General features: G+C 43.9%; 4 protein-coding genes and 1 pseudogene across 11 annotated transcripts; 3 read left to right on the top strand and 2 right to left on the bottom strand.

Moving 5' to 3' along the window:
• The first annotated feature begins 26,941 nt into the window (after positions 1-26,941).
• LOC136649783 (5S ribosomal RNA) lies at positions 26,942-27,060 on the top strand (annotated as a pseudogene).
• A 9,741-nt stretch (positions 27,061-36,801) lies between these two features.
• On the bottom strand, positions 36,802-65,557 carry UAP1 (UDP-N-acetylglucosamine pyrophosphorylase 1). Of its 3 annotated transcripts, none has more exons than XM_066625796.1 (11): positions 65,446-65,557; positions 64,676-64,967; positions 60,825-61,029; positions 58,908-59,083; positions 57,841-58,013; positions 54,676-54,869; positions 52,508-52,651; positions 50,353-50,541; positions 48,138-48,185; positions 42,613-42,679; positions 36,802-37,382 (listed from the first exon to the last, which is right to left on the bottom strand). In XM_066625796.1, exons 2-11 carry the CDS (start codon positions 64,962-64,964, stop codon positions 37,290-37,292), a joined length of 1,578 nt encoding a protein of 525 aa, XP_066481893.1. In that variant the 5' UTR covers positions 64,965-64,967; positions 65,446-65,557; the 3' UTR covers positions 36,802-37,289. The 3 variants fall into 3 exon arrangements, with proteins under 3 accessions (XP_066481893.1, XP_066481894.1, XP_066481895.1); XM_066625797.1 differs by having other exon boundaries at positions 65,471-65,539; XM_066625798.1 differs by lacking the exon at positions 48,138-48,185.
• Positions 65,558-75,266: 9,709 nt separating this feature from the next.
• METTL13 (methyltransferase 13, eEF1A N-terminus and K55) lies at positions 75,267-87,095 on the bottom strand. Its single transcript, XM_066624091.1, has 8 exons — positions 86,922-87,095; positions 85,767-86,520; positions 82,823-83,022; positions 82,030-82,237; positions 80,810-80,980; positions 79,607-79,819; positions 76,478-76,609; positions 75,267-76,022 (listed from the first exon to the last, which is right to left on the bottom strand). Exons 1-8 carry the CDS (start codon positions 87,081-87,083, stop codon positions 75,748-75,750), a joined length of 2,115 nt encoding a protein of 704 aa, XP_066480188.1. The 5' UTR covers positions 87,084-87,095; the 3' UTR covers positions 75,267-75,747.
• A 203-nt stretch (positions 87,096-87,298) lies between these two features.
• Positions 87,299-95,234, top strand: ITPA (inosine triphosphatase). The gene is made up of 8 exons (XM_066625608.1): positions 87,299-87,399; positions 88,155-88,212; positions 88,289-88,353; positions 88,673-88,746; positions 89,821-89,852; positions 91,280-91,395; positions 94,470-94,546; positions 94,996-95,234. Exons 1-8 carry the CDS (start codon positions 87,331-87,333, stop codon positions 95,114-95,116), a joined length of 612 nt encoding a protein of 203 aa, XP_066481705.1. The 5' UTR covers positions 87,299-87,330; the 3' UTR covers positions 95,117-95,234.
• A 2,779-nt stretch (positions 95,235-98,013) lies between these two features.
• LOC136649575 (vesicle-associated membrane protein 4) lies at positions 98,014-142,866 on the top strand. Of its 6 annotated transcripts, XM_066626322.1 has the most exons (11): positions 98,014-98,096; positions 100,999-101,122; positions 103,973-104,019; positions 104,589-104,639; positions 113,215-113,315; positions 114,686-114,765; positions 115,297-115,348; positions 130,742-131,197; positions 136,196-136,324; positions 140,832-141,003; positions 141,116-141,219. In XM_066626322.1, exons 2-11 carry the CDS (start codon positions 101,057-101,059, stop codon positions 141,135-141,137), a joined length of 1,176 nt encoding a protein of 391 aa, XP_066482419.1. In that variant the 5' UTR covers positions 98,014-98,096; positions 100,999-101,056; the 3' UTR covers positions 141,138-141,219. The 6 variants fall into 6 exon arrangements, with proteins under 6 accessions (XP_066482419.1, XP_066482416.1, XP_066482417.1 ...); XM_066626319.1 differs by having other exon boundaries at positions 98,014-98,092; positions 140,832-142,866; XM_066626320.1 differs by having other exon boundaries at positions 140,835-142,866.
• Positions 142,867-143,362: the final 496 nt, after the last annotated feature.

Genomic DNA, 143,362 nt, shown 5'->3' with positions numbered 1-143,362 from the left:
CTGACTCTTCTGACTACTGTTTTTATGGGTTCTGCTAATGTGTTTTTTAATATGTTTTTATCTGTTTGTGAAATTATATTTTAATCTGTTTTATATGTTGTTAGCCGCCCTGGGTCCCTTTTTGGGAGAAGGGCGGGATAAAAATAAAGTTTTATTATTATTATTATTATTATTATTATTATTATTATTATTATTATTATTATATCCTTTGGGATCCGGCCATCATCCATTCTCACGACATGACCGAGCCAATGCAGGTGTCTCTGTTTCAGCAGTGCATACATGCTAGGGATTCCAGCACGTTCCAGGAATGTGTTGTTTGGAACTTTGTCCTGCCAGGTGATGCCGAGAATGCGTCGGAGGCAGCGCATGTGGAAAGCGTTCAGTTTCCTCTCCTGTTGTGAGCTAAGAGTCCACGACTCGCTGCAGTACAGAAGTGTACTCAGGACATAAGCTCTGTAGACCTGGAGCTTGGTATGTTCTGTCAGCTTCTTGTTGGACCAGACTCTCTTTGTGAGTCTGGAAAATGTGGTAGCTGCTTTACCGATGCGTTTGTTTAGTTCGGTATCGAGAGAAAGAGTGTCAGAGATCGTTGAGCCAAGGTACACAAAGTCATGGACAACCTCCAGTTCATGCGAAGAGATTGTAATGCAGGGAGGTGAGTCCACATCCTGAACCATGACCTGTGTTTTCTTCAGGCTGATTGTCAGTCCAAAATCTTGGCAGGCCTTGCTAAAACAATCCATGAGCTGCTGGAGATCTTTGGTAGAGTGGGTAGTGACAGCTGCATCGTCGGCAAAGAGGAAGTCACGCAGACATTTCAGCTGGACTTTGGACATCTCAGTCTGGAGAGGTTGAAGAGCTTTCCGTCTGATCTGGTCCGGAGAGAGATGCCTTCTGTTGCGGTTCCAAAGGCATGCTTCAGCAGGGCAGCGAAGAAAATCCCAAACAACGTTGGTGCAAGAACACAGCCCTGCTTCACGCCGCTTCGGATGTCAAGGGGGTCTGATGTGGAGCCATCGAAGACTACAGTGCCCTTCATGTCCTTGTGGAAGGATCTGATGATGCTGAGGATCCTGGGTGGACATCCAATCTTGGGGAGAATCTTGAAGAGGCCATCCCTGCTGACCAGGTTGAAGGCCTTTGTGAGATCTATGAAGGCTATAAAGAGTGGCTGTCGCTGTTCCCTGCATTTCTCCTGCAGTTATCTAAGGGAGAATACCATATCAGTGGTGGACCTGTTGGCTCGGAATCCGCACTGTGATTCTGGATAAACGCTCTCTGCAAGTACCTGGAGCCTCTTTAGTGCAACTCGGGCAAACAACTTTCCTACAACGCTAAGGAGAGAGATGCCATGGTAGTTATTGCAGTCACCCCTGTCGCCCTTGTTCTTGTACAGCGTGATGATGTTTGCATCCCTCATGTCTTGAGGTACTCCACCTTCTCTCCAGCAGAGACAGAGGATTTCATGCAGCTAAGTGACAATGATCTCTTTGCAGCACTTTAGGACTTCAGCAGAGATGCTGTCTTTTCCAGGTGCCTTGCCAAAGGCAAGGGAGTCCAGGGCCACGTGAAGTTCTTCTAGGGTTGGTTCACTGTCAAGCTCCTCCAGCACAGGCAGGCACTCAATGTTGTTCAGCGCTTCTTCGGTGACTACATTTTCTCTGGAATATAGCTCAGAGTAGTGCTGCACCCAGCATTCCATCTGCTGCGTCTGATCCTGGATGACCTCGCCTGTGGCAGACTTCAGAGGGGCAATTTTCTTCTGTGTTGGACCTAGGGCCTGCTTGATACCATCATACATCCCCTTGATGTTGCCCGTGTCAGCTGCTATCTGTATCTCGGAACTGGTCATACCAATGAGCTATAATTAAAACATTTTTTTTTTCTAAAAATATTTCTAACTGTTGCTTACCTTCTCAAACTCATACACCAACCAGGGCTTTGAGAAGGTACAAAGTTTCTTTTGGGGTTTTTTGGGCCCCTTCCCTTCTCCACTGGATTACAATTTCAACAAATCATAATATATAAAATGAAATGTGAATGGTAGTCTTTACGCAATACAGTATAACCTCCAAAGTTGACCACTCTCTATATTGACCACCTCCTTAAGCTGACCTAATTTTCACATATGTATATGCAAACATTTTGTGAGATCTCAGGAAATTTCTGGCTCCCCTCCTTTGGCTCCCAGGTCTCTTATTTTGCCCCAGGTCCAGGAAAGATGCACCCCCTGCACCCTCCTCTCAAAGGCCATAGTGAGATCAGTAAATGTAACATCATAGAAAATTTTTGGGCCCCCTCCTTTGGTTCCTGGGGCCCCCTTTGGAACCTAGGCCTGAGTACAATTCCAGACTGCACTGATCAGAAAACCGCCCCCTTCCGTCCCTTTAGTGAAAGGGGGAAAGAAGTAGGGGATGGCCCAGAATAGCTCTGTTTTTCAAGGGAAAGAAGCCGGTGGTCAGCGGGGGGCGAGGATGGAAGTGCCACCCCCACAGGTGTGGGGCCCCAGGGCATTTGCACTCTTGTCCCCCCTGAAGTATGCCACTGCTGGGATATTCTGTATACAAAGTATGCTTTCTACTAGGGAGTCATGGCAAGCTCCTTTGAACAATTATGAGAAAGTTGGAAAAACAAGTTGATAATTGTGGCAACCTGGGGAATATACATAGTCATGAATGATCATACTATAAATTCTGGAATATAGTCACTAATTTAGAATCAAGAAAATCCAACATGGATTCTGTAAGCTGCTGTTTATTTAACAATCAAGTTTTGCATAATAACCATAATTCATTCCACTTGCAGTGAACATCTATAATTAGGATTGCAAAATCTGGGGTTTTGTCTAAGGATTTTGGGATTCTTTGCATTAGTATCAACACTGAAGGAACCTTCTGCAGATCAGTGAGAAATCTAAAAGAGAGGATCTGTGAGTCAAATTCACAGAAGTTTCTCAGCCCACAACGACTGCCACTGAAATGGTGGCAATACCAATTTGATCCTGGTTTTGCAGTGTTAGGGGCCCCAGCAAGTTCCAGGCTGACTGTGGACATAATTCCTATGCTACTTTCCAAAACACTGACTGCAGCCAAGTCCAGCCTTGTGACACAACTCTCTTGCGTTTGAAGGGTTGGCAGACTGTCATGTCCAGGATATCTTCCCAGAAAGAAAGTCACCTTAAAAGCTACCCAGACCGACATTGGTTCTCCCAACCTTTTCTTTTTCGATAGTTCCTGCTCTTGTACCTTTAAAGCAGGTTGGCACAGAAAAATGCAACTAGTAAGAAAGTATTTCAGACCTGGAGATATGTGGCAGGAAAAATTTCTGTAGAGAAGCAGGTTTAGGAAAAAGAAGGCAGCTGCAGCTCAGAAGTGTCACTAGGTTTTACCTCACCCAATGTGGGAGCTCATTGCATCACTCCTATGATGGACCTCTTCAGACAATACAGAATAAACCACAATATCAAATGCACAACCTAAATACAGTGGCATCACTAGGGTTGGTGTCACCTGCATTATTTATTTTAATATATAATAGTACAGGTCACCTCAAAAATCAGTAACCAACAAAAACCCGTGGCCAACAATGAAACTCACGCAACTGAATACTACTATTAGCTCTGCTTCATGGAAATAGGAGCTGACTCATACTAACACCTCATTGGTTTCCTGCTGTGTCATAACAACACCTCATTGGCTCTCAGAACAATTAGTCTCATTGGACGGTTTTGAGTTAAATAAAGGCTATAGCTTTTGATAGAATACAGATACTTTTTCACTGCATTACATTATGCATTGAACAATATATAATATGATAGTATTATTCAAAAATACCTATATTTTCACAGTTTTGGTCAGTAGTGGTGTCACACACACACACCTCCCAGTGTGTCACCTGGTGCAGTCCACACTGCCTAGTGACGCTACTGCTGCAATTCACATATTACTACTGAAATGGTCACCACTGATCCATTATCACCAAAGGTCACCAATTTTGCCACTGAAATGGTCTACTATTTTCAGGATTTCATTTTCCCTGTGGCAAGTTCTGTATGGACATCTGACTGGAAGACCAAGTAAGAATTCTAAGCAGCCTATAGTTATTAGAATAGTTAACTGGCCAGTGCTGATACCCCATGAATCCAGATCAAAGTAGAAAGTCAGGATACACATTGATTAAATAATTGAATAATAGAAATACAGTAATGATAAAAGTAATAAAGAAATAATATTGATTAAATAAACATTTAATTTAATTTAATCAATGTATATCCTGACTTTCCACTTTCAGTAAGAGCTCACCACAGAAAATACGGACTAGCAATTGCTGGAATGCAGAATATAAACAGTTGGCTAGTAGTGTTGTGAAGTCTCAGGTTTTCACCTCAAATGTCAGAATTTCCCCCTTTCATTGTCTCAAGATCACCAGAGTAAAATTTCAGGATGAGGGTATAGGATCAGGTGGGAAGGCTTTTTTTTTTTTTTTTTTTGCCTGCTTTGAAAAAAATCTAGTATTTATTCTGCTCTCTCCCTATTCGTCAGGCTCCACTTTCCAAACATGCTCACTTTTTTTCTCCAGACTGACCAAACACCGGTCTGCCCCCCCACCAAATGCCACCCCTTCAACTGCCAGGCACCACTGCATCAGGATGTGAACCTAAGGAAACTGGACAATGCTATCTTCATCAAATGCAGCAGAATTCATGCACAGCAGTGAACAATGGCACCATGGGTTGGGATGTGAGAGGTACAGAATAGGATGCTAGTTATGGATGGTTCTGATTGGTTCCCCATGCAATGTTACTAAGAGTCAGGGACCCATGACTCAGGGACCTTATGAACTCCCATTTAAAATTATGCTTGTTCCACAGTAGGTTAATAAGAATTTTTTTTTTCAGTTTTTTCAGCCTGTTGTGCTCATAATTTGCAATAGTCTTTCCTAGTACTGCTGTTTGTTGTTTATATAGTTCTTGTGGTTTATGAAGTGCTTTACTTGTTTTCTCTCATGAGAATGTCGTGAGGCTGCCATTCTTATTTATTTATATATTTATTTATTTAACTATAATAAACATAAAGGCTGCCATTCTGTAAGATTTAGACTAGTGTTTACCAGGGGTGTGCCAGAGCCACTTCCTCGAATGTCAAGTCCCGAGACTCCACCCCTGGACACAAGTCACCCATGAGTCAATAATGACAGCCATTGCAACTCGTTCAGAGCTATTTTTTGAGTCATTTTTACTTGAGTCTGAGTCTTTTCAATAAATAATTCAAGTTGCGGAAGTGGCAGGGGGAAAAAACAAGCAAGCATACACAGAAACAAGGCTTGATTCAAGTCTATTCGAGTCTTTTCATTTTTAGGGTAAAACCCCCAAGTCCCAAGTCAGTGCCCAAGTTTTTGACACGCTTGACTTGAGTCCATACAAGCTGCCAAAAATTCATGTTTTTGCGATTTGAGTCATCCGAGTCACAGCCCATTCCTGGAGTTTACATGTGGAAACTGAGGCCAAGAGACAACAATTTGCCCAAGAGCACGCAGCAGTGTCCACGGGAGAGATATTTCAGTTTAGATCTCTTAAAACACAGTCTAATTCTAAATCTAATTGTGAAGTAGGTCAGTGCTATCCCCATAATTGCAGGTAGTGGAGATAGGCAGCTCTATCCTAACCTGTGCTGGAACACAGGACAGTCTTCTTGTTCCAGCGCAGGTTGGGATTCAGTTGCCCGTCTCCACTACCTGCAATTATGGGGACTAGCCTGCGCTGTATCCAGCACAGGTTAGGTGCAGGCTGAAGATTACCCCTATATTTTTCCCCTTACCCCATGTCAAGCCCTAGCCATCCCTATGGGGCTACTCAGATCTGTGCCAGCAATTTCACTGGCACAAATCCAAACAGCCTGTGTAAGCCTGGGATTGGAGGTTTAGGGTGCAATCCTAACCGCTTATGTCAGTGCTTTCCAGCACTGGCATAGAGGTGCCAATGGGACATGTGCTGCATCCTGCAATTGGGTGTCACTCATGGAGGTCTCCTCAAAGTAAGGGAATGCTTGTTCTGGATGCAGTGCTGGAAAGCACTGACATAAGGGGTTAGAATTGCGCCCTTAGATTCAGTGCACACTGCTGCCACCAATTCTACCCCAGGCCCAATCTGTTCTGCCCCCAGCCCCCAAACACCCCCTCCCTGCCTCTGTTCCACCCTCCCACCCCCTGTGCTGGCCTGCCCTATCTGGGCCCTATCTAGTTACCTAGTACAGGAGGTACACTGGCTGGATCTGGCCTTCACGAGCCAGCATGAGCCTCCACATCAGCCCATCCAACTCCTGAGTTGGCAGGCTGGCTCAGAGCGCGCTTCAAATTGCGCTGAGAGGAAGAGTAGCTTGCTCAAACTCACATAGGAAGCTTGTGACAGAGAAAAGAGGCAGGAGACCAGGGACTTTCTTGATTTGTAGTTACACCACACTATTGCAGAGAAACACAGTTTATGGGTGTATTTATAGTGAGCTTCTTATGCCCTTTTAATATTAAAAAATATCCAGAGTGGCTCACAATAACAATTTAGTTTGATAAACACAACCCATAATATGACAACATAATAAAAACACAGCACAAGAGAAGATCATTTTCAGAAATGAAATTGGTAAAAGTTGAAAAAATGAGCACTGGCAGGACAACTAAACCATGCACTTCTGCCCACTCACTTCCCACCACCTTCTTCCCAGTTTGGAAATGGAAAACTACCAGTGCCTGTGGTGCGTGACTGATTTTGGTTTGCAAGAGACTGGCCAAGTAGTTCAGGCAGGCCCTGCACAGTTACCTGAACATTATTTTTTCATGCTTAACTGCCAAGAGACTTTCTCAAAGAGCTGCTTGTTCCCCAGTGTTTACTGTCTGACCGCTGGCCCCAGCCCATAAAACTGTCCAGAACCTGCCGGTAAGCAGCTTCTTAACAAACTGAGCCACATGGGCCAAAGCATGGTGAGGAAGATGCTGCCTATTTGAATTTCTTATATGGATAAAGCACACTCCAGTGTATTCAATATAGCTCATACCGTACTTATCTTCAGCAGTCTAAAAGGAACACAAACCACAGCATCCAACATTCTAATCAGCTTACCTGCATAGGATCCCATAGGGACAATGTTCAAAAAATACAAATAGTTAAGCTAGAAGAACTAGAGAGCTGTTCCCCCCTCTTTCCAGCATACTAAGGTTGTGTTTATTTTTCACCTTCCAGCATGCTCATCATGCTAACTATCTTTCCTGCGAGTATAGGGTTAGAAAACATGGCCACCTCCATGAGTGATGTTATCCTATTGCTCAGTTCCAGTTAAACAACTAGGCACAGCCGTCTAGTATGGAAAACAGAGGGCGCAACAGAAGAGGGGTTTTTGAACTTGATCAAAAGGAGTCATCCATTCTCAAGATTTTAAAGCATTATACAGAAGCTAATAACTTTAAGGTAACTTTAATAACTATAAGGCAATGATGAAATATTGAGAAAACAACCTGAAGTACATTCAACACCATTTTCTTCCCATTTTTTAATGAACTGCATTTCTAGTGTGCTAGAGGCATGCTAGCAACTTCACTTCCGGCTATTTTTTACCTGAAAAACAAACATAGCCTGGATGGAATGCTCAACAGGAAGTGGAAGTTAACTGCTTCTTGTCTAGTGTTCCATCTAGTTTCATCAGGCATACAGTCTGACAGCCTCCTTTCATCATGCTATAAACATGAATGTTTACAGTAACCTGTTTTAAGCCAGAAACACTTTGCAGTAAGCATTTAAATTAAAGAATGTTGATGGGCATGTGGGGGGCCCCCAATTAGATAAGGGAGATAAGGGATCTGCTGATATGGGGGCCCCAGTGGCGCAACTAGGGTTTGTGTCACTTGATGCGGAAGGCCAGTACCTCACCCCCATGATAGACCTCCTCCCATGCAGTGGGTAGGGCAACACCTCAGGCAGTGGGCATGGTGACGAATCATTGCCCCATCCTGGCTAGTTTTTTGGCTATAAATTTTGATACAATAGAGATATTTCAATGCAGTTTCACTGCATTCTGCATGAAATCATGCATCAAATGATGTATAACATGATGGTATTATTCAAAAATACCAAGATTTAAACAATTTTGGCCCACACCTCCTGGACCTCCCCCCAGCAATGCCACTGGGGGGCCACTTGTACTTTCTTTTTTTTAACTTTTTAGTTTTATTAAAAGCAAATACACACACACCCAAAAATTAAAAACATTGCAAGTTATGTGGCAAGTGTGGAGATCTCAAACTACATTTCTTGGTTTTACTACAAAATCATACAAAAAATTAATTATCAAATCTTAAACAGTCTACACTTATTTTAAAGTAGATACTCGCCTATAGTACTGAAATTTTTGCCAAGTAATCAAGCTCCAATTCTCACTTCGCCTGATCTCTGGGTCAATCAGAGGGCAGAGACTTTCAACTCTGAAAAGTTTCATTTCTTAAGGGCAGACAGTCCCCAAGTTTCTCAAGCAGCAGGCAGGCACAGCTCCTTAGAAGCAGGCACAGCTCCTTATAACCTTTTATTCTCCTTCCTTCTTTCCCTTTTGCAAATGCTTGCAAAGCAGGTCTGTTTTTTGAAACACCAGGATGGGAATCCTCCTTTCCATTTGAAGCAGGCTACAGTTCAATGCACCATTACTTAAGAACAACACCCATGGAAAGCACTGGGTCTACTTCTGAGTAAAAAGGGTTGCAAATATATGCAGCTGCATCTCTCTGCTGTGAATTGAACTGCACACTCCCAGTTATGGGTTGTATGTTGTACGTAGAGCTTCTGGATTAACACGCCAGACATCTTAAAGGTGGATTTGATTCATGGTTCAACCTTTTTCACTTGCATATCCCCTGGCAGCCCATTTCCATAAATTGTACCCTTCATATTAGCAAAATGTTTGTAAATAATACAAGCCCTCATCTCCTCCATATGAAAGCCCAGACTTCATGTATTTATCACAGTGTTTTCTCTTTTTATCTGTTTGAAGAACAGAAGACTCTGCCTTTGCACTGTTTTGCACCAGAAGTGTGCTGAGAAATTCTGGCTGATTGATCACTTTCCATATTATGTTTCAGCTTTTTTACTGTGCTGGTTTTCAATCACTGGTTCATACATGGATTGATGACCAAAAACTAGCTGTTGGTGGGGCTTTCACAGCCAGCTAGCTACCTCCCTTCCTGCCTTGCTGGTTCTTGCAAGGCATTCCTGTCTTGCAAGGTATTCTGGAGCATGACCTGCCTTTTTCTGCCATTATTCCATCCTTTTTCAAGTACCCCCTAAAGGTCCTGTTATGTGTCCCTGGTATGTTGTTTACAGTGCACTTACTCTGATAGCGCTTACAAAAAGGTGATGAAGAGCAGAATTTAAAAAGAATAAAATAATGTATCTTATGATCTTTTACTATGTTTTTAATAAATTAGAGACTACAGTTCTTAGGTAACAATTAGTGGTGGGTTATTTTTCAGGATCTGGCCTCGAGTAAAATCAGACAAAACTATAGTCAGACACCCCCCTAAGTTTAAGCCCTGACTTATCCGAGGGTCATAGAAAATTCCATGATTGTTGGCTCAAAACCTGCCCTCTGACTTATCTGTGGGATTGACTTATGGGCGAGTGTCTGCAGTGCATTTTCCACACGAAAAAGAAAAATGAGAAAAACATAAAAGTTATCTCCCCTATCTACTCATCAAATCCATAGATTATTTGGCCCACTTTCTCCTCAATGTTCATGAAGTCCATGAATGGTTTCCAATTGACCATAAAAGATTTTACTGACTTGTCTTTAAGAAGAATTGTAAATTCGTCCATTTCTGCCAAATCCAATAACTTTAACCACCGCTCTTCCAATACAGGTATCTCCAGAACTTTCTAATATTTGGCATACAATAATCCTGCAGCAGTTGTCATATATAAAAACATAGTTTCATAGTCTTTCTGAATCGACTCATCCAATATTCCCAACAAAAAAGCTTCTAGTTTCATTTGTAAATTTACCTTCAAAATCAACTGCATTTGCTGGTGTATCAAAGTCCAATATTTTTTTGCTTTTGTACAGGTCCACCACATGTGATAGAACGTTCCTTCTTGTCTTTTACACTTCCAACATCTGTTTGGTACATTTTCATACATTTTTGCCAATCTAGGGCCACTTGTACTTTCAAATAATCCATAATTATATTTTGTGACTTCTCCTCTCATCTTTTTTTTTTTTTTTAACTTCAGATTCACATTGGAGCAATTGTGAATCCAGCTGATTCAGGGGTTTCTCTCCACAAATGAATGGTACAAGGCACAATCCAAATGTGTTGTGCCTCTTTAGGGTGCATGCCCTCCTCAAGGGAAAATTGGAATGGAAATAAATCAGAAGTGCATGTGTCATGTGCTGCTAGAGCTGCGGAGCTCTGAGTGGGTGGCTGGTCAGGCAGCATAACTAGGAACCACAATTCTCATGTACTATTGCTTAAAAGGAATGTTACTGAGGAGAAGAGAAAAGCCACAGTTGGAGAATCAATAATGAGTTCCATGAGAACTAAGTACATGCATAGAAATTTGGCACCAGACACAAAAATGGAAAATCACAAGTCTCAAAGGTGAGGATGTGGTTAGGAAAAAGAAAAGTGGTTTGGGAGAAAAGTTACTTAACCTTTTCTCCACTTGCCTTTTCTCCACTACACTGCCCACCCCCAGTTGATTTTCTCTGGTGGGAATCCCAGGCAAGAATTTCTGTGGCTGTGGTTGGGAGCAAAGTGTATAGAGAAATGCAGGGGGAGAGGGAAGGATTAGACACTCTGCCCACCACTTCTCTCCTCTATACTTTTTATACGTATGTTCAGTGAAGATTTGAGTTCACAAATCTCCACCAAACATCTAGCGTGAGCTGGTGATTGGAGGCAGCATAATAGCCCCAGCCTGAAGCCTGAATCAGCTGCCTTCTAGCAAGACTGGCTGTGTTTCCTGCTGATCTGGAAGTGGACACAATTGTGCTGCAGAGTGAGAACATCAGTCCTAGGAAACAAGTTGCACACACATCTTCAGAAAGAACCTTGAGAGAAATACCTGTATTCTATGTATAGTCAGGGAAATAATTATCTGGGAGCAAAGATAGCTGTAGGGGTTTGGCTTGCATTTTGTGTTCCTTTCCAGAATTGTGGAAACCTTGTCCAAGATCCAAAGAACCACACAATTAGTTCCACACACCCAAGAGCACTTTTGGCTCAGGTTTCTCAAACAGCAGCCTACCACACTGAATTGGAAACCACTCTTGAAACCAAGGGCCAAAACAGCAGAACCTGGGAATGCTGTATTGAGAGAAATGCCTCACCATCAGTATCTCATTTTCTTCAAAGAAAAACCAGCTTCAGTGGTCCTGTGGCGTACAAGCAGGCCAAATTGAGTTCTTTTCCCTCATTCCATTTTCCCCACCATAAACCCCCAACAGTACTGTTTGCCCCCTCAGAGCTGTAAACAGCCCCTCTAGGGGCAGACACAAACAAAAGAGTTGGGGAGATTTTCAGTAGGAAAATGGGGAGATTTTCAGTGAACCCAAGGGAGGTGAGTTTACCTTCCCCTCCCAGGAATCATGATCAGTGTTCTTCCCTTCCTCAGCTGATTTTTTTTTTAAAGAAGTGTGCTTCTACTGTCATTGCATACTTGGACAACACATTGCTGCAAATGTCTAATTAGGCCTAAGGGAACCTTCCAAAAGAGTTTGTGATGTGGTCAGGTGTCCACATTGATTTGCAAGCTTTCCTGGGGTAACTACCCCTGGGGAGGTCTCTCAGCAGCCTCCAATAGTGGGCTGTCACTTAAACAGCCATTTGGAGAAGAGCAGAAAAAGCAAATATTTGCATTGCATCCAAACATCTGTACTTCTCAGAGGCCTTAGGAGAGCAACTGAAACTGAGTGCACTCAGAAGTTCCATTTACTGCTTTCAGTGGGACTTACTCCCAAGAAAGTATGCATAGGATAGTGTGTATAGGATAGGCGCCTGAGTCACCTGGTGCTTGTTTAACAGTCTGGAGCAGTGGTTCTCACACATTTAGCACCAGGACCCACTTTTTAGAATGAGAGTCTGTCAAGACCCACCGGAAGTTATGTCATGACCGGAAGTGACATCATCAAGCAGGAAAAAACTTTTAACAATCCTAGGCTGCAATCCTAACCACGCTTACCCTGGAGCAAGTCCCATTTAATAACATTGTTACAAGCATATCCATAGTAGCATGTTAAAAGTACAGTTCCCCAAATGCAGTCACATAACATGGCAGCATCAAGTCTAATACATTAAAAATAAAATATTGAAATTAATGGAGACCCATCTGAAAATGGCTTGTGACCCACCTAGTGGGTCCCAACCCACAGTTTGAGAAACACTGGTCTGGAGAGGAAGAAACAGCAGGAGAAAGTCCTTATTTCCTTCATTCCCCAGTGCAAATGTGAGAAATTCTTGCCTCTCTCCAAACTCTTTGCATGTGCCCAGGGAAAGGGGAGTTGGTAGCAAAGACAGAGGCTGCCTAGCCCAGTGTATCTCAAACTGTGGGTTGGCACCCACTAGGTGGGTCGCAAGCCAATATCAGGTAGGTCACCATTACTTTCAATATTTTATTTTTAATATATCAGACTGGAGGCTACCATGGTAGGTGACTGCATTTGGAGACATGTTACAGATCTGTACTTTTAATAGGCTACTAAGTATATGCTTTTAACAATGATAGTCAATGGGGATTATTCCTGGGTATGTTTAGGTAGGATTGCAGCCTAGGATTGTTAAAAATTCCCCTGCTTGATGATGTCACTTCTGGTCATGACATCACTTCTGGTGGGTCCTGGCAGATTCTCATTCTAAAAAGTGGGTCCCAATGCTAAAAGTTTGAGAGCGCTCGCTTTCTTAAAATGTTCTAAGCCTCAGGGAGTCCTGTGGAGGGTTGCATAGGGCTCCCCACACATCCTGCAGTGTCCTGCAGCCCTGTGTGAGTAAAAGCATCCCCTCGCTCCCCCCTTAGTGGCACGATTGTGTGTCCAGGTGCTAAAAGTTTGAGAACCACTTGTTACCAAAAAGGCTGCTTTGTTTAGGGGAATTAGTATATTAGCCTTTTGGAAACTTTTTTGGGACCATAGGCTGGATAACAAGACAGCGTAAAGCAAAGAGATCCCTTGCCTAGCTTAATGAGGAGACTGGGAGAAAGGTAACTTTCAATCAAAGGATTATATTTTTATTGCAAAAACACACAAAGGTGTTTATTGCAAAAACACACAAACATAATACACATGGAGAATTGATAAGTATAGATTTCTAGTACTTGTGTACAGCGTACCTAGCTAGTGGTGGATGCATGTGCTATGTATTTGGGTGCATCCGAAAAGGAATCAGAAATGGATAGGGTGTAGGGAAGTATTTAGGGGTTCCTTAATCTGCTAAACCCAGTTGCTGACTAAAGATGGGGGAGAAGGGAGGAATAGATAGGGAAGAAGGGAGGGAGTTTAGACGCAAGGTATATTTACCTGTCCGGGGGGGAGCAGTTGGAGGAAGAGTCCCGCGTAGGACCGCTCCCGCAGGAGGGCAATCAGAGAGAGAGAGACATGTGCTCTGAGTTCTCTCTTATAAGGGTTGTCTGACCTTGAAGTTGATCTAGAAATGACCGGAAGTATCCCAGAGCTGTGCACATGCTCAGTAACAAAAGGTGGAAGGGTCCAGAGACCAGCTATCAGCAAAACCTGACTCTGGGGGAGGGGGAGTAGCTTACTTCCTGTTGCTACTGGATTTTGGAGTCTGGAGGTGGCTTAATGGCTGTGATTTAGTTAACAATAGGTGATAGACTTTGCTGCCAAAGTCCTCCTCCTTTAAGGTGTTTGCATATTCAGTGATTGACTTAAACAATAAAGACATTTCCAGTGTCTCTAGAGAAAATGAGTCTTCCCAGACTGACAAACAACATGAGAAATGAGTGAGCTTAAGATTTGACTCCTTTTGTGGCCTGAAAGAGAAGTTTTAGGCCTGCATTTTAGTCCAAAATACATAACTAGATATAAAAACACAACTTGGAAGGGAAAAGGGGATTTTCACGTAACACACTGGCTTAGGCAGTGAAGCCAATATTTGTAGACCCCAGATATGCTATAAGGTACCATACTATGCTGTTCAAAAGGATATATATATATATATATAATAGCTAAAATAACTTTTTGATGTCCAGCATTGATTTCATAATAATACCAGCACAGACCCTTACACTAACTACTCCATCAGTTTAAAACAGATAGCATTGAGAACCTCAATTTTCACAGGAAGAAAGCATACTTTTCCTTTCAGTCATGAGTTTGCTGACGACAATGAGGGGAAACTGCCACAAATAGAAGACAGGAGGTTCCATAAAAACTCATTATTGTGCCTTGTCAGAAATAGTTTGCTTGGCCAAGAGTGAAGGAGTGCTTGTAAAACAGAATTTGAGGTCTTGTCTAGCTTGGAGTTCTCACATGGACCCAGGGCCAACTGCACAACACATTAGCTTGGACGTGCTTGATTTTGCCACCTTGAACAGCAGTTGTGGGAAGGGGGTGGGAGGAAGCCATTGTGTGTAAACTTTTGACATCCATGCACAATGGGAGAAAAAAAATGCTTGCATTGCCCCTCAAATACTATAAATGACACACTGTTACTGCCCCCTAATCAATCTCTTTACTTTTTCAAGCTAAGTGAAGCCCCCCTTAAGGAGTACAGTATGTGTCCTTTGTGGAGGATAAAACATCTGCAATCAGCTATCTGAAACAAGAAAAGCAACCTGCGCTAGTTGTGTAAATTAGGGCGCAATCCTAACCCCCAGGTTAGGCTGGTGCAAGTTACTTGTGCCGACCTGGGGGTGTCGCAAACATGCCATAAGGCATGTTTGCATTGATTTAAGAGTTGGGGAGGCCAGCGCAAAGAATTGTGCTGGCCTCCACACTCCAGATCCAGGCCCAGCATGCAGAGGTCAGGGGGGGAGGGGAGTGGGGAGCAGGTGGGAGGGAGGGAAGCATTTTGGGATGGGGGAGGGCAGGTGGCAGGCATTTCCAGGGGCAGGTGGGTGGGGAGTGGGAGGCGGGGCCATTCCCAGCAGCCCGGGGCAGATCTTGAGGTGGCGCAGATACAAGTAGCCCCATGCCACTTTACCCGGGCTGAGCCACTTTCAGCCCAAAATCTTGCCTTGGATGCTGCACAAGACCACCAGCCTGCCTGCTCCAGGGATTGGGCTGCAAATCACTTTTCTTCCTTCTCTTGGTTTATTCTAATTCCCGGTGACATCAGCTGCTCCACTCTGTAAAATCATGATGTATGCTACATCTTCCATCCAGTGGATCTGATACCAACCCCAGAAAGATGATTATCCCTTACCTGAATTGACCTGAGTGTTCACAGCATTAAGGATATTCAGCAGCATTAGCAGAATTATCAGTGCTTGAGAAGCAGCGGGCATCATTGAACTTTCTGACGATCCCTGCACCTACAACAGCCAAAAGGGGAAATAGGAACAAAATATGTAAGTTAGACTTCCCTAATAAACAGCGTTGGCCCCAATGTTTTTTGTTTGTTTGTTTTGTTTACTGCCCAAAGAGAATTCAAATCCCAGTCACCCGACTTCATTATACAGTATGCAGCTAAGCAAAGAATAGTACATGAATGGATAATGGATGATGTGCTGTGTATTTCCATGGACACTGGGGAGGTTACTGAGAAAGGCTGAGCCAGTGTTGCTTTGCCAGGACAGGCTTGGCATTTGGCCTTTGTTGTGCTGGCATTGGTGCTGCCAGGATGGGTTTAGGATATGATGAATGCCATGCTGGTGGTCGTGCACTATGGCACAATATCCAAATAGAATTGGGCTGTAAATAACATAAAATCTAAAAACACAGTAATAACTATTTAGTTTCGACAAAACTCCCTAAGAACTCCCTATTACACCAATAATCCCTGGTAATTGGACTCAGGCACCCTAAGTGGTATTTAAGCAGAGGAGAGCAAACTGTCTCTATTCATTGCAGGCCCATAGCCAGGATTCTAGAGATGGGGGGGTTACTATTTTTTCAGGGGGGGCAATTATGTCAGGCATCTATACTGGTGTGCAAAATGAAGGATAAGTATGGAGAAACATCAAAGACCTATAACTATCATTCATTTTGTTGGCATCCTTCAGTCTCGGAAGACTATGGTGTCACGCTCTGAATGGTGGTTCTGGAACAGAGTGTCCTCTCCAGTGCGCGAAGCCTGGGTGAAGCAGGTATGGAGGATAGGCTGTTACCCATGCAGCAAATCCCCCCTCTCCATGTCGCTGAAATGGTCCAATGGAAAGGCAGAAGCCAGTACGGTTGGTTCCAGCGGCGTTGCAGGAGTTGCCAGAACGTGACTGTGTTCAGCCATGAACTGCCTCAGGGACTCCGGCTCCGGATTTTGCCTCGAGGTTGACTCCTGAAGCCTTTTCCATAACTGGATGTAGCCACAAGGCAGTGGAGGTTTGGGATAAGAGTTTTCCTTCTCTCAGATGAGCTGCCTTCCCAGGCTGACGAGTCCCGTCTACCCGGCACCTATAACTAACCCAAATGTCATTAGGAAGAAAAATTGGGTTTTTTTTTTTTTTTTTTGAAAGATGCATTCATTATCTGTAAAGCAATCTAAGAACATAAGAACAGCCCCACTGGATCAGGCCATAGGCCCATCTAGTCCAGCTCCCTGTATCTCACAGTGGCCCACCAAATGCCCCAGGAAGCACACCAGATAACAAGAGACCTGCATCCTGGTGCCCTTTCTGACACATCCCATTTCTAAAATCAGATCTTGCACATACACATCATGGCTTGTAACCCATAATGGATTTTTCCTCCAGAAACTTGTCCAATCCCCTTTTAAAGGCATCCAGGCCAGATGCCATCACCAAATCCTGTGGCAAGGAGTTCCACAGACCGACCACACGCTGAGTAAAGAAATATTTTCTTTTGTCTGTCCTAACCCTCCCAACACTCAATTTTAGTGGATGTCCCCTGGTCCTGGTGTTATGTGAGAGTGTAAAGAGCATCTCTCTATCTACTCCATCATTCTTGTGCATAATTTTGTATGTCTAAATCATGTCCCCCCTCAGGCGCCTCTTTTCTAGGCTGAAGAGGCCCAAACACCGTAGCCTTTCCTCATAAGGAAGGTGCCCCAGCCCCGTAATCATCTTAGTTGCCCTCTTTTGCACCTTTTCCATTTCCACTATGTCTTTTTTGAGATGCGGCAACCAGGACACAATACACCAGGTGTGGCTTACCATAGATTTGTACAATGGTATTATAATATTAGCCATTTTGTTCTCAATACCTTTTCTAATGATCCCAAGCATAGAATTGGCCTTCTTCACTGCCGCCGCACATTGGGTCGACACTTTCATCGACTTGCCTATCACTACCCCATGATCTCTCTCCTGATCTGTCACAGACAGCTCAGAACCCATCAGCCTATATGTAAAGTTTTGATTTTTTGCCCCAATGTGCATGACCTTACACTTACTTACATTGAAACGCATCTGCCATTTTGCTGCCCATTCTGCCAGTCTAGAGAGATCCTTCTGGAGCTCCTCACAATCACTTCTGGTCTTCACCACTCGGAAAAGTTTGGTGTCGTCTGCAAACTTTGCAACCTCACTGCTTACCCCTGTCTCCAGGTCATTTATGAAGAGGTTGAAAAGCACCAGTCCCAGGACAGATCCTTGGGGCACACCGCTTTACACCTCTCTCCATTGTGAAAATTGCCCATTGACACCCACTCTCTGCTTCCTGGCCTCCAACCAGTTCTCAATCCATGAGAGGACCTGTCCTCTAATTCCCTGACTATGGAGTTTTTTCAGTAGCCTTTGGTGAGCGACCATGTCGAGCGCCTTCTGAAAATCCAGATATATAATGTCCACGGGTTCTCCTGCATCCACAGGTCTGTTGACCTTTTCAAAGAATTCTAAAAGGTTTGTGAGGCAAGACTTACCCTTACAGAAGCCATGCTGACTCTCCCTCAGCAAGGCCTGTTCGTCTATGTGTTCGTCTAATCTAACAATGATCTGCATAGAATAAATGCATCTAGGCTACAGGAAAGGCTACAGATGCAATGTAAAATCTACATAGAAATAGAAAGTCTACATAGAAAGTCTACATAGAAATAACATGTAATTTATCCCTTTCATTTTGGACATCAGTGCAATACACAGGCTTGAAACCCTGCAAAAGTAAGACATATCACTATGGTACAGGTAATATTTTCTTGTACTGAAAGTTTTCATTTGCTGATGAAACTAGTAAATTTATTTACTTTACATAAAAGCAAGAGGACAGATATTTAAAGCACAGTAACACCACTGTAGCATTAGTTTTTTACATCATTCATTACTTTTAAAAAGCAAGGTGCAGAAGATTTGAATCTACCTAAAAGAGCTGAATTCTCCTATCTTTCTAAGAACTGAATTTTTTAGAACCTTTTCCACATTTAATTTCTTGTTCTCTTTAGCTCAAATGCTAGGTATACTAAATTAGCCATTCTTGAGTTAGACATTGATAGTCTTTGAGGTCTGTTAATTCAAATAAGCACTGAGAAGGTTGATTCACAAACTGCTGTGCTACATGCAGAAATAATCCATCCAAAATATCAGAGGCCAAGGAAGCCCCAGAGCCCCTCCATGGTTCCCTCCCCAGGGAACTGCCCTTCCCAGGCCCCACACAACACAAGGAATCTGTCAGGTCAGCAGGGCAGGATAGCCCTTGCTTTCCTTGCAAAGTGGCACAGGAGCATAGGAAGACAGTACAAGAAGCAGGCGATCCCAAGCAGAGCCAAAGGAGCAGACACAGGCTTGTTTGTTGCAGAAGCAGGTATTGGTAAAAGCAGCAGGCAGAAGAGTAGTCAGTCAAATGGTACAGAAGTCAGGGATACAGCAGGTCATAGTCACGAGAAGGCAGTCCAAATCAGGCCACAAACCAGCAGCGCAGCATGCAGAAACTCCTCCACAACAACCCACACCTTGGTGTCTGTGCTTGCCCCATATATACCAGGGCCAGCCAATCAGAGTAGGGCGACCTCATAGTCACAAGACAGTCTTGTGACCCACTCTGATTGGCTGTCCAGTTGTGCATTGCACTACTCCACCATAGCCTGCACACATCTCTCCCCAAATCATGTGACTCCCACCTGTAACAGGTGCAGCTGATTGCTAATCAGCAACATAGACAGTGCAGCTGCTGTTCCTTTAATTTATATGTCATGCCAGGGCTGGACATCAAGGTCCCTCCTGCCACATCCTGGCTTACAACAATTCAGGGCCTGAGATGCCAAAGGCCTGAAAGAATCTATCCAAAATCTCAGAGGCCAAGGAAGCCCCAGAGCCCCAGGAAGCCCCAGAGGCCCTCCGTGGTTCCCTCCCCAGTCCAGGGAAGGGCCCTTCCCAGGCCCCACACAACACAAGGAATCTATCCAAAATCTCAGAGTCCTAGGAAGCCCCAGAGCCCCTCCATGGTCCCTGTCCCGAAAGGCCCTACCAGCCCAAACAGCAGAAATGGTGCATCCAAAATCTCCTGCCTGCTCACCCCCAAATGACTCCAGACTCAGTAGCAACCTCAGCACTGAGCACATTCCCTCCAGGCTTCTTCGTGCCAGCCTCTCTGGTGTCCTATGACTATCAGCAGATTGGTATGGTTATCCCCTAAGGTGAGTTACTGAGCCACAGCAGCCGGAGCTGATGGGAGGAGGCTGCCTGCAGGGAGGGGCTGAGCTCTCAAGGAACAGGAGCTAAATTGGAGGATATTCAACCATATTTACATGACAAGTCTGGAAATGGCCCCCCTGCCCCCATCTGAAATGTAGTGTGTTCTGGAAAGACAGAACTTTGTTTATTGTAAAAAACCCCTTGGGGGTTTAGAGAAAGCCTGCCCATGTAAACCACCTTGAGTAAAGTCAAAGGAGTACTCCAATGACTTAGAAAGATGGTATATAAATACCGTTGTTGTTGTTGTTGATAACAACAACCACAACTCATGGCCATCATTTCATTTTAATTGCCAACAGCCAGAGATGGCCAGTCAGGTTGCTACTTGCTGCTAAAAATCAAAGTTCGGAAAACACTAATTACACGTCTTATAATGTGTAACTTGAGTGTCTATCCTTAGCTATAACCTCATCGTGGATGAATTTAAAGGTGTTTTTTCCCAAAGGAAGAATCATGAAGCAACATGTAAGACTGAATTTCAGTTGAACTTTGGAAGAGGCACGCTATAAACTTCCACACTGTAACCACAGATGATGACCACTGTGTCAAAATGTATCTGGCTTGGCTATAACATATTTATCTCTTTAAATGCACATTCACAGCTCTATGGTGATTTACATCGTATGTTAAATATACTCAAGAGAATAATTTGTTCTGTATTTATATTGTCCAAATGGAGTGTTTGAAAAACTTATTTCTAGGTGTTTCTAGGTGAAGACTTATTTCTAGGTGTCTGCTGTATATTTATACCAATTATTTGTGTGATTTAAAGTGCGTTCCAGAGATTGCAATGGGCTGGTGTAAGTTCCTTACGCCAGCCCAGGAGTTTTGCAAATGTGGCAAAAGAAAAAACTCCAGAGTCAGGGAAGCTGGTGCAAGCCCCAGGGCAGATGAGTTCACACCGGCAGCAGGCTGCCCATGCAGGGGTCTGGGGAGGGTGGAACTGGGGCATTCCTGGTGGGGGGAGGGCAGGTGGTGGGCATACCTGTGCATGGGCCGGGCCCCGGGTAGGGGTTGGTGCCAGGATCTGGCAGGCTGGATCCTAACCCAGAAGCCTGGCTTGGCACAGATCTGAGCAGCCCGGTGGCTCTTTAGTTGGCCAGCCTGCCTGTTCCTGCTGACCTGCCTGTTCCAGGGCAGGTTAGGATTGGGCTGTGATATATTTTTTCTACTGTCTGTTTTGAATACATTTTATGTTTATTTTACTGAAGAAAATCTTAGGCTGCAATCCTATACATGAGGGGAGGCCAAAACCTTAGACATAAAAGCCACATACGATAAACTTCAGATGTTTGAGTGTCGCAATATTTAAGAAGCATTTAAATTCTTAAATATATTTACTCACATGAACATTAAACTTACATTTTAAGTTTACCAGTGGACTCCCAATTTATGAGAATCCAGTGGACTCTCAGTTTATATCTGGTAAATAATTATAAAGCTTGAAACATTTTTTTTACCTTTTATATTAATTGTGATACAAAATGGACAGCATATTTCCATGAGCCGCACATCATAGGTCAATGAGCTGCATATGGCTATTAGTTCCTATTTTGTCCCCTTCATCTCATGTATGAGGGCTAGTACCAATGACCAGTGATTTTCAACCACTGTGCCACGGCACACTGGTGTACCACAAATGGTCCACAGGTGTGCTGAGGGGGTTTAGAGGAGAGCCATTTATTAGTATGGCCATTGGGGATCTGAGCCCCCCACCAGCAGCATGGTGTGCCTTGTTAATTGTCAAAAAACTGATAGTGTGCCTTGACCATTTTAGTGCCTTGTCAGTGTGCCATGAGATGAGAAAGATTGAAAGTAGTTGTGCTAACCCAGTGACAAAGCAAACGCTTCTGCATATCCCACGGTTAGTCTCTTTATAATGATTTTATTAGATACTCCAAGGCTAAGCTGAGACTTTACAGCTATGGGCCAAACTACATGTTATGTTAAACATGTAGTTCAGCCCTGCATTAAAAAAACAAACAAACAAGAAAGGTTAAATATCAGTTCTAGGGGAGGGCCAATCAGGACTGAGGCAGTGGCAGAGGGCATTTAAGCCTCTCTAGCCAAGTCACCATCCCAACAAAAATAATTGCCCTAAAGCCACTACTGTTTTAACTCCTGAAGGAAATTTTCATTGGCACCATAGTGAGTTTGGCTCCAATTAATTTTATTCAGATTCAACCTGAATTAGTGTTGCCTGTCCCACCTGCTCTCTATTACTCATTGCTCCTGCCTTACCCTAATGTCAGAATTTGTTTTGTAAGCTCATTAGGACAGGGAGCTATCTTTTTTGCTGATGTTACTTGCTAAAGTGCCAAGTACATGCATATAAATAACAAAAACAATTAAGCCCAACTAGCATCCCCTTGCCTTCTTTACAGAGCGGATTGGGGATGAATCTTGCTTTGTGTTCCTTTCATTGACCTGAAAGAAACCCTGGCTTCTCATGCAGATGCCTTGGGAGCTGCCTCATTATTTCTTAAGGAATACAGGTATAATCTTATTATCCCTTTCAACTAAAGGAAAATATATTGTTTAACAATAGCCTTGTTGATGAGAGGGCAGCTGGCAGACAATTCATCAGTTATTCTCTCTCCAGGCACTTAGAACAGCTTCACTCTGAGGCAAACAACCCCTCCCTTCCCCCTAAGCATGTAAAAGAATGCTAAGTGGAAGTGATTATCACCTCCTCCATTCTTACCCTTCGCTGCAGGAGGGATTGCTGCCTCTGAGTGAAGCCTTTCTAAGCCCATGGACAGAAACTGATTGTCTGCCTGATACAGTACAAAAGTCAGCAAGGATGTTTTTAAATCCATTTTTTAAATGGATTTGCTTTAATGCGATTTTTACCATCCACATGAGCTCTGGGAACGGAACCCTCATTGATACCAAGACTCAACCTGTACTCAGAGGTACTCTCCAGTGGTTCCCAAACTTTTTAGAATCAGGACCCACTTTTTAAAATGACACGCTATTGGGCTCCACCTGGCTTTATAAGTCTAAAAAAAGTGTTTCACTTTACAAAGGCTCTGTTTTTATCCTTTTGACCAGGGGTCTCCAAACTTTTTGGCCAGAGTGCCACATCAAATATCTGGCATGGTGTGGAGGGCTGGAAAAAAAATGTAAACATAAAATTTAAATAAATAAATTTGAGATGGAACTTAGATGAGTGAATAAATGAATGAATGGGCTCATTCATTCAACCTCTCTGGCCCTCAGAACACCCTCCAGACACAATCAGAGCAGTTCTGGTCATGTTCAGCTGAGTGGGCCAGAGGCTTTCAGGGGACAAGAGGTTGGCCGCAGGCTGGAAAGAGGCTTGCTGCGGGCTGGGGTTTGGAGACCCCTGCTTTTGACTATGGTGGGGTCTGCCTTCTGGACCACCTGCAGCAGCCCTAAAGACTGCTTTATTTATGAATGCCAAAGGGGTGTGGCTATAATGGTGGCTGGGCAGCTGTGCTCCCCCTAAGCAGCAGCTTGTCACATAGCCTAATCTGCCCTGTCAGTTTTGCAACCCATCAAAAATTGGATTGCAACCCACTGGTGTGTCCCAGAACCATAGTTTGGGAATCGCTGCTATACTCTCTTCTTGGTCTAGTCTAGTCAAAAATAACAATGAACATTAAGAAAGAGGCTCTTTTTTTTCAGGAGCTTTTCCCTTTTACATTAATTTGTTCACATTTCACAGACAGAAAATAAGAATCTTCTTGTGTGCTTCTAACACAACTAATTTTCACACCAAATATACTTGAGCATCTAATTCCATGATTTAAAAAAAACAAAACAGTGCAGAAGTTTGTTCTTTTAGCTAAAGACACTAGAAGACCAACAGCAGGCTAAACAGGATAATAAACCACTGGGATATACAATGTATGTATCCAGGGCCATGAGATGTTTTCCCAGAGAAAGTGTTGCCATAGGTTGAAAATGAGAAAGCCCAAACTTTTATTTTCCATTCCTGTTTATTTATGCAAATATTACACGCGCGCGCACACAGGCTAATTTTATTTTAATTATATTTTTGCTCAAAAGCAGCTCTTCCTTTTGGGACTCCACCCTCAGAACCAATTAACTGTTTGATTAGAAAGAAGAGAATGACCTTTTTGTGCTGCTGTGTGAATCCAGATGCCAACCCCAAGAATCTGAGGATTAAACCAAAAAGAAAAATTATATGCAAAGCATCAGGAAGCAACATCAGAACCTAGAAAACTCTTCCGCTGTATAATTCCAGTGTTTGAAGTTTGATTGTGAGTTATGTACTGAGTCTTCAATCTCAACCAGGACTAATTTAATTTTACTTTTACTTATTTATATTTCTCCCCTACTGAACAGGTTCCTAGGGCACACAAGACAATTTCTCATTTTTTTGCTCCTAGCAGATTGCAATCCTGTTATTACCTCAGTGTGGTCAAGTTTTTGTCAGCTGCGATGAACGTCTGGAAAAGGATGATAGACTGTGACCATCCTCCTCTACATGGACTGTGAGAGGCGATACACTGGATGAACAGCTAGAATGGCTCTGACTAACTTACACCTTAAATTAGAGACTAAAGTGGAGATTAACATCATAAAGGAGTAACTTCTTTGAAAGGGGGTTTACAGTATTTTAATGTTTTATACTTATTTTCACTGCTTATTAATATGTTTATTTTTAGCTCTGACTTTATCCCAACTTTGGAATACAAAATGTAGTTTTAGCCTATTTTAGCCTATTTGATTTATGATAGCTTGTTTTTACTTTTAAGTGCACTTCTAACTTTGATTTTATTCCAATTTTAGAATAAGCTATAGCTTTAATTATTTGGAGTTTATGTAGTTCATGCAGCTGATTATGTAGTACAGCACTGATTTTGTTTTATGCCAGTCTGTGACCGTAATTAAGATTTGATTGATTGATATTTATTTATTATACTGATATATGCTTTGTATTATATGTTGTGTCCCTCATGTTTGTGCTTATATTAGCTACAATTAAATTAGTAATAACATGAATATTCCAAAGGTATAGCACAGAATTTGGGCTGATTCTGTAGAGATGGCTATAGAACAATAGTTCTCAAACTTTTCAGCATCAGGACCCACTTTTTAGAATTACAGTCTGTCAAGACCCCCTGGAAGTGATGTCATGGCCGGAAGTGACATCATCAAGCAGGAAAATTTTTAACACCCCATACAACAAAATCAAATTAAGTAAATTAAAAGTATAAATTCAAAAATGTATTTTAAATAAATAAAATCCTCCTAACCCTCCCAAGCAGTTTCTAATCTTTTCTTTTAATTCCCAAACATCCCAAAGGCTGCAATCCTATCCTAAGCCCCACTGACTATCTTTGTTAAAAACACATACATAGAAACCTTGTTAAAAATACAGATCTGTAACATTTCACCAAATACAGTCACATACTGTGATAGCATCGTCTAATATATTAAGTGGGTCCCGCCCCACAGTTTGAGAAATACTGAAGAATAGAGGAATAAAGTTGCATTCAAGTGATATTGCTGGGTTTCACTACTCACTCAACTGAAATGTATGGAGGATGGGTGACTTTCAACCCAAATCTTATATTTATCACAGCCATAGAACGGCCACCACCTGTTGCAAAAGGCACCCTGACAGTGCGCAATTTAGTACACTGCTGGGAGCACTGGCAGGAAGGCCTGTGATTTCTCATGCTGTCATCAGAGGTTTTCCCACTTGCTGGTGCAGGCAAGTTAATGGAAGAGGTGGGAGGAGGTGACAGGAGAGTTGAACAGAAGTGGGGAGGGGGTGAAACAGGGCAAGGATGGGTGGGGGGTGGGCAGACTGGGTCCTGGGAGGGACCTGTATTGGCGCCATCAGTGCCGCTGATATCCTAATCCCTTCCTGGGCCTGATTCTGCAGTATGGATCAGCACAGACCTATGCTGGCAAAATAGCTGTTGTAGGTCAGAGTAGGCCCCCATGCACAGTGGAGGCTTACCTTCAGGTAAGCTTCCCTCCTTACCTAGAGGGGGTCTCCTTTACTGCTCCTCCACCATAGGATGCAGCAGTTGCCATTTTGGCGATCCACTATGGATCCTCCATAACAGCAGCACAGAAAGCCCTGAAGCTCCTAGAGCAGACATGTGCAATTTGCAATCCAGCAACTCAAACATATCCTGCCAGTCATGTGCAACCTGGCAAGGAAGGCAGCAAGACAGGAGGTTCCAGTTCAGACATAATATTAAACCATAGATTAGCATTATGAGAATGAGCTATTTCCAGCTTCAGAGTTGTATGAGCCTCTCTCTTCTCCTCTTCCTTTGCATGCAAGGGGAGAGACTGCAAGTTTTTGCTTTGGTTTCCCATTTTGTCTGAACTTTGGGAAGTTCAGACAAAATATTCTAACTCAGAGAACTGTGACTTATCCTAAGTGTGGCTTCTTAAAACAAACTATGATAAGACCATGGTTTAATATTCTGGTTGGTGAACTAACCACATTTAAAACAAACCACAGTTCTCCAAGTTAGAAAATAACAAGGAAACAGCAGTTAATTCAAAAATAAAAATAAGTCCTTTCAGTCTCCTCATACAAAAAGGAGGAGGGGAGAACATGTGAGTTGAAAGATTTCTAAGGCTAATTCTCATACCACTAAACCATGCTTTAACATTATATCTGAACATTATATCTTTTTTCACTTAACCGCAGATGTGGGGAACCGCCCCGCACAGCTCCCCTCACCACCAGAGGGTTTTCTGAGCCCTGCAGAGGCTGTGCACATTTGCCTGTGGCCTCTGCAGGCCTCAGAATGGCCATTTTGGCCCAAAAAGTCACTTCTGGTTTTACAAAAAAAAACACAGAAGTGACATTTTTATACCTTTAAAAGGCATTTGAAGCGCCAGGGAAGCCCTTCAGGGCTTAAGATGTCATTTCCATTTTTAGGGGGAAAAAGAAGTGACTTTTTTTGGCCAAAATGGCCATTCTGAGGCCCACAGAGGCCGTGGGCATATACACGACCTCTGTGGGGCTCAGAAGGCCCTACAGTGGCAAGGAGTTCTCAGCAGGGGGTGTCCCTGGTATCCATGGTTTCATGTAATTATGGGGGATTCCTGAATGGAACCCCTGAGGATAGCAGGGGATGCCAGTATGTAGCTAGTGGGCTACATCTTGTTTAGTGGGTCACACATTTTGCTGACTTGTCTGTTACCCTGCACGTGCCCGATCTCGTCTGATCTCGGAAGCTAAGCAGGGCCAGGCCTGGTTAGTACTTGGATGGGAGACCGCTTGGGAATACCGGGTGCTGTAAGCCTATACCATAGTCTTTCGAGACTGAAGGTTGCCAACCACAATGTTGCATAATAATAATAATAATAATAATAATAATAATAATACAGTATTTATATACCGCCTTTCTTGGTCTTTATTCAAGACTTTATTCAAGGCGGTTTACATAGGCAGGCTTATTAAATCCACGCAGGGATTTTTACAAATTGAAAGAAGGTTCTCTCTTTCAAGAACCACCACATTCAAGGTGTTACACTCCGATCTGGTTTAACATTCTGGCCTCCATCCTCCCACGCTCCGAGCAGATGGAACAGCTCAGCTGCAGCTTGCCAGCTGCTTCAAGGTCGCACGGTGCCGGTGGCCTCGAACTGGCAACCTTGTGGATGTTAATCTTCAGGCAATGGAGGCTCTACCCTCTAGACCAGACCTCCTGCCCTCCTGCATATAGTGGTGTTGTCAGTTCTTGTTGTTTGGTTACTGGTTTGGGTCTTGGGAGGGCTGTGTTCCTTCTGAATATTTCACTTCACTAATTAGATCATGTAGCAAAACTGTTCTAGTGTTGCAAGACCCAGTGGTAATCTTGGCCACTGTACTGCCCAGGGCAAGCCTGGAAGGGCTGTCCCACAAGGCCTTCAAATGTTACTTCTAGGTTGTTGTTTTTTTGTTTTTGTTTTTTTTAAGAAAAAGACATTTTAAGGCCCTCAGAAGGCCATCTGAGGGTTTGGGAAGCTGCACGGCCTCTTCAACCTTTAGATGGCCTCCAGACAGAGTGGCAGCAGGTGTGGGCAGCCCTTGGGGCAGCACGACTGGGGGGACAGTGGTGCCCCCCTCACAAGGGCGGATCCAGTGTTTGTGTTTGGAGCGGAGCCATGATCGCAATCAACTCCAGAGCCCAGGTCAACTAGGCGGGTATACCTGGTCTCCAGGTTGAACTTGATCACCTCCATGGCCAAGGTTGACTAGATGGGTAGACATGCTCTCCCACCTGGACTTGGTGCCCAGTGTACCTGCCGTGTAGACATGGGCTCTTGATTTAACTTATGGGACTCCATGGCCAAGCTTCGATGGGTTTTTAGACCTGAGCTTCCACCTTGTCTTGGAGCTATTGGCTGGAATGGGAACCCAGGTCTACCCAGCTGGTAGATCTGGGTGGGAGCTCTGGTCTACCCAGCTGGCAGAACTGGGCTCCAAGTCCAGGTGGGAGTCCAGGTCTACTTGTCCACCAAGACCATGTTAAATCAGGAGCCCAGGTCTACCTGCCAGGTCTACCTGCCAGACCTGGGCTCCCGCCTGGACTTGGAGCACAGGTCTACCTGCCAGTAGACCTGTGCTCCAAGTCCAGGCGGGAGCCCAGGTCTACCCAGCTAGTAGATCTTGGCTCCCACCTGGACTTGGAGCCCAGGTCTACCTGGCAGGTAGACCTGGGCTCCCATTCCAGCCAGTGTCATTGGCACCCCACCCAGTGGGTGTTCCTTCCACCTGATTTTGCTTCCCAGCTCAGTGGGGCCCTTCCCTGCTGGCAGACAGTTGGGGGGGCCACACACCCATGGTCCCCCCTTGGATCCGCCCCTGCCGCCCCCAGCTGTGCTGCCCAGGAGCATTTGCACCAGTGGATCCCTGCTTTGTACACCACTGGCAAGCCCACTGCCAGCTGGTGTTTGTTTTCTTCTGAACAGAAAGCTGTTCTCTACACAGGTCAGGGTTGCCAACCCCCCAGGATTGGTCTGAAGTCTTATGGACTTGAAAAAATACAACACTGGGAATTGTAGTCTCCCTTGGGTGTACCATAATTAAGATTAGGCGGCAAGAAATCTGTTCCATTTTAAGCAAATATAATAGCAAGGCCTGGACAGTAGTGACTAACAAGCTATAAACTTGGCTTGTAACTGGGCAAAACCTACCCTACCCGATTCACAATTGCAGAAAATTGGGCTATAATATTATGAACCCCTTTAAAAATACTCAGCACTGAAGAAAAGCATTCAACAAAATTTACCTCGGGGCAGTAAATTAACAGTGGAGAGTGTAACTGCTTCTGCAGGGGGAAATGGAAGACCAAGCCCTTGTTGATTTGCACAGGTGCAGAAGTATTAAAATCAAGTCAGTTTAAAACGTAACACTTTTAAAAGACGCAAATGTACTATGTACCTGAGTGTAAAGATGCATGAAAATGTAATCTTGGAAGGGTATCACATATGCCTGTTTACTAAACATGTATATATTCTATAATATTAATAATTTATGTAGCACTTTAAAAACGTGCTTTATACACCTCTGCGATTGGGGCCTTTCAGGCGCCTGATCAGCTCTGGCACCAATAGAAGCAGCAGACACCACCAACAATAGGAGAAAACAGTCACGAACACAGAGTTGTCACGAGGCACTCGCACGCACCCAATGAAGGGGTATTTCATAATCTCCCAACGGAAACATCTTCCTCCAAGCTGCATCTCAACTCTTAAAACAACAGCTTTTAAAGACCAAATACACATAGTAACAATAACAAAGCCTTCCATCTCAGTTTTTCTCTAGCTCCAAACCCGCGGCTTTTTGGACGCACCTCTCAGCTCTCATAACCATCAATGGAATCTGTAATCAACCAGCCAGGCCTGCCATGCAAACAATTTTTTTAAAAATGATTCTTCATTTCCTTTATGGTGGGCCTGCCAGGAAAATGTATACGTTTCTCTCCTTCCTTTATAATCTTATTTTATAATCCCTTCCCTTCTACCATCCCAAAACTGGTTATTGTTTGGGGGAAGATGACAAACATTTTCTCCCCGTTCCTTCTATGGGATGAAATGTGAGAGACCTCGCTATTAAAAAAAAGAAAAGAAAAGCATCTAAAGTCCATACCTGGATGCTAAGATGAACTTCTGAGGGAAGAAAGCAGGATGTTTTCAGAAGTTTAATCCACGGTGTTGAGAGAAAATGGACAGATCCCGCTTTCTCTTGCCCTAGATGGAGAAGCCGGACTGGAAAGAAACTTCTGCAGGCTGATGCAAGATGCCTTTGCGAGCGATTTAGCATTCTGAGGATTCCTGGGACCTGGCCAGAAATCCCACAATCCAACATATTTCACATTTGGTTTCAATTAGGGAATGAAAAGGGGGAAGCAAGGAACCAACTGCAGCGGACGTCTCCTTGGAGGCTCTTTTCCTTCACTCAAGGGAATTTGTGCTGAACTATAATTTACAGCAAAACCCATTCATTGCGAGGGACAACAAAAATTTATAGCAAACAGGCTGTGGGGAACCCCTTTTGTTCCCTTTTCCCCCTTCCCCTCAAGGGAGCTCCTAGGCAGGTTTAACATAAAGAGGGGCTCATATGAATCATTCTGGGCTGGGCCTCATTAAGGCTGACTACATGTACTGTCTTTGTCAACTATTTCGTGTATTGTCCTTCATCTGGCAGAAGAGAAACAACAGTTCCTCAGCAGCCCATTTGCTGAGACTGGCATGTGCCAATCCGTTAGGACAGTGGTTCCCAACATTTTTTCGCTTGCGTACCTCTTCCATAAACTGTACCCCTCATATTAGCAAAATGTTTGTAATTAATATAGCTGCTGTTATTTCAAATTTATATGTTTGAAATATCTGATAATACATAAACTGATGGCCAGAAACTAGCAGTTGCTGGGGCTTTCATAGCCAGCCAGCTTCCTTCCTGCCTGCCTTACCAGACCTGCAAGGCATTCTAATGCAGACCTGTCTTTTTCTGCCATTATTCTTTTACCAGGACCTTTGGGGTACTTGAAAGTACCCCTGGAGGTACACGTACCCCAGGTTGGGAACCACTGCGTTAGGCGCTCCAGGCCACCTGACCAGGTTGAAGGTAGGTAGGCTCCTCTTCAATGAGGAGGTAGAGGAGCTCCCCCTAAACTGAAGTTACTAAAAGCAGAGAACCTAGTTGTTCCAGGTTGCTGTTCATTCTGACACTCACAGGATTAGCCTGTATTGTGAGATTCAATCATCTTCAAGGGGGGAGGGGGAAATGTTGACACAACTACAACAAAGTACAGTGTTAACCTTGGCAACGCCATATCTACTGCAGGCTTTTATTTTTTTCATTTCGCCTTAATTGTTTTTTTCTGTTTCCACCAATATCCTTTTTTTGTTTTTAACTCTTTTAAAACAAACTCTTATTTTATTTTCAAACACTGCTTGCCCAAGTTGCATGTTCAGAACACACAGCTTTCCCCCCCCCTCATCTCTGATGGCCATCACCAAGGGCAAGTGTGGGTGCAGGGAAGTTGTCTGCCCAGGTACCCAAAGAGAATCCTGATCTTTTGAGCTTACCTGAGTTGGGAGATGGGGTGAAGATGGGAGCAAAAACTTCCCCTAGGCCTGGGGTTGCAAACTGTCCCTCCTGGTGACAGAGTTTCTACTGATTTTTTTTTTGGGGGGGGGGGCATAACAGTTATTTTTCTGCCACTCCCAGCACATACACGTGTCATTTTCTTTTCTAAATTAAAATCGAACCCCTTTATTTTATTTTTAACTTTGCTGGGTAACAGGGTTTGGTTTGACTTTACTTCCTGGAAGTGGAGGGAGAACAGAATGGGCTATCGCTGAGTTGTATGTGGTTTTTAAAATATACTTTATTTGCATCTGGCTGGGTGACTTTCCCCTGTCGTTTATAGGAGGGAGGAGAGAAATCTGAACCATCTGCTTTAAGATAAAAACTGCCAGCTCAAGCGGTTTAATGTTGATGGTTCAGATGGCAGAACTTGGCACCATGCTGGAGGATGTTTAGATTGAAATCTTAGTTGGATCTTAGAGGTCCATTGAGCGATCAGTGGAGTTAAAATGAATTTTGATAAGCGTTCAACATTTTCCAAAGTTCCCCCCCCCCCAAATATTGAAAATATTTTACCTTCAAATTCAAGCCTTGAATCTTTTAGCAGCAACTGTTACCCTGCACATGCCCAATCTTGTCTGGTCTTGGAAGCTAAGCAGGGTCAGGCCTGGTTAGTACTTGGATGGGAGACTGCCTGGGAATACCGGGTGCTGTAGGCTTATACCATAGTCTTTCGAGACTGAAGGTTGCCAACCAACCAACCAATCTTTTAGACTTGTTGGCATCTCTTGTTTGGAGGCTGGCAGGCTTCAAATATGAAATTTTATAAACCATTAACTGTCAATTGGTCAAGAACTAAACATAATTGTATATGGGCTACCCAAGTATCAGTGCTGGGTTTTGGGTATTCACCAAGCAAGGAGTAAAATGTGACCGTTGTTGCCCAGGCAGAAATCCCAGCCTGCCCTGCAGTCTTTTATAGTTCCCTAATAGGGGAGGACCTTGGGACACATCACAGCCCTAGAGGAGCCTCTGACTTGCAAGTCTGTTAGCTCACCACATGGAGCAGCGCATCCAAATGTAAGCATCCACATTCTTGTCCTGGCAGTTTCTGATACAAAGACTGTCACATAGTAAACTGTATTGAATGCCTATCAAATACTAGACAGACAAATGTGAAATAACATGGTAAGTCAGCCACTGAATATTCAGAAATACTTGGTAAATACTGGACAAGTGACCAGACAGCAACATTCATAGTGGAAAGTTTTTGGGGAGTAACCTAGCTTCAGCTGTCTGTGTGTGCTGTGATGAGGTAGCCAAGCAGGAGTCAGGTTTTGATTGTTTACCTTGCCCTGACCATGTATTGTCCACAGAATACAGCCCACATTTAGCTCTAAAAGCATCCTGTGGCTCCAAGAAAGAGCACAACAAAAGGAAAGAGAGCAATAGGACAAGACTGAAACAGCTAGAACATCAATTGGATAAATATTCAAACAGAAGCAGAAAGAAACCAATTGGAACAGGGCTGGCCTGGCTGAGCAAGTGAAATGAAGACTAGCAGTTAGGTAAGGCAGCCACCTTACATCATCAATATACAATCAAATAAAGCAGGAAAACAGAAAGATTGCAATAGAAAAAGAAAGAAAAGAAAAGCAGCAATTATGATAAATGGAGCCAGCAGAACCAAGAAAAAAAATCAATTGAAAGCTTGGTGGAAAAACACCTTTTAACTCCACCAGTTTTCAACTGAACTTCTACTGAGTCATGTAAGGCAGCTACCCAGAGGTTAAATTTTATTTTCCACATTTTTATACTACTTTTCCTCCAAGAAGCTCAGGGTGGTGTACATAGTTCCTTCCTTTATTTTGTCCACATGACAACTCTGTGAGGTAGGGCAGACTGAGAGATGGTGATTGACCCAAGGTCACCTAGGAATCTTCAAGGTTAAGCAGGAATCTTCAGAGTTAAGCAGATGTTAAGTGGAATTTCCAGGTCAGAGTCCAACACCAGAATCATTAACATCATCCTGGCTCTTCTCAATAAGACTCCTCTGGATATTGCTGCCTGCTTGTAGCTGCAAGAACACTTTCCTTAGTAGATCCCTTAGTGGGATCCTCCTCCCCTAATACATGCTCTGCCCTACTTTTCCCACCCCCTCCTGTTGCACAATTTAAATATTATGCTGAATAAGTATTTAAATCACATAATGAGGGTCAGTTCAGATGTTCCACTATGTGCCATAATTATGAGGTTGACAGTACATTAGTCGAGGGAAAGATACACACATGCACGTCAAGTGCAGGAGTGGGTTGGTCAGGCAGGATTGTTCGAACCAAAGTTCCTTCCTGTATTTTATTTTCATTTAAAAGCAATTTAAGCTGCCTTTTCAAACCAAGAAGGAAAGTTCAAGGCAGCTTACATCATCAATAACATGTCATATACCATCAAATAAAGCTAGATAATATCCGAAGGTTGCCAGTTCGAGGCCACCGGCACCGTGAACGGCGAGACCTTGAAGCAGCTAACAAGCCTAGCTGAGTTATTCCACCTGCTCTTTGACCGCTGTCAGCCTGTGTGGGAGGAAAATGGAGGCCAGAATGTGCTACCAGATCATAAAAAGATCCATCTGAAATGTGGTTCTTGAAAGACAGAACCTCCTTCAATTGTAAAAATTCCTATTGGGATTTAGTTTAGCCTGCCTATGTAAACTGCCTTGAATTGAAGTCTGAGGAGGAATCTGATGACCAAGAAAGGCGGTATATAAATACCTGGAAGAAGAAAAAAAGCAGTAAAACTCCAATAAAAAGAGAAACAAAAGCAAAGCAACAAGCATGATAAATGGAGCAAGCAGGGGGAAAAAAATCAATTGAAAGCTTGGTGAAACAACACCATTTTAAGTCCACTGGTCTTCCACTTAACTTATGTAAAGCAGACTTTGTCCAAATACTGTCACTGTCAGAAGTTAATTATAACAAAACCTTTTCTCTCGTCACACCCTCACTGTGAAACATCTCAAACAGATGCCCCAAGCATGCTCCATTGTTACTTTTATCTGTTTTTATCTGTGTTTTTATCTGTTTGTGAAATTATGTTTTAATCTGTTTTATATGTTGTTAGCCGCCCTGGGTCCCTTTGGGGAGAAGGGCGGGATAGAAATAAAGTTTTATTATTATTATTTTTACAAAAGATTTAAAATGTGTATTTTGTTTTAAAGGGTCTCTGGAGTGGGACAGATTTAGTTGCTGAGATGCGTTGAAATTCATATTTATGCCTTCAGTCTGTCAGATTTTTCTCATTTGCTTTGCAGCTACTGTTGCATCATTTCTTTAAAAAAATAAAAGTTGTGAGGAAGTTTTAGAGAGATTTGCTAGAGAGGCAAACAGAATAAGAGTAGCCAACCAGCAAAAAATGCCAGTTTGATAGAATGACCTTGATCTTCAGGTAATTCTTTGTTGAAAAGAGAATAAAGATAAGAGAAGGATGGGAGCAATTTCATAGACTTGGAAGGACCCACATCTAGTTCAACTCCCTGGCTGTAGCAGGAAATCCTCCTATAGAATCTTCAACAGGTGCCTGTCGAGCCTCTGCTTGAAAGTCTCCAGTGAAGGAAAATCCACTACCTCCTCTTGGCAATCTGTTCCACTGCCGAGACACTCTTACCATCAGGAATTTCTTCCTAATATGCAGCCGGAATCTTCTCCCTTGCAATGTGTACCCATTTGATCTAGTTCTAACCGTTCCATTATGACAGGCTACAGCCTAGCTGCAGTTAAACCATGTCTCTACCTACTGGATGACCAGGTCCTGCCTGTTCCGTTGCACATTGCTGTTGCAGACAGGATGAAACTGTAATGGGGTAGCAGGTGACTTGTAACATTATTTAGACATAGTACATGTTGCAAGCAACAAGCAGGTTTGCATGCAAATGCTTCAAGCCCAGTTATTGAAAGAATCCATTTTGGGACCAAATCAAGTACTCTTATACCTCCACAGCGCCACTGCTTTCCTTTCAGCTCTCATCAAACCTCCCATGTTCACTGCATGTTCCCAGTCCTCTCCCCAAAGAAAATGAAGCCTACATCCTGAACTGTAACTATACTTAAATTCCCTTGCTCCCCTTTTCTTCCTTCATCTTTCCATCTGTAAAAATTTGGATTTTAAAACAAACAGAAACACATGCCCTTTTTCTTATGTAACCCTAAAACAGCACACACATCGCTGACAGTTTATTAGTTATCATGATACTGTAGATCAGCCATTTTCAACCACTGTGCCGTGGCACACTAGTGTGATTTGAGTGGTCCACAGGTGTGCCACAGGAATTTGGGGGAAGATCATTTGTTAGTAGGGCCAATGGGGATGTGAGCCCCCCACTGGCATCATGGTGTGCCTTGTCAACTGTCAAAAACCTGATGGTGTACTTTGACAATTTTAGGGCCTTGTCAGTGTGCGACAAGATGAAAAAGGTTGAAAATCGCTGTAGATATTAGCTTAAAATCCTGGCTTTAATTTAAATTTTCAACAAAAACAGGATTCTATGCATATCTATGTAGAAGTTCCATTATGCTCAGTGGGGCTTATTCTCATGTAAGCACATATAGTATTGCAGCCTTACGCTCATGGTGTGAGGAAACTAAAGTTGACGCTAAACTTCATCAGTACTTTAAAAACCAGTGGCAGCTTGCTGGTGGTAGGTCCTGCACTGGGCTCCCAAAGTGTAGTAGGCCCACCCCCAGGCTTCTAAGCTAAGTAGTAGAAGGGATAAGCACTACTTCCTCCCATCCTCATCAACAAAAGGGGAGGTATCTTCAGCAGTGACAGAAGCAGCTCCTCCTTCCTTACCAGCTGCAATGATTGAGAGGACTTTGGGAAAGTCTTATTTGTAGAGTGGGGTGCCAGGTATGGCAGCTGTTCAAAGTCTTTTGCCCAATGAGTACTCCCACTAGTAGTAAGGGTGGCAGGAGAAGGCAGAAGAAGGGTCACTACAGACCATGGTTTCTCAACATTTTTTTGTTCATGGCTCTATTCTCAGTCTCATTTCACTCTATGTATGGTAGTTAAGCTAGGCAGCCCCCTAATGTTTCCATACGGTTTGCACTGTTTAAAATATGAGGTTGGCCCCTTTCTTTCTCTCATTTTGTTGCCTGTTAAAATTTTTCTTTTCCTGCTTTAGTTCTTCTTATTGGTTTTGTTCCATTCTGTGTTCTTCTGTTTTAGATTTAGTTATTTGTTGCACTCTGGTCTGCAGAGGGCTGTAGAGTATGATTCACTTTGTTATGTATTTTATTGGTTTTATTCTTCAAGGTCTAAGCCCTGTGCATATCCCTTTTTTTTTAAAGAAGGCAGAAACATTTTCAAACAAAAATCACAATATGGGTCATAGTGGGTTAGGGCCTCCCTGGTGGCCAAGTAAGTTTAGAAAGGGGAGAGGGAAGGGAGATGAGCACAAGGTTAAGAAACATCATTAGGAGAAAAAACAATTTAATGCAGCTTAATTTCTTCCCCCTTCTTTCAACTGTGCAATTTTTGCAAGATACAGATGTGATTTAGATAGTAAAACAAAATCGAACACTGTCCCCCTCCTTTTAATAAAAAAGTAACAAACATTTGAGAAAAAGTTTCAGATTAGCCTCTCAACTCCGTACCATTAAGACCTTTTACAGGAACAATATGTGTTTCAATACAAATGTCTTGAATCACTGCAGCATGGAAGGCAACATCTTTGCTATTTAAGTGTTAACTTTTTTAAATTAAAAATTATATAAATAGAACACTCCCCTAGATGCCAACAGCAGTAGAAGCTTGCTTCTTATTGTAACCAAGTCCTGGATTTTGAAGGAACTCCTCCTGAGTGAAAATTCCACTGAGTGACACTGAAAGCTTTGTCCGAATATTCACAGTCTAATAAGAACAGATAACTCTGGATGAGGTGGATGATTCTTCAAGGAGATCTCACATTCCATTCTTCACCAACTGATGGACCCCATTCCTGTCAATAATCAAAGGGGCATGGAATTCCTTGTCCTTCACAAACTCCTCCAGACCCTAGCAAAAATTAGATGCAGCAGATATTCAGAAAACCGACAACAGATTTAGAAGTACTGTATTAATTTTTGATGACCTAGCATAATGAGAAATACAGGCCTTTCAATTTGATAACCTACTGAATGACCTTAGAGCAGCATTTCTCATACCACTGGTGGTACTTGACACATGGCTGCCTATGGCTCCCCTCTGTTTTGGAGGCAGTTCTGGATTCCCTGCCTTGAGTGTTTTTGCCTGGTTTGTTTTCCTCTCTGGCCCTGGTTGTGGTGGGAGGGAGATCCCCTGGGGGCTGGGGGATAAGAATAGGCCCTCAGTTTGACTGTACTTGTCGTAAGAGGCGACTAAACAGCAAACGGGTAGGTGGGACTTGTTAGCCTGGGAAGGCAGCTCATCTAAGAGAAGGAAAACTCTGATCCCAAATCTCCACTGCCTTGTAGCTACATCCAGTTATGGAAAAGGTTTCAGGAGTCAACCTCGAGGCAAAATCCGGAGCTGGAGTCCCTGAGGCAGTTTGCAGCTGTATACAGTCATGTTCTGGCAACTCCTGCAACGCCGCTGGAACCAACCGTATTGGCTTCTGCCTTTCCATTGGGCCATTTCAGCGATGCGGAGAGGGGGGATTTGCTGCATGGGTAACAGCCTATCTGCCATACCTTCTTTACCCAGGCTTTGCGCACTGGAGAGGACACTCCAACTTCGCCATCAGCACAACACGGGAAGCAGCAGTTTACCGGTTATAAGTCTTCACTCGATTGGCATAGAGCGTGACGCCGGGGGCTACTGGGTGGGAGAGATCATTGTATCTCATTGGGCAGCTACCACCCGCCTTAAGCTGGGCAGTCCCCAGCCAGTAAGTTGCTGCTTCGCCATGGTCCATTAACCTCAGGGGGTTTGTGGGGTTTAGGGTGAAAAACCAACAAGTGGATCAACAACTCTGCACCAGGCAACAGAAAACTCCTGCCCTAAAGCTGGGCACCTGGAACGTTAGGACGACGACACCTGGCTTTTCTGACAACCTGCAAGAAATAGACGATGCACACAAAACAGCTGTCATCAACATGAAGCTGAGCAGATGGACATTGTCGCTTTTCAAGAGATGAGGCTGCCAGATTCAGGATCTGTCAAGAAGAGACAGTCTGGCTTTGCAGTCAGAAATACCCTGCTGGAATTCATCATCCCACCTACTGTGGGAAGTGAAAGAATTTTGTCCCTGCAGCTCCACTCATCAGCAGGACTTGTCACTCTCATCAGTGCTTATGCACTGACTCTGCCATCTCCAGCAGAAGATAAAGACAAATTCTATGACAACCTGGCCACCACTATCAAGAAAGTCCCCGAGAAAGAACCATTGTTCATCCATGGCAACTTCAGTGCTAGAGTTGGTGCTGATAACAGTTCATGGCCCACTTGCTTAGGTCAGTTCGGCACTGGGAAGATGAACAAAAATGGCCAACGCCTGCTGGAGTTTTGCTGTCATCACGGTTTGTGTCAGCAACCTATTCTTCAACACGAAGTCCCAACACAGAGTCTCTCGGAGACACCCACGATCAAAGCACTGGCACCAGCTCGACCTGATTCTCACCAGACACTCCAGCCTTCCCAGCATTAAGATTACATGCAGTTACCAGGGTACTGCCTGCAACACTGACCACTCCCTGGTGTGCAGCAGAGTGAAACTGCAAACAAAGCGACTGTATCACACGAAAAAGGAAGGAAGACCTCAAACTGACACCAGCAAGACCCAGGCTCAGGGAAAAGCGGAGGAATTTGCACAAGCGCTTGAGGAAATTCTTCCAGGCCCGGCCGATGCAAATGCATCCAACAGATGGGAACATTTTAAGAATGCTGTTTACAGCATTGCCTTGTCTGTATTCGGCAAGAAGACCAACAAGACAGCAGACTGGTTTGAAGCCCACTCTGAGAAGTTGACACCAGTCACTGAGGAAAGCCTGTCCCAGTGAACGCAACCTGCAGGTCCTCTGAGCTGTTCACAGTAAAGTCCAGAAGACTGCCAGGAGACGTGCTAACGACTACTGGCTCCAACTCTGTTCCCAGATACAGATAGCAGCTGACGCAGGCAACATCAAGAGGATGTATGATGGTTTCAAGCAGGCCCTAGGTCCAACACAGAAGAGAATTGCCCCTCTGAAGTCTGCCACAGGTGAGGTCATCCAGGACCGGGCGCAGCAGATGGAACGCTGGGTGCAGTACTACTCTGAGCTGTATTCCAGAGAAAATGTAGTTACCGAACAAGCGCTGAACATTGAGTGCCTGCCTGTGTTGGAGGAGCTTGACAGTGAACCAACCCTAGAAGAACTTCATGTGGCCCTGGACTCCCTTGCCTCTGTCAAGGCACCTGGAAAAGACAGCAAACCTGCTGAAGTCCTAAAGTGCTGTAAAGAGATCATTGACACTGAGCTGCATGAAATCCTCTGTCTCTGCTGGAGAGAAGGTGAAGTACCACAGGACATGGGGATGCAAACATCACGCTGTACAAGAACAAAGGCGGCAGGGGTGACTGCAATAACTATTGTGGCATCTCTCTCCTTAGTGTTGTAAGAAAGCTGTTTGCCCAAGTTGCACTAAAGAGGCTCCAGGTACTTGCAGAGAGTGTCTATCGAGAATCGCAGTGTGGATTCCGAGCCAACAGGTCCACCACTGATATGGTATTCTCCCTTAGACAGATGCAGGAGAAATGCAGGGAGCAACGACAGCCACTCTTTATAGCCTTCATAGATCTCATGAAGGCTTTCGACCTGGTCAGCAGGGATGGCCTCTTCAAGATTCTCTCCAAGATCGGATGTCCACCCAGGCTCCTCAGCGTCATCAGGTCTTTCCACAAGGACATGAAGGGCACTGTAGTCTTTGAGGGCTTGACATCAGACCCTTTTAAAGCGGAGTGAAGCAGGGCTGTGTTCTTCCGCCGACCCTGTTTGGGTTTTCTTCGCTGTCCTGCTGAAGCATGCCTTTGGAACTGCAACAGAAGGCATCTATCTCCGGACCAGATCAGACGGAAAGCTCTTCAACATCTCCAGACTGAGATGTCCAAAGTCCAGCTGAAATGTCTGCGTGACTTCCTCTTTGCCGACGATGCAGCTGTAACCGCCCACTCTGCCAAAGATCTCCAGCAGCTCATGAATCATTTTAGCAAGGCCTGCCAAGACTGTGGACTGACAATCAGCCTGAAGAAAACACAGGTCATGGTTCAGGATGTGGAGTCACCTCCTTGCATTACAATCTCTGCGCATGAACTGGAGGTTGTCCATGACTTTATGTACCTTGGCTCAACGATCTCTGATACTCTTTCTCTCAATACTGAGCTAAACAAGCGCATCGGTAAAGCAGCTACCACGTTTTCCAGACTCACAAAGAGAGTATTGTCCAACAAGAAGCTGACGGAACACACCAAGATCCAGGTCTACAGAGCTTGTGTCCTCTTCTGTTCTGCAGTGAGTCATGGACTCTTCGCTCACAACAGGAGAGGAAACTGAACGCTTTCCCCATGCGCTGCCTCAGATGCATCCTTGGCATCACCTGGCAGGACAAAGTTCCAAACACAGTCCTGGAACGAGCTGGAATCCCTAGCATGTATGCACTGCTGAAACAGAAATGCCTAAGTTAGCTTGTTCATCTCGTGAGAATGGGCGACGGTCGGATCCCAAAGGATCTCCTCTATGGAGAACTTGTGCAGGGAAAGCGCCCTCCAGGTAGACCACAGCTGCGATACAAGGACATCTGCAAGAGGGATCTGAAAGCCTTAGGAATGGACCTCAACAGGTGGGAAACCTTGGCCTCTGAGCGTCCTGCTTGGAGGCAGGCTGTGCAGCATGGCCTCTCCCACTTTGAAGAGACACTTGCCCTTGAAGAGGGCACTTGAAGAGACTGAGGCAAAGAAGGAAGGCCCACAGCCAGGGAGACACACCAGGGACAGACTACATTTGCTCCCAGTGTGGAAGGGATTGTCACTCCGGAATTGGCCTCTTCAGCCACACTAGACGCTGTTCCAGAACCACCATTCAGAGCGTGATACCATAGTCTCCCGAGACTGAAGGATGCCAATGATTGGCGGTACTTGATGTGGTGTCTGTTGCTACTTGAGGCTTGATTAGCAGAGCTCCAGCACGTACTTCATGCACTCAAAAAAGCCCTCCGGACTGCCTTGAACCTCTTACCAGTGTTTGTTGCATGGCATCTGGTGTCCTGATCTGGAACTAACTGGCCATCACATCGCCAGTTAGTACTATGAGAAGTGATACAGCAGGCAACAATACTGCCTGAATGAATACTGCCTTAGACAAACCTCAGTAATCCTGCCCACTCACCCACCTAGAAACCTTGATGTAATTATACACTGCTTTACAAACAAGACATTCTCGGTGTTCATATAGCAAAGGAATGAAGTAATGGTTCCTACTTTCAGAAGTGCTCACAATCTGAAAAAGTACGCTTCATCAAGAGATTGTTATGGGGATGAACAAGGTAAAAATGCTAGAAGAGTGCCTGGTACTGTATATCATCAATTGTGTATACAATAAAACAGTGGTTCTCAAACTCTCTAGGAGAGTTTGAAAGCCACTAAGTCTTTGCGGGGGAGGGAGGGAAGCAGGATGGGTGGGGGGAAGGCAGCAACATGATCCCCAGGATTGTGCCGCTCAAGGGGGCTGCAGAGAGTGGGATGTATTCACCAGTCCCTGCAGCAGCCTTCCCAGGGCATGGGGAGCCATGCGTGAGCGCCTGCAGCCGCTTTGAAGTGAAAGTGGACCAATCGCGCTCTACTTCTAGTTTTGCAGAAGTGAAGCGTGATCGCTCCACTTTCACTTTCCCTAACCTGGGGAGCCCTGCAGGCGCTTACGCAGGGCTCCCCACATCCTGGGAAGGCTGCTGCAGGGACTGGTGAGTACATCCCAGTCCCTGCAGCCCTGTTAGCGACATGATCCTGGGGACTGCATCCTCCTAACCCCGCCCCTTAAGGGGGCAGAGGCCAGGACCCTCACGCTGGGGCATTGCGATGCCTCAGACTGAATACTACTGCAATAAAGGCATGTCAAAATTTCAAGTTTATCATTGCAAATCATTTGCTTTTCTGTATCCAATGATGTGCACGTGACTAGAGAAGCACTGGTCTATAACGATTGCAACAGCTCTCCAGTGTTTACTGTTACATCTGCCAAACTGTCCTACACATTAAGACAGGGTGAATATAAAATAAGAGAAAAAAAAGAGAACTTACTTCACCTCCATACGAGACAAGAGGAGAAATCTCACACTGAATTGGCAAGTCATTGGCATCTTTCAGACTAAGGAAGAAAAAAAATTAAACAAAGGAGATTTGCAATTTGGAAGTTCACTCTTTAGATCTTACAAGACCCCTGTTAAGTAGCAGATGCTTTAAAGAAGGTTTAGCAGCTTGTGGATTTGCTCACTTGGCTCAGCATCAGCAAAAAAAACCAAAACCATGTCCGTTTAGTAGCCCCCCATCACCCTAGAAGGATTAGTTAAGCGTGCGGTCTGAGTTTGTTAAAAAGACACATATGACCAGAAGCAGATAATGTAGTAGAAGATATAAACAGTGTTCCTTTCACATACACAACTGCTTATGTGTTTGCAGCGTAATTTAAAACTGAGCAGACAGGTAGTTAAAGGCACTCATACTATTTGAAGCATGTGACTTTCCATTTTAGGGCTACTTCAAAGATTATTCATTTCAGGGGCTATATGCAAGAAAGATCAGTAGATTAGACCAGGGGTCTCCAAACGTTTTGACCAGAGGGCCGCATCAAATATCTGGCATGGTTTTGAGGGCCAGAAAAAATAAAAATAAAATTTAAATAAATTTGAGATGGAACTTAGATGAATGATTAAATGAATGAATGGGCTCATTCATTCAACCTCTCTGGCCCTCAGAACACCCTCAAGACACAATCAGAGCACAATTCTGGTCATGTTCAGTTGAGTGGGCCAGAAGCTTTCAGGGGACAAGAGGTTGGCTGCGGGTCAGACAGAGGCTTGCCATGGGCCACATCTAGCCCCCGGGCCAGGGTTTGGAGAGCCCTGGATTAGACTACTAAGGCTTTTGCTGGTTAATTTGCAAGGGCAAATTTTTACCAGCAAGGTAAGAGCACAGTTTTCCATTTTTAGAAGGTTGTTTTGGTTATGGTGTGACAGGTAATGAAAAACATATTTATTCTATTTTTATTCCATCTGCCCTTCAAGGAGCTCAGGGCAATGTATGGTTCTCCTCCCTTGCCCCTTTAATCCTCACAACCACACAGAATGGTGGGCCAGTCACCATCAGCCCAGATTTGAGTAAGGATTTGCTTTTGCACATGGTTCTGCATCTTGAGTTATATATGTTGAGGTTTTTGGTGCTTTATTTCAAGTGTCATAAAGTCAATTAATCCATTAAGATGGATATGATTAACTGGTTGACAGCCCTAAAGATTTTCTACACCAAAAATATGGAAGAACAACAAAAATAAAATCGCACAATCAAAATCAGCAAAATTTTCCTACAGATAAGTGCTTTCCGCTAATTTTGCAGTACTAACATTTGAAGTAGCTCATAGTCACTCAGATTCCTCTAAAACTAAAACAAACACACACCTACAAACATATAGCCATTTTCTTCAAGTCAAACATCACAACTGTCGGCCCAGCTATAGTCCAATATCCCAACACTAAAATAAGCAGTGTAGAACAAATCAAACTGCCTTATAACGAGTCTGATCACTGGTCCATCTAGTCCATTGTTATCCTCCCCACCCCAAGATCTAAGTCAGAGCTTTGGTTCACAAATATTGGCTTAGCTTACAAAGCAGCTTCTATTCAATCTTGCTATCAACTCCTCCTCCATCCCTTGGCACCTAAAGTGGAATTCAGGGAAGAAGTTCTATTACCTGTGTAAGAAACAGGACAAATTTTTGCCATCCTTTTCCTTCTCCAAACTGCACTGCAATCAAGTTCCTGTTGGAAGCTGCAGGGAGTTCACCTTGCCAGAGGGTCTGGAACCCTCATCCCTGTAAGTGGATCTCTAGACAGCTGGCTAAAAGATGCCTTTCCCAGCCCTTCCCTTTCTCCTTTAAATGAAGTTGCCTGGAATTAAACCTGGGGTCCCGTAAATTTAAAATATGTACTGAGCTACACTCTCCCACAAACTTGCTTCTCTTGGGCTTTAGGAAAATGGCAGACGTCCAAAAAGTTAACACTCAAGCACAAAAGACAAGACGTCTGAATTAGCACAACAAGCCAAGAGCAACACCACTGAGAAATCTACTGTTCATTTGCTTCTTACAAGATTTCCAGAACAGGCAGGGATGTCTGCAAAAGCATGTGATTGAACATACCATAGCACACATGTACAGTACTTGGTACACCACCATGCCATGGGATATTAAACATTCTTTTTGCTACTTAAAGGTTGTTGCAGATAACCAGCTTCAAGTGTTTACTAGCAAGTATATGGTGGTCAGTATTCATTCTTCACATGCTGATTGAACTTTTGCTGAAGACAATGCTAGCGCTTGCCAGTTTTTACCAGTGTTTTCCACTTTCTCTCTTCAGTATTCCTTGGGGTTGGATCCCCTTGGGTTCTGTCTGAGACCCTCTCTTGTGCTGCAGTTTCTCTTCAGACAACAGGAGTTTCTCTCACAGCTTCTACATACCTTAGATTAGCATAAATGAGAAATACTTGCCTTTCTTTGGAATACATAAAGAGGCCTGCAAAAAGCAGCAAGGTCTTATCTAATTTGTAGTGAGATCTGAAGAATGTCAGAAGTAGTGGGAAAGACTTCTGCCACTTCTTATTCTCTCCTAATTGCAGTGAATGAAAGGAGAATCTGCTTAGCTCCCAAGGCTTCTGACAAATGCAGAAGTCTTGGGAGAGGTAGGGATTTCTCAGTTGTGCACACAGTGGGAGCTGAGAGATAATGCAAATGAGAGCACTCTCTGCCTCTCTTCCAAGCCCTCCACACGTACCAGAGGACAGAGAAGGGTAAAAGTTGGTGGTAAAACAGGTCAACTATTGATGCAAGCCAGTATTTGTGGACCCCAAAGCTCACATAGAGTTTTTTGCAGGAATGAGTGGTGCACAGGATTGGCTTCCTGAGAGACCTATAACTTGAGGGTCTATTCCAGCCAGTCCCTTCCAGCAGAACTCACCAGCCCATTAGAGGACCTTTGTGTATATTGCTTTTTATAACAGGACATCCGTTCATGTGAATGTACGTACACTGGTAAGAGACGTGACTAATAGAACTCATTCCCAATTAGCCACACCACCATAGCGCAAGACCAAAACTCTGCAGCAGTCAGGAGCTGCTTTGTGACCTGAATAATCCATACGTGCCTGGACAAACGAAGCACAAAACTGTGTTCTTTTGGAGGTTCTAACAACAGCCTCTCTCAAATAATCCCCAGGCTCTCTTTGTGCAGAGAGTTTCCTAAGTACTCTCCCATACAAAAGCTCCAGCCTAGCTATGACTGCACGATCCCTTGATCACATTTTGCTAACTTCCATTGTACTCCATATACTGGACTTTCAAGTGTTCCCATATTTATTATGATTATCTTCTGTGTGAGATGCATAGTCTAGGCCAGGGGTGCCCAAACCCTGGCCCTGGGGCCACTTGCGGCTCTTGAGGACTCTCAATGCGGCCCCCAAGGAGCCCCAGTCTCCAATGATCCTCTGGCCCTCGGGAGATTTGCTGGAGCCCACAGCGGCCTGACACAACTGCTCTCAGCATGAGGGTGACTGTTTGACCTCTCACGGGAGCTGTGGGATGAGGGCTCCCTCTACTGCTTGCTGTTTCACCTCTGTGCGGCAGCAAAGGAAAGGTAAATCTTGCTTTGTGCAAGGTCTTTTATAGGCTTTGAGCTATTGCAAGACCTTCATTCATTCATATAAGTTCATCTTTAATATATACATTTATGTAAATGTATGTAAATTTATTCAAATTTTAAATGTAAATTCATTATTTTTTCCCTGGCCCCCAACACAGTGTCAGAGAGATGATGCAGCCCTCTTGCCAAAAACTTTTGAGACTGCCTGGTTTAGGCTTTGCACCCTTATTTACACCAGATGACTGGGGTCATTTTCTTCTAAAACTGTTTGCTTCCTCCCCCGAGAAAGAACACATCTGAAGATGTGTGCAACTCATAGTTAACACCAATAAAATGCAAAGCAAGACAGCAGCACTTCCAGGTGTTCATGCCAACCTTTGAGGGGGAGGGTAAGAAAAGGAGAAAGAGACAGATAAAGGGGGTAAGGTAGGCAAATTAGGAATTCTATGGCACAGCCAGGCCATCTACTTCCAAACTCTGGAGTATGTCTAACATAGCCTTCCATTTTGTTCAAGCAATACTTTCAGTTGTCAGCCTAAGATGAAGTTGCCTTAGATGTCCTCAGAAGTATGAGTCAATAGCTGCGAGGCTCCTGGAGGGTGGATACTTTACCAATTGGCAATTCAGAACCAAAAGAAGTCAGGCAAGAGAAGCAGCAGCTGTGTCAGTGGGTTTGCCAGCAAGCTACCACAGGTTGTGCTTTGGCCCATTCTCCTTCACCCCCACCACTGAATTCTGTTTTCAAAGTGGCCCTTCAGCAAAACTTTTTTGATCATAGTCTTCAGAATGGATAACCAGCCAAACTTTTCTTTAAAAGTGAAGACTGTATGCAAATTAAGATGTTCAACCAAGAAATGGAGCTAGGTCCACAATGCAATAGAACATGTGGTTGAAAGTTGTTTGTTTTTTTTAAATGGATACTCAAGAAACATGGGAACAGGGAGGCAAGTGAAAGCACAGAACTGCAGTATGTTTCAATGACAGAAGCCAGTTAAGAATACAAACATTTTGTTTCAAGGGAATGCTAGGCAGTCTTTTTGATACAGTACACAATCTTATAATACACAATCTTATAATATTGTGACTCAAAGACAATAGAAGTAATATATTCACATCAACTGGAATTTATTCTATCCAGAGGTGCTTGCAGGATGATTGCCTGTAACGAACTATGCCAGGTTCTCAACCGACTCTGTTCTTAAGGCTGTACTGAAGTTGCTCTTACAGTTTTATTTTCAGCTACCAAAATGTATGGAGGCATCTTCCAAACAGCAAGATCATCTCTCGCCCCCATCTTAAATATATTTGGAATGTTGCCATGAAGTCTTATGAAAAATGGGATGAACTAAGAAGAATGAAACTTTGGTTCACAGTACATACTGAATTACAGTAAAAATCAAAAATTGACAAAGCAGCACCAAAACTATGCCTCAGGATCTTCAGAACCTCCTTAAGCCTTTTAGCCAGGTTAAATACAGAAGTCAAATCTGGCAAAAATTCAGTGCAGCACTAATTCTCACCTAGAACTCGGAGCTAACAAACAAACCTTTCAAATTTTTACCAGAAACAGCCAAGGGTACACACACGTATTCAAATCCCAGCAACTCTCAGTTAATTTTGCAGACCTTCATAAATTCCCTAGTGGAGCATGGTTAAACTGCTCTCTGGCTTCAACTCTGATAAGCAACTACAGGATTCAAGTCAAGCATGCATCTCTTTCCCAGCATGCACTTTGGTTATCATTCCTTCAACAGTTTCCAAGAGACAAATACACACAGCAAAGACTACCCACTAAAAAAAAGAAAAGAAAAAACCCAAGCGGAGCAAAAAGACCCTGCATGCTGCAGAAAAACGTCGTTAGTACCCAAGCACAGTTCCATCACCACGTGTCCCAAATAGTGCAGATGGTATAGTTACTTGTGACTGATATCAGCTTGGATCACATCTGACCTTCCATCTGTGCAGCTGTCACATGGGAAGAAAAAGGATTAGCAAGAGAAGGAGTTAAGTTATAGGATATGCAAATCTAAACCACAGATTGCAAGGAAAGGCTACAGTGTTTGGGGCTCTTCAGTCTAGAAAAAAGGCACCTGAGGGGGGACATGATTGAGACATATAAAATTTTGCAGGGAATGGATAAAGTGGATGGGGGGGAAATGTTCTTTTCCCTCTCATACAACACCGAAACCAGGGACATCCACTAAAATTGAGTGTTGGGAGAGTTAGGACAGACAAAAGAAAATATTTCTTTACCCAGTGTGTAATTAGCCTGTGGAAATCCTTGCCACACAGGATGTGGTGATGGCATTTGGCCTGGATGCCTTTAAAAGGGGATTGGACAAATTTCTGGAGGCAAAGTCCATCATGGGTTACAAGCTGTGATGGGTATATGCAAACTCCTGATTTTAGAAATAGGCTGCCTCAGAAAGCCAGATGCAAGGGAGGGCACTGGATTGCAGGTCTCTTGTTGTCTTGTGTGCTCCCCGAGGCATCTGGTAGGTCACTGTGAGATACAGGAAGCTGGACTAGATGGGCCTTAGCCTGATTCCAGTGGGGCTCTTATGTTCTCCCTGCTTGGATAAGACCCCTGTGCACAGCAGGAGGAAGGCTCTCTTATCTACACTGTGACTAAAGAAGTTGCATTAGACAAGTGTCTCCAGAAACATGGTTATTTGGGGCATGGAGACATTCCTTCAAAGTAGAGGCACCTATTTGCCTACTGGTTGGCCAAATAGGATGGGAGCATTGAGGGGACCCTGCTATAGAACAATTCACAGATCCTTTAAAATTCTCATGAGCTCAAAAAAATGAACTAAACATATTCTGTATATCATGGGAATCAGAAAGTATTATCAAGAATCAGAGAGTGTTAAGATAGAAACTCTTCCCTAGCAACTCCCCTGGTTGGTTCTCAAAGTTTCCAAGGCAGAAGAACCACCTCTCTTAAACTCACTTCAGTACATGGACCAAGGACCCAGTGCTTTGTTTTGCCTACATAATGAAGTAATGATCCAGTCTCCCAACCATTGTTCATACCAAGGCTCTGAAATGTCAACCTGCAAAATAGATTCTGTAGTTTTAAGGAGGTAGATCTTAAGGGAAATATTCTCTAAAGACTTAGGTATCCTTGGAATCCTATTTTAATCATGGAATGCAGGAGTTTCATTTGCTACCCCTTCTCTAGACCTGTGCAGCTTTCAAGATTGTCCTAAGTACAAATCGGATTCTCAAAATCAAGTTTGTTTGCCTCCTACAATGCAATTGTTCCAGTCATGCAAATACAGTCAGAGGCACAATATTATGAACCAGGGAAGCCTGCAGCAGAATACAACTGGGAGCTCTACCAACAAGAACATCTAGCATTCTTGCCTGCTGTCCCACATAGGGGGCAGTCACATTCAACCTCACAGGCAGTGGTTCCCAAACTTTTTTGACCCTCAGCTCCCTTGTCCTACTGGCTATTGGTTGTGGCTCTCCATTATGTTACCTTTGGGGGGGGGATTGGGAAAGCCTGGTCTCAGTAATACTTCCATCCTTCTCCCTGAAAATAATTGAGCTGAAGGGAGCTAGTCATGTTTGCTTGCTGCGCTAAAATGTGACACAAGGCAGCAAGAGTCAGGCTCTCAGTACCAAACAGGCCAAATTCCCAGAGGTGGTTAGCTGGCAAAGTCAAACTGTTGCTGATGTGAGAGAGGGAGAAAGAAATACACACCAGGGTTCCACTGAAAAGTGAGGAGGGGAAGCACATGTGCAAAGAGCACATGTGAACACTAAGCTGCTCTGTGTCTGCTACCGATCAGAGCCTCTCTTCCTCCACCAGTCAGTTGTGCTCACATGAGAGGGCAGGCTGAAAAAGTGGCTCCAGCGCTCAGCATCTCTGGCCCAGATCTACCAGCCTCGGCTTTGCAGCACTGCGAGACAAACGCATGCAAGCAATGTTGTTCTTGGTTGTTTGATCCCTGCTCCCTCCCTACTTTTTCCTCTTAGGACGATTCTGCAACTCCCCAGGCTGGTTTTGGTGACTCCCTGGAGAGCCAGGACTCACAATTTGGGACCACTGCTCACAGTGCATATTCAAATAGCAAGGTAGGGACTGAAGATGAGAACTAGAGGAAGGACAAAAGCCTCTTACCGGGGAATAGCAGGGAGGCAGGTTCCATTCTCATCCACAAAGTGGCCACCAGCATTAAGAACCCAGCAGTGATGCAGCGACATCAGAGCATGTCGAGCAGTGGTGGGGTTGTCCTTGCCATTCTGGCTGTCTGCATTCTTCAAAGGGGAAAACTCATCTTCTCGCAGCACTTCGTAAACAACAAATTTCCTGGATGTAAAATAAAGCAAGAATAAGTGAGGCACAGACCTGTTTATTTATCTCAAGTCTCAAGGAAGGTGATCAGCATTTTGGAGATTCTGGAACTTCTATGCTATAGTAAGGAGAAAGCCCTTTGAATGCGCAAGCCTGTAACTGGACACAAGCAATAAAGCTCAGGTTCCAGGATGATGGCAAAGAACCTGCAGGAGGCAAAGAAACCTCCACCAGCCACCTCAATTCCTGCCTTAAGAATCTATTGGTTTTAAAGGAGAGTAGGTTTTCTGGGGTTCTCCCCCCCCCCCCCGATTCCTTGCCAATGCGTTAAAGATTGGAACTAGCTCTAGCAAATGAGTGCTGAGTCCTCAGATAGCTGACCTATAACCAAAGTCTCAGTACAGGAAACTGTATTCACAGTGCTTCTTCTTCTCCATGCCCACCAGCGTGTCCTCTCACTTGTTCCCACCGCACCTACTTTTCTTGGGAACTCAGTAAAAGCAAGCTTCATGTGAATGAGTGTTCCTTACCCTGATGTAGTGCCATGCAAGTTGCAGAAACACCAACATCCTAAAGCAGCGATTTTCAATTGCTGTGCTGAGGATGCCTCAGGTATGCCACAGGGCCAGAGGAGTAGTCAGCAGCTGTGCAAGAAGGGGAAGTGGCTGCTTTGAGCCTCAGCAGTAGCAGAGGAAAAAGGAGCAGGCAGCTAGCTAAGGTGCTGGTCCAGCTGCTTTGCACCTCCTGCCATTGCTTGCTCCTGAGCAAGAAGGCGGCTGCAACCCAATCCTCATTTACTTGGGAGTAAGCCCTGTTGACTATTATGGGGCTTACTTCTGAGTAGACATGCCTAGGTTTGGGCATTGAGGTGGTTGTTGCCTGCCCTGCATGCTGACTGGAGAAGCCTGGAGGAGGTCCAGGCAGAATGAGTGAGAAGAGGGAGCCAGGAGCAGGCAAGGAGGTAGGAAACAAGCGAGTCTGCTGAGGCCACCAGCCGAAGAATTGGCTGGCTTAAAGGGTCCGTCTAAGTCCCTTTTCCTTGCCACAGTTTGCCCTCAACTCCCCAAAGCGACCCTCCCTGCCTTGCCTTTGCCTTTTAGAGGAAGGGCATGGGGCCACAATCCTAGCCACACTTACCTGGGAGTAAGCCCCATTGACTATAATGAGGCTTACTTCTGAGTAGACATGTCTAGGATTGGGCTTGGTCACACTCTTCTTTCTCATATACAGGAGCAGGCGATTGGCACTTCTCTCTCCTCTTCTCCCCCACCCTGCTTGCTCCCACAGGCACATCCCCCCCAAATCTCATAACTGCAGTTAGCATCAATCTTACTGTCCCTCCCCACACTCGTCCCCATCTTCCAAAGTTCCAGAATCACTTGTCTCACGCTCTCTCTCTCTCCCCCCCACTCCAGCTGAATCCTGCAGTTGTTTCACTAATGTCTGTTCATTGCCCCTCACCCCATATCTCTCCAATATGTGCTCAATCTGACTTCTCTTTGAGAACACTTTCTGGCATAACACTTTAACAACATTTTTCCTCCTTTCCAGGTTCACATATACTTTCCTCTCCAAGCTTCCTGTGAGTCTTTGTCATGCAATGATTTAATTGTATTAATTATATTAATTAAAATTAATTGTACTGTAGTGATTTAATGTAAGTAAAAAACTGGTAGTGTGCCTTGACAATTTTAGTGCCTTTTCAGTGTGCCGTGAGCTAAAAAGGTTGAAAATGGTTGTCCTAAAGCATTTCGTGCAAGATGTTTCTTTTTGAATGATTGGTCAGAAATCATCTTGCTCCTCTCTCTGCCTGCCTCACCTATAATTTCCAGCTTCCTTTCCACCTACCCCCACTTTACAACTGTGAGGGTTAAGGATGAGCTTTAAAATGACAAACAAACCAAAGCCTAAGCACCAAAATGCATGTGGCAACAGAACACAAACCAAATTAGACAAGCATCTGGAAAGACTAAATACCTACTTGGCAAACTGGAAGATATCAAATACAAACTTCTCCATCTTAATTCCATTTGGTTTGTCTGGCTTGACAGGCTTCCCAGTGGCCACATCTATGTATGGGATCTTCTTCTGAGCGACATGGTGTTTCAGCTGAGGTTCATAAACACTGAAACAGAAAAGTAACACATGGAAGTTTCATCAATGGATATAAATCTATCAAGGACATGGATCCAGAAGCAACTAAAAGAGATGGAAGGTGGATGGTTGCTAACGAACTGAGTGAGATAAGTAAGTGGAAAACACAAGAACTCATTCTGGAAGGAAAGTGGCTGTCCTACATTTAGAGTATCTATGGCACCTGAATAAGGAGACTAGCCCCACAGTGGGAAGAAAGTATGATGCTCATCTTCAAGAGCACCAATGTACCACTTTGTCTGCCCCCACTCCCCCATACATTGGAATTATTTGTACACTGGAATTATTTGCAGAAACCTTCAGCAAGCGCTGCTAAGCCAGGATATTCAGGGAAGAATGCTTATTTGAAAAATTAATTGTTCTGGTTACTGTTACTGTCACTGTCCTCAGACAAAAATTAAAAACTTTATGCACACAACACCAAGAACAAGCTTGTTATTTTACAAGTGGATCAACTGAACTTTTCAGAAATCCCAGCAAAAATAACTGTTGCTCCAGTCCTCCTTAGTTTCATACCAGGTTTTAAAAGAGGATGGGCAACTTCAGCCCAAATCCTAACCCACTTTCCAGCACGGGCATAGCTGTGCTAATGGGATGTGTGCTGCATCCTTAAGTTGGGGGGCACTCATGGAGGCCTCCTCAAAGTAAGGGAATGTTTGTTTCCTTACCCAAGAGCTGCATTGCCCTTATGTTGGTACTGTAAAGTGGGTTAGGATTGCGCCCATAGCCAGTCAGCAGAATCAAGTGACAAACCTTTTCTGGACAACACCACCTCAGGTAGCAAATGAAGGAGCTGCAAGTTAGAATTTTCTCCATAACACACCTCTATGGACTGCAAGAAGTAGCATATTATACCATGTGGTCACTGGAAGTGGGTGGTTCGACTCTGTCAGGTCACTTCTCTGATGGCTGCACTGGCTGCCAATTAGTTCTGGACCAAATTCAAGGTGCTGGTTTTGACATTTAAAGCCTTACATGGCTCATGGCCAGGGTATTTGAAATACCGCCTTCTTCTGTACAATCCAGCTCATCTCAGAAAAGGTTCCTTTACAAGTGTCATCACCTAGAGAGGTGAGAGGGGTAGTGGCAAGAAATGGGGCCTTCTCAGTACTGACACAACTGTATGGAACGCCCTTCCAATTTACAAACTGCTCCCTCCTTGAAGACTTTCCAGCAAGAACCGAAGACTTTCCAGACAAGACTTCTGAATTCACAGCCTTTAATGACATCTGGTTATTATAATCTTTATTCTTTTTATAAAGTGTTTGTTGCTACTCTTCTGTTTGTAATTGTGGTTTATAGTTTTAAGACAGTTTTTCTGACTTTTAGCACTGTAATTGGTTTTCTAAAAGTAGTTTGGGAGGTGGACTTAGACCTGGAAGATCCAGGTTTGAATCTCACCTCAGCCATGAAGCTTCCTGGGTGGTCTTGGGCCAGTCACTTTCTCTCACCTACCTCACAGGGTTGTTATGAGGACAAAAGGAGGATAGCAGCTGTGTACACCACCCTGAGTTCCTTGGAGGAAGGGCAGTACAAAAAAGTGAAAAACAACATTTTTCTAATTGCGATTTTATTTTTTGTATTTGATTTTTTAAGCCGCCTTGGGTACTCTCAGGGAGAAAGACAGGGTAAAAATACCATAAACAAACACATGCACTATTCTGGAGATCCCCTCACTAGCCTTCAATTTGGACAGGGTGGTTCTCTGTCTCCCTAACCCATCCCAGAGACCCATTCAAATATGTAGTCCCGCTCCTCCCTGCAGCCTGAAATGGCACCATTCAGGAAAAAATTTGCCACTTGGTTCTGTTGCATGTATAAATTGGTCCTACAATCAGCATTCTTCAGTAAACAAAACAAATAGTACATAACGGTATGAAGCTCATCAGAAAGAGCTGCACTATCCCATAACTAGTTAAAGGGAAAGTGTTGACTGAAAACAAATTAGAAATATCTACATGTATGAACCGGTTCATGACCAAAAAATGCCCATACTTCACAATATCTCTCAGAAACTCCATTGTGAAGTAGTGGTTGGCAATGTTCCCAGCGTTAAACAGCAGACGACCATCAGGGCTTCTTTTTTGTGCTGTGGCCAGAGAGATCTCGCTGTACTCCACCACCTGGTAAATGCCATCCACGCGGCACACCACACCAACCGGCTCGGTGGGGTTGGTCTTTTCAACTACCTAATAGATATAAGGACACAGACAAGAGACACAGACAGCTGCGTGATTTTGGCAACTTAGGTCAAAAAACAATTTTCAGAACAGCAAGGAAAAGGTAGGCTTCATTTTAAAATTTTTATTTACCCAGTACCAGCCATGGACAAGGCATTTTACAAATAATGAGAGGATAAGTCCCAAGGGCTCCCAACCTAGCCAATTATAAAAGGAGACAACAAGAAAGGACAGACAATGGAGGTAAGAGTAAGAGAAAGAGCATAAAATGATTTCACTTGTATGAGCCATTTGATTTTTCTCTATAAACTGCTTTGTGAACTTTTAGTTGAATAGCAGTATATAAATACTACTACTACTACTACTAATAATAATAATAATAAGGCTCAGTTACAGCTGGGAATGGGGACCAGGGAATGCGCTAGAGTCTTTATGGAAAATGTGAATTTTGAGAAGGAATTTCAAGGAAGAGCAAGGTGGCTATAAGGGGGATGGAATAAGGACCACCTCACCCATAAGTGCCTAAACCCTACAATGGGGATACATATCTCAAACCTGTTTATTTCTAAATGAGTGGCAAATGGCTATGTGCAGCCAACTTAAGTCATCCCCTTCCTTCAACAGAATCGCAGGAACAAAATGGGTGGTACAAGAGCATGCCAAGCTCTTCCATTACAACAAACCTTTTCAACAGCCAGAACAAGACGTAATCTCATCATGTTACCCAGTGGTTCTCAGACCTTTTAGCACCAGGACCCACTTTTTAAAATGACAGTCAGGTCCCTCTGGAAATGATGTAATTAACCTGGAAGTGATGTCATGGCCAGAAGCCACATCATCAAGCAGGAAAATTTTGAACGCCAATATGACAAAAATTAAATCTCAGTTAAGAGTTTACAGTAAGTTTAAAAAATTTAAAATAAAGGAGAACCCTCTTAACCCTCCTGAGCAGTTGCTGATCTGCTTTAAAAAAATTCCCCAAACATCCCAAAGGATGTAATCCTATCCACACCTACCCAGGACTGAGCCCTATTGACTATCATTGTTAAAAGCATATACAAGGTAGAAGTACAGATCAGTAATGTTTCCCCAAATGCGGTCACATACCATGATAGCATCAACTATAACAAAATACATACTGAAATTAATGGTGACCCACCAGAGATTTGCTCATAACCCACCTAGTGGGTCCTGACCCATTCTTGGCGAAACAGTGATGTAGTCAAAAGTTAAAACTGGGTAACTGCATCACTTGGAAAACTCTGTAGTTTCTCACCTATTGCATATTCCTATAAACGTACAGTTGTGTGGCAAAATGAAACAAAATTGTAACCTGGTTCAGACAATCCAAGAAACCATAATATGCTAGACTGTAAGTGAGCAGATAAGCCTTGAGTGCTCTCCTCCCTGTGTGTCCAGCTGAACTGAATGCTTCCTGGACTCTTAAGCCACAATTTTCCATGACCTTTAAGCCAGAGAACTGTACTTTACATGCTTCCCAAAAACCACGATATCAAATCATGTTCAGTCATGATTTGGTATTGTGGTTTGCAGGCAGTGCTTAAACCAAAGTTCTTCAGTTTGGACCCAAAACTATAAAGTTTTGGAACAATTAATTGGTCAAGACTTGAGACCCAGCTTTTTTTTTAAAAGATATGATTTACCTAATGAGCTGAATGGCAATACAGTGGGTTCTCCTTATCTGTGGATTCAAAACCTGCGGACCTAACCCAAGGTGGGTTCCAAACCCGCATCTGGAAGGTCCACCAAGGAACTCCATACACAACTTAGAGAGCTTTCTGGTTCAGAGATACCTTTCGGTTGTGTTCAGGGATGTTCCAAGGCACAGAGAGGTATATGAAGCTGTGTTTTCTAGGTGTAGGGAGGCTGCTCTGAGAGGCACAAAAATTGGCCCCCGAACCCAGTTTGGGAACAGCTGCTGCAGAGAGATATGGAATACAGAGGGTGATCCAGCTATCTAAGATAATCATTGGAAAATGGCTTTACTAGAACTGCAATATACAGGTGAAGCCTGCTTGCCTGAGGATTTTTCATCAGATCTGGCTCAACACGGGTCCCCTGGACCCACATTGAACCATACTCAGTTCCACCCAAGCCTTCCAAAGGGGATCAGAGCAGCACTCCAGTCCCATCTGGAGGGCTTTCTGAAGCCCGCAGAGGCAGTGCATGTCCACCCGCTGCCTCTGCAGGCTTCAGAATGCCCGGAGAGGCTAAAAAAGTCACTTCCAGTTTCCCATGGGAAACTAGAAGTGACGTTTTTCGCCATATTAGGCATTCTGAGGCCCAGGAAAGCCCTCCAGAGGGCTTTAACATAACTTTATCGAGGCACGGCTTATAGATGGGGACTACATTTGGATATGTTTAGGGACATTCAGAAACCTCTTAAGAGATGCACGTTTTGTAATCTTTAGGCATTTTGTTATATTCTTTTTTTGCTGTTTTGTTTTTTATTCACTAATAAAGGAGAACAGGGAAAAATAAACTATAATAAGTGCTTGTTCAGCCAGGGAGGCAGGACACATTCAGGCTTGTTCACAATTTAAAAAACCCCTATGGTTCATTGAATAAGCCAGGCCTGTACTACATCCAATCAGAAACAATTCACTACATGGGGGTGGGTTGGGGTGGAGAATATATTTCTATGAACCAGAGGCTGTAGAAGAATGGCAGAACTGCTTTGTGATTTTTCCTGTAAGAAGATATGCAAAGTCACCCTCTCTTTACATTCTGTTTTACTGAGTTATGTAGAACTCAAGAGTCTGCAAGTTCCTTCATAATTGTTAATTTTAGTAATGTTACACTTCAGCAATGCTGATAGGAAGACTGGCATTGTTATACATACTGAAGATGGGAAGACAACGTAACCTAGTTTTCAAAGTCACACACAGTCACCTTCCCAAGCACAATTAAGACCTCAAAGGAGGCGAGAAGACAACTCACTCTCTACTGCAAACATTACCTTTGCTCCACAGTCAGCTCCTTTCTGTACACAGAACCCAATGAACCGAGGATCAGCCACTTTAACCAAAATATTGTCAACGCAGTAGACATGGATGCTGCCAATGCCTCGCTGTTCCATGTCCTCCACAATACGATGAACGCCCAAAGCTCGGTATAGACCGCCATTGCCATCTTCAGGAAAGTGTGCAAAGGAGGAACATTTCAGTATGTCAAATGTGCACATCTACTTCTGTCCCATGGTGGGGGGGAACTGCCTCAAGCAAAAGCAAGTTCTCATATAAAACTTTTACTGAAATCAGAAACCTAGTAACATCAGGAAGGCAAACAAAATACAGTCGCAGAAGTACCACTAGAAACCTTAAATATCACTTGAACAGAACAAATTATAACTAGCAAAACATGCAGAATAAGAAGCTGACTTCTATGAAGTATCCTCCCCTTCCATACTTCCAACAACCAAACTGTAGGTTGCTTACTTGGCAGCAGGACATCATCATACAGTAAGGAAAAAAGATAGGCTCACTGGTGAATGGGCCTGTCCCAGTCAACAGCAAGTCTCTTCATCCCTCTACCTTTACCAATAAACCTCCAATTTTGCATTATTTACATAAGGAGAATCACCTCAGGTAATATGGTGAGTATGAGCAGAAGCCTTAAACAGCTTCCATTTCTATGCTCCACACACAGCGCAAAACAGGCTGTAGGCCATACCAATGCCATAGAAACCTGCATTTCCTTCTCCAAAGACAGGTTACACTCCAGAGGCACTGAGTAATGACTTCCAGCAAGATAAATTCTTTGACAATACATCTGTATTGTTAAAGGTGGCAATATACCTTTGACAACATACAAAAGAGATTGATGGAACAAAAATATATTCAAGTAGGTGTTCTCACTTTTAATTGGTGCCTGGTTAACTGATTATTCATTTGGAAAGCAGACTCATCCACCAACTAAAAACAGGGGACAGACAAAAAGCAGCACTTATTTGGAGCTTGTCAAATCTGTCTGAATGAAAGCCATTTGTCTTCCTGTACAACATATAAGTGCCTTAAATCCACATACCAGGTGCCATGGAAATTTTGCCCTTCCCTTCTAGGAGAACTTTCCCATCAAAGTCCATAGCAGGCAGCATCCCCTGCTGGAAAAAGATCACATTCTCCTTCTTTAAGCCAAAGTGTCTGTGCTTCAAGAAAAACATCTTAGTAGCTTCCATCGTCCTTCCACTTGTCATGATGTACCTGTCCAGCAGAAGAGAATTCCATTTCACTAAGTAGGAATATAATAGGACACCCACAATCTAAAACCCCTTTCAACTTCTAAATATGCATAAGAGCTTGATTTTGCAAAAGGCCATTGTACAAGTGAATGAATGGCTCCTTATCCATGGGTTTCTAATAGTGTCAACACCAGAGTACTTCATGATAAGTTCTAGCAAAGTCACAACAAAAGAACAAGTGAAGAAATACAAATAGTTGGTTGTGGTCAGGTTCGGCAATGCAAACAAACAACCTCCCATTAGGAATTTTCAGTCTACAGAAGTGACTGCGCATTCCTCTTGATCCTGGGTTAAGGAGGATCAAGTAGTAGACCACAGAATTATTTGACCTTTGACAATGAATTCTGCTGTGTCTCTGTATAAAGTGTGACTGAGTGCTCCAATGGCACCTAATGCAGGGAGACAGGTGCAATATCTACTCATCCCACTAAAAATGCCTGATGCATCCCTGCACAAATGGAGGCAAGTAATTGGTATACAGAAAAGAGTTTGTAAAAGTGAGGGTAAAGGGCGCCTCCAATTTTAAGTCAGACAAAAACATTTCTCAGAATTAATCTTATACATCTCTGCTTCTGGTAGTTTCAGTTTTGGGGTAGCATTTTTAGTCCTTTGACAATGCCCTTCATAGTTAAGGGCAAAACATTAAGAACAACTGAATTTGAGGAATGTAGTCATAAAGCCCATAAGAAGATCCTTACGTTTGCTGACAATACCACAAAGCCTAGGTTCCTATGTCTCAGAATGTTAGGAAACACTGCACACATCTCATACCATACAACAGTTGTTCCTGAACTCTGCACTATGGCGCCTTAGGGTGAATGGCTTCAGTGGCCCCTCCTACTGACTCTCCTGGGCACCACTATCTTGAATCACATTAAGTCTCACGAGATTGGGGGCCACCATCTTGGATCATATGAGATCTCACTGACCCAAAATGGCAGCGTCAGCTGAGTCAGGAAGAAGAGGCTGTATGGAGGTGCCATGACCCCAGTAAGTTTGGGAACCACTGCCATACATTAAGAACAACATCTGTCTAACTTCCAGCACATTCACAGGTCTTTTATGTCTATGCCTGTATGATTAAAAAAAATCTGATAACCATACGGTCTCAATTGCCTCTCCTATGGTGACCAGATCCTCCAGTTATAAAGGCTAAATGGTTTAGAGCAGGGCTATATGCATTTCATGCCGGCAACAATTAGAATACCTGGATGCAGAATTCTAAATGACTGGCCTTTGGGGGCACTGTTCTGTGACTTGTACGCATCTGAGCAAGTTTGTGCAATTTCTCCTGGAATATTTTATGGGTTTGCATTATTTATATGGGTTTTGCTATCCATGAGCCAGGACACCAAAGCACTGCCCCTGATCACTGGAAACTTTCCCACATGTCCAGTATCTAAGATTACAGCAGAAACTGCCCTCGCACTTTCAATCATATCTGCACAAAGGTTAGAAACTCAATTCAAAAAATAAAGAAAAAACCACCAACAGATTCTCAAGAAGCTGCTTCTGCACTAGCGCCATTTCCTGTACTCTTATGAAGTCTTAGCACGCAGAGGTCCTGATTACAAGGCTAGCAAAAAAAAAAGTCCTTTGAAACAACCACAAATCTACTACCACATATTCTCATCTTCCAGACCACCTGCAATGACATTGCAACAATGACATAATTACAGAAGCATCAAAAATGCACCCCTTACCATGGAATAACACATTTTCGGCCATGCTGTTTTTCAGCCAGCTGTTGCAGTTTTAAGATGCGCTCTGCTTGGATCTGGAAGAGAGTTTTGTGGGATGGCAGGCCTACATCATACATTCCCTTTGGGTATGAAACACCCAGTCTTGATCCCTGTCCACCAGCTAGGAGAAGAACAGCTACTTTGTTTTGTGAGATCTGAAGGAGACCTAAATCAAGGAAGAAAAAAAGTGAATTATCTGTGCTTGAATACAAAATAAACATGATGGACCATTATGGGTACAAGAAGAATGCTTTTGAGTCACCCCCAACTCTTGTCTAGACATGCAAGACACTTCTAGATGGAAATCTCTGCTCCTTTCCCACATACTGCACATGTGAAACCAAAATTTCTGGATCCTTTTTAAAGTTGCTCTTATCACTCCTTGCAGAAACATAGTTCTATGTTCCGTACAATCTCATGGAACTGTGGTTTGTTTATAGTAACAACAAATCAGGATATCAAATCATGATTTAACTACAGTTAGCACAAACTTGGGAAACTGGTTTGTTAACTAACACAAGACTGCAATCTCTCTAAAGCAAACTTTCATTTTTCTCTTCTCTCAAGCCCAAGGGCGGGCAAAAATTTTGACAGGATAGCCACATCATCTCTCTGACACTGTGTCTGAGACCAGGGGAAAAAAGAATTAATTTACTTTTCAAGTTTGAATATATTTATGTAAATGAATACATTAGAGATGGAACTTATATGAATAAATGAATTTTACTGAACTTATTTATAATACAGAGGCATGCAGAACCACATGAGAACTGTTTGCCACACACCTCTAGCACCTCTATAAAGTCATATATATCACCTCTATAAATTCATATATACTAAAGGCAAGTGAAACACATGGAGACATAAGTTGTTCAGAAGTAATGGGGGAGGGGTTAAAATAATGCCTAGGGAAAAGCAGAAAACACATGAACACACAAGGTCTTGCTCCAGCTCGGCCCACAGCTTGCATCTGACTGCTGCGACTAGCAGTTGCAGGTCAGTGCAGGCTCCAACAGTATCTGACAGAACAGAGGCTCATTCAAGACTGGGGGTCCCGGAGGGCCACAAATGGCCCACGAGTTTTAGCTCAAAGTGGAGGCAGCAGCCTACCTTTTCCTAGTTGACCAAAGTAAGGAGCAAGGAAGATGGGTGCCTTTGCACTTTGTTTTGCCCACTGTCTTCTCTAATATCTCAGTTCCTAAGAAAAGAGAATAATCCAATTCCTTTTATTTTGATCCAATCAATTTGCACCATTTATACCAAGCACACCATTTTGTTTGTTCTTGCATGTGTTAGTATTACCATATACTTCCCCATGTCCAAAGAAGGTCTCCTGAGAGATCTGCCAGGGTTTGAAATATGGTGGCAATAATTAATTCTAGCGTCTTTTCCGTGATGGTGCCCTAGTTGCTCCCTTACTGGGTAGATTTGCATAGCATCCTCCCTATAGGCTTTCAGCTGAAAACCTTTATTGCAGAGATTAACTGAATTAGGGTGCAATCCTAACTTTTTGTCAGTGCTTTCCAGCACTGACAGAAGGGCAATGCATCTCTAAGGTAAGGGAACAAACATTCCCTTACTTTGAGGAGGCCTCTGTGAGTGCCACCCAACTGCAAGATGCAGCATACGCCCCATTGGAACCGCAATGACAGTGTTGGAAAGCGGTGACATAAAGGGTTAGGATTGCACACTTAGGTTTTTAACAAGCGTTTCTTTTATGCCTTGTTATTTTATATATGGCATTTTGCTGATTTTACAGCTTGTATTTTCTTTCACTTTTGTGTTAATTGGAAATTGCAAAGATATTTGATTTGCAAGAGTACAAGAACAGAATAGATACAGATTTGGACCAGCTTTCCATCAGAGCTGGGAGCACACACAAGACTACAACACCACTTTGCACTATATCAGTTTTAAAATAATAAACCTGCCACTTAATTTTCAAGTCGTTTTTAGGAACTACCAAGTGTTGGGGAGATTTTACTCTTCATTGCTGGAAGGCTTAGGAGGCCCACACTTAGTTTTCAACATCCTGCCCGCGGAAAGAAATCCATGAGACACACAAGCAAGCAGCCTCATATTGCTCTCACATACTAAGACATAATTCTAGAAGAGCAATGAGAATGCCAGTGGAAAATGAGACAAGAGATCTATGATAAAGGAAGTTTAAGCCATTGGGACATGGAAACTCCAATATGGGCGTTTCCCTGGATAACATTTATGTAACATGCAGCTGAACATTTTGTGGCCTCTCCAGAGTCAAACACTTCCTGGATGACATCCTGTTTGGAAATATGCCTGAAGTTATTTAAGCACTGGTGACAGTGAACCAACAGGTGAACAGAGACAGAAGAACAACTCAAACAGCAAGGAAGCACAAGACTGCCCTTTTAGAGCATTTTTTCCACCCCCAGTATTGCAGTACCTGCAATACTGAAGAGCCAGATAACTCAAAAGTTTACTTTCTAGCAGCTTAAACAGAGCTTGCATCTTGAATACACTTCTGTACTACAGTGAGTCATGGACTTCACACACAACAGGAGAGGAAGCTGAACGCTTTCCACATGAGCTGCCTCCGACGCATCCTCGGTATCACCTGGCAGGACAAAGTTCCAAACAACACAGTCCTGGAATAAGCTTGAATCCCTAGCATGTATACATTGCTGAAACAGAGACACCTCCATTGGCTTGGTCATGAATGGGCGATGGTCAGATCCCAAAGGATCTCCCCTATGGAGAACTAGTGCAGGGAAAGTGCCCTACAGGTGGACCACAGCTGCGTTACAAGGATATCTGTAAGAGGGATCTGAAGGCCTTAGGAAAGGACCTCAACAGATGGGAAACCTTGGCTTCCAAGCGTCCCGATTGGAGGCAGGCTGTGCAGCATGGCCTCTCCCAGTTTGAAGAGACACTTGGCCAACAGACTGAGGCAAAGAGGCAAAGAAGGAAGGCCCATAGCCAGGGAGACAGACCAGGGACAGACTGCACTTGCTCCCAGTGTGGAAGGGATTGTCACTCCAGAATCAGCCTATTCAGACACACTAGATGTTCCAGAACCACCATTCAGAGCACGATACCATAGTCTTCAGAGACTGAAGGTTGCCAACTCAAACACATGTTGGCACAATAAGATCATGCTAGCCCTTGTGCTTCCTTTGCAACCAAGGCAAAAAGGAAAAATTAGTAGAAAAATCTTACACATGTTTACTCAGAAGTAAACTTCACAATGTTCAATGGGACTTACTCCCAAGTAAGTATGCAGAGGATTGTGCCGTAAAATTCTGATCAATGTCTCCACAACTTGCAATGCTTTTGCTGGTCTAGAACAGGGGCGTCCAAACTTTTTGGCAGAAGGGCCACATCATCTCTCTGACACTGTGTGGTGGGCCAGGAAAAAAAGAAGTAATTTACATTTCAAATTTAAATAAACTTACATAAATGAATATATTAGAATTGGAACTTATATGAATGAATTAAGGTCTTGCAATAGCTCAAGGCCTATAAAAGGCCTTGCACAAAGCAAGGCTGGCCTTTCCTTTGCTGCCACTGCTGCATCACAGATGTGAAACAGCAAGCAGAGGAGGGAGCCCTCATCCCACAGCTCATGCAAAAGGTCAAACAGTTGGCCATCATGCTGAGAGCAGTTACATCAGGCCAGTGTGGGCTCCAGCAAGTCTCCAGACGGCCAGAGGCTCATTTGAGACTGGGGACTTCCTGAGGACTGGATTGGGAGTCCAAGTGGTCCCAGGGGTGGGGTTTGGGCACCCCTGCTCTAGAGACACCCTCTGTGTTAAGTAGAGTCCCTTTGGTACCTTCCTCCTCCCATGCTGGCAGATGAGCTTGGTCCCGGGTTGTACTCCCCAGTATCTCTCGGGGGACAGGTTCCATTCTGGCATCCACATTCTCCTGCCCTGGCAGATGTCCACTGCCCGTCATGGCCCGCTGGAAGGCCTGTCCCACCTCTTCCAGGTCCATGCCCTTCAGGTCTGTATAGAGCTCCTGCTGCTCTGCCACATCCAATTCCTCCCAGAAACGAAGTAGGTGACTCTGCCCTGCCTCAGCCACGCGATACTGAAGCACTTGCATATCGTCTCTGTCCATGGCCTGTGGAAGGGGAGAAACAGGTTAAGAAGGCTCAGTGAGGAACTCTGCCTCTTGAAGCATATTACATTTTTTTCATCCACTCACTCTCAGGAATTAACTACAACACAGTTTCATGACATTCTTGAAGGGGTTCAAAAGCATGAGGGACCCTACACCAGATGTGGCCCACACACCTGAGCAAGGAGGGGCAGTGGGTGGGGCAGCAGGTGAGGCAGAGCCTCCCTACCCTAGTCCTTGGAAATGCAGGGCTGCCGCCGTGCAAGGCAACCAAGCCCACTCAACCCACGCGCGCTTGGGCGCCTCACACGGCGGAGGTCCTGCTTTTCCAAGGACTACGGTAGGGAGGCTCTGCCTCACCTGCCTCCCCACCCACCGCTCCTCCCTGTGGTAGACACCATTCCAAAGACACGCCAGTGAACGCCTCAAACCTAAACTCCTCCTCCCTCAGCCGGGAGGGGGAGAACCAGAGCCCCCATACCTCAGGCACTCACTCCCCTCGTCACCTCAGGCACCAGAACTGCCACACGGGTCCGCTCCCCGCCAGGCCGCACACTCGCGCCCTTCTACTTCCTTCGCCCCACCAGCCCATCTAGACCCTCACTGGCAAGCCCCGCCCCCGGCACGCCTCGTCCAATCGCTGCAAGGCGGGCGGGGCTAGGCTCATTAGTGGGTAGGAGAGCGCGCGAGAATGTCAAGGGGAGGGGCGGCGCCGGAAGGCTCTGACGTCACACGCAAGCGAATCAGCCACGTCAAGCTATTGACGCGACGACAGCCGGAGTTGGAGAAAGGTCGCGGGCAGGGCAAAGCACGTGGCAGGGGGCGGGGCTCGGACAACAACCTGCGCGCGCGCCAAGATCCGGTGGGTGTTGCTGTGGTAACGGTGCTTGCGTCATTGGCACCCAAGGGGCCAGGCAGTGGCGTCTGGACCAGTCGTAGCTGCTCTCGTCAGAGATGATGCTGCGAGTATCTCAGCTGCCCGTCCTTTGGGTCTCTGTTCCTTGAAGCGGGTTAGGCTTGGTTGAGACCTTGGTTGCCACTGTACGCTAAGAGCCCCACCTACGCATGTCTCCTCAGAAGTCAGTCCCATTAGAGGCAGTGGGGCTTCCTCCCTGGAAAGTGTGGAGAGGACTGCAGCCTCAGAGCCCCTCCTCTGCATGTCTCCTCAGAAGTCAGTCCCATTAGAGTTAATGGATCTTACTCCCAGGTAAGTGTGAATAGGATTGCAGCATCAGAGCCCCATCCTATTCATGTCTACTCAGAAGTCAGTCCCACTAGAGTCAATGGGGCTTACTCCCAGGAAACTGTGGACAGGACTGCAGCCTCAGAGCCCCATCCTGTGCCTGTCTACTCAGAAGTCAGTCCCATTAGAGTCAATGGTGCTTACTCCCAGGAAAGTGTGAATAGGATTGCAGCCTAAGCTGCTGTCCTGTGCAGCTGACAGCAAGACATTGAACTCAGTGGGGCTTCCTTCTGAGTAGACATGCTGAGGATTGTGGCATTAAAGGTCTCCATCCTCCCACCACAGAGGCAGGCCAGATGTGTGCATTTCTAGCCACATGTGGGAGGGACAACTTAAAATCCTCTTGAAATCACTATTAATCACCATGAACAACCACCACAAAATCTCACATCGCCTCTCAGGTGTTGTGTTCAGGATGCTGGAAAGAAGGGTGGGAGGTTTTTAGTTACATGGCATTCCTTTTCAGGCATCTGTGCAAAAATAGAACTGAATAAAATACCTTTAAGCCTCCAATCCTGTTTGCTTAAATGGGCAGCCCAATACTATCCAACTCTGGCACAGTGGGACCAAGGGGCCCACACTATATCCAGCATTGGATCTGGGTAGGTGGGAGTAAGGAACTCCTTGGGGTAAGGGAACATTTGTCTCTTACCCTGTGTAGTGCCCCAGCCTGCTCAAGGGGCTACTTGGATCTGCACCAGCTATCTAGGCAATGCATAATGAGTAGCCCATGTGACACCAGCAGGCCCAGGACAGGGGTTTGTGTGTAGCGGAGGCCCAGTTCTGCAGTCCTTGCCCCCCCCTGCACCCAGTCTGCCTCCCATTCTCTACCATTGCACTCAGAAACACCACCTCCCCACCACTTGGCACAAACCTTACCTGCCCTGGCAGTCTGTGGATGATATGTGGCACCTGCGGGATGGCACAGGACTTCTCACGGGTATCACTTGCTGGGTGTCAAAAAGCACTTTACAGTCAGAACCCATAGCATTGGGCTCTAAAAGCCCAATCCTATCGGTTTCAGTGCTTTGTTCCACAAGTGTACCTCCAGCACTGGGTGTCACAAATGTGCCAGAAAGCATGTTTGTGGAGTGAGGGGGGGCAACCCCCACATTCTACCATTTGTGTAGGAGGTTTCATGGAGACACACAGCACAATCTAACTTATATCTAGTCAGAGCTAAGTCTCACTATGTTCAATGGCGTTTATATGTATATTCAACAAAAGCTTACAAAACAGTTTACATAGCAAAGCTTAAAAAAAAGTTCTATTTCCCCCAAGTGCTCATAATCTAAAAAGGGTTTTCTTTTGTTTTGGATACCACAAAACGAGCTACATTAGCTTGGCTACTAATTAAAGCAAGCTCCTCTTTTTTTGCGTGGATTTGGGGCTTTCCACTTATTCAGAGGAAGGATTGCACCACTGAATGCTGGAGAGTTTCCTGAAGGGTTTGGGTACATTGACTTGATGACTTTCCACAAAATGACAAACAGCAGGGCTCAGCCCTGGAATATGTGAAGCAATACTAATTTAAAAGCTGAATTTCATCATGTGCATAGTAACTTCTGCCTACAACCACACCCAGTTTTCAAAATATTTGGTAGTGAACAGGCAGACTGGAGCTCCATTGTTTGTTTTACTTGGTCCCTTCAGCCCAAGTACTTTCAAAACATTCATGCCCCATCCACCACTGACAAACGTTCTGCCCTACACTACAACAACCCAATTCACTTTCTGAACATACTAGACTCCTCAGCTTCTTGCTTTGGACTCTGCCGCCTTCTGCTATTGATTGAATTGCTGCCTACCTGTGGTTATGAAGTATGCAGGCCCATACCTTGCTACATCCTTGTCCACCCTGCACCTACTCACTCCCCATTTCTCCTGAAATCCTTTGGTTTGAAATTCTGCACTCTGGAATATACTTTATACACCAAAGGAGCCAGATTACTTCAGGTTTTATCAGCCACAACAACAGATGGCAAATGGAATGCAATGATGGAAAATTCCACAACTTTTTTCCAGAGGTCCACAGAGGATGCAAACTGGCTGCCATCAATCATTTTATATAATGAATCAGCATGGGGCCCAGATATTCTGATTTTGATTGAGCCATTCCTTGGTGCAGGCCAGTATTTGGAGTGCCTTGAGTTGGTCACAGGCTATCAGGTCCATTGCAGGACATTTATTTGGCTTCAAGGCAGAGAAGAAGAAAGAAAGAAAGCAGTCTGTATGTGGCTACACAATAAACTACATTTTGTTGAGACCATCCTGCTTATCTTGTCTCATTGCTTAGAGTTCCTGGTGCTGTGCTATCCCGGAGCCCACAATAACTTTTGATAATTCTAGGCTGGATATGGAGAGCTAAATATGGTAATTAGTCTTCTGTGAAGTCTGTGAAAACATGTTACCTATCCATGGCTGTGCACCACAGACTTCCACAAGTTTTATGACATTCTCACAGCAATAATCTGCATCTTCAACTATTCCTGAAATATTGAGCGTACCACTTTGAAGAAAAAAAAACACAAACTATTGCACATTAGTATAATAATCCAGCCTAGACAGAATAAAAGAGTGAACTAATGGCTGTTCCCCCCCCCCCCCGAAAAATAGAATATTTTAAAAATGCTGATAACATGGATTGAAAAAGGCCCAAACTTGTAATGAGAAAGCCAAGTAACATGAACAATCACACCCAAATTCCTATCATGTGAAGTAGATGAAACTGAAACATTAAGAGTTAAACAAACAGGAAGAAGAAAATAAGTAACCTGATCTTAGAGAAATACCACATATTATAAATTAAGCACCGCACAAAAGTCCTGTAGCTGCTGGTCTCTTTTTTAAAAAGAGCACAAGTATGTGTATAGAAACTACATATACACAGGTACAAACATATGTAAATGCAATTTTCATTAATAACTTCAGCTACAATCATACATGTTTTCCTGGGAGTAAGTCCATAGAACTCAATGGGGTTTCCTTCTGAGAAGATATGCACAAGTTTGCACTGTCAATGCATGTTTTTTGTCCTGCTCTCCAGCTTTTACAGTACTTTGCATCTTCTGGAAAGGTTATGAGGGAATAAAAACATAAGAATACAGGGGGTGTATCATGGATGAACATGCCTGAAAGTGATGGAGGGAATGATAAGAATCCATTGCAGTGTCTGAAAACCTACACCCAGACAATTTTCTAAGTAATTAGTGCAAGTTTTCAGACAACCACTGTGAAGGCTAAAAACAAGTTATCTAAATACAAAAGCTGAAGTTCTTACGAATGCAAACTCTGCACCCACTAAACAGAATTCTTCATACACTGAAGACAACTTCATACACACTTCTTCATACACTAAAGACACACAACTGGTTATGGTCTTATTTGTATCAGACAGCAGTTCTAAAGTTTCTGCATGCATCTGCTTTAGGCACACCAAACTCTAACATCATACTAATGGAACATGCTGTGTTTTTACAAAGTGTGTAGGAGAGATACGAGTGTTATCCTTTATCCATGAATGACCTAAAGCAGTGATCATACAGGCATGGGTAGGGCAGTACAACACCCATTTTCTCTAGAGGAAAAATTACAGTAGTGAAATAAACATTTTAAATAAGGAATGATCCAATTCCAGTGAATTATTATTTGTATTTCTCCAGTCATAAAATTCTCCATTCTATTCAGTTGTTTGACCAATATCTGCATCAATATCCCAATGTGCCATAAAGATTAGAATTATGCTGAGGAGCGCTACTCACCAGTAGATCTGACTTCCCCCCTTCTCAGAGAGGAGCCACTGCACACTAACTTCCTCTTAACTTGTGCAAGGATATGAGCAAGCTCTTTCCAAAGCGTCAGTATCTTACCTTCACTGATGTCAACTATTCTTCCCTGATTGCATTACGCCTCTTGTCATAGTAAGCAAGGTACTCTCACTTTTTAAGATATAGGTGGCGTTGCTATTGCCCAGGGACAAACCCTCTCTGAAAGAGTGGGTGATGGTAAAGCAGTAAGTCAGATTCTAATAGTCATTTGTTCTTTTAACATGTTTTACACTGGAACTCTAATATCCTCTTTTGGATTTGAAAACAGGTGAAGGGGACTCAAATGCTACATTTCTCTCATGGGGATGATGTATGGAACTGCCAAAAAAAGTAAAGAACATTCCTTCACACTTCATACCTTATTACCCCATGCTTATCCTTTCCTATTTGCAATGGGGAAGCAGAAGAAGGAACTTTATTATTAGCAACTGAGGGCCCAATCCTATCCAACTTTCCAGCACCGGTGCAGTCACAATGCAGCCCCAAGGTTGCAGAACAATACCTTGAGGAAGCCTCTGTGACTGCCCCATTGGCATGTGCACGCCCCATTGCCATGGCTGCACCAGTGCTGGAAAATTGAATAGGATTGGGCCCTGATTCTCTGCAAAAATTGAAGATATTGGCCCCTATTCTAATTAAAGCACAATCATTAAAGCCTGGGATGTGGATGATGACAGCTCCCTCCCCATTTGTGCACTAAGCAGGTGGTCCAAAGATGCACACTATAATGCCAATGGTATGGCCCTTGCTAAGTTTTCCATTACCACTAACATGAGTTGGCTTAATGGTCTAAAAGAATTCCCCAATGCTGATGAATTTACTTTTGTATCCTCTCGTGGCGTCAGCGTTGTGGATTACATTTTGGTATCCACTAAAATGAAGCACCATGTGAAGGATTTTACCATTGGGGATGTAACCTATAGTGACCATTTACCTTTAATCTTGGTCCTTGACCTCCATTCTGGGAGTGTTCCATCACAAGCTGAGGTAGAGCCAAATCTAGAGTGTAGGTATAAAATTGTGGCTAACAGTGCTCTTTCTTCAAACTTCCATCGTTTTTGTACGGAACCAGCAAGCAGAGATTTTTTATTGGCCATTCGACAGGACTCTGATCCCTTTGTTCAAATCAAATCCTTTGAAGGTTTTATTGGAAACATTTTTAAGGCCCTGAGTACCAGGCCCATGTCGGTTAAGACATGCAGTGCTTTTGACAAAAAGGATTGGTTTGACAGTGAATGTAGGGATCTTAAGATGTGTATCAGGGCTTCTTATTTAGATTTTAGAAAGTACAATGACCCCAGTTGTTTAGTTAAACACTCCATTCTCAAAAAACAACTCAGAGTTTTATTGACAGAGAAAAAGAAAAAGTTTGTTTTAACTCAATGGAACAAGCTGCATCAAGCGATTCAACACAAAAATAATAAACAATTTTGGGCAGTTGTAGCGGGTTCATGTAGATCAGAAACATACGACCCTGCTATTATCCTTTCGTCCACATGGGTTCAACACTTTACAGATCATTTTTATGATAAGAGCAAATCCCCGGACACCTACCCAGACTTTACCTCTGTGAATCTGCCTATCTGGCCTCCTGTGACCCCTGATGAAATTAAAGAGCTAATTATGCAATTGAAGCCAGGGAAGGCCGCAGGGCCAGATGAAATACCACCCGAGCTTTTAAAAGGTGACCCAGAATGGTGGGCCCAGTTACTTGCCCACTTTTTTACAATGATCAACAGCTCTGGCCTATTACCCAATGCCTGGCTTACAGCAACAGTCATGCCTATTCATAAAAAGGGTGACCCTACCATACCAGGAAACTTTCGGCCTGTTAGTTTGCTTTCTGTACTAGGTAAGATCTATGCTAAATATCTTTGCAATAAACTCACTCTCTGGGTTACTTCGCAAGGCATCTTAGGCCCCGAGCAATCTGGCTTCTGTCGGGGCAAATCAGCTTTGGATAATTGCCTGATCCTGTCTCATTTGGCCTATAAGCAGGTCAGGATATGTAAGGCTCGTCTTTATGTAGCCTTCCTTGATTTGAAAGGTGCCTTTGATTCTGTGGATAGGGAGCTTCTTTGGGCCAAGTTGGAAGACATGGGGATTGATAAAAGATTACTGCTGCTGATTAGGTCCCTCCATCTAAATACCTCGTGCAGGGTTAGATGCTCCTGGAGGGGGAATCTAACTCACTCCATCATCACTAACAAAGGGGTCAAACAGGGCTGTGCCTTGGCCCCCATGCTTTTCAATCTATTTCTAAATGATCTTGCCCCTTCCCTGAAGGAAGTAGATGGCCATTGTCCAAAGCTTGGTGCAAGCCAAGTGCCGCTACTTCTGTACACGGATGATGCAGTACTGATATCTCGTACTAGGATTGGCCTGAAACGTCTGCTCAGTCGTGCCACAGAGTATTTTTTGACCAACAAATTGCAGATCAATTATGCTAAATCTAAGATAATGATATTTGCTAACAGATGGAAAGCTTTTAAGTGGTCTTGTAATGGCAACAAAATGGAACAGGTTAAGCATTTCAAGTACCTGGGTATCAACTTCCATTACAGACTCACTTGGGCTTTTCATCGCAAGGCAGTGCAGAACGCATCCAAACTAGCTTCCTCAGCCATTTCCCGTTTCTTTTTCACCTGCGGCAATGGTTATGTTCCGGCCGCTCTGGAGGCGTTTAAGGGAAAGGTTCTTTCCCAGGTTCTTTATGGCTCTCCTGTCTGGTATAAGGTTATTAACCAACCACTAGAATGCATCCAAGCCTCCTTTTTACGGAAGACTTTGGGTTTACCCAGGTGCGTTCCCTACTTGGTCCTGTGTCTCGAGGTGGGGTTAATTTGACTAAGGACTACTGTATGGTTAAGACTTCTGAAATTTTGGTTTAGGATTTTATTTAACCCCACCTCTTCTGATCTAATGCAACAATTATTATCGGATCCAGTCCTGCCTATAGAGATCACTGATCTTCTAACTAAAATTAAGTCAATAGGGCTGGACACTGCAGAGTTAGGTATGATTGGTTGTGATGCAGCTTACAGAATTGTCAAAGGAAGAATTCTGGGTATTGAACAACAAGAGCTGTTTAGTGCCGCCAGAACCACATGTTCTCCACTCCATCTTCATATTCCAGTCAGTTTTGGGAAACCGGCCTCCTTCTTTTACCACCTGGTGTGCCCACAGGCCCGGAGAGCTTTCACACTGGCAAGGTGTAACGCTCTTCCATCAGCCTTGTTAATGGGCAGGTTCAGCGATATCCCCTACTTAGAGAGGAAATGCAAGTGTGGTAGGGATTGCGTTGAGACTTGAATGCATACCTTTTTTTACTGCCCGCTACATGTTGTGTCACGCAAGAAATTTCTAGGTCCATTGCTAGCTAGGATGCAGGGCTGGGAGGATTCAACCATGCTTCAGTCTCTCCTTTCCACTCCTGATCCTGAGACTCTGGATAATGTTGCTTCCTTTTTATCTGGGGTAATAGCCAGGCAGAGCCCTGGGACTCTGGGCAGTGACTGATGTTTATGCTTATGTTGTGTTGTCTTTGTATATTCCTGTTCTGTTCTGTTCTTTCTCTGTATTTTAGGCCAATAAAGGTCTTACTGGAAAAAAAAAAGCACAATCAATGAAAAAGAATTACTAAAGCTGTACCCACATTAGGGTACATGGTCCTATGGTAAATCATACAATTTGCTTGAAAAATCCCAGGTTTAACCCTCTGCCAGCTCCACTTGAAAAGGATCTCAGATAACAAGGCTGAAAGACTCTGCCCAAAATTTTGGACAGCTGCTGCAAGGCAGTCAGCCTAATCACTGAACAGAGTATAAAACAGCTTATGCTACCTTTTGTTCATACTATGAATTCAAATGGCACAGCCTAAAACACTTGGATTAAAACTTTAGTACAGGTTGAGACTAATTATTTGCATGGGTTCCATTCCAAGCACTCACATGGATGGCAAAAAAACACACTATAGCAATTCAATTTAAAAAACAGACTTTCTTTGCTCTTCAAGGCTGTGATTTAAAAACAGCCTTGCTGACCTTTGTAAGAAAAGTCATTAAGAAGACAACCTATCAATCAGTCCTCCTCCAAGAGCTTACAAAGGTGCTTCACTCAACCCCTCCCTTCACCAATGCAAAATGATCACCTTTTTTTCAGGTGCTCAGGGGGAAGGGAGGGGTCCACTGGAGAGAGAAGGATTGACGGATTGTCAGCCAGCTGCCCCACCCATTAAGAAGGCTATTGCTAAAGGACTGCTCAGTTTTTTAAACTGACTTAAAAGGGATGCATTTTCCCCTTCTCCAGGGATCAGCACATTCCTTCTCATTTGCAGTGGCCATTCGTGTTGAGTCAAATCAGTATATAAAAATTCCGTGTATAAATAGGCTGGACCTGTAGTCTTGTTTTTGCTTTGTTGCTAATTGACAGAGTATCACATACACAAAAACCTTCCATGCTTTGCATTACTTTGTTTCTTCTTTACTTTTTTTTTTTTTTGCAAACTTGAGTTTTTCCCCCCCTCTTCTAGATTTTGCAACTTGTCAAGCTTTACACTAGATATTATGCAAGCGGTCATGACACAGATGTGGAAACAATCCAGGGGCACCTCCAGTCTAGACAGTGATGACTCAGACCAAGACAGTACTGAAATATATAGTCAGTATTTCTCAGACTGTGGGTTGGGACCCACTTTCAAGCTGGGTTCAACTGTGGGTTGTGAGCCAATTTCAGGTGGGTCCCCATTTCTTTTAATAATTTATTTTTAATGTATTAGACTTGAAACTACCATGGTACGTGAGTGCACTTGGGGAAATGTTACAGACCTGTACTTTTAATAAGCTACTAGGTATATGCTTTTAACAATGATAGTCAATGGGACTTACTCCTGGGTAAGTGTGGGTAGCATTACAGCCTAGGATTGTTAAAAATTTTCCTGCTTGACAATGTCACTTCTGGTTATGACATCACTTCTGGTGGGTCCTGATAGTTTCTCATTCTAAAAAGTTGGTCCCAGTGCTAGATGTGTGAGAAGCACTGATATAGCTTACTTGAACTCTACTCTGATGGCTCCTCAACATTAGCCAAGGCAAGCATCAAAAGTAGTTTGCAACATGGTGAAAGAGCTCCTTTTATGTATTTTTGAAAGTAATCTCTGGTCCATGATATACATCTACAAAATAAAGTCCCAAACCCACTTCATAGGTAATTGCTTTCATTTTAGAGATAAGCAACATGAGACACCTTGCACATTAATTGTTAGAGAAGAAATAATGAATAAAGGCTGTTTCATATTGCATTACAGTACACAGAGAGATAAAGTCATTTATTTTAAAAACATTTTTTTTAAAAAAAAAAGCTCTTTCCCTGCAGGCACTGCTAGATTCCAATCCCCATCATCGAATATACAGTACAAGAACTGGGAAATTCAGTAAACTCCCAGGCAACCGAAGAGGAGATCCTGAGAAGGGCTTCATGGCATGCTTTGCTGCTAGCCTCCTCCAAACATCTCAGTCACCAGCCACAGGCTTCCTGACAACCAAAAGCAACAGTTTAGAAAGGCCCCATCCCTCCAACACCTTGATTAGAAGGGTTATCACTCCACAGTGCAGGAGTTTTGAAAGCACAACTGATGGGCAGTTTCATTCTCAAACCAGAGCATACTGTGCTCTTTGTAAGGCTAAAAGCTGTCTGGAACCATAGGATTCCTGCCTCATACTAATTTTACTGCTTCCAGTATGTCTGACAAAACATAAGTGCTGTCCCATGCTCGACCAGGTTGCCGTAATGCTTTCTCCAAAATCTTAGCTGTCCCTCGGAGATCTACAGAAGTCGGTTTTTGCCTGGTCTGCTGCTGGCAGAAGAGGATCTCATTCACTTCCCCTTCAATCCTCCGGGCATAAAGCAAAGGAAAAGTCTTTCTAATGATAGCCATGACCTCATCTCGGAGAATGGAGTCCCGACATACCAAATTGAGGATAAAGATGCCTACAGACAAGAAAGATAAGCAGTTTTATTACAATTAGTAGTCAGTGGGGGAGGTAACCATTTTCCTCACCTGACTACTGTAGACTAATGAAATCTCAGGAACCTTTGCCAAAATGCTGTTGCCTCTCAGCTTCTTAAAGACTAACCAATTTATTTCAGCATGAGTTTTCACAGACTAGTCCACTTCATCAAATGTTTATGCTAAAAAAACCAACTGGCTCCTTGAAGTGCTACATGACTTTTTTGGCTGCAACAGACTGCCTCCTGCAAGCTCTCTAATACTTGTTGCTGCTACTGAGAGGGCTAGAAAACAACCTGCTTTGCAGTTCAAATGGTTCTTATATATCTGGAGCCATTCAGATACGACAGACCAAAACAGTCAGTGATAATATAAGGGAAGACACAGTGAGAGCAGCTCTTTATACTGCAGTACTGACATGCAAAAGAACCCTCACCTTCTGTTTTCAGAAGGGTTCTCACTTTCTGAAGGAAGGTTTCCTCCACAAAGGCTGCAGGTGGGCAGCTCATTCCCAAGGCAGTGTCCTTGCTATCCACATCAAACATGATGGCATCATAAGTGTTTGGGGCTGTTGGAGAAGAGGGAGAGAACAAACAGCAGTGAGTTCCTGTGAGATTAAACAAACAGAAAGCAGCAGTGATGTGAATGACCTGACAGTTTGTGCAGTTAAACAGCACTGTATTGACTTTATTTCTTATATACAAAAGGTGCCAAAGAGCAAAAAAGGGGGGAAATCACAATTCCAATTGGGTCTAGCAAGTCATTAAGCATAATGTACTCCTGCTCTAGACAGTTCCAGAGGAACTAAGAAGTTATTCCCCACCACAACGGTTTGCTGCAGTGCCACTCTACTAGACCAGCGATTTTCAACCAGGGTGCCCTGGAACACTGGCGTGCCACAAGCGGTCCACAGGTGTGCCACAGGAGTTTGGGGGAGGGTTATTAGTGGGTCCATAGGATAATGTGAGCCTCCTATAGGCAGCAGGGTGTGCCTTGTCAATTGTCAAAAAACTGGTGGTGTGCATGACAATTTTAGCACCTTGTCGGTGTGATGAAAGGTGAAAAAGGTTGAAAATAGGTGTACTAGACAAACCTAAGATATCTAACCAAAAGCAGCAGAGAAATGCATCTTATAGAAGCCCAGCTGTTCTTATTTCCCCTTTGTCTGGACTGGCAATATGCAGCAGCTGATAACTTCATAGAGCCTATATTTACAATATCCCTTTTTTTCCCCATTAGCTGAAGCAAACTTTCATCTAAGTAGAAAGTCAGTTGGGATAAGTGCCACCCTACCGTTACTCAATGGATTAAGGATCTCTTAATCAACACTGTTCAAATCAACATCAGACTAACTTATAGACAACAACTACATATGGATACACTTTTGGACATTTGGAAGCCTTTTTTTAAACATTTATGCGTAGATTGCTTATTAACATTTTCTAGTTACGTCTTTTTCTTTTTCCTTTTTAATTTATTAATAAAAAGAAAAGAAAGTAGAATCAGTTGCAACTATTAACACACAATCCTGCAAAAAAGAAGGTTTCCATAAAGCAAAGGTTGCCATTTCGAACCGAGTAAAAGCATGAACTCAAAACAAGGCTGACTGTTGGGAATTTTTAAATAATTGAGGCTGCAGATTCTTAATTCACTGGAAACAGGTGATCTTCTAACTCAGAGTTTCCAAACCGTGCACTACAGGTCTCGGGGGGGGGGGGCATTGGAGCCAATCAGGGACTTAGCAGAAAGTCAAAGAATAATCTCCGAAAACAGCATTTCTGATCTTGAGATTTAGATTTTGCTTCTCCCAGGTTTCTTTTATTTTAAATAGTGATTTAATTGTGGGTGTCAATACCATTTTGAGTTGCCATCAGCCATCCTGTTCTGGTCCAGGGGAGCAATTCATTTTTCTTTCTCACCCTTGCGAAAACAGGCAATATTTGGCTCCTGAGATCTGGATTACTATGTTACTTTCCTGGCCCTTAGGAAGAAAAACCCACCTTTCCACTGGACTTAATGTGGTTGAGTCTATTAAATGGCACCCTTTCCCTTATTTCTTTGATAGAAACGGTTCTTGTAGGTGGAAGCAGAAAATTTGCTTTGAAAAATCCCCCAGACCACATTTTTCGCCTGCTCATTTGTGCGTCCACTATGGGCACCTTTTCTCCCCTCCAAGGTGCTCTGCAGCTAGGAGATAGCAAGATGCATGCATCCACCTCCCCGATTTGTTACTATCACTGCCCTTCTGTTCAAGGGCTGAGGGGGTGTGCGCCTACTTGCATGCATTGGAGCAAAAGGCATCTGCACTTATTTGAGCACTGGCTGGGTGCGTGCTTGAGGGCCTGCTACATGGAGGGTAGCAGGGCAGAGCTGCAACTAATAGAACTGAAAATATTGCGTAGTTATGTGAGAGGAGGAAAAGGCATGAAAGTGCACATGACCAGATCATCCTCCCACTCGTGTCAGCTGCTGCAGGGAGCTGAGCACCTGGCAGATTCTCAAATGGACTGACACCACTTAGTTGGAAAGCACATGCCTAAGCTCTCTCCTAAATGCTCAGGCTTGCCTCAGTGCAAGGGGTTCTCTAGAGAAGACCTGGCCACTCCCCACATGGAACTCTCCTTCCTGCAGCTGTTCAGTTTGCACTTTTCCCCTTGGGATTCCCCCCTTCCTCACCCTCAGACTTCTGTATCTGTGTGACAAAGTCAGAGCCTCAACTGAGGCAGCTTTTATTCACAGAAAAGGTGAAATTGGGGAGAAGACATCACCTAAGAAATTTCTGCCTGTCACGTAACAAAACGTCACTGGGAGCTGCAGCCAATGAGCCAGGAATCAGAAACATTTGGGAAACACTGTTCTAACCCAACACACCCTCTAGTGGCAACCTGTTTTAATTTCACGCTAGACTAAGACCAAACTAGGTATGACAATGACAGTCACATTCTACATGCCCAATGTGCTGTTCCAGGGATGGGTTGGTTTAATGTAACCATTAGAAGGTACATGGGTGAAGAGAGTTGAACCTTCTGTACCTCTCCAGGGAGAGTCATCCAAGCTTTTTTTTTTTGCCCAAACATACCTGCATATCAGAAGTGAGCTAGCCTGTGAGAAGCGCCTGAGGTGGACCACAGAGAAATGAGATACTTCTAAAGCCTCCTGAAGTTAAAATTAGACACTTGTGTGTGAATGGGGCAAAGCTATGAGCAAACATGGCTGCAACCATCACATCTAGCTGGGCCCAAAGTAACTAGACATAATAACGACACAAACTGTATGTTTAGACAGCTTGCTGTGCTTAGCACGTAATAAGCAGAGCGAATTATCATTAGGAGAGGAGAGGCTGCACAGCCTCCCTCCAAGTATCTTTCTATTCCTCTTCCCTTATTCTGAGCAAGAAAAAGTATAGCAAAGATTCATGTAAGAATCCAGATATGCTTCCCCTTCAGAGAAAAGACCAGAAGACACAGGTCTACAAAGGTATTCAAATAAAATTTTGCAACACCAGGTTGCATTCTGCCCCCACTAAGGCTTGCTTTTAGCACAAAGGGGTCTTTAAGGAGTTTACCTTTTGCTGCCAGGCTGGAGATGTATACTAAGCCATCTGCAATGTGAACTTTGAGCCTGTCTCCTGGAGAGAAACCAAACCAGCAGGTGGCCACATCCAGTACGGCTGGGTCAATCTCTACCACATCAATGCAGCTCTGCAAGAAGTAGTCATGGATGAAGAGGGGCAGGCTGCCGCCACCAAGGCCAATCACCAGCACACGGATCAGGGCCTCTGCAATCAGCACACAGAGTAGTCAACCATCATATGAATCATAACTGGCAGGATGTGCATGCCTATGAGAGCTATATTGTACTAGGATTCCACACTACCCTTCTCAGTGCAAATCATAACCCACCATACTGCAATTCATTGCATGCTGTGAATCTCTTAGGGCTAGGTTTCCCAAACTGGGCTGTCATGACACCCCAGTCAGGGAAGTCCTCCCTCTGCCCCCTTAAGGAGCAGTGGAAGGCAGCAATGCAATTGCACTACTGCTGGGGGTAACAGTGGAATATTTTTACCTACCTGAGGCAGTGCTGGCTTCCTGGAGGGAAGATCCCTATGCCTCCAAATAGCTAAAAATAATAAGAAAATTAGCATTTCCTGTTTTCATTGTGCATCTGGAAGTGTCTGTTTTTTAAATATTTTTAGCTATGGGGAGTCCTGCAGGCTCCCCGGACCCCCCCCCCAGAGGACAACACTGTCTCAGGTAAGTTCAAAAAATCCTTATACCTCTGGCAGCGGTGTCGCTGCCTTACCCCCTCCCCCAGAAGCACTTACCTCAGCTCCCAAATTCTCTTCGAGTTTAGGAACTTATGTTCTAGGGTTATATATTAGAACTGCTAGTTCTCTGGCAATTGTATTTCCATGATGGAGAAAGGGAAGGAGGAGGATGTTCTCCCAGCTGTACTAGCTCCCTCTCTCTCTAATTTGCCCAATAACAGGCATCGCTGAGGTAGCCTTTCTGGGAAGTCATCACACAGCCTGGAAACCAACTCTTGTGCTCCCTAGTCTAAAACCTAGTATTTGAAAAATGCTCTTCTGCTGAATGACAGGCGTATACAGGCACCAGGAAGTGCTGGTTGGAACCTGCCAGCTCTGCCAACAGGCTCCTAGTATGTGTTTTTGGTAAAGACCTGAAAATATAAAGGCCTTCAAAAAGCTAGCTGCCAGGTATGAAATGTCAGATAGCACAGAAATGAAATTGGTCTTACTACTTACCTGGGAGGCATTCAGGATTTTTCAGCAAGCACAGTCCTGCAACCATGACTCTGTGGTGAGCACAACACAGATAGCTCTTGTCAATGGACTGATTGTCTGGCAGAGTAGTGAGTTTGACAGGGTCACCAGAAGCTGCTTTTTCTTTTTTCTTCTTTTTGTGCTTCTTATTCCCTGACCAATGGCAAGTAAAACACAACTGAGATGGGCAAGCAATACCTTGCAGAAGTGAAGGAGTGTGACCTCTGAAATTAATAGGGGTGCAAAAAAACTGCTTTAAATGTCCAAGTTTTCATTGGGCTCAAACATTGGGTTCAAGGCTTTTCTGGCCCTAGATCCTTTCTATCACTCCCCCCTTTCCAGATGGAGCCGATTTGCTTTGGCTGCTACAACCCTCCTTTCCTATTTGCACAACTGAGGAAGCAATTTCTGTTTACTGTACTAGTAAAACACAAGCAAGCAGAATAACCTTCCTATGATTTAAGAGTATAAGTATCTTTTAGAATTCAGAAGTTTGGACTTTAGAGGTAGCAGATGATTTTCAGGAATGACAAACTTGCAGATAACAACTGTGCTTTTTCAGGACAATTTGAGTCAGAGTCTTTATCTTCCCAGTCTTATTCATTGTCTTAGCACTCACAAACAGGAGAGCCAATGCAACTTAAGGAATTGACAGCAAGGGACTACGTGGAGGAAAAAAAAAGAGGATAGGATGAATGGCATCTTGAGATACAGTAATGATGCTGGTTAAAAGGGAAGGGATCCACATGTACTCTAGATCAGTGGCTCTCACTGTGAGTCCAGGACCCACCAGTGGGTCGTGACACAATTTTTGGCGGTTCACAAAACTGACAGTTCAGATTAGGCTATGTGGATCAAGGGTTAAACAGCTTGCTACTTGGGGGAGAGGAGCACTGCTGCCCAATCACCATTATAGCACACCCCTTGGCATTTATAATCGGACAGTAACCTCTAGGACCTCTAAAAAGTTTGAGAACCACTGCTCTAGACAGAAAAAGCACTAGTCACAGTACAATCGTATGCATGTCTACTCAGAAGTAACTCCCAACAAGTTCAATGGGACTTACTTCCAGGTAAGTGTGTACAGGATTGCAGTGTTAGACTGCCTTTGATTTCCCAAACTTGCTCACACAAATTGCTCACTGTTCTCAGCAAAATAATGAAAAATAGAAACAATCTGTCAAAAGATATCCCTGTCGTACCTTTCATTTCACCTTTGTGGGGTGTCCTGGGTGCAAGCCTTGCTTCTGATTGTACCACGTTCCTGTTGCTGAGGAAGATGAGCCGGCGGAAGTAGTGAGCATCATCTCCTTTCACATCCTCAACAACATACTCTCCACTGAGGGTGCTAGTGTCACGATGCTGAATGGTGCGGATCCCAATGTCTCCACCCACTGACAGAAAAGGCACCTGCAGGAGATAAAAAATCTGAGATTGTCACTATCCCACAGACAAAACAAGCAAAACACAGTGAAACAGTAAGGCTATGAAGCTTCCTCACATTAAGCCATGTCTGCCCAATGTTGCATATACATAATAGGGACCAAATGTGTACATCTGTGGGTTGGAGAAAAATGGGTTAAAAAATGAAAGCACTGAACAGTTAGCATACTAATTTTAGCACATCCATTTATAAAATTAGCATGCGCGAATGCTACTTAGAAATAAATACCTGAACAAACATAATTACTAGTTAGAAACTGTCCCATTTGACTGGCATTGTATCCTTCCATCATGTTACTAAGTAATTTTAGTAATTAATGCAGTTTTAAAACTGGAAAATCTTCCAGTCATCACACAGCAGCATTATACAAAACAAGTAAGGATACTCCAACAGAGCACAGACTCTACATCTGAACCCTTGCCTTGTTTGAAAAAAAAAATTACCAAAATAATTAACACAGCACTTAGGACTGAAGTAGATCACAGAAGGAACAGCTACAGCATCTTGCTCCCTAGGGCAGAACAAAAGTACATAATGTGAGAACAGTTTACCTGCTGATGGGCTGAGAGATCAGGTGGAGCAAGCTCCATCACCTTTTCAGACAGCTCTGCTTGGATAGCTTCCATGCCTTCATAATGCTGATCCCTGTGCAAGGCCACGGTTACTAGGCGCCGGAATCCTGCACTTGCAGCCAACTGTTTCCGTCCCTCCTCGGTCCCAAAGAGCCACTCAGTTTCTCTGCCCTGTGGTACTGGGGAGACACAAAATGGCAGATAACGGGCAGTGCAGAAACTATTTTGCTTATGTAGCTGAACAAGGGCAACCAAGTGACATTTTCTGAGGGCTAAGATGAAGAAAACCAGACTGGGTTTCCTACAATCTGGCATGTTAAATAGAACAGATGGTATGTTAGACCAGAATTTTTCAATCAGTGGTACTTGAGGTGGTGTCCAGTGGTACCCGCAGGAACCCCAGACCCCCATCACCTGGCAGCGAGACCAGTAACGCAACATGACAAGGAATGGTAGGAGGCTTAGCTAGACAAGTAGAGTTCAAGCACACGCCTTTCGCATGATCGAAAAAATCCTCCCATCTGCCCTAGGCCTCTTACCAGTGTTTGTTGTGTTATATCTGTCTTCTCAATCCAGAAGTAACTGGCAGTGACATTGCCAGTTACTTCTGGTGGCACTTTCAATAGATGGATCATGAAAAGTGGTATGGCAGAGGACAAACGTTGAGAAACACTATGCTAGGCTATCCCTTTGGACAGTGGTTCCCAAACTGTGAGCTGTGGCTCCCTGGTAAGTAACAGAAACCAGCCAGGGGAGCCAAAGAATCATGAAAAATCCACCACCCTATACAATGTACAGAAATTGTTCCCAACCTGGGGTATGTGTATCCCTAGGAGTTCTTGCCAGGAGGGGTACTTGAAAAAGAATTGAATATTATAATATACTATATATTATGAGTCTGTATTATAATGCCTTGTGGGGCTGGCAAGGCAGAAAGCAGCTAGCTGGTTGTGAAAGCCCCAGCAACCTCTAGTTTCTAGTCATCAATTCCTGTTATCAGCTATGGATCAACAACTGAAAAAATATAAATTTGAAATAAGACTAATTATATATAAAATAAAAAAACATTTTGCTAATATGAGGAGAACCATTCATGGAGATTGGCTGCTAAAGGGTATGCAAGTGATAAAAACCTTGGGAACCATTAATGTACAGTATTGTAGCCCTAATGGGGAGCAGCAGCCAATGGCCTAGTAGGTCAAGGGAGCCACCAGCTGAAGAAGTCTGAGAACCACTGCCTTAGGTCAACCCAAGTGACCTGGCAGCAGATCCATGCGACAGGAATCTAAGACTTTTCCTTCATCTTGCCAAATGTAGGCAAAGTATCCAGAATCATTACTTGTAGAGAAAAATTGCATTATTTAGTATTTTTATAGCTGCTCTTTACCCAGTAAATTCGAGAGTAAACAAGGAACTGAAATTTGAAAGCAAAGTTATACCGTGTTTCCCCGATAATAAGACACTGTCTTATTATTTTTTTTGGACAGAAAAACACCAGAAGGCTTATTTTCAGGGGAGGGCTTATTTTAATGAACATTGACAGCAATTTTAATAAACAGGTAAATGTGAACAAATCATGCCCCCTGAGTTCTTCTTTTATCCTCCATCATGCCCCCTGAGTGCTTATTTTATCCTCCATCATGCCCCCCGAGTTCTTCTTTTATCCTCCATCATGCCCCCTGAGTTCTTCTTTTATCCTCCATCATGCCCCGAGTTCTTCTTTTACCCTCCATCATGCCCCCTGAGTTCTTCTTTTATCCTCCATCATGCCCCCTGAGTGCTTATTTTATCCTCCATCATGCCTCCTGAGTTCTTCTTTTATCCTCCATCATGCCCCTTTTATCCTCCATCATGCCTCCTGAGTTCTTCTTTTATCCTCCATCATGCCCCCTCACTCCCGCTTACATACCGGGTTTTTATGTTGTCTTGCCTCAGCTCTCCTCCACGGCACTGCTCTCAATGGCGCCAGCAAGCAAATCACTGGGGAAGAACAGGATGACGTGCTCACTGCTGCAGCTCTGATTGGATGCAGCTCGGAGCGCAGCGTGCGTTTCACCCGGGGGGGGACGGTGCATACAGAGGGTACCGTAATGTAGCGTGTAGCGCAGGGGATCACCTTCACTACAGTAGCAATCTCAATAGGGCTTATTTTCGGGGGAGGGCTTATTTTAGAGGAATCTTACACAGTAAGGGGAGGGCTTATTTTCGGGATAGGTCTTATTATCGGGGAAACACGGTATCAAAAAGTTCAAATTTATTTTCAATCTGGTAAGAAGAAAAAGTTCAGGCCTGCAATTTTCTTCTAGAGCAGGGGTGCTCACACGTTTTTGGCTCGAGAGCTACTTTGAAACCCAGCAAGGCCCGGAGATCTACCAGAGTTTTTTTTACAATGTTCGCGCCATCATATCATATAACATTTATGTGTACAATGTACGTTGGTGTACCTTGAGCCCCACTGAGTATAATAGGACTTACTCCTGAGTAGACATGCCTAGGATTAGGCTGTGAGGCTGCAATCCTAGCCACACTTACCTGGGAGTAAGCCCCATTGAGTACAATGGGCCTTACTCCCGGCGTTTCCTCCCAGAGGCACCTGAAAGGGGGGGGCTCGGCACTCCGCGATCTACTCATTTTGCTTCGCAATCTACCGGTAGATCGCGATCCACCTATTGAGCACCCCTGTTCTAGAGGATAGCTGTTGAATGCATACTATGAGAAGAAAAACAATTTGCAAATTTACCCTAACTTTTAAGCAGAAATAATGGTCTCAATCCTGATGCTGCTTTGCAAATACTGCAGCAAGCTTCTGACAAAGTTAAAATCTCAATTTCCAAGAAGGGATGTGTGTGGGTGTGTGTCTTTTCAGTTATTTGAATTTAACCCCTCCACCTAAGCCAGCCAACATGGAAAGAAAGACACTCACTGATAAAGATGGCAAATTGATTGTCACGAGACACTTTCACAGCAAGGTTATGCACCACATGCAACAAATAGCGGGCTTGGCCAGTGTCCTTATTGCAGAGATCCAAGGAGATGCTCCCTGAGCTAGAGGTTTTATTAAGCTGGCTGCGCAACAAAGCATACTGTTGCCTTTCTTTCACTGCCTCAATCAGGTGCTCAATGCTATTGAACCGGACAGGTTTGTCCTGCTTTTCAGCACACAGCTCCAGGATGTGTAAAGCAGAGCCTGGCACATGCCTAATTCTTGTCATAACATACACAAAGATAGGCAGGGCAAATTTTCCCTTTGAAGCATCTCCTCTGTTGCTGGAGAGTTGATGTATTCGGATCATCCAGCCTTCCTGGAAGAAATAGTCCACAGCCGCCTTCAATACATGTGCTTGGGCCAAAGACACGCACACGTAACGCCCCCCAAACTGCAAGACGCGGCCAACTTCAGAAAACATTCTTCGCGCCCTGCTCAAAGCAGCCTCTTCTTGGTCCGTCAGGAGGGCGTCAAGGGTGCCTTTGTCCAGCACCACCTGGAATCGCTCATCAGGGAAGTCCATCTGCAGCACATCCATGACGAGGTAGCTCATCTTGGGTCTTATGCGAGCGCTGCGTTCCCGCATCTGCGTGATGACCGCCTCGCTGATGTCCACGTTGGCGATATCTTGGTAGCCCACATCATAGAGTTGCTCGCTCAGCTCTGAGTTGCCGCAGCCAACAACAAGGATCTGGGGGAGAAACACAAAGGTAGCATTGTGGGCAAGCACTTTTGGACTGAAGGTCTGTGGCAGGGCTGAGAGCCCCACTGACCCGGGATGGGTGGGGAGGCAGGTGAGGCAGAGCCTCCCCGCTGTAGTCCTTGGAAAAGCAGCACCGCCACTGCGTGAGGCACCCAAGTGCATGGGTGCCTCACACCGCGACGGCGCTTTTCCAAGGACTACAGCGGGGAGGCTCTGCCTCACCTGCCTCCCCACCTACCCTACGTCCCTGCACCCCGCTGATCCCTTTAGGCCCCCCTCATCCTCCCCACCTCCCCTCCGCCCAACGGCACCCCCCCCGGCCCAACGGCCACCTGCATCCCCCCCACCAGGCCCAACGGCCACCTGCACCCCCACCAGGCCCTCCTCACCGAGTCCCGCAGCCGCAGGTACCGCCCCAGCGTCGGGCGCAGCTCCTCCCACTCTCCGTACCACTCGAAGGCGCGCTCGCCTCGGCCCCGGAAGAAGCGCTCCCAGTAGGCGGCCGAGGCGAACTCCTCAGCACACTTCGGAAGCAACCGCAGCTCCGCCATGGCTGCGGCCACTGGCAGCGGCACGCGGGAGGGTGAAGCGCCCGCAAGTCCCGCCTTCTTGCAACCCCTCCCCCGTCCTCGAAGTTCAGTGGACAGTGAACACGCTCGTCTTTCCCCCGCGACTCTCAACGGACGTCAGCACGCGGCTCTAAGGGGCGGGTCCGTTTCCCCTGCCACGCCCCCTGCAGGGCTCCCTCGCTGTCATTGGCCATTGAGGGTGGGTGCGCGTGGGGTGTTGCGCGGAGCGATGGCGGCGATACCGGCAGCAGGTAGGAGCGTCGTGTTCGTCACCGGCAACGCCAAGAAGCTGGAGGAGGTGAGAAGGTTCTCTGTGCGGGCCGCAGAGCCGGTCTCTGAGAGCCCAGGTGTGGGCGTGTCTACTTGGAAGTCAGTCCCACTAGAGTCAATGGGGCTTCCTCCCAGGAAGGTGTGGTTAGGGTTGCAACGTAATTCCTCCTACTTGCGAGCTTGGTTGTCCCATCCTAGCTGGTGTAAGGCAGGAATCAGCAGGCACAGTAGAGCTTTCTGCCTTCTGTGCATGTACACGTGTAGGAATAGACACGTGTGCATGTGGATGAGCAGCATTGGTAAGGCTCCCTCAGATCCTCCACACGTTAGTTTATCCTCACATGGTGTCTCACAGGGCGGTAGTGCTGCTTTTCCAAGGACCACGGTGGGGAGACTCTGCCTCACCTGCCTCCCCACCCACCCCACATCCCTGCACCCCCTTCTCTCCCCCAGGCCCAACAGCCACCTGCTCCCCCTCCAGGCGCACCTGCCACCTGCACCCCCCCAGGCCCAACAGACCCCTCCTCACTGAGTAAGTGTGGATGAGCAGCATTGGTAATGCTCCCTCAGATCCTCCACACGTTACTCTATCCATCTGGAAAATAAAGTCTTGTGGCACTTGGGCCAGAGATAAATGTTGCAGTGTCACCCTAAATTTTGAGAGCTGGTAGTAATTGGTACTGGTCCCCCCCCCCCCCACTTTTGGAAAGGATGTGGCCAACTGAACTCTATGTCTGTTTGGCTTAATAATTGTGCAATTATGATCAGTACTTTCTCTCATAGGTGATTCAGATCCTAGGCGACTCCTTTCCATATCGACTGGTTGCAAAGAAAATAGACTGTGAGTTCCTGCATTGTCTTTCATTTTAAGCTGGCTGTTGCTGTAACATGCTAACATCAACTTTTTCATGTTGCAGTGCCTGAGTACCAAGGAGAGCCTGATGACATTTCTATCCAGAAGTGCCAGGAAGCAGCTAAACAGGTTCCTTTTTTTTCTTTTGCTTCCATCTTCAAAAGTATGCCTAGGCAACATTAGATAACTAGAACCTGTGCCTTCAAGAAATGAATGAAAGCTTCCTGTTCTCCAGAGAATATGCTGTTCTCATTAATGAGTCCCCATTTCCCAGCTGTGACTTTTTCAGTAAAAATCATATAGGGTGAGCAGCTGGTTCTTACAAGCCATGGTATTTTGGACAAAGCCCCATTACATCACCTAGGGAAACTTGTAAGACACAGAACTCTCTATCATCTTGATTTGCCTCTCTAATACTATGTCATCTTTGCTATATTTTATTTACCAGATCCAAGGACCTGTTATAGTAGAAGATACTTGTCTGTGTTTCAAAGCCCTTGGAGGACTCCCAGGTCCATATATGTAAGTCAAAGGCATGCTCCCTTTATCTTCTGTTATGGCTGTCTTTGCTACTGTTTTTGGAAGGCAAGATATGATTTGGTTCAGACTTGGGGGGGGGGGTGTTAGAAGAGACTTGTGGATTTAATGAAGGGCACCTTAACTATAGCATTGGTCAAGGCCAGTGCATCTAATGGGGTTCTTTGAATTTTGTGGGTGCATTTTGAATATTTTTGCACTAATTAATGTAAGATTGGGGGTAGGCTGGGCAGGAGAGAAGAAAAGTAAGGTTTGTTTACTACTGGCAGTTGTTACTGTACAAGAGAAACGTGTAGCTGCTGTTAAATATAAAAAGAAAGTTAAGAACAATTTCCAGGCTGAAGTGGCTGCAGCCTGTTTTGCATTACATACCATTTGCCTCTTTATTTTTTTGTAAAAAGAAGAAAAATGAGGGGGGGGCCCTTTCTTCTTACTGAGGTAGTAAAATGGAGCTTGCACGCAAGTGTGTGTAGAACTGTAGCTCAAAGTTACTAAAGTTTATTAAAGTTAATAAAACACAGTTGGCAAGAGATTTGAATGATTTCTATTGTATTGGAGATAATTTAAAGAACATCTTTAGGAGGGCAGGAGGTCTGGTCTAGAGGGTAGAGCATCCATTTGCCTGAAGATAACATCCACAAGGTTGCCAGTTCGAGGCCACCAGCCTTGAAGCAGCTGACAAGCTGAGCCGAGTTATTCCATCTGCTCTGAGCATGGGAGAATGGAGGCCAGAATGTGAAACCAGATTATTATTATTATTATTAACAGTATTTATATACCGCTTTTCAACTAAAAGTTCACAAAGCGGTTTACAGAGAAAAATCAAATAATCAGATAATCAAATCAGATAATCAAATCAGATCAGAAAGAAACATCTGAATGTTGTGTTTCTTGAAAGATAGAACCTTCTTTCAATTGTAAAAATCCCTACGGGGATTTAAATAGCCTGCCTATGTAAACCGCCTTGAATAAAGTCTTGAATAAAGACCAAGAAAGGTGGTATATAAATACCTGTATTATTATTATTATTATTATTATCATCATCTTTTTTTGTTTCAGAAAATGGTTTCTTGAGAAGCTAAAACCAGAAGGTAATTCAGCCTTTGATTTTTTCCATAATGCTTGACTGAAGGCCCAATCTTAACCTACTTTCCAGCACTAGTGCATCTGTGCCAACAGGGCATGTGCTGCATCCTGCTGGGGGGGGCAGTCATGGAGGCTTCCTCAAGGTAGTTCCCTTACTTCAGGGTTGCACTGCTAGTTCATTGGCACTGCAAAGTTGGATGGGATTGGGCCCTGCGGCTCTTTTCTTCTTGTACTGATTGTGAACTGTCCAGTGGTAATCACTGTGCTCTTGCTCCAGCACAGTGATTCCCAAACTGCGGTCCAGACCCACTGGTGAGTCGTGACCTGATTTTGGGTAGGTCGCCATAGGGTGATGGAAAAATCAGATATCTAATTGCCTCAAGCCCTGAGGCTATTCCAAAATCAGATACTGTAGCTGCTAGTTACCCTGCAAAGAGCTCAGTTCTTGCAGTTTGCAAGCATTGGTAAATAACTGTTTGAGGGTCTTTTTCTGGTTATTACTTATATAAATAGATAAAATTTTATTTCTTTCTAAATCTTCTTCTTTAACAGTCTGGTAAATGTAGTTTGGTCCCAATAGAATGTCATTTTTAAAAAGTGGGTCCTGGCACTAAACAGCTTGGGAACCACTGATCTAGCAAACGAGCTCATGTTCTCCAGCAGTTTTGGCTCTGCCATCAGTCCTGTCCCCAGTTATCAGCTCACTTTTCATTTTCCTTTGTTTCCATTTTGAAGTTGTCATGCTTTCCTTTTCCTATATTTATCCTGATATTTTGTGTAGAAGTGTTTGAAAACGGTGTTACTTATTTTATTCAGAAGTAAGCCCATTGTGTTCGGTGAGACTTGAGCTATCTTACAGCCCAATCATATGCATGTCTACTCAGAAGTTAGTTCCATTACAGTCAATGGGGCTTAAAGTGTGGATAGAATTGGGCTGTTACTCACTGGAAACAAACCCCTCTTCTCTTTCTCCTGTGCCAATCAATCTGTAGTCATTCTGCTGATCAGAGTGACTCTTTTCTCTCCCTCTTAGCCCTGATCTAACCATGCATTGGGTGAAGGCCATGTTTTGTGAATGCTTTTTGGAATGCAGTATATAAATATAATAACAAGCAGTACATAAGTATAATTAATAATTATTAATTCTTAATAATAATAGTTTTGGTCAGAAACCATCCCACTGCCCTTAAAGCAGGGTGCAGTGCATACTGAGATGAAGTTAGAATTTTTGTTGCAAAAAGCATTATGTTCTACAGTCATAGGCAGTACAGATTGTCTTGAATAATAACTTGATTCCTATGACTTGGGTATGTGAGAGACTACTCGAGTTCTAAACTGTATATTTCCTTCTTACTGGCTTCTGCATAAATATCAACCTATTGAGCAAACCTTTCTCTAGGAGAAATCTGACATTCCTCTTCCTGTGGCTTAGGTCTATACAAACTGCTAGCAGGATTTGAAGACAAGTCTGCTTATGCTCTCTGCACCTTTGCCTTCAGTACTGGAAACCCAGGGGACCCAGTGAAGCTGTTCAAAGGCCAGACTCATGTGAGTACAGTATTGGAGATTTTTTGTTTTGGCATATCTGAATGATGGAGCAAGGCAGGCTCACACTCTGGAGATACTAGGCAGTTTTGTTCTGTTTTTTTGCTTCAGGTGCTTACCTTGCAGGAGGCATTGAAAAGTCAGTTCCTGGTCTGCCATGCTCATGGTGCTGCCTATTCCCAGCATAACAGTAGTAATAGCATTTTGAACACTCTCTAAAGTGCTTCACAAACACTGTCTTACAGTGCAATCCTAGGTGTGTCTACTCAGAAGAAATTTCTATTGAAGTAAGTGTGCATAGGCCTAAGTAAGTGTGCATAGGATTGCACTTGTGACATTTTTTCATTATAAGTTAGGCCATCTTCATCTATATTGTAGATAATGAGGAGTGCAGACTGAGGTTTAGTAACTTGTCTATATCTATATATTAAACTTTCTGGAACTTATTTTTTGAATAAAAATATATAGGATTGCACTGTTACTTACTTTACTGGATTTTATAAGGGCTACATCAAAATAGTACAAGCAAAACCCCTTGCATGCTTGAAAATGCTGAGTATTACAGTGGACCCTCCCGTGTCTGGAGGGCCCACAGAGAACCTCTGGACGTGACTGAAAATGCTTTCCGGTCACATCCAGAGGTGTTCTGAGGCACAGGGAGGCTGCGTGCGGCCTCCTTGCTCCTCCCAAAGTCTTCCAGAGGCAGGGAAGGGCACTCGACTTGAGCAACTCTTCTGTAAGCCACACTTTAAGTCACTTCTGTCAAAGATGTGCATGCAACTTGCAGCAAGTTACTTTTTTTCTTTGCTGCTTCCGCATCACATGGCAAGATTCCTGGCTGATCAGGAAGCAGGCATCCAGAAGGATGGCAGCAGTCTTGGTGGGTGGGTAAGTTCCAGAAAGTGGGAGCAGGCTGGGAGGGGGTTGCGCAATGAGGGGAGGAGGATTTTTAACTGCATGAAGCTGTGGGAGGGACAGGAAGGCAGGGACAGGATTTTTTTTTTACCATGATAAAGGAAAAAGAACAGTGGAAGATCTTTTTGCACAAGGAGGGAGGTACAGAAGGAGGCGGGCAAAAGATGGGATGATAATAATAATAAAGGTATTTATATACCGCCTTTCTTAATCTTTATTCAAGACTTTATTCAAGGCAGTTTACATAGGCAGGCTATATTAAATCCCTGTAGGGATTTTTACAATTGAAAGAAGGTTCTCTCTTCCAAGAACCACAACATTCAGATGTTTCTTTCTGATCTGGTTTCACATTCTGGCCTCCATTCTCCCATGCTCAGAGCAGATGGAATAACTCGGCTCAGCTTAAGGGTAAGGGATTTTTAGTGATATAGGAAGAGCTTTAGCTCTTCTGGCACACTTTGCATTCAGTGCAAAGTGAGTTCCTCTTGCCTCGGTTCTCCTGTGTGTTCTTTGCTTCCAGGCCAGGGGGAACAAGCAACCACCAACTTAAATACATAACTGGTGGTGGCAAGCCTATAATAGTGGGAAGTACCCTGCATCACCTATAAGACTTTGTTTGCTGTGTAAACATCTGTGCAGTTCAGCTTCATAGCTTAAGGCCATGAGTTTCCAAGATGCTTTAGTTCATATATCTGCAGTCGGGGGGGGGGGTGAGCTATGCAGGAATTTCTCTTGGAGCAAGCTGCAGGTGGTTTATTGAGTTGAGGCCATGGAAGGCTGTTTTTTTTTCCCTTCTGCTGCACAGTGCACACCATCAGGTGCTGTGTGATTTATCTGCACTAAGGTCAGCTTATTATTTATTAGCAGGCAGTTATTATTAAAGCTAGCAGGCTCCAAGAAGAGAACTCTGGGAGTAGGGTCCTCACTTTATTATTTGGTCCAAGGGCTGTTTTTTCTTCTGCACATCATGACATTGTAGGTTCTGTGGCTCATATCTGTACTTCATCACATAGCTAACTGGAGTGCAGTTGGGATGGGAACATCAGGGCAGTGTTAAATGACAACTTCCATCCACCAACACCCACCCATTTCCTCCCTTTTTTCTGTGAAATTTGTCTCAGAATCTTGAGACTTAAGGGATTGGACTCCAAAATTTTGTCAAGAAATTGAGATTTGACTAGTCATGAAGGCTGTACTCAACAAGACTTGGGCTTTAGTGGGAATGTGCTCAAATCACTAAGCATGAGAAACTGGAAGTGCCTCTCAGAGGCTTCCGAGATGCAGGGAAACCATGTGCGGCCTCTCTGTGCCTCAGAACAACTCCAGATGCCTCAGGACAACTCCAGGTTCTCTGTGAGCCTCTTCCCCCCCCCCCCCGGGTGGATCTCAGTATTCATGGGTTTGTTATCCATGGAAGGTCTGGGAACACATCCCCTATGGGTACGTAGTTCCTACCTGTATTATGCCTTGTAATCTGCATTCCTCCTCATTCTGTATACCTGTTGTTCCATTCCTTTCTACAATATGTTGCTTGGCTCATTTACCTGAGTAATTTAGTGATATTTTCTTTGCCTGTACCTTATTTGTCCCCCTGTACTTGCTTATGGCATACTCTGGTTATATTAATCTGTAGGGGTACGTTGTACATGAAGTATTGTAGATTTTTCTATGTATTGCAAAAGCTTCTGGTCTTGCCCAGACATATATTCTACCTGTGAATCTGGTTACATGCTGCATTTCACATCTTTTACTGAGATTACCAGGCTGACTAGTGATAATTCTGAAAAGGCAGTAAAAATTGGAGAGGACTGTCTGCCATCACCTAGGGAAGCAGCATCCAATGATTTTCCTTCTCATTCTATCTCTCGTTTTGCAGCTAATTTTCCCTAGTGGTTCAGCAAGGGAGGAGGAGAAATTGTTCACTGAAAGACAGAGAATTTAAGCAAATTAATAATATGCAGGCAGAGAAAGGTGCCCAATGGGCGCTGCTTCCCTGTGTGTTTGCCTATGATCCCTCCAGCTCTCTCTGCCTGTCTCTGGAGTAGCTTTAAAATTCTCAACCAGTGGAGTCTGGGTAAAATGTGACTTCTGGAGATGTGATAAATATTGCAGCCTGACTTTGAATGTAAATTCAGCAGACATTGAAAAAATTTCTCTTGCAGGGGCACATAGTTGACCCAAGAGGGCCCAGAGACTTTGGATGGGACCCGTGCTTTCAGCCAGAAGGTTATGATCAGACGTAAGTGACTGCTTGCCTTTTCGTTGCTTTAAATATCTGCAGTTGCTTCGAAGGAATGCCCAGTCCAGTTTATTTGCTGCAGCCCCAGGGAAGACTACAGTTCAGTCTCAGGAAAATGCCAGTTCTGCCCATAATTGTTTGCAAATATGTTTATTTTATGGAAAAGTTTTCAGTGTCAGTCCTTTAACTGAATGGATGGAGTCCAGTGGTAATTAAATATTTTGGTAGCAGTAAGGCTGTAATGCAATCCTGGTTCATGTATCTTATCCTGAAACTTTTATTATCCTAATAAAAGTGCAGGATGCATTGCAGAATTTTTTCCACCCAGGGAGTCTTAGGTTTAGGTCAAGAAGTTAGGTGCAAATTTAATAGAATAGTAATAGCTGTTCCAGAGTTTTTGGCCTCTGAGAGAATCCCTATTCATGTTGTTGCACTTACTACTTTCTTAGATATGCGGAATTGCCAAAGTCTGTGAAGAACTCAATCTCTCATCGCTACAAAGCTCTAAAAGAGCTGTCTGCCCATTTTATTGAACAGAACTCGACAGAAACCACATCTGGTATCAGTTAGCATGGCAAGGTCTATGGGATGTTGTGGATTTTGTACAGAAAATTATAAGTGAAACATGAGACCAGCATTTATCTGTCTGCTCAAATCATGTTGAATAAAGCTACTTTCTTTAAAGGTGTACTGTGTGTTTAACCTTGCTGTTCCTGTAAAATGCAGTATGACAGATGTGTATTGGAGAAGGCTAGAAGGCTACACTAGGAGGCACCATTGGTATTCAAGATAAATGAACACATGGAAAAGAATGAGGATGCAAGAAAAGCCACTTCTGTTTATGCACCAGGAAAATAAACATTGACTTTAAGTGCTCAGGGAAGTGTTTAACTCAGGGAAGCATGTAGATAATAGCTGATTTGAAGCCATCTTGCCTTGGGAAAATAGAGTTCAATAACCTTTGAGGTATTAAACCAAATATTTATTTTAAACCAATATGCCCTAGTATTTCATTTGTGCAAGGTGGTTTATGACACAACTTTAAAACAAACTGAAATGTTTTACTGAGTAGGGAATGTGCAGTCTTTGCAGAGAATCCAAACATCTTATGCTCTCTGCTCCCAATTAGCAGTTTGGTTTCAGGGAATTCACACTTATCATTCAAACTGCAATTTACTGCTCTTGGTGTGGGGAGCAGTGCATTTACTGCTTGATGAAGGGAGCAGTGCATGTTCCACACACATGCACATCAGTCAATTGATCGATTGCTGTTGAGAAATATTGTAAGGGGTGTGCAATTGTCACATGTTTCTGCTTGTGTATATCAAGCCTCTTCATATTTCAAATCTATGACCAGCTTTAATGTCTAGACCAGGGGTGTCCAAACATGCTGCAGCAATTGGGATTCGGCTCAGTATCTGCAGATATTGGATACGGGGGGGGGGGGGAGAGAATGGGATGACTGGACGTTCCCTGCCCTGCTACTGTTTTTAAAACCAGAAATGACATGGATTGAAGCTGAGGCCACCTGCATACAAAGCATGTGCTCTACAACATCGATGAGAAGGAGGAAATGTTTCATGGCCAAAGTTTAGAGTTAAGAAATGTGAGTGGACTTGTAATAGTAAAATCAAATGAATATAGCTTCTGTCTCTTATAAGAAAAGAGTTAGAATAGCAATAGTACCCATGGAGTATTAGCATACTTACAAAATATTCCATGGGTTCTAACTACGGCCCAGCCATTCCCTTGGCTTTTAACAATCCTAATCCTTAGAGGGAATCCCCTCTGAATTATTTTTTAATTAACATGCATGCGCTACTCAACACAGAATTTTACATGATTATCACCATTTTACAAATGCAGAAAAAGTGAGGACAGAGAGCAATTAAGGGCACAATCCTAACTAACTTTCCAGCACTGACAGAGCTGTGCCAATGTGGCATGCACTACATCCTGCAGTGGGAGGCAGTTAAGGGAGCCTCCTCAAGATAAGGGCATGAGTGTTACCTTACCTTGGGGCTACATTCTGGCTAGGTCAGTGTTAGAAAGTTGGTTAGTATTGCACCCTAAGTGACTGGTCCAAGACCAAGTACTGTGGCAGATAACAGATCTCGGATGTGACTCTTACTGCTCCGTGTGAAGGTGCAGATGAAGCCCTTTCCTTTTCAAAATGGAAATCACATCACCAAAGTCAAGACTGAAAAGTAGAAGGAGGGGAAAATTCTGTCAAAGAGAAAACATCTGATTGGATTAAGTATGTGTTATAAAGAAAGAAAATCATATTGCCCTTTACTGAAAAATAAAGATTCTGAAAGTATCTTGTTGACAACATTGGTTGAAAGGTCTTTAATAGTTTTTAGTTATGTTCTCCATAGTCCCTTTGCATAGGAGACAAGAAAAATCAAGCCACCAAACTTTGAGTACAGTATTAGCTGAATACCAGATTTTGTTGATCCTGGCAGGAAGTAGGGGAGTTTGGTTTTTCTATAAAACAAGAGCATTAACTGTGATGACAGGTTTAAGTTATTGTTGGCATTTCCCATTAAACAAGCAGAAAATATAGCATCTGAGCTTGCCCAAGCCATTTTGCAATCTCTGCAAGCATAAAATTGGGGTGGCGTTGGCAAGTTCCTGACCATGAATTGTATAACTGCACTTGGATGGTTGTCCAAGGTCAAAAAGAGGACCTGGGACTTGTTAAAGTGAATAACATTAACATGCATAGGCCACATGAAACCTTATGGCCAGAAAACTGCCAGTTTGGTTCTTTTTTCTTTTAATGATTTTTACCCCACCTCTGGCTCTCCAAGACAAAACTCAACCACGCACACAAACCCCAGGTCCCATACAATAAATAATTAAAACCAGTTGTAACAAATGCAAAGACTAAAGCAGATGGAGACAAGGAAAAAATTCCACCAGGTGTAAAGCGGCCCCTCTACACTTTTGCAGCCCAGTTGTGACTGGCTCTGACCATGAACGAGGGCCGCTGTACACCAGTGGCCAGGTGCTGAGGCTGCAAGTCTATGTGCACTTACTCCTGGGAGTAAGCCCCATTGACTATAATGGGACTTACTTCTGAGTAGACATGCCTAGGATTGGGCTCTGAGTGTTTGCCCCCCTCCAGCGGTGAGGACAGCAGTGGACTAGACATGCTCCCCATCTGCTAGCTGAGCTGAGCAGGCTGTAGGCTGCATCCTGCAGCTCACGGCAGAGACCGCCCTGCATATCCACACGCGATTCTCTTAGACCTGCATAGATGCCAGCTTTTCAATTCCACAGAACTACGCGCAGCCAATCAAAACAGGCCACGCCCCCTTGTCTGGAAGTGCACGCCTCATTTTTCCTGCGAGTGAAGCCCAACCCCTTGGCTCCGCCCCTTTTGCTCCAAGCGTTCGCAGCCCGGCCGGCAGCTGTGTTCATCGATGTTCTGGGCACTCGGCCCCTCCCCTGTGAGGAGCGTCGAATGATCGATGGATCAGCAGCTGACTCCAGTGCCTCCTCCTGAGCACCGGCCATTTCCGCGCTGGGCCTGAAAGAGAAGTAGGTGAGAGAGGGGGGCATTATGGGAGGGGGGTAGGATTGGTGGTTTGTGGGGAAGGGGGTGTAGGCCCCGGGAGAGCCTGGAATGAGTGGGGCTGGGGTGTGAGAGAGGGGGGAGGCCTCTGGAGGGGGAGGCTGGGGCGCCCTTGGATGGGGAAGGAGCGGTTGCTTGGGAAGGGGGACCCTTAAGACCCTGAGGAGAAGGATGCTTCTGGGCCACAGAGTGGGGAGAGGACGAAGCTGCCTGGAAGGTGACTGGGGGCCTTTGTGGAAGGAAGGATGGAGAGAAGCTGGAAGGAAGGGGGCTGGGAAGCTCTGTCTGGGTGGGAAAATACTAAAAGGTCCTCAGGTAGGAGAGGATCCCCCTCCAGGACCCCTTCCTCTTCAGCACCTGATGGAGTCAGTCACTGCCTTCAAAAGAGCTCAGTGCTCTACTGAGAAAATAATTTAAGTTAATCTTGAAGGTGCAGCACTAATTATTTTTAATAAGCTGCTCAAGGGGAAGGGATAACTGGAGGAGGAAGGCTCCCCATGGAGGGAAGGGAAATGTGTCAGTAGCCCCTGGAGAAGGATGTTGGGAGGCTGCAGCAGTGGGTTGAAGTCAGGGAGGAAGGAGGGGAGTTGCTCTGGGAACAAAGGCAGGTGAGAGAGAACCAAAGCTGGAATCTGTGGAGAGTGGCTCAGAAAAGTAGGTTGGGAGAAAGGAATTCTAAGTGGCCTGCCCAATGAGGGAGGAAGGTGGTGAGGCAGGATTTGAAAGATGCAAAAGAGGCAGTGTGTATAAACTCCCTGTATAATAACTCTGTGTTCTCTAACTATTGGTTCAGCAAAAAAAAGTGTGAAAATGAAGCAAGTTATGGTGAGCAAGTAAATCTGAATGTTTAAAGTACTGACTTTGACTGTTTTTTGCACAGAATGTGGGTTTCATGAGTTCAAAATCTTTTGTTGTTGTCATGTGAGTTCGTACTTTAATCTTGAGGGATGCTAGAACTGTACTTGTGAAGTGCATGTTAAACCTGTAGGACTGCATTTCCTCTATTGGGAATAATAGGTGTTAATTATTTAAGCTGCAAGTCAACTATTGGATTTGGCCTCCAGTCACTCTGGAGCAGGGTGTCCAAAGTTTTTGGCAGGAGGGCCACATCATCTCTCTGACACTGTATCAGGGGCAGGGCAAAAAAGAATTAATTTACATTTTAAAATTGAATAAATTTACATAAGTTTACATAAATGAATATAGCAAAGATAAACTTATATGAATGACTGAAGGTCTTGCAATAGCTCAATGCCTATAAAAGGCCTTGCACAAAGCAAGGCTGGCCTTTCCTTTGTTGCCACTGCTGCCTCACAGACGTGAAACAGCAAGCAGTGGAGGGAGCCCTCATCCCACAACTCCCGTGAGAGGTCAAACAGTCACCCTCATGCTGAGAGCAGTTGCATTGGGCCAGTGTGGGCTCTAACAAATCTCCAGAGGGCCAGAGGCTCATTGGAGACTGGGGGCTCCCTGTGGGCATCATTGAGAGGCCTCAAGGGCCGCAAGTGGCCCCAGGGCAGGGGTTTGGGCACCCCTGCTCTGGAGGTTAGTAGGTGGATGTAGGTCAGAGGGTTATTTGATGGTCAGTTTTCAGATCTCTTTAATTCAGCAAAGATAGACTTGTAGATTGTAAATTTTACTGTTTTTGTTTTCAGAAACACTGAGGCCTTTAAAACATGTTTTTTAAAATAATAAACACAATCCATTGATTCCTGCTCACTGATCCTGTTCTGTAAAGTCACTGGATCTGTACAGAGTAATATTGCCCTGGATATAATGTGTTCACTATAGGGATTCTTGATTTTTTTCCTTCTTGATGCTTATTTACTTGCCAGTGCATCAGATGACTTTTGGAGAGAGTTACTGTTAATATGAGTTGTTGGCACAGAAGGGAGAGGGCGGGAGAAGGCTCTTGTTTTTGTGCCTTGCTTCTAGGTTTCCTGGAGATCCCTGGCTGATCATTGCTGGGTTAGAGCAGGGGTGTCCAGAGTTTTCAGCAGGAGGGCCACATCATCTCTCTGACACTGAGTCAGGGGCCAGGGGGAAAAAAGAATTAATTTACATTTAAAATTTGAATAAATTTACACAAGTTTACATAAATGAATATATTAAAGATGAACATATGAACGAAGATCTTGAAATAGCTCAAGGCCTATAAAAGGCCTTGCACAAAGCAAGGCTGGCCTTCCTTTGCTGCCGCTACTGCATCATAGATATGAAACAACAAGCCTTGGAGCGAGCCCTCATCCCCCAGGTAACGTGAGAGGTCAAACAGTCCCCCTCACGCTGAGAGCAGTTGCGTCGGGCCAGTGCGGGCTCCAACAAGTCTCCAGAGGGCCAGAGGCTCATTGGAGACTGGGGGCTCCCTGAGGGCCGCATTGAGAGGCCTTGAGGGCCGCAAGCGGCCCCAGGGCTGGGGTTTGGGCACCCCTGGGTTAGTGGAATCCTTTGGTTTGATCCAGTGGACTTTTTCTTACTGTGTGCCCAAAAATACTAAACTCTTGGGAATACAGTATAGCAGAATTTAGGTTGTATTGAAACATTTCTGTTCTACTTTTTACATTTATGAACATTTTGAACAGGCATCACCAATGATGAGAGCCAGGATGGTGTAGTGGTCTGGGAATTGGACTTAGACCCCCTCCCCAGCTACAAAGCTTCCCAGGTGACCTTGGACCAGTCACTATCTCTCAGCGTCATCTATCTTGCAGGGTTGTGGAAAGGAAAAAAGGAGGAAAGGAACTATGTACACCACCCTAAGCTCTTTGGAGGAAGGGCAGTATAAAATATAAAAAAAGGAATCTTTAAGTGACTTAGAACTGAAAGCCAGGTTAAATGATTACTATCTTATAAGCAGTCTTTCTTCTTCTAGGCACTGGCTTTCTCCCTTCTTCCTTATATTGGGCAGTAAAAGCAAGACGTGTGAAAATATGCCTCCAAAATTTAAGCGTCACCTCAATGATGACGACGTTACTGGGTCTGTAAAAAGCGAGAGGGTGAGTAAGAGTAATGGTTTTCTCTGTGCTTTACCTTTGCCGACTTGTTAGTGGGTTTGGTTGTAGAGTTATGGCCTGTGAGTCATCTACTTTAATCAGAAGATAGCTGCCCTAAGACCCAGTCAGTGGTTGCTGTTATAATATTAAATCTATGCAGGTCTTGGCCTAGTTAGTATATGGATGGAAAGCTTCATGGTAGTCTTCTAATAATTAGTCTCCTAAGGGAAAAGCAATATATATGAAACATATTGGTTTGACTAGCTGATCCAACAGAGCCTACACAACACACTTTGGAAACACTCTAAGCAGGATGTGGTGATGGCTCCATCACGTAACTGCTAGTGATGACCGGAGAGTTTCTATCTTGTCTGACTTGGTTTATAAACATATTTAAGAATATGTAATTCAGTAATAGTATTTGCTTCACATACTTCGTGTACTTCATATACTTTATCTCCTAATATCCTTATAACAGCTCTGTAAGTTAAAGCAGGTCTTATCTATGAGTTATGGAACTGACCTGTTCTGATCAAGAGCAGGCAGGTACACACACCAGAATAAACTTTTGGTCTTTTTTGGTCTACATCTGATGATGATGTAGAAGAGAATATCCATAGTTGCAATAGGACAACCATGAGTTTTCCCAGGCTGGAAGGAATGTCATTGCAGAAGTATTGCAGCGACATTCCCCAGCCTTTATTTTCTTCACTGGGACCAGAAAGGCAAATGCAGTAGCACCATATCATGCTTTTTGTTTGAGGAAAGGGCATTGTCATCAATGGGAGGGAGGTTGTGATGAAGTCATTTGCTTACTTGTTCAGTTGCTTTTTGTCTGATGCAAATGACCAGTTGCGCTACTACAGTCAGGCTTTGTCTGGAAATCATTACATAGCAATGCCTATCCATCAAGACAAAATTGCCAAAATACTGGACTACCTTTTTATAACCAAAATACAAATATGATCTGTAAGTCATACAATGTGCACTGTTAGTAAGATAATATTGTGTATCTTGAGGGAATGTTGACAACCAATGGCTATTATGAAAAAGTTATTGCCAGGCATGCTTTTTAAAAGCATGGCAGAAGAATGGAAGAAAAACTTTCTCAGAATTTACTAGAAACCTTAACAAGTCTAAAAATTGACTTAATTTTTAGGTTCTATGCTTGCACAGAAGGATCACAAAGTAGGTGATAAAGCCAGGATTTTGTGTCCTTAAATCCTATTTTAGGGAATGGTCTTATTGTGGGTTTACTAGTAAATCACCTCATTAATCCTCATTATAAGACTGCTTGGGATGGCAGCCTCCTGACTTCTCAACATAATTTTTAAACCAATCTATTCTTTAAAAAATAAGCACATTAAGCAGCTTATTTCCAGTTTTGTCTGAATTCCCTGCTTTCGAAATAAATTGCAGGAAGTCAGGTGAACTGCATGTTGGTTAATTGTTATTGCCTTTGACAACTTGTAGTCATCGATTCTAAAGTGATCCTCTGAAACAATTATTATGCCTCAAAAAGTAGAATCTTCCCAATCTTGAGTGCTGTTTAGGGAAGAGTAGAATCGTAGATGCTGTTTAGGGAAGAACAACTGATATATGGAGCATGGGGGTGTTTCTGACTTTTCTCTTCTCTAAGACTTGGAGTGGGGAATAAGGGCCCAATTCTATTCAACCTTCCAGCACCAGTGCAACCATAATACAGCCCTAAGGGAACAACTGTTGCCATACCTTGAGGAGGCCTCTTTGACTGCCACCCCACCACAGGATGCAGTGCACGCCGCATTGGCACAGCTGCACTGGCACTGGAAAATTGGATAGGATTGGGCCCTAAGTTTTTTCTTCCATTAATCTTCATGACAAGTCTTTGATCATCACTACATTAGTTGTACAGATGTAAAATTGAGACTTTCCCAAAGTAAGGAAGGAGCTTCTGGTGAAATTTGGTCAAGTTGCTTGTTTTCCAAGCAATATTAGGAACTGATCTACTGGACAATACAGCTTCAACTGAAGGAAGCTAAATAAACTTAATATAATATGCATGTATGGTATTATCCTGTGTTCATTTACAGGGACCTTGCTATAGGCCAGAAATGTAAACAGATATACCAGAAGCAATGTAGCTTCACTTACAGTCTTATTATGGAATGAGCTCTAAACAAAAATAAATGAACTCCTGGTAATCAGTGTTCTGAAATGAGGGGAGATTGCCATGTCAACTGGCTTTTGGGGGTCAGTCAGGTGGTGCACAAGCTGGTGGTTGCAAATTGTCCCCAGTGCACCAGCAGGGAGTGCTGTGGGGGGGGGGGCACCCAGTGCAGAGCCTTGGCCCAGGACCCCCAGCAGCATGGTCTATCTGTCATCATTTGCTGTTATAAACAATATTTCATTTTATACCGCTAATTGCTAAAAAGGTTATGTGATATTTCACTAGTTCCCAAATCACTTTATGGAAGTGTTTATATGCAATGCACATAGACTATTTGGGATTTAATTTTTATAAAATATTGGTTAGAGAAATGAGGATCCTCAGTTCAAGCTGATGAAAGCTTCGGGTTTAGGATGTTAGCTCTGTTTCTGGGTTATTTCTAAAATGCTTTTCTGCTTATAATATGCAGAAACAGAAGGGAATAGTTGTAGTGTTTGGTTCTGGCACTGGGGCAGGGGCTTTGGGCTTAGCTTCTTCAAGGTCTAAGAAAAGTTCCTCAATCTTGAGAGCTTAAGGTAGAACTTGTGTGCTGGTTGTAAACAGACATAAGTATTTTACAGAGTTGTGGGTCCTCTTCCTAGGATTTTGAAAATGGGCAAGGAGGGAATTTATTTGTTGAAATCTTTTTTGTTTTATGTTCACAGAGAAATCTCCTGGAGGAAGATTCAGATGAAGAGGAGGACTTTTTCTTGTATGTATTCCAAGACTAATGAAGGGATGACTAAATAGCCAAGAAAGACAAGTGGGGTGGGTCACTATTACTGAACCCACCAAGCCCTAGTACCAAGTCCTAAACTTCTTGTGGATTATATATAGCTAGAGGTGTTTATTTCCAGTGAGTTTGATAGGATTACAGCCTAAGTCTTACTGAATATAATAGGTGTACCTCTGAGTAAGATAAATAAGACTGTTTTCAAGCACCTCTGTGTTTAGCTTTGGGTTTGCACACATGACACATGATTGGGAGCTCCTCCTCAAATCTACGTACAGCTTGCACAATTGCCAACAGCAGCCATTGTAAACATTTCAATTTAAGGCCAAGGACCCGCCTTAAAGCTACAGGAGGAGGGTTGGCAAGGTATGTGCTGTTCCTTGTGGACCTCTATGTGCCATCAAATTGTTGTGTAATGCTTTTAGGGTTCAAATGGCTATCTATAAATGAGCCATATGTTTGCACTTGTCTACTTGATTAGGTGAATAGCAACTACTTCCAAATGTGATTGAATGACCAGTTCCATAACTTGTGCTGTCTTTTTGCAGGAGAGGACCGTCAGGTCCAAGATTTGGACCCAAGAATGATAAGATCAGACAGTAAGTATTTTGAGGCACTTGAAACACTACTTTTCTTGTCTACTTTCCTTCACTACATATTTCCAGTACGTGTAAAATTGCTGTAGGCTTCCAATTGAAGTTTTCATAGCATCTGTGCTGAATCTAGATTGACAGTTTCCAGGGCTTGATAGAGTTGATGCTCTTTTTTATAAGATAAGCACTGTGCCATAGAGAACAGTAGAAATTGATGCTCTGGACTAATACTTAAAGGCCTATTATTTCTGTAGGATAAATGCTCTGTCTCCCATCTTTGTGCATAGGACCTTGGTACCTTACAAGTTCTGAGGCCTTCTGGAGAGCAGAAATTCAATAGGTTCAAATAGCTGAACATATCTGCAATTAAAACTTAATGGTAATGGCTAGCTGTACAAAGACAATAGGGGGGAAAAGTAAAAAGCACTCAAAAGTCTTCTCTGGGAATAATTTGTGCTAACAGGCTTACAATTTTATTTCTTAGCCAACACATCCCTCATGGAAGAGGGGAAAACAGCCCCCCACCAGTGGAGTGCCAGCTTACAGCCCACTCATAACCTGCCCGGCATGCGGGGCTGCTGCAGCACTGAAAATTGCTACTGCGGTATCCTAAACGCACCGGGCAGCCACTGGCAGCTTTGCAAGAGAAGGGGGCATTTGTCCCCTTCCCTCAGGTAATGAAAGTAGCCCCGCAATGAGGCTACTTGATCCTGTGTCAGCCCTTGAGCTGGGGCAGAATCAAGAGCCTTCATGTTGGGCCACTAGGCCTGATACGGAACTCAGGATACAGTGGAGCTCAGCTCCACTGGTCCCATCTTCTCTCTGGCATGCCTCCTCCCCCACCTCCCTGCCCCAGAACACTTCCTCCTGCCTCCGCTCACGCCCCCACCTACCGCTGCCTGGCAGTTTGGGCAGCCACTGAGTGATGAAGCACCGGCTTTCCACCGGTGCTGGACTGGTACTAAGAGCTCATAAATGTGCTTTATGGCATGTTTGTGGCAGCGTGCACTGGAGGTTTACGATTGGGCTCTTAGTTTAGTGTTGCTTAAAACCAACAGCAGTCACATCTGTAACAATATTCCAGTTCTAAAGGTTCTAGACCGTAGGTTCTAAAAAAGCTGATCACTCATGTGAGGTGATGCTACTTCTGTGTGTGTTGCTTTCTTGGAGACAGAGTTCACAGCAATTGGCTGTGAAGACTTGAATCTGGTGTTCTCAGATTTTATTGAGATAGGGGGATGCTTCTGCCCATCAGAACTGGGTCTCTGTCAGTCCTGCTGAAATATTTACTCCATGTGCACATGTTCACCTTCTTTCTCATTATTTCACCAAAATGCAAACCATGAGCTTGTGCACGTGCTGTTCCAAAGTATTACATGTCAATGCCTTTTGTTGTTTGCAAGCTGTTTTGCATGGAGGATCAGTTCAGAGCATACCTTTAGCATATGTCAGCATTTGTGGGGTAGGTCTCCATTTAAAGGCAATAGTATATTGGGTATGGACTGGATAGAGATGGATAGAGGAAATAGCTGACCTTCTTTGTTGTTCCCCCTTCTTCCTAAAGGGTGAATGATGTGTGCTCCTGTGGGCTAGAGAATGAAATATTTGGCTGCACAGGAGAATTTGGACAAAGCAGTTTGTGACTAATGATGAAATCTAGAGAATAATAAATAATAATAATAAAACTTTATTTCTATCCCGCCCTTCTCCCCAAAGGGACCCAGGGCGGCTAGATAGAGATAAGTTCAGTTTTGGCAACTGACTAAACTAAAATCTCTAGGCAAAGACTGTAAGTTACATGTATCAGCGAAACAGGCAAGCAGCATCTCCAAACTCTGCTCATAATTGAGTTCATTGCTAGTGCAAGTTCCCTCTTTTATGGTAACAATATGGGGGGATTCTGTTGCTTGTCAATAGTAGTTTCTGCATCAGAAGCCCACAGTGTCGGCGCAATTCCTTTCCAGCCATTATTCCAGATAGTGTTATCCTCAGAAGCTTAAAAGTAATTTTCCCAGAAACTACATTTTGAATGCTAATACCATGTGATATTGCCCCAAATTGAAGCATTTTGAGGAGAAGGCACCTTGGTCTTGCACCATAGGTGTATAATAGCTACATGCATCTTGCAGTATAAATGAGCAACATAAGTGGTGATTATGCTTTTGATGTGGCAAACGACCCACTTCTCTCTTTGGCAGTCCTTGGAATTGATTGGTAGCAGCTGACTATTGGTTGAGGAAAGGACCATCAGAGTTTTTTCTTTACCAGTGAAGCAGACTCACTGACTTGCCTTTGGCTAAAACAAAATGTAGAAAAGCAGGTGGCAGAAAGTGGAAGGTGGTTCTTCTGATACCAGAATATTTCAAGTTCCTGAATTTAGTGAAAGGGTTTCCATCTAACTTGGCTTTTGGTATGCTTTAAAGCAGTGTTCTCCATGCCCTGGCCCATACCCATTCTCCATACCCTGGCCCAATCCTGTGCACAGCTGGATCGGTGCTTACCATTCCTCCAGGGAGCCACTGTTCTGATCTCCAGTCTACCAATCTCCCTGAAACTGCGCCCTGACTAGCAGCTACCGGGTTCTGTCACACCAGCAGCTATTGTGCCTGGATTTCTGAGCAGATGGAGCTGGCTGGGGTGCAGTTTCAGGAGAGCGATGACACAGAACAGCAGCTCCCTGGTGGAACAGTAAACATCGTTTGCACTGGGGAAACCTTTCCAAGTGTGCAGTTCTCCAGTTTGGAGATCACTGCTTTAAAGCCCACATGCTCATTTGAATTGTCTGCGAAGCCATGGCAGTGGATGAGGAAATATTGAGCTTCCCTAGGCTTTATCAGCAATAGGTTCAAGTCATAATAGCTGTCTGTCAAATCGTGTTCTGGGATTTGCAACTCTTCTCTCCACTTGTCATTGTCCCTTTTCTACCATCCTCGAAAACTGTTGGAATGCAAAGTGTATGGTACTTTTACCTCTCATGCTTGGCTTTATGATGCACAATTAATATATCAATGTGTTTCACAACTGGGTCCAGGGCTGCTATTCTCAGTAAGAAGTATGTTTCTGGAACAACTGGTAACCATCCAGTCCTGCGGTTTTCAAACTCTCTGGGAGTTTGAAACCCGCAGTAAGTCCTTTTGGGGGCAGGGGGAAGGCAGTAACGCAACCCCAGGATCGCGCCACTCAGGGGGGCTGCAGGGGCTGGGGTGCACTCACCAGTCCCTGCAGCAGTGTCCTGGGGGTGCGGGGAGCCCTGTCCGGCTGTCCGCAGGGCTCCCCAGGTCAGCAGCCATGAAAGTGAGTGATTGCGCTCTGCCTCTGCAAAACCAGAAGTGGAGCGCGATCACTCACTTTCACTGTTGCTGACTTGGGGAGCCCTGCAGAGGCTCGCGCAGGGCTCCCCGCACCCCTAGGATGCTGCTGTAGGAACTGGTGAGTGCACCCCAGTCCCTGCAGCCTGTCAGACGTGAAAGTGGAGCGATCACGCTCTGCTTCTAGTTTAGCAGAAGCGGGGTGCGTTCGCCCCACTTTCACTTTGGAAGCCTTGGGAAGCCCTATGGACAGCCACGCAGGGCTCCCTACACCCCTGGGAGGCTGCAGGAGGCTGTGGTAAGTGCAGCCAAGCTCCTGCAGCCTCCTGAGTGGCGCGATCCTGGAGATTGTGCTGCTGCCTTCTCCCTGCCTCCTGGCTGCCCCTGGGGAAACAGGCCAGGACCCTCAGGCTGGGGTGTTGTGATGCCCCAGTTTGAAAACCTCTGATCTAGTCCATCACTGTATTTGCAGATAGCCAGGTGCCTGCGGAAGCTCACAAGCAGGGGACAATGTAGAAGCCATCTACTGGTTTGTTCGTAGCATCCAATATTGCATCTTAGCGTGGAGTTTCCATCTGGCTATCCTGGTTAATACCAGTTGTTACTACTCCATGAATTTTTCTAACTTTTAATGATCTAAGCTAGTGGCTTTTAATACTGCTTGTGGTAGTGAATTTGATTGTGTATTGTGGTGCTTTATCTTTATTCTACAGTACTAACTTGAATTTTGGTGTGATGACACCCATGTGAAAAGCTTACAAATGGGAGTTACAGCTACTGTTGTTCACTAGTTCCTGGATATCTGTGCCTTTTTGTACAGTGGATGGTATATTGTGGATCCTGAGCAGTTTGTGGCATACTTAAGAAGACACCCCTTTGTACACTAAGCGCACTTTTTTCATATATTGAGGGCAAGAAGGCAGTGATGTAAACCATGGGGTCACAGGGTAGAATGTTTGTAGGACTGTGTTGGGGTAAGATTGAGGGATGGAGAGGTGTAAAACAGTTTTGCAATTGAGCATTGAAGAGCTAGGTACTTGTTTGCATTCTTACTCCTTTGTAAAGAGCACTCAGATGGCATAATAAGGTGACTTGCTTTGCCAGATTTTAATCTGGAAGCATTGTGTTTAGCCCTTCAGAAAGGGATTTTTCAGGTGTCTTTCACCTTCTGTTTGGGATGGAATCTGGTGCCTCATGAGAGAGCAACACCAAAATCATTTATTAAATCTAGTTAAGTGGCCAGTGACCTCTCTGCAAGTGTTTGCTTGTTGGGGCTAATGCCCTTAATAAAAACAAGCTATTCTGGAAGCAAGGATTTCAAGGGATGGGATCAGGGTGGCGTCAATGGTCACAAGAGTCTCTACTGGGCTTTATTTTTGTTTTTACTTGCATTCCTTTCTGAAATTGATTTGGAAAACTGACAGCAAGCAGAGCCAAGACTGAAATGGAACAGAAGACGGTCGCTGACTCCCAGTAAACACACATTTTTTTTGGACAGCAAAGCAAATTTTAATGATTTTCTTTTGAAATGATGCGATTTTGAAACTTAGGTTGAGAGTGCTGACAAATGGGGCACATGTAGATGCAGAGAAAAGCTGTTTGCAACTTTGGGGAAGCAGTTCTCCTTACTTCACTGTGATTAAAAGGCAAGGGTGCAAAACTTGCAGAAGAAAGGATATTGATGAAGGCTAACTTCACAGGATCCATCTAATTACTCGGACTGGGGGAGTGTTTGTTCAGTTTCTGCCCCTTTTTCCTGTACTCACCTGTCTGTCACTGCCACAACTTTCCTTAGTCCATAAGTTCAGATGGAGAGGCAGCCGAGGTTGATCTCTGGCCTCAACACCCTCCCTCAACTGGACACCCAACACAGGGAGATACTCCTTTGGACTTGGGAGCCCACGAATAGTAGCAACAGCAGTTGCCATACTGCCATATGAGGCATACCCAGTGAATGGTCTGAAACACTCGATCAAGTTCTACTGCTGAAACTAAGCAAGTTTGTTTTGTTAGCAGCTTAGATGGAAGACCACCTGGAAACCATATGTAAGCCTTCAAAAGAAGGCTCAGATACATCATTAATAACTAAGATCAGGGGGTAGGGATGTCAGCAATATGTGACCTTTTCCAAAACACACAGCAGCAGGAAGAAGGCACCCTAAATGTCACAACTTCCTGTCATTAGAACACTGGAAATGGATTGCATTATGCAGTTATGCAGTTAATTGATAAGTGTGCAGCCACTTCCTTTCTCTCAGCATGACTAATAATAAAAGAGGATAAACTGGTACATAGGAAGTGGGGTGTTTCAATCTGGAGGTTGGCTTCCACTGAAATTAAGTCACAAGAATGCTAGTTTGAAGTGGGGCCTAAATAACTTTTTGTGTAGTTACCACCAAGGTAGTAAACTTGTGTCTGGTGGCTATATCACTTAATTTTTTTAATTCCCTGCATGTAGGAAACATATATGGGAAAAGGTTAAGCTAGAGTCGGCCTCCTGAATGTACTTTCTATAAGAAGAACATTTTTATTGTGTGAGGGAGTATTCAGTAATGTGAGCCCACACTTAACAATCTGAAGTTGTAGAATCCAGGCAGTGGCTGATCACTGAGAATTAGGATACCTAAGAGAGCATCTATTAAGAATGATGCTTAGCATTTATGTAGTACTTTATTCAGAACAATTTAAGTACAAAATTTCAGTAAGCTCTACAATGGCTCTCTAATGTAGTGTTGTTACTGTATTGCAGATTGAGGGTGTGGGGCAGGTTGAGAGATGGTAGTTTACTTGTGACAACCCACTGAGATTCATGGTTGAGGTGAGATTTGAACCAGAAGCCTCCTCACAGTTTCATCCAATCTTGCAAATGTTGCTTGTTGAAATGTTTAACCTGGCTCAGTGTATTAGCAGTAATTAAAGAAAAACCCACAGTGTATCCATTTGAAATGGGATTAACCCATTTTTGCCAGGTGTACAGATTTTGTCCCTGTTGCGTATATGGGCAGAAATGACTTTAAAAGCGTGCTATAAGCCGACTTTGCTGGCTTAACTTTTGCTACCCAAATGCTCTTGGAGGGTATCTGAGTCTCCACAGTTGCGAGGTAACAACCAAGTACTCTTTCTACTTACATATGTTGGCTAAATTGTATATCTGGAGGATTGTTGGTTTTTTAAAAAAAGTGGAAAAGCTGGGCATTGCTGGGCATTCCTAACAATGTATTATGGCCATTGTCTTCCCATTGTAAAGAAAGAACAGTAATAGTCAAAGTCGAATTAGCATGATGACTTTTTAGGTCACAATATGCTAAATATTTAATAGCAGGTTACCTTGGAAGGCTCAACAGTTTGACTGTGCAGTGTCTGAGGGAATGCCCTTGTATAAGTGGGCAGGGGGCTTCAGTAGAGGAGTTTCAGCTGCCTGATGAAGTTTTTTTCCTGCTTTCGTATACCTTTGTAGGTGACTATCTTTTATAGACTTATTTACAATGCTGCCTCAAGCTATAGAGATGGTTCTTTGACATGGCCTCGAATATGTTCTCTTGTGTTCTTCCATGATGCCTCAGATTCATGGGACGCCCTCCAAGTTTCCATGCTCCACAGTGGTGATATGCACACATAAAGGGAAGATCTAATTGCCACAACTTCCTGAGAAGTTTTAAAGAAAGTTCTAAAGTTTGAAAGAACAGGCACCTAGAATTCTTTAGGGAAGCAGAGCTCCCAGAAAGCCATAATCCTTGAGACTTACCAAATATACTCATGTATAAGTAAAAAAGCCTTAAAAGTGACCCTGAAAACATGGGTCAACTTATAACATGGGTCAATACAGTAAATAAAGCTTTTATGTGCAGCTGCTTGGTGATGTGGGGGTGGAATTGGGTTGAGAAGCAGGGCGAAGGGGGGTGGGGAAAAAAGGAGCAGTTTTACTTACCAGTAATTGTTCTGAAGTAGCAACAGAAAGCAAACAAAAAATGGTAGCCATTTTAGGCTGCATTCTCTGAAATGATATTTCCAGCATGCTACTATAATGCTTCCAGTGTGGTGAGTTTAAAAACGGCAAAATGTCTCCTTGTTGAGATCAATTGTGCCATGTTTCCAAACACTCCATACATTATGTGGGCCACCATGTTTTTGATAGGTTTCTCTGTTCTTTAGATTGGAAAATAGGAGGAAGTGACATAAGCATAGAGGTGGCCATCTTTTCTAGCTCTGAACCCTCTTGGAGCAATTTTAGCTTGGCTAGCACACTGAAACCTAAAAAAACACAACCCGAGCGCACTGGAAGTTTAAAAAAAACACCTCTTTAGCGCTTCTAGGTTAAAAAAAAAAAAGCTACCTTAGCTGCTTCTCCAAACAGGAAGAGAAGGCGTAATGAGAATGGTATGAGAATGGTAATCTGTATGAGGGTTGGTAATCTGTATGAGGGTTGCTGCTATGGAAATGCAGCAGTATACCCCATGCAAAGCTTACAACTCCCATAAGTACCTTCATCTCCCTTCCTGTTTGGAGAAGAATGTAAAATGGCTTTTTTTTTTGTTTGCTTTTGCTTCAGAACAATTCCTAGTAAGTTTTCAAAGAATTTCACCCCCCCCCAGGTTTTACCCCTTTCTCCTGACTTATCTGAGGGTAATATAAATTCCATTATTTGACTCAAAACCTGTCATTGACTTATTGTTGAGATTGACTTATACTTGAGTATCTATGGTAATGGTCCACAGCCACCTTGGAAACCTTCCAATACGCAATACAGAAACTGTTAAAAATAGTGGTGATGTAGTTTTGGTGTTTGGACCAATAAGAGACATTCTCTCTCTGAATATTTGCTTGAAAGTTTCCCAGTGGGTTCAGTAGGGGCATACTATCAAGTTATTCTAAACCATGGGCTCACTGGGTGACTTCAGGCAAATAGTTTTTCAACTGAGCTGAGAGAGAACTAAGTGGAGTTACCTTCTTCACTTTATGTTCTTCACAATACGTAAAGGTCTTTTTATGCTAAAACGATTAAGGTAAACTTGCTAACATAAGTTGCAACAGGGAAAAGGCTCCAGTATGATGCAGCAAACTACCATTGTATTTAAATAAGGGAATGATTTCTCCTTTGGAGGTTGATGTGTACTGTGAGATTCTGGAGGGTAGATCTGCATCTTGTTGTTTGTTATATATATTGTTATTGCATGACACTGAAATGATATTGCCAGTAGCAGTTGTTGTGCTATACTGTCATAAACGACAAATTCTTGGGTACTGCGATTTATAATGATTCTTGCTTCATGTAGTGTTCAAAACCAGGTTGATGAAGTTATTGATGTTATGCAAGAAAACATCACCAAGGTGATAGAAAGGGGAGAGCGATTGGATGACTTGCAGGATAAGTCAGGTAAGATGCTTAGTGGTGTTTGAGCTGGTTTTCTCTTTTCCCTTGTGGCCTCCAAGAGGCCTGAGCAGCAGAACATTCAATGTGGGATGAGTTCTGTGCACAGAGCAGGGAAAATCCCAGGCATATGGTTGCCTTTGAATGATGGCTTCTCCCTCCCCTGTCTATGCACTGGGTTGGAATTTAAACTTGAAATTTTATTATGTCACCTAAGAATTTCAAACTTTTTTCAGTCTTGCATGCATAATCTTTGTTGCCAAAATTACTTCAAATTCTTTCTTCCTGATAGAAAAATAGGCTATACAAAATCAGTGAATACATCAATAATCTGTGTAATGCCAAGTGAGCATTGGAGATAGCAGCAGCACCAATCTATTTTCCTTGAGCAGCATCATTTCAAAATTTTCTGGATGCTCTGGCCCTCAATGTTGTATTCAGGAATCTTAAAATGGCCTTGGGACCAAGGAAGGTGGGTTACTGTTGCTCCCCTCTTTGGGACCTGGTAAGCCACAGGCTGCTTGCCAGGCAATGTTGGGGGAGCGAAGTAACCCTATTTATATATACTTTTCTTATAAATGCTATCTGTAGTTTAAATGTTAATAAGCAAGCTGACTGTTGACTGGTTCAGACTTGCCCTCCAGTCAGCTACTATATTTGATTTTTATTTGGTTATAATCAGTCTGGAAGGGAGTGCCATTCTAAGCCTAGTCTCAGGAGATGGAATTCTTGAGCACGCTTATACTATGGAACTTCCATGGTGCTCTGCAGCCCGCTGCTGTTTTTCTCCTGAAACATCTGAAATCTTCCCCCACTTTCAATCCTTTGCTTATTCTTGTCTGGGGAGCTTCCCCATGGCATGATAATCCTGGAATGATCCCGGTATCCTGCGCAGAAGTTAAAGGGGCTGCTGCTTCATATGCACAGCAGTGCTTTGTGAGTGTGTTGGCACCTCCCAGGTGTGCACTGAATTTGCTGCATCATGGCAGTTGTGCATATGGCTTGAATTAGGATTCATTTCTGGGAGTCATTCCCGTGTTTGAGAAACAGCTGGATGGATTGTTTTTAGTAAAGTACTGTCGATTAAAGAACTTGTTTCTTTACCTGTTAATGTTTCTGCCACCTTGATATGTGCCTTAGACTTCCCGAACATAATTGCAGAACTAATAAATTGGTGTCATTGATGAGTGCGCAGACAGCAAGACTTAACTAATGTTTCTCCTTGAGGAAACAAATCATGTGGAATTCAGTGTTGCTTTGCAGACACACTTGGTAATTTACTCTTGCTTTTACAACTTTCAGAACACAGAAGAAAGTTCATCCATTTCCTCACCTGTATTCAGTAAGTGTGTGTTTTCTCTTTCTTGTTGGTGCAGAGAGCTTATCAGACAATGCAACAGCTTTTAGCAACCGATCTAAACAGCTCCGAAGACAAATGTGGTGGCGAGGCTGCAAGGTAAGGTCCTGGGGTTCTTTCTGTGTTTCCTTAAACATTAAATGAATTTATGTTGCAGTAGCGATAAACATATACTGGATGTTTGAAACTATGTGCCCATGTCCCTCCTTACACTCTGCAATGAGAATGGATTGAGTTCTTCTCAGATGGCTAGATCTTGCTCTTTGCAATGCAGTTGGATCCATGCAGGTCCCTGAATTCCTCTTGTTCTCTGTAGGCTGAGAACTGGTTCTGTAGTCAGGTACCAGCTTGCTTGTGTGTGTGTATGTGGAAAATTTCTAGCATTCTTTGCAGCTGATTAAGGACTTGTATTTTGTCCTTCTAATGTTTTGCTTGCTGTGCTACAGTGTTCTCAGTTATGTCCTTGTTCTGAAAATATGAATAGATTGACATAGATGGGGTCATTTATTTAGCTGCTTGAATCTGCAGGTTATTATGAAATGAGTCATGCTGTTGAACATGGATTAAGCTAACACATTTGTAGGCAGCTGGGAAATAATTGCTTTTTTCATCTTGTGCTTCCTTCTGCAGATGAAGGCAATTGTGGCTCTGGTTGCTGTTGCTGTCCTGCTAGTGATTATTGGTGAGTAATGATGCACAGGGGGTTTCTTCCTGCACTTCTGTGCTGGAAATTCTCTTTAGAACAAACTTGGTCAATCCAAGTTGATGTTCTGGATCTGCTCTTCTGAAAGAAAACCACACATTCCTTCAGGTCCTGCTGCATACTGCTGAGCTGTGAGCTTAGGATTTGTCAATAAGAATTCCCTTTTGCTGGTGGTACAATTCATTAGCATTTGGAATGTGGGTGTTCAATAGCTTTTTGATATGAATTGTGTCCTTTTAAGAATAGATAGATATTATCCAACCATTGTTAAACTTTAAAACCCTTTGATGTCAGTGGGAGAGAAGTACAGAATGTATGTGTCGACCCAATGTGCGGTGGCAGTGAAGAAGGCCAATTCTATGCTTGGGATCATTAGGAAGGGTATTGAGAACAAAACGGTTAGTATTATAATGCCGTTGTACAAATCGATGGTAAGGCCACACCTGGAGTATTGTGTCCAGTTCTGGTCGCCGCATCTCAAAAAAGACATAGTGGAAATGGAAAAGGTGCAAAAGAGAGCGACTAAGATGATTACGGGGCTGGGGCACCTTCCTTATGAGGAAAGGCTACGGCGTTTGGGCCTCTTCAGCCTAGAAAAGAGACGCTTGAGGGGGGACATGATTGAGACATACAAAATTATGCAGGGGATGGACAGAGTGGATAGGGAGATGCTCTTTACACTCTCACATAATACCAGAACCAGGGGACATCCACTAAAATTGTGTGTTGGGCGGGTTAGGACAGACAAAAGAAAATATTTCTTTACTCAGCGCGTGGTCGGTCTGTGGAACTCCTTGCCACAGGATGTGGTGCTGGCGTCTAGCCTAGACGCCTTTAAAAGGGGATTGGACGAGTTTCTGGAGGAAAACTCCATTATGGGGTACAAGCCATGATGTGTATGCGCAACCTCCTGATTTTAGGAATGGGTTAAGTCAGAATGCCAGATGTAGGGGAGAGCACCAGGATGAGGTCTCTTGTTATCTGGTGTGCTCCCTGGGGCATTTGGTGGGCCGCTGTGAGATACAGGAAGCTGGACTAGATGGGCCTATGGCCTGATCCAGTGGGGCTGTTCTTATGTTCTTATGTTATGTTCTTATGTGCTTAACTCAAACTTCTCACAGCTCAGAGTGTGTTTGCAGTTCCTTCATCATGATAGGCAGGGACAGCAACCAACTGCACAACTGTAAAACGGTTTAAAATGGTACCCATATAATGAATATTGAGAACCAGCTACTACTTCAATAGAGATAAATAGGATGGATGGTGGAAGGGAGATAAGTAGGATAGTGGGAGGGTGTCATGAAAGCAGAAGGATATTCTTTCCCATCTTGGCACAGGATTGGGAAAGAATGCATAAAAAGCAAGCATGGGTAGTTTGGTGTTCTTGGATATAATCTCAAGCATGGTGCATACGCTTGGAAGGTGGGTGAAAATTTGGATTAGGACTCAAGATAGGTGGGGCTATGTGGATTTATAGCACAGAATGCAGTATTGGTTTCAAAATTTGACGTCTTGAGGAGTGTGTGAGAGAGAATAAATTTCTAGCTCTTGTAGTAGCAGAGGTAGGTTTAACAAGTATGCAGCCAGTATGTGAAGAAATGTATGAAAGCAGAGTAGTATTTTCCAGTGTATGATATGGGAAAATGAGATCATCATCTCGAGATACTGAACTATACTGATAAAGAGCATGCCCTTAATCTTGCTGAGAGACCACTCAGAGCCCAACATGAGAGTAGGATATCGTACTATAGAGCAGGGGTGTCCAAAGATCTTGTCAGGAGGGCCACATCATCTCTCTGACACTGTGTCAGGGGCTGAGGAAAAAAGAATTAATTTACATTTCAAATTTAAATAAATTTACATAAGTTTACATAAATGAATATATTAAAGATGAACTTACATGAATGGATGCAGGTCTTGCAATAGCTCAAGGCCTATAAAAGGCCTTGCACATAGCAAGGCTGGCCTTTCCTTTGCTGCCGCTACTATATCACAGACATGAAACAGCAAGCAGTGGGGGAAGCCCTCATCCCACAGCTCACGCGAGAGGTCAAACAGTCACCCTCACACTGAGAGCAGTTGCGTTGGGCCAGTGCAGGTTCCAACAAATCTCCGGAGGGCCAGAGGCTCATTGGAGACTGGGGGCTCCCTGAGGGCCACATTGAGAGGCCTCGAGGGCCACATGTGGCCCCAGGGCCGGGGTTTGGGCACCCCTGCTATAGAGCAACCTTCAGCGACCTTAAATATGCCTTTCATAGCTCTCGTAGCATTTTAGTGCCTTTCATAGCTCTTGTGTTCCTACAGTTAGCAACAGTCAAATAAATTAGGCATATCTATTTCCAGTATAATTCTACGCATTTTTGTACAGCAAGTTGCACTGAGTTCAGTGCGATTTTCTACATAATGTGTTCAAGGTTCAAGCTTAACTTGCATGTAGAAATCACAGAACTGCTATTTTGTGTTTTTTAATATGGAGTACAGAGAGTTCTGGAAATATAGGTCTCTGTTATTTCTCTGAGGCCTTCACCTGGGACTTTTCCTTTTCTGTATCAAATGTCACTCTGTTTAACATCTAAAAAGACATTATATGGCAACCAATAAAAAGGAATGGATAATGAAGGTCAGGATAAGTGTGTGTGTGAAAGGAACATTAGTGAATACTATGGGGGAACGACGACAATATGGCAGCGCCCAGTGAGTTTAAGATTTGTCTTAGGCTGTGAGTCTCCTGGCTCTCCCTTCCTTCTATAATATAATATTTATCCATTTGAGATTGAATGTTTATCAATTTGAGATTGGGATTAGTGACTAGGGGCCCAATCCTATTCAACTTTCTAATGCTGGTGTCGCCACAGTGCAGCTCCGATGAAAGGGAATACACATTCCCTTACCTGGAGGAGGCTTCCGTAACTACCCCCCTACTATAGGATGCAGCACAGGCTCTGTTGGCATGGCTGCACCAGCACTGGAACATTGGTTAGATTTTGGCCCTAGGTCTGTTTTCTTTTTTTTCTTTTTCCCCCCCAAAAACAAATATAAACAAACACACATAACAAATAACACAAAAAACATTCACTACACACACAAAAAAGGGTGCAGGAAATCATATGTCATTATCATATATCACTAAAACTAATAAATCATTACATATCTTAATCAATTTCCTCTTCTAAATTTACCTCTTAATATCATTTTTCATTCCTCCTTTTTCTATTATATCATATCAAATATAATATATATGTAATACAATCATCTAAATGCCCTATCAAATATTTCTAAAACTTCATTTTCAACCAAGCATAAAATGGTTTCCATTACTCAATTTGTGTTGGTTTTCGTTGTTGATCCAAATTTTCTGAAAACCTTTCCATTTCCACCACATTCATTTTCTCTATTAATTCATCTCATTGGTATTTTAAAATCTTCCAATATCTAACATATAAAATCATTCTGTCCATCCATTCTGATATTAATCTGAGAGTCTTTTGCGACATATCTTCTCCTTTCTCTTCTGGTATATTTTGTATCCTCACCACTTGAGCTGCACTATCCATCTGGATTTCCATTAACGTTGTCTCTGCGTCGTGCTGATTTTCTTCCACCTTCGATATTTTAACTTGGTCTTTTCTTATCTTTTTTCCCAATCTCTCAATCTCTTGTTTGTCTTCGGATGTAATTTTCACATTTATCAAGTGTCCACTGAGTTCATCTAATCATTTAGTTAAAGCATCCACACTGTCTTGGGTCTGTGCAGATTGATTTATTTGTTGCTGTACCATTACCAACTGTTTTCCATGTTGTCTTGCGTAGTCTGTTTCCAGTCTTTCCCTTTTGCTTCCTTTTGTATTAATTTTCCAAATCCCGTCTCCAGCACTGGCAAACTTCGGACTTTCTTACTGGCCATCTTCGTTCTTCCTTCCTGTGGAACTCAAATTTTTTGCCTGCACTGCTCTTTAAGACCACTAGATGTCTTCAGTGTATTATCTTCCTTGCTCCACTTATAAACACAAATCCAGTTCTTGCAATGTCTTTTTAAATCCACTAGATGTCACTGGTGCACTGTTTTGTTCCTGTTCTCTTATCTTATTTATACTTGTAGTCTTGGCAACCACATTCCTTGGTCTGCAAGAATCTCAAAACATCCAGCTGTTTTCAGGCAATCCCAAACAATAGTATCAAACCAAGGAAATAGACACTCCAATACACAAACTTTATCCAAGGACAGTTAATTTGTAATCCACCGAAATTCAAAGTTGTAAAGTTGTAATTATATTTTCAGATAACCATAACAAGCTTGGTAAATCTCTTCTACGATTTCTCCTCACACCGATAAACAGCTGAGGGGGGGACCTCCTCCCTCCTCTTCTTCTCACGGCAAAAAGAGCCAAATCAGGCAATCAGTTACTCAATCCATGCCAGGCATACACAAACAGATTAACACTTACTTAAGTCTTTCAAAGTCTTTCCCTGCTGGGGCCTTCAGCTTGATTCAACACAAATTCTTCACCAGTACTGCCAAGACGGCGAAATCTCCTGGGAAAGCCCCCCTGGCGGGGCTTATCTCCTCAGGAATTGTGCCATCACATGGAGGAATTTGTCTCTCCTGGCAAACATCCCTGGGTCTCCTTGGATCCGCAGTTTTTTGGGAAAAAACAGAGTGCCTTTCAAGAGCTTGAGAAGGCACACCTGCTCAGCTGCTGTCTGGCCCTTCCCCCCAGGTATGTTTTCTGATAGGAATGAATCCATAGGCTCAATTGGGATCACTGGATTTTCTTCCAGGAGTAGTCAACCTGTCTTCAGAATATTTCTGGACAGAGCTATGTCTGCAAAAGCTCATAACTTTGAGCCAAGTGGCACTGGAAATAATGGCATGCCACAGTGATATGTGGGGAGGGATCTTTCCCAGTCATGGCATCAAAGTAGCCAAATCCATTACGGAAGTGTGTGTTACAGGCATAGCTTTTACCAATGATACTGCACTGCCACCTTGTTCACATGCTGTTTAAGGCATGAGTTGGAAGAGAAGCTAACTATTCTTGGAATGGGGTTGACTGGCGAGATGTTCATGAAAAATCCCATCTGCTTTGAGTTGAGAACTGAACAGAGGTGGAGGAAACAGAATGTTCACTAAAGCTATTTGGACTAGGAAATACTCCCCTTTCCATCCTCTTGATTTTTGGCTGAAAGGGTCAGTTTAATTGTCTTCAAATGTGTGATCCACCTTACTGTAAACTTTAAAGAATACAACTATAAAGCTCCCCACAAAACCCTTATATATCCCTGGCTACTAAATGTATGTCCATTTAGAGGAGCTTTTGCGGGATGGCTGACTGTGCCACACCACAAGAGAATAGGTGTTGCAAAACTGAGGAGCACAACTAATGATGTGCTGTTGTTGCTTAATCTTGGTACACATGTGGTATGCATTAAAGGGTACTCTAAATTGATCTTGGAGGGAATGTTCAGATGTTCAAGGAGGCAAGACTTTAGGCAGTGAAATCCTAAACATGCTTAATCAGAAGTCTTCAGTGTAGGATTTGCTTTCTAATAAGTGAGTGTTGGATTGCAGGCTAACAGAGGGCTGAAATTGATTGACTGGCTGACTCATTTGCACATTCCTCAAAGATGCTTCTTTTTCTGTCTTGTGCAGTTCCCATCATCCTCAAATACCACACTTGACTTGCTGATGGAGATCATGGTGGGCATGACTTTGGAGAGATGGCAAAGCAAGCAGCTGCGTGATTTCAGTGGACCATAATCTGTACATAGCTTTGAAATGTTTTTTTCCTTGGAGACAAGTGCCTAGTTCTAACAAAGGCATTTGGAAGACCTGGCAAACCATTCTTTTTCAGCCAAGAACTCTAGTCTCAATTTAGCATCCAAATCTCATTGTTCCTCTGAAGGAAGTCCAGTTTGGAGCCAGAAGCTTGTCAGTATTTCTTTTTTTTAAGGTTGTATTTATTGCTTACTGGTAATGATGTTATTTATAATTTAACAATTTCTTATTACTGCTGGCAGAGGTCAATGGAGGAAGAGTGGGGTTGTGGGGAAGGAAGCATTTAAAGTCTATATCATTGTTTTTGTGTTTTTTAAAACCCTGTCTGGTTGAATGAATAACTGCAAAGATGTCACTTTCTCATGGTTTAAAAACATGGGATTTGCAAGCAAATTTTCTGTACTTGATAAGGTATCTAGAAGCTCCATGTTCTTGATATTATTGCTTATGAATGTGACCTAAAAGCATTCCAGTAAAAACCTATTTTTGACTGTAAGCAGGTTGTAGATTATTGAAGCAAAGGAAACCTCTCATTTGTTAAAGACAATCCACTGCCAGTTCTGGATGAAATAAAAATGGCACTTTTGGCCTCTGCATCCACAATGGTAGGGTTTCTAATGTCAAATAACAGCAAGCAATGTACTATTCTATATTTATATAAAAAGGTGTTCTGGATGTCCATATTTGGACCTATATAAGAATATTCAAGGCCTCGTTTATTTAAAAAATAAAAATAGCATAGCTAGTGGATTGATCTCACTATAGCGCTAGCACATTTGGATCAGTCCTGAAAAATATGAGATGACATTAATACTGTATGTACACAGTGTGGTTTAGATAAAGAAGAGAAGCCAGAAATGGTTAAGCCCTCCTCCTGCCCAGTCTGGAAATATAAGGCCTGCAAGTTAACTCTGGCTGCAACCCTGTTACCTGGGAGTAAGTACTACTGAATTCAGTGAGGCTTATTTCTGAGTAGACATGCACTGTCCACTGTCAGGATTGTACTGACAGTTTAGGATCCAGTTCAGTCTTGAAATCCACGGGTTCTTTCCAATGCAGAGATTATGGGGAGTGGGGAAGAAAAACTGGAGCAATTCGGAATGGGGAGAAGGCAAACTTGGAGCAAAGCAGGGGGCTGAAGGAGAGAATGGGCACTGCTGGAGCAAACTGTGGGGAGAAGGGAGTTGGAAGGCAACATTGAGAGGGAATAGGGCTGAGAAGATAGGAAAAGGGGGGAGAAGAGATGGAGAGCCATGTTCCCATCCACCTCCTTACTCACTTTGGAAAATCAAAGTAACCTTAGTGGCAGGAGGATGACTTCTTATTTAGGTTGGGACTAGAACCAGTCTGGGAATATGTGGAGGCCATAGCCTGCCTGCCATCCATTGAGAGAGAAAGGAAGAACAATGCCAAGGAGGCCTGAATGCAAGGCTGCTGCTGTCATCAGGTGAGTTTCAGACTTGTACAGAGCTTCCGGCTGCAGCAGTGGCAGGACTGTTTCATTGTTCTGCAAGCAGCTAGGCTGGCAGCAGTGAGGAGGTCAAGCAGCATTAACTCAGTGGTAGATTTCTCCACTTCACACATCTGAGTGAATGTTTTGGCTTGCCTCATCTGTTGCCCTGTCCTGCTACCAGCAATCCCTCTTCTGCACAGTCTACTTTTAGCTGCTCGTTGCCCACCTAGTGGGGCCTTTGTAAACCTCTTATGCATATTGCCAGAGCACAGCAGAATTGGATTCAGGTTCTTCTTGTGGCAGCCAGCCACACAAAACTAACCACATAAAGCAGATTTATGTTATAATCCGCCTTCCTGGTCCAGAAAATAGACCACCCCAGGGTCTATGCAATAAAAACAAGTTCATAAATTAAAAATGCATAGCAGCCCATAAAATCAGTCAATAAAAGATAAAAACAGACAAATCAGAGTGCCCACTAAGATATGCAACAGTCAGGTTTGACAAAACAAAGTTCTTAAACTGTAGGAAGGGTCCTTAAACATCTTCTGGGGGAGAGACTGCCAAAAGGGGGTTGCTGCTACAAAGAGAGCCATCTTGTTCCCCTCCCAACACACCTGACAACCCTAGCAGATCAGGTACCAAGGGGGAGACCCTACATTTTTTTCCACCTCCCCCTGCAATTCTTAGTTCTTGATAGAGGTAAGTGTGAGTTAACTGAAGAAGCCAAATCCATGCCGTCATTGGTAGGCATCTAATATTCCATGTTGTGTCAATATTTCTTGTTTCAGGAGGGTTGTAGCCTGGGCATCTCAGGCCACTTCAGTGCTTTTTTCATTGGAGTGAATTCGAAAGGAAAGCAAGTGCTAATAATTTCCTTAGGGCCTCTTAGCTGTTCTCTTAACAGGAAGCAATAAATGTGATTGGAATGTTCTTTAAACAAAATAATGGCTAATCCATAGGAAATAAAGAACAGTTTGTAAACTTGAAGAGTGCCTGTTTTTCTAAGTGCAGAAAAGCCATAATTATGAAAAAGTATAGAAATCAGATACTAACCCAAAGAGCTGGCTTGTGGATTTTTGTAAGAGAAATAACTTCCTGTACTTTCCCTGCACAAATCTTGCCAGAGGTTGAGATGGGTGGGGACTCTTATCCCCACATTTTGCTTAGCATCTGAAGGAATTCCAGGAAACTGCTGATTTTTTTTATTTGCTTATTAATTTATATTGCTTTCTAACATCAAAGTTCACAAAGTATTTCAGGTAACAATTTTTTTTAAAGTGGTCCTTGTCCCCAAAAGGTTCATAATCTAAAAAGAAAACAGCCACCAGAAGAGATCCTGTGCTGGGGTGAATAGGAACAAGGGTGATCTCTCTGCTAAATATAAGAGAACCACTATTTCTGAAAAGTGCCTCTTAGCCCATTAACTGAACAAACTTAATTGCATTACTTAGGGCTTTTTTATCTCTAGGTTTTAGCACCTTGTTCTGGAGTTAAAAGTGCTGTTCAAAGTAATGCCCTCTACAGGTCTACCAAATGTGTTGTGGGAGAAGCTGGAACGTGCATCCCATCTCAAGGGTGGAAAGCCTTCATGTGTGCAGCTGTACTCAGACATCCTTTTCAAACTTTATGCTTATGTGTAAAAGACAGGGAAAGGCAGATAACAGGCATGCTAATATGCAGTCCTGCCTTTCCCTTTCTTGTGTTTGCAAGGTATCTGACGAAGTTTAGCTGAACTGCTCTATTCTATCAGACTGAATGGAGAACTGCCATAGAGTGGCTACAGCTGTGAGCTGTCTAGTCTCTGCACCATTCATAATTTTATAAGCATCTCAGGTCTCATATGCAGCAAAATCCTATGTGTGTCTACTCAGAAGTAAGTTCCATTGAGCAGTGGCATAACTAAGGCATAAGGCATAACTAAAGCACAATCCTAACCAGGTCTGTTCAGAAGTAAGTTCTATTTTGTTCAATGGGCCTTACTCTCAGGAAAATGTGGTTAGGATTGCAGCCTTCCTCACTCATCCCACTTAAGTAAATGAGGCTGTAAATGGTGGCTGTAACTTAATAATTAACATATAGTCAATTCTTTGCTTAAATGAGGCAGGATCATGGAATGCTTGTGGATAATCCTCTAAAAACATCCATTCCGTATGTCATACACAACTCCATATGCAGAGTATTATGTAGTAAGAACATAAGAACACCCTCTTCGTGCTGCTTTTTCACCTGTATAAAGCTACCTTCCAGGCAGTCCACTGGTCCCTCTATTGCAGTGTTGCCTACCAGAGGGTCTGAACCCGAGACAAGGAAGGTGAGATGATCCGCATCTCTTACCTCAAGCTCAGTGCTGCCTCCTTCTTCTGCATTGTCCTATTGTCTTCAACCAGTTCCCAATCCATGAGAGGACCTGCCCTCTAATTCCCTGATTGTGGAGTTTTCTCAGTAGCCTTTGGTGAGGGACTGTGTCAAACGCCTTCTGAAAGTCCAGATATATAATGTCTACACGTTCTCCTGCATCCACATGCCTGTTGACCTTTTCAAAGAATTCTATAAGGTTCGTGAGGCAAGACTTACCCTTACAGAAGCCATGCTGATTCTCCTTCAGCAAGGCCTGTTCGTCTGTGTTTTGAGATCCTATCTTTGATGAGGCATTCCACCATCTTACCCGGTATAGATGTTAGGCTGACCTCCCTAAAGTTTCCCGGGTCCCCCCTCCTTCCCTTTTTAAAGGTCGGTGTGATAGTTGCTATCCTCCAATCCTCTGGCACCGTGGTCGTTTTGAGGGACAAGTTGCATATTTTAGTCAAGAGATCAGCAACTTCATTCTTAATACCTTAATAACTCTTGGGTGGATGCCATCAGGGCCATCAGGTGACTTATTGATCTTTAATTTATCAATGAGGTCTGAAACATCTTCTCTTAACCTCTATCTGACATAATTCTTTGGTCAGGAGGGGCCGTTCGGGCAGCGGTATCTGCCTGAGGTCTTCTGCTGTGAAGACAGATGCAAAGGACTCATTTAATTTCTCTGGCATCTCTAAGTCTCCTTTTATTTCCCCTTTCCCTCCCTCAACATCCAGAGGGCCAACTGCTTCTCTGGCGGCTTTCCTGCTTCTAACATATTTGAAGAAGCTTTTATTATTCCCCTGAATGTAATTATATACATACATACATAATGAACAATAATCAGCTAGGAAACCATCCAGAAGAATCAGGGGTGCTACTTGGATTGGCCAAATGGGGTGTTGCCTGAGAGCTCAAACTCCTGGTACTTATGGGAGTGATAGGAGATGCCAGGGGGGCCCAGTGCAGGGATTTTTTCCCCACTACCCCCAGCAGCCTGTAGAGCAGGGCAGGACTATTTTTCTAGGCTAGTGTGACAGATGAACATTCCCCTTGCTGTCCAGTTTTAGGAGAGATGTGATTTCCAAGGAACTATCCGACACTCCAAGTTGCTTAAGCAGGTAAGTTAGGCTTTGCATTTAACTTTCCTGAATGGCTGCCATTCTGTAGAGGATATCACTCAGTGGGAAAGTCCCGAAGCATTGAGCCCAGGCTTTTCCAGAGATGGACAATTTCCTATTAGTTGCATGGCAGTATTATAGTCTGCATATTGCAGACAATTTGCCCGAGGCTACCTAGTGAATGCATGGCTGAGCTGAACTCTCCTAGCCTTTTAACTGAAATAGCACAATACCTACGGTAGTTACTCGCCTATAGTATGTGAAATTTTTGCCAAGTAATCAAGCTCCAATTCTCACTTCGCCTGATCTCTGGGTCAATCAGAGGGTAGAGACTTTCAACTCTGAAGTTTCTTTCTCAAGCAGCAGGCAGGCACAGCTCCTTAGAAGCAATTTGTTAACCTTTTGTTCTCCTTCCTTCTTTCCCTTTTGCAAATTCTTGCAAAGCAGTTCTGTTTTTTGAAACACCAGGATGGGAATCCTCCTTTCCATTTGAAGCAGGCTACAGTTCAATGCACCCTTACCTAAGAACAACACCCATGGAAAGCAGTGGGTTTACTTCTGAGTAAAAAGGGTTGCAAATATATGCAGCTGCATCTCTCTGCTGTGAATTGAATTGCACACTCCCAGTTATGTGTTATGGGTTGTATGTTGTATGTAGAGCTTCTGGCTTAACATACCAGACACCTTAAAGGTGGATTTGATTCATGGATCTCCTGCAGTGGTTCCCAACCTTTTTCACTTGCATATCCCTTGGCAGCCCATTTCCATAAATTGTATCCTTCATATTAGCAAAATGTTTGTAATTAATAATACAAGCCCTCATCTCCTCTATATGAAAGTCCAGACTTCATGTATCACAGTGTTTTCTCTTTTTATCCTTTTGAAGAACAGAAGACTCTGCCTATGCACTGTTTTGCACCAGAAGTGTGCTGAGAAATTCTGGCTGTTTGATCACTTTCCATATTATGTTTCAGCTTTTTTACTGTGCTGGTTTTCAATCACTGGTTCATACATGAATTGATGACCAAACACTAGCTATTGGTGGGGCTTTCACAGCCAACTAGCTACCTCCCTTCCTGCCTTGCAAGGCATTCTGGAGCACGACCTGCCTTTTGTTGCCATTATTCCATTCTTTTTCAAGTACCCCTAAAGGTCCTGTTGAGTGTCCCTGGGAGTACATGAATACCAGGTTGGGAACCACTGTTTTATGTTGTTTACAGTGCACTTACTCTGATAGTGCTTACAAAAAGGTGATGAAGACCAGAATTTAAAAAGAATAAAAATGTATCTTAGGATCTTTTACTATGTTTTTAATAAATTAGAGACTACAGTTCTTAGGTAACAATGTGGGTTACGTATTATTCAGGATCTGGCCTCGGGTAAAATCAGACAAAACTATAGTCAGACACGCCCCTAAGTTCAACCCCTGACTTATCCGAGGGTCATAGAAAATTCCATGATGGTTGACTCAAAACCTGCCCTCAACTTATCTGTGGGATCGACTTATAGGTGAGTGTCTGCGGTGAATTCGCGCCGGGCTGGCTGCTTTCAATGGCAGCCTGAGCTGGAGACTTTCAGCAGCAGCCTGGTATCCACACACTTGCAATGCTAGCGGACAACCACACTGCATTCTATGTGTTTTGATTGCTGAAAATATTACTATTGCTATGGAACTAGTTGTTGACATAGCAATCCTTTGCATGGTTACACAGAAATAAGCTATAGATCAGTGTTTCTCAACTGCGGGTTGGGATCACTAGTAGGGTCACAAGCCAATTTCTGGTGGGTTCCCATTCATTTCAATATTTTATTTTTAACATATTAGACTTGATGCTACCATGGTATGTGGCTGCATTTGGGGAAATGTTACAGACCTGTACTTTTATTCTTTTAGCAATGATAGTAAATGAGATTTACTCCTGGGTAAGAGTGGGTAGGATTGCATCCTAGGATTGTTAAAATTGTTCCTGCTTGATGATGTCACTTCCGATCATGACATCACTTCTGGTGGGTCCTGACAGATTCTCATTCTAAAAAGTGGATCCTGATGCTAAATGCGTGAGAACCACTGATATAGATGGTTTTAAGCATATGTACTCTGAATTTTTGTATCAATTATGTGTTGCCTTTTCTTGTGCTTTTCTTGTTCATCTTAAGGTGCAACTAGTGCCACCTTAGTTAATTTCATACATAGACAGATCAAGTAATGCTGCTAAAGCTTTGCTTACCACAATTCGCAGGAAATGACTGTAGAAAGTTGGATAAATATAAAACCAGCAGCATGCACCAGCCCTCTGCTAATAACTCATTTCTTGACTTCTTACAAATCACTGGAAAAGCTCAGTGCTTTTGTGATGTGAGGACAGATGTTTCCTCACAGATGTGAGGACAATGACACACATGATATCTGCAATAGTTTCTAATTGCTAGTCCATCTAGAACTGGAACTGTTCAGGTTCAACATGCCCAACCTTTCACATACATCTGCAGAACTGAAGCAGTTCTCCAGCTCTCTCACATGGCCATCTCATCCTGAGGCCTTCTTGGCTACCCTTTTAAAGAGGCAATACACACCAATTCCGCCTGGAACATAATATAATGCTCACACTATATGCTGTTCCCCTTGCAAAAAAAACAAAAAAACCAATGCCCATCCTCCTGGGTAAGATCCCACTTATATGTGTTTTCAGAGGTAAGTCTTTTTCAGTAATGGTGCTACTCCGTGCAGATGTTTTAATTAGTAACTTCTTCCTTCCCTCCCTTATCTTTTAAAGCAGCTACTTAAGCCCTCTTTGAACTTAATGACACGGACACAGGGCCAACCAGAGACCTCCTGAGGCAGTATCCCCAAAGCTGCCTCCCTTACCCAATGATATGCCACCCCTGTTCTCCAATGTCACCGCTCAGTACTCTCCTCTCTGCATTTCCTCTCTGTCCCCTTTCATTTCCAATCCAGAGAAAGGGAGGGAGGAGCAGTGGAGTCAAGAAGGTGGGCACCCCCCACCAATTGCTGCCTGAGGTGACAACTTCAGTTGGCCTCATGGCTATTGACCTTGCACGGATGCTGTCTATGCCAGTGTTTCTCGATGTTTGTCTTCTGCTGTTCCACTTTGCATGGTCCACCTGTTTGAAGTACCACTGGAAGTAAATGGCAATGATATCATTGCTAGGTATGTCTGGGTTGGGAGGCCAGATGTGAAGTGACCAACAGCAGTAAGAGGCTCGGGGTAGGCGGGAGGACTTAGTGGAAAATCATGCTTTGGAGCCTCCTACTGCTGTTTGTTGTATCACATTCCTGGTCCTGCCGGATGGCAGGTAGCCAGGGGTCCCATGAGTACCACCAGATACCACCTCACGTACCACTGGTAATACCCATACAACTGGTTGAGAAACACTAATCTGTGCTATTGGAGCCCCCCTGAAACTGCACCAGTGAGCCCTGCCCCCACAACAAAGTTATCTTAAAGCACCACTCCAAGCACTGGGGGTACTTCTACTAGAGGGGCTTCTTCCTACAAACAAGAATGCTGATTGTCCACTATTCTTGATTATATCGAAAAAGTCTCTGCAGATGCAGGATTTGCTGGGGCAGACAAATGCTGTTTGTGTGGTGGGGGGGCTTACAGATGCACTCTTAGCCTCTCCCCTTGTGAGGGAGTGTGAGATCTGAACAGGGTTTCTGCACCATCCTGGTCCCTTGCAGAGGCAGCTGTATTCCTGAGTTAAGCCCTTAATTAATGAGTTCCTCTTCAAAGGAAAGGGGCTTATTTGGATTTAATTCCTTGTTTCTTCTCTGCAGCCCAGACAATTTTTCATTATTAGATTTTTATTTTTTTATAAAGTCAGATAATAATGAACCTCCTCCCCAAACTCCTTTTTGTAGTCTGTTCTGGAACGCTGTAGCCACGAAAAGTGGTGAGCCAGATACAATTTATTAGGTGCTTTAAGAGAAAGGGGTGAGGGGGAAGCTACTGATGAAAAAAGTGGTTCAGAAAAATCCCCTTGGTGCTTTGGCAATCTGCACTGGACAGACACTTTAAGGAATAAAAGAAAAATCAGGTCTGAAGAAACCATGTGATACAAACTGAAAATGGTGGAGCAGAGCTGGTTGGGAACAATGGTAGTACTACCCAAGATAGTGAGAAACTAGTGGAACTTCAGCTTTCCAGCCCAAGTGTCCAGTGTCAAAGAGCCTGGCACTCACAGCCATCAAGCCATGCACTTTGCAGACACGCATTAGCTGCAGATCGGGCTCTATGTATTTATAGTTTGTGTGTGTGTGTCCAGGATAAGGACCCCAAGAATGGATACTAGGATATAGCTGCCCAGCTTTGCAAATGAAATCTATCCCTTTAAGAGAATCCAAAAAGCTCAGGGAAGTTCTTGTTATTCTGTGCTGCTGCTGCTGCTACTGCTGGCTGCAAAGCAGCCCTCTCCTGCACCTCCCTGCCTCCCAGCTGTATAAAAAGGAGGACTCCAGGAGTTCAATTTCACAAGGAGCTGGTGAATGCTGCTTGTGCTCCTAGAGCAGTGGCTTTCAAGGGGCAGTGGTGCAGCAATGGAAGTGCTGGTGACTTGCCTGCTCTCTGTCTGGGTGGTGTGGGGGGCCTTTGGAAGCACTGTCCATCTCCACAAGATGAATGACCAGGCTGGCAGATGCATCTATTCCTTCACAGTGCCCAGTGCCAATGAAGCCAGCTGTGCTGACCCAGGTGAAGCCATGACAGCTATCCAGGCTCTCCGGCAGGAGAGCAGTGCCCAGCAGCTGGAACTGGAGTCTGCCAAGGCGAGACTTGGACTCCTGGAGAACCTGGTGAACCAGCTACATGGGAGCCAAACTGGAAGAGGTGGTTCTCTCTCCGTGGTGGGGTTGCTTCAAAAAGAAGTGGAGAGCTTGAAGAGGGAGCAAGCCCAGAGGGATGCCCAAGTCAGCAGGCTGGAGTCTACCATCAGCAATCTTCTCCTAGACAAGTCTCTCTTAGAAGAGGACAAGAAGCAGTTGCAGGAAGAAAAGGAGAAGCTGGAAAGGCAGCTGGAGACCAGCATCCAGGACATAGCTCAGCTGAGAGCTAATCAGTGTCCTCAGGCTGGAGAAGCACCCAACGTGGACTCCTTCCAAGGTTCTAAAGAAGGTAATGCTGGAGGCCATTCATTCAGCTAGCAAATGCCTTTCTTAGAAATCTGCTGGCAGGGATTGCCTGAGCTGTAGATCATTTATTAGGTTATTTTACAGTGTGTATCCAGTGTCACTTAGACTAGAGGATATGGTTCTGTCCTCTATTTGGAGGGAGAAGAAGAGCCAAAGGGGAGACTGTAGCAGACAAGGCTGTGTGTATTCACAATGTTATGACTGTACCAGGCAAGCATGCAATTGGGTCAAAGAATGACAGTATCGGCATTCTCTATTTTTGCCCTCAGGTCTAGACAGATCAGCTTGAAAGTAGTCAGAAGTAGACCACCTTCCTACTCCCTGTTTTGGCTATCATGCCAAACAGTTGCTGAAACAATACTTTCTGCAATAATTTGCCTAATTCTTTTTTTAAATTAAAAGCAACCTAAGTCACACCTGGCCCATCATACATCCCAATTTGCATCATGTGAAGAAGTTTGCTTTTTTCCCTGCTATGATCTTACTACCAGTCTGTTTTATTGGATGACTCTGAGTTCTGGTGATAGGAAGAAGGGAGAAAAAATTGTCTCTTTCTCTCCACATTGTTCAGCATGTGATAAAAGCCAGAGGGTTATAAAATGGCTCTCTCTCACTTTTGCTCTTACTCTCATTTGCTTTCAAATCTATAAAGCTTCAAATGCTTTAGTCATTCTTCATAAGGAAGATGCTTAAACTTTTGAGCATTTTAACAGGCTCCTTCCTCCTTTTACCAGCTGTACAGTGACATTTTTCAGGGGATGAGATGGGCAACCCAACAGACCTGGACAGTCTCAATAGGACCCCTGCCATAGTTTGTGTGTGTGTGTGTGTGTGAAAGATGAGGATCCTAAGAATGGACACTAGGATATAGCTGTCTATCTACCCATTTTTGCAAATGAAATATATCTCTTAAGAGAATACACATACAGAGTACTGTTTTATTTGTAGAAAGATTCATAAGATTTTTTGTCTCAGACCTCCTGAGCTAGTCCTGGAGTAAATCTATTGCAATGATGGGTGTTTGGCCAAGTATGGCTGGAGAAAAGACTCCCCAAGAGAGATGCTTCTCTGCTATTCCCAAGCGTTGAGCCTTTCCCTTCTCCTTTGTCGTGACTCCATTCAGCAAGCCAAATACAGTGAACCTTGTTCCTGCCTCATAAATGGAGCAGGAACAGACCCAGCAGAAGTCATTAAGAAACTGCTAGTGAGCACAGCTTGTGTTCTATTTGTGCAGTGTTGTGAATGAGCCCAGACACCACCTATGGTGCTTGTGAAAAAGTCAGCCTCATTAAGTGCCCCAACACTGGGGATGTAGATGGCTGACCTCAAGAGGAGGCTAAATGTTACCTGAATGCCTCTTATGAGGTTTGTTTCAACACAGACCCTCTGACTCCGGAGCAGGCCTTTTTAAAGCCATTGCATCATCACCGTACAGCAGGAATAGGAGTGATGGAATGCTGGAGCTGGTGTCCATCAGGGAGTATTTTTGGAATGGGATGCCTTGGCTGTAGTGCAAAAGCATCATCAGTCCAGGACACACCAGCAGCAAAGTTGCAGGATAACCATTCTGCTCTTCCATAACAGCTTCGATCAGTGTAGCATTTCCAGGCCAAGCAGCTTCTGTGTTCTGATTAAGTCTAGGGTAAAATTGCGCCAAAAAATTAGAAAGGCAAGGATGGTTGCCAACAGACCAGGAAGAATAGCTTGGCTAGGTTTATGCATTTTCAACCAGTTGCCAGAAAAGTCAGGCCATAGTTTTTCTCCTCAGCTTATTTTTAACACTTTTTACAAAGTGACAGCTATCTGTGCTGCTCCCTTGTACTCAGAGAGCTCCAATTCCAGGCCCCACCCAGATACCAACATTATTTTATTTCAAAATGTGATGACCGTAAAAGGGTAACAGACTTGGGGAGAACAGATGCAAAGAAGGAAGAGGCAGCTCCGGTGCTGTTAATAATTATGCAGGAGTGGGAATTTGGACAAGTGCAGGAGGGAGAAAAGGTGTGCCTTCCCAAGGTCCTCTTCTACATTAACTAGTCAGAGAATAGCAACCCTGCTCCCCTCTTTTGCATCTGTTCATCTCTGCCAGTTCACAGTGAAATTAAGAAATATCGTCTCACTCCCATCAACTTAGTCATGGACAGACACATTAAGTTGAGGGCTCAGCAGTGGAACTCTTGTTCAGTGCCAGGACTTTGTTCTGGAAACATATCAAGTAATTAGGGTCCATCAAAGGAGGAGGGTTGCCAACTTTTTGCTGCATAGCTCTCAGCAATTGAATAGATACAGATTTTTCCCTAAAATTTGTGCCAGGAAAACTTGTTTAATTTCTACATTTCAGGCTGTGGTTAAAGCTCCATAACCAGAAGTGTTTGTTTCTGGTGAGTAAGATAGGATTACAGCCTAAAGTCTTACTGAACACAATGGGCTTACTTTTGACTAAGGTAAAGAACACCATTTTTAAACACCTCTACCCATAACATAAAACTGCACCAAGATGCTTAATCTAGTAGTCCATCACCTGCTTCCTTTTCAACCAGATACTTCGGGGATACCCACAGGTCAGCCTGAAAATGCTCAGGTCAGCACCCTCCCCTGTTACATGAAAATCCCCTTTTCCCTTCAAAGTTGTGTTTTTATATCTGGTTATGTATTTTGGACTAAAATGCAGGCCTAAAACTTCTCTTACAGGCCACAAAAGGAGTCAAATCATAAGCTCACTCATTTCTCATGTTGTTGGCCACCTTCAGTCTGGAAAGACTCATTTTCTCTAGGGACACTGGAAATGTCTTTATTGTTTAAGTCAATCACTGAATATGCAAACACCTTAAGGGAGGAAGACTTTAGCAGCAAAGTCTAAATACCTAGCCTCCACCTATTGTTAACTAAATCACAGCCATTAAGCTACATCCTGACTCCAAAGTCCAGTACCAACAGGAAGCAAGCTACCCCCCCTCCCCCAGGATCAACCTTTGCTGATAGCTGATCTCTGGACCCTTCCACTGTTTTACATACTCCACATGTACCACTGTGTGTATACTGAGCATGCGCACAGCTCTAGGTCACATCCGGGTCATTCTAGGTCAGCCATAACCCTTTAAGAGGAAGCTCCAGTCACATGGTCTCTCTCTCTCTGGCTGCCCCCCAAGGCACAGGTCCTCCATAGGACTCTTCCACCCTCTCCCCCCAACCGCTTCCCAGGACAGGTAACTATATCTTGCGTCTGGAATCTTTTCCCTTCTATCCTACCTATTTCTCCCATTCTCCCCCATCTTAGTTAGCAACTGGGTTATGCAGACCAGGGACCCCTAAAATCCTTCCCTACAACCTATCCTTTTCTGATTCCTTCTCAGATGCACCAAATACACGGCACATGCAACCACCATAAAGACAGGTACACTAGACACAAGTACTAGAAACCTATACTTATCAATTCTCCATGTGCATTATGTTTACCTATGTGTTTTTGTAATAAAAATATAATCGTTGATTGAAAGTTATCTTTCTCCCAGTCTCCTCTTTAAGCTACAAGGGATTATCTCTGCATTACACTGTTTTGTTATTTAGCCTGTGATCCTGAGGTTTCCAAAAGGGTAATATAATAATTCCCCTTAAAAACAGCCCTTTTTGGTAACACCCCCCCCCCCCGTTTACTCCTAGTATCTGGTACTCAGAGTATATTGCTCTTGAACATGGAGGTTCCATTTAACTATCCTGATTATATCTGGAAAGAAGTCTAGCCTCCATGGATATATATTTAACCCCTTAAAAAATCCATCTAAGGTCTAGTCTGTGCCTGGAGCATAGGAGGTACATTGCTTTACACTATGTAGGGCCAGCTTGCTCAGTGTTGTCTGTGCTGCTTTCTGGCAGCTCTCCAGGGTTTCAGACAGGGCTGCTTCCCAGTCTGATCTGGGGATGCCAGGGATTGAACCTCAGATCTTAAACATGCAAAGCAGATGATGTACTACGGAGTGATGATCCCTTTCCCTGAGCAGCATGGTAGAATGGAGGGCAGGCAAATGCCACATTTCTCAGTGCCCCCTTTCATTAAAAAGTCCATGCAAGTAGAAAACAAGCACAAGAGACAAAGAACTTACGGGAACATTCCTCCCTGACATGTTGGCTTTCTATGTGCAAGGAGTTTTTGTGAATAGGGGAGCAGTCAAGTTGGTAGCCTCCATTTGCAGTTTGAAGTGCCACAGTCCATTCTGCTACACCTGTAGATCCAGTCCAAGCTAACAGCAACTCAAACACTCCTTTATTTGCTTACAAGTGGGACCTTGGTATCTGCAAGGAATATGTTCTTGGACCCTCTGTGAATACTGAAAACTGCAGATACCGAAATCTGTGGTTTTGACCCCTTTAAAGTTGCCTCCAGAGGGCTTTCTGAAGCCTGCAGAGTCACACACAGTCTCCTGCAGCCTCTGAGGGCTTCAGAATGGCCAAAAAAGCCAAAAAGTCAGAGGGCCTCCTAATGCCTTATAAGGCATTAAAAATGTCACTTCCAGTTTCCCTTGGGAAACCAGTAGTTTTTTATGACCGTTTCGATCATTCTGAAGCCCACAGTGGACGCAAGTGACCTCTGCAGGCTTCAGAAAGCCAACCAGAGTGACCGGTTGCCTTTGGAGGGTTCAGGTGGGGCCAAGTCATGACTCAACAGTGTCCGGGGAACCAGTGCTGAGCCAGATTTGTGGACAGAAAATCTGTGGATAAACAGGTTCCACCTGTACTTACATTTTCCCCAACAATCAATAACCACACTCAGCCTTCACACATCTCAAAGTAACAGGTTTGCTATCTTTTTGTCGCATCCTGGCAGCAGAAGCACAAGGGTGTGACTTGAGTAGGTGAATTGTACAGCTTTGGCAGATTTCATTTATTTTTTTGCCTACTCTGTGCATTGCTTGCTGTTACGTGAGATCTCTGTCTACACCTGAATTGTGGCCATTTTGTTTGTTTTCCTCCTCCCTCCCTGCAGTATCTAAGTGGGACACAGGACGTTTGGACTATCAAGAGCTGAAGTCAGAACTGGTGGAGGTTGCTGCATCCCATCTCTTCCAAGAAAGCCCCTCACCCAGCCACTCTGTTGCAGAAGCTGCAGAATCAGGTATGAAGACTACAATATCTCCTGTATTTTCCTGTTTATTTCCCTTCCAGCCTTCTTTTGTCATCCTTGATATTTCCTTCTAGCTCAATGGCGTTCTCTCATATTGTGTCACTTGCTAAGTTCACACTGAATGAGCTTAGTGTTTGATTTTGTTTGGGTTTATGCTTAGGAACAGGCTGCAGCTGGGGGCAGAGGACAGGTGGATTGGGTCTAAGGAAGAGGGCAGGTTTGGTGGTGGCAGCAGCCACTGAATCCTAACCCCCTTCCTGGACATGACCCCACTGTGCGGGTCTACTTCCACTTCCACCAGACATTTAGCTAATGCAAGCCTGAGTAGACCACCCCTGCACTGTAGATGGTTACCCTTGGATAAGGGAACAATCATTCCCTTACCCAGAGGAGACCTCCACAATTATTCTAGGTTTTTCAGGACTGGGTGAGACTCTAATGCATCTGACCAAGATTTTAGAATTAAAAGACTTTTTATAGCACCAGGAAACAAATAAATAGCAAAAGGGAAAGCAGACAATCAATCATAATAATACAAGCAAATGGGACATGGCTCCAAAATAGTTTTTCTTGTATCCAATAAAATGAAACACTTTTAACAGGGCTGGAAGCATCAGGAAGAAACTTTTGGCACCAAGGGTTCTCTGATAAGCGCCGCCACATTCCAAGGGCAGGTGTAAAATAACACTTCCCGTTTCTCAGGGGGTATCTTTCAGGGGTATCGTTACATGCCAAGTTCACATAAAGGGAATGGTGGCTTTTTTGCAGAAAAGGTGGAGTCTTGAGACATGCTTTTTAACACTGGAAAAGGGCAGAACAAAAGGCAACAGTAAGCTTAATTAGAGCAGAAATTGAATTTGTGCTAAACATTGTCCTTTTTACACCTGCATCAGGCGTTAACAAGACAACGTGTCTTAAGTCCAATATACTCAGGTGAGGTTGCACACACACATACACACACGGGTCTCATCAAAGATATTACATAGGTGCTTGATCAACCAGCAGACTCCCACACATTCCTTATTTCCTTCTTGTCTTACAAAAAGCCCCAGTCTGCTTCTTCTGTTCTCAAGAGACTCTTTGCTTTTTCTTCCTCTTATTTAGCTCACTTCTTATGGAGCAGCAGTTCCATAATAGCCCTATTTCCCAGTCAGCATTTGACATCTGTTTCAGATTTGGAATTCCATATGAAAATTCAAAGTTGGAGTGAGTCGTTCTTTTGGGTCTATTTGAGATGTTGGACCATCTCTAGAAAAATCAGACCATGCTCATTAACTTAAATCTATTCCTCATTAACAAGAGAACTTGAAATACCATATTACATGTATGGATTTGCGGAAAAAATCTGCCATTTGAAAACAAAAATAGTGATATATGATTTCTGAAACCTGCTTTTCTGACCAAAATTGAAATCTAGCCACCAAACTAGGAGCGTCCACATATAAATACACCCCAAAAGACTCCAACACAAATTTACTCAGGAATTAAGACATTCAAATGTTTGGATTCTGAGACATGGCTTTCACATACAAATTCAGAACCTGAACAAACTGCTCCAAGGGACCTTGTAGGTAGATTACTGGGTTCCTGCTCTAAACAACAGAGGCTGAAAAAGAAAAGATGGAAGAAAGAGGATCTTGCATGTGAGAAGGGGAAGACAGGATGAGGAAGAGCCAGAGCGCAAAGGCTACGTAGCCGAGGATCTAGGTCAGTGATGGCGAACCTTTGAGAGACCAAGTGCCCAAACTGCAACCCCAATGTTGGCATCCTTCAGTCTCGGAAGACTATGGTATCGCGCTCTGAATAGTGGTTCTGGAACAGAGTGTCCTCTCCAGTGTATGAAGCCTGGGTGAAGTAGATATGAAGAATAGACTGTTACCCATGCAGCAAATCCCCCCTCTCCATGTCGCTGAAATGGTCCAATGGAAAGGCAGAAGCCAATACAGTTGGAACCCCAAAACTACAACCCCAAACCCACTTATTTATCGCAAAGTGCCAACACAGCAATTTAACCTGAATACTGAGGTTTTAGTTTAGAAAAAACAACTCATACATTAACATCTTTTACCTATTATTACTTGTAACCTGTAATGAACTTTTCCTCTAGGAATTTGTCCAATCCCTTCTTAAAGGCATCTAGGCAAGTCGTCATCACTGCTTCGTGTGGCAAAGAGTTCCACAGAGTGATTACATGCTGGGTAAAGAAATATTGGCAGGGAGGGGGTGGCTGCAAGGCCTTGCCACTGCTCATTTTCTCAAATTTTTTTTTTAAAAAAGCCCCACCCACAGAAGTGGGCTCTAAGGCTGCAATCCCAGCCACTCTTTCCTAGGAGTAAGCCTCATTGACTCTAATGGGGCTTACTTCTGAGCAGACACACACAGGAGTGGGCTCCAAGGCTGCAATGCCAGCCACTCTTTCCTGGGAGCAAGCCCTATTGACTGTAATGGAACTGACTCCTGAGTAGACATGCCTAGGATTGGGGTCTGGCAGTCCAATCCTAGCCACACTTTCCTGGGAGTAAGCCCATAGACTTTAATGAGACTTACTTCTTAGTAAGGCAGGACCAGCACCACATGCAGGGCTGGCGCCCCAAAGCCCACAGCAGCCACTTCACTGTGCCCGCCCACTCGCCGCACCCTCATTGGAGGGGAGGGAGGAAGCGCTCCCATTGGGCTGCTGGGCAGAGGGGGAGTGATATGAGAAATGTCCCCTCACAGAGTCTCTCAGCCTTCCTCCTCCCCGTGGCCTGGCTGGATGGGGCGCCTTGGGAGCAAGCCTGGATCTCCCTGTTCCCCCTGCTGTCTGTTCCTTTCGCCCCCTTGGCCTCAACCCTCCCTCCTTTGCCCCGGCTGCTGCCAAGCAGGAGGAGGCTGGCTTTGCAGCTGCGCGGGCTCCTCAGCCTTCCACGCCAGGCACACAGCCTAGAGGCTTACGCCTTTTTGGGGTGGAGGAGCGCCCCCTCAGTGGGTTGCTGGCCTCACCTTGTTTTCCCCCCCTGCCCTGGCCAGGCAAGGCTCCCCCGATGCCTCCTCACTCTCCTGCGGTAAGGCGGGGCAGGTGGGGGACTGCTGGGGCGACAGCGCGCGTGCCCACAGAGAGGGTTCTGCGTGCCCTCTCTGGCACGCGTGCCATAAGTTCGTCACCACTGATCTAGGTTCTTCTGATCTAGGAGAAAGCTTCCAGGTGAAAGAGGACTGGCATTAGGCCAAATTCATTGGGAGTCTCAGCCAGAGAATAGGTTCGAAGGGTCTAGACCCCTGTCCAAACAATCACTCAGGATACTTGTATGTGTGTGTAGAGGCATTTGCTAGACTCTCCCTAGAAATGAATTCCAAACCTTTACAGTCATTCCAGGGTAACTAGAAGGCTGAACTGAAGAGCAAGGTATACAGTTCGGGATTTCCAGGCCCGACCAAAAGCTGAAACTGGTTTCACACATGATCTATGGCACACCAATTACTAGAGAAAATTAGAAAAAGTGACATTTTATTTTGGGAGTTTGAAGATTGCCTCATATCACAGGTTAGCATTCCAGCTAATGATTTTCTTCTGCAAACAGGACAAGGGTGCTTGCAAAGCTTTTTTGTTTGTTTGTTTAATATTTCAACCCACCAAAAATCGACTCACAACCCCCTGATGGGACTTGACCCCCAGTTTGGGAAACACCTTGTTAGAACAAAAGACTCAATCAAGGCACATGATGAAGCAAAAATGTGGGTGGCTGGGGAAATATGTAATGTGCCTATACAACAGAAAAGGCTGGCAGGATGCTGGGTGGAGAAGGCATTGCTGCTTTGTTCTTTTAGCTTCCAGGTTCTATTAACTGAATTTTCTAAGGTAGCAACCTGCCTGATTGGATCTGATGAGAAAGACCCATTGTCTGCTGGACTCTTCCCTTCTCTGGGCTGAAATAAGGCAGTTACATAAAGCTCTCTTTGGTGCATTTTCAGAGAGGCAAAGTTTCTGCTCTGCTGAAGCAGACACCTCCAAGAACATATTCTGGCCTAGCTATTTTGTTTGCACACTTCCAAAATGGAGTCTGCTTGGCCTCCACAGTCCACATCAATGGTGGTGGTAGCAGTTGCTTTGCTTGCAGCAGGTCTAAGGTTGAATGTTGATCTCTCTCTCTCTCTCTCTCTCTAATGAAAAACTTCAGGTAGCAAAGCTGCTATCATCTCTGCAATGGCTGCTGCTAGTCAGAGGAAATAATAGTAATGTAGACAGATTATTAGACAGATAATGTAGACAGGTCTGACTTAGTAAGGCAGCTTCATATTTGTTCCCTGTTCATTGGATCTCTAACTAATTGTGACAATTCACCTGGTCTGCCAAGTTAGGGATACCACCTTCTCATGCATTACATTTGCACAGGTAGAGGTGAGAAAAGGGCTTTTGACTCCCACTCACCTGTAAGACTGTCATTTTAAGGAAGTACCATCTCTCACAAGAGTATACTCTGTAATGGGACTGTATAACTAGCTTGCTTATTTTCTTAAGCAGGTTGTGGAACGCTGGTGTGGATTGGTGAACCAGTGACCTTCCGTAGGGCAGAGAACATTGCTGGGAAGTACGGTGTGTGGATGAGGGACCCAGAACCTGTGTCTCCATACACCCATGAGACAACTTGGAGAGTTGACACCGTTGGCACAGACGTCCGCCAAGTCTTTGAGTATGATGACACAGAGCAGTTCATGAAAGGCTACCCTTCTAAAGTATATGTTTTGCCCAGATCCATGGAAAGCACTGGAGCTGTTGTTTATCGGGGCTTCCTCTATTTTCAGATGCGCAAGTCCAGAGTATTAGCCAAGTATGACCTGAAGACTGAAGTAATTACAGTCCAAAAGGAACTACCCAATGCTGGCTACCATGGACAGTTCCCCTATTCATGGGGTGGATATACAGACATTGATCTAGCAGTGGATGAGATGGGGCTATGGGTGATTTATAGCACTGAAAATGCCAAGGGGGCCATTGTGCTGTCCAAGCTGGATCCAGAGACACTGGAGATCGAACAGACCTGGGAGACCAATATCCGCAAGCAGTCTGTGGCCAACTCCTTCATGATCTGCGGCTCCTTGTACACCATCAGCAGCTACTCATCCCCTGAGGCCACTGTGAATTTCATTTATCGCACCAGCACAGGAACCAGTGAACCAATGAACATCCGTTTTGAGAACCGCTACAGATACAGCAGCATGATAGATTACAACCCTGCAGAGATAAAACTCTTGGCTTGGGACAACTTCAACATGGTTGCCTATGATGTCAAGCTTTCCAAAATGTGATGAGCTTAGAGAGGCTGGAAAAAGGAAGATCTGACTGGCTGAAGGCAGAAAATCCATATGGTTCATTTCCCCTCCCCCATTAATATAGGCACAAACTAGTGGCAAATTCTCCTCCACAGGCCCTCTTGAAACAGGAAGCAGCACAAGAAGACTAACTCAGATGAACTCTGCTTCTGTGCAATTCATTTCAGTGGAGCTTGTGGAGGAGGCCTTCCCAGTGGAGTGCATCCCATTGGTCAGATCTATCCATCTTCCACCTTGCTGCCCCTCATGACAACCAGTGCCATCTGCTTCAGTGTGGTAGGGTGACTCTGCATCTCAGTGTCTTTGCTAACTAGAACTAACAGGTGGGGTACCAAATAGGACATCCATCATGCAGAGCAGAGAATTCAGGTTGGGTACGTTGGTGATAATCAGGGCAGAATTAAAATGAAGGCAAGGATGTTGTTTTGTGGCTTGTTCCAGGTAAGGATGCAGCAAGAAAGGCTTCAACACCAGCAAGTGTTTATTGACAGACAATATTACAGCATTTTGCCCCCTTTCTGTCTTCCCTCCATTTTGCCTCTCCCCCTCCTCTACCATTCTATTAGGACCTTCTAGGGGCAAATTTATGAAAAACAAACTGGGAAGGGACTGCAGCTGTTAGGATCCAACATACTCTTCTGGCTATATTGCGTCCCATCTCTGGGACACAGTTCTATCCTATACAGAAGTCCCCCTGTATATATGCCTGCACCCCTGTTACTTGCACCTGAAAATGGTGCATTCATCACATAATATTTGTGCACTGATCATTATCATGAAGGCAAACTACCTGTTTTGCTGCAGTCAATAGGCTGATAGCTCCTTCATCAGTGGAAAGTACCCTGAGGAGAGCACAAATTGAGTGAAAATGGGAATACTTAATCCTTCCCACCAGTTGATTTTCCCCTGAAACACCTGTAACTCCACATAATTCTAGACTCATGCTTATGAAATAAACAGGTCCAGGACACTGGAGGAAGTAAAAACTTCTGGAAGCAATGCAGCTGGCAGGGTGAAGCTTAAGCTCTTCTTTGTTGCAAATTGTCTTTTTCTCTGGGCAGTGGAATAGAGGCTGCTGGTCCTTTGTTACACACAGCAGAAACTTAACATTGCAACTCTATGCAGTCACTTCTCTTTATATACGAATTAGTGATCCAGGAGGGGCAGAATTGCCACCTACTTCTCCTTATCTGCAACTCTGTTCCATTACCTGTGAATACTGTGTTGGTACATTTGGGGTGGGGGGGGCTCAGTGCAGCTATGAACAGGCAGGCAAGCAGGGGTGAAAGAGGTTGCGGGGGGAGGAGGAGAGACAGTAGCTTCCTCATGAGCAGAAGGCAGCACCAGCACCTAGCAGGGGGGTGGGCTGCGAGGAGGAAGAGACAGTATACAGTATAAGGCCTATTGGGAAGGGAGTTTTGATCATCATGTTCAGCCAATTATACGCCTCCCTTTTTAGAAAGTTGTCTGGATTGGGTCAATTTCTGCATCAAATGGGCATTGGTGTTGGCCCGTGGAAAATTGTCGGACACATTTGTGTCCACTTCCAGACTTGCTTCACTATATCAAGGATTCCAGCTGAACCTTTGCAACCCTGGTAGTGATGAGAGGTCGATGATAAGCAGTCTCTGGTAGGCTACCTGAGGGCTGCTTTGGGACTGGAGCAAGCTCACAGAAGGATCCAAGAGACAGGTAAAGAGGAGGATGGGTGAAGCAACC

The sequence above is a fragment of the Tiliqua scincoides genome, chromosome 4 (assembly GCF_035046505.1).
Source record: "Tiliqua scincoides isolate rTilSci1 chromosome 4, rTilSci1.hap2, whole genome shotgun sequence".
Lineage (NCBI taxonomy): Eukaryota > Metazoa > Chordata > Lepidosauria > Squamata > Scincidae > Tiliqua > Tiliqua scincoides.
Note: the sequence above shows the minus strand (reverse complement) of the source record. Positions and strands in the feature narration are given on the sequence as shown.

Bases quoted from the DNA above. Each gene is read 5' to 3' on its own strand.
- LOC136649575 (XM_066626319.1), top strand. From the start codon at position 101,057: ATGCCTCCAAAATTTAAGCGTCACCTCAATGATGACGACGTTACTGGG. The intron at 114,766-115,296 runs GTAAGGTCCTGG...TTCCTTCTGCAG, and splicing joins TGTGGTGGCGAGGCTGCAAG to ATGAAGGCAATTGTGGCTCT. The intron at 131,198-136,195 runs GTAATGCTGGAG...CCCTCCCTGCAG, and splicing joins CTTCCAAGGTTCTAAAGAAG to TATCTAAGTGGGACACAGGA.
- ITPA (XM_066625608.1), top strand. From the start codon at position 87,331: ATGGCGGCGATACCGGCAGCAGGTAGGAGCGTCGTGTTCGTCACCGGC. The intron at 91,396-94,469 runs GTGAGTACAGTA...TTTCTCTTGCAG, and splicing joins TGTTCAAAGGCCAGACTCAT to GGGCACATAGTTGACCCAAG. The intron at 94,547-94,995 runs GTAAGTGACTGC...CTACTTTCTTAG, and splicing joins CCAGAAGGTTATGATCAGAC to ATATGCGGAATTGCCAAAGT.
- UAP1 (XM_066625796.1), bottom strand. From the start codon at position 64,964: ATGGACAGAGACGATATGCAAGTGCTTCAGTATCGCGTGGCTGAGGCA. The intron at 59,084-60,824 runs GTAAGGGGTGCA...TCTGCTGGACAG, and splicing joins CGAAAATGTGTTATTCCATG to GTACATCATGACAAGTGGAA. The intron at 42,680-48,137 runs GTAACTATACCA...TTTCTTCCTTAG, and splicing joins CAAGCTGATATCAGTCACAA to TCTGAAAGATGCCAATGACT.
- METTL13 (XM_066624091.1), bottom strand. From the start codon at position 87,083: ATGGCGGAGCTGCGGTTGCTTCCGAAGTGTGCTGAGGAGTTCGCCTCG. The intron at 83,023-85,766 runs GTGAGTGTCTTT...GTGTCTCCCCAG, and splicing joins TCAATTTGCCATCTTTATCA to TACCACAGGGCAGAGAAACT. The intron at 82,238-82,822 runs GTAAACTGTTCT...TATCTCCTGCAG, and splicing joins ATCTCTCAGCCCATCAGCAG to GTGCCTTTTCTGTCAGTGGG.